The sequence below is a fragment of the Anser cygnoides genome, chromosome 2, assembly GCF_040182565.1.
Source record: "Anser cygnoides isolate HZ-2024a breed goose chromosome 2, Taihu_goose_T2T_genome, whole genome shotgun sequence".
Classification (NCBI taxonomy): domain Eukaryota; kingdom Metazoa; phylum Chordata; class Aves; order Anseriformes; family Anatidae; genus Anser; species Anser cygnoides.
Genome location: NC_089874.1, coordinates 73,857,429 through 74,001,607, shown reverse-complemented (window position 1 = coordinate 74,001,607; position 144,179 = coordinate 73,857,429). Strand labels below are relative to the sequence as shown.

Below are 144,179 nucleotides of genomic sequence, written 5' to 3'. Positions count from 1 at the left end.
TGCCACTCACCTAACCAGAGCACAGTCGTGCAATCAGTCAGCTCTGCCAGCAGAGGCACCAAATTAACGGATGGAGGGGGATTTGGGTCGCATCACATTACCCCATGAACAGTGAATGACAGGCTCCTGCAAGGTCACCTGTGCTTGTGCTGAGCAGACACACTTAAGTGCTTGCAAGCAAATGCAGAGCACAGGTAGGCAGAAGAGGCATTGAAGCATAGCTCAGGTAAAGGCGCCATGGATTTGAACAGCTGCAGATTACAAAGCAGCTATTCAGATAATTAAGTGTTCTTCACTCTGTGCTGAGACTGCAGAATAGACCTTCAAGATTCCTAAATTGCTATTTAAATCAATGCATCCAAGATTTGCTTTACTTTTCAAAAGGGCTGCAGCTGTTTTTCAGCTTAACCAATGGTGTCAGCCTATGTGCCTAAAGCAACTTCAAAACTAAAAAGTCACCTTTTTTAGAGTAGAGGTTGATAAGCAGGAAGGAAAATAAACCATTGACAGTATCAAGTAGACAGTGATAAGGATAATTCTGTGCTCTTATTTGATTATCAACTGTATTTAAGTGCCAAGTGAAGAAAAAAAACCAACAGGTTACTACACATGAAATCCCAGTCCAATACATCATCATCTGTGAGTCAGCTACAATAGAACCCCAATATGATAAAGTTTGTCTCAATGAAAACCTGTTTCTCTTTGCCCAAAGATAAAAATATGAAATATCTAAAATGAATCAGAGAGGCTTATTCTACAAGAAGCTATTTATCATACTGAGCTAAACTTCTGCAGTTTGTCACTCTGAACCAGAAATATAGTGCAATTAAATTGACTTTCCTTTAGGCTGTAGTGCTGATAAATGTAGTTTGTGAATGCGCTAAGTATTGTTTCTGCAGATTCAAATGTCTTCCCAAACAGGAACAGGAATTGAAAGAATACTCACATATTCACCCAGAATAAATGGTACACCAACAAGGAAGTCATTCGTTAGTTTTCCAAGGAAAAGAAAGATGGAAAACCAAAGGCCATTTGAAGTGAGCATCGGTGCTATTTCCCACTCCAATTAGACTGTTTGCAATGACATGAAAAACTCTGCAGTACTTAATAAAATATGAGACTTAGGAATGCAACCGTACCTTCAGAATCACAATAAAAATGATCTTAGATGGCATTTTTAGAACAAGAAATAGATGCTCAAAGTAGCTCAATGTAAAGATCACCAGTTTTGTTTGGTTTTACTTCACATCTTTTTCATTCATCTTTTCGCATTTTTTCAGAATGAAATAATTTCTCTAGTTTCAAGGTCTTTATCTCGACACTTCAAACAACTCTATCATTGCTTTCCAGCAGAACAGACCTGAGAACATTGGGTATTTGACTTCTCTCCATTCCAGAAACTATTGACCAATCTGAAACCTCATTCTCTTAACTGGTTTGCTTCCAACAACAAAGAAGTTACTTTTTCTCTTTGCTAAGCCCACCTGGGTGCAGGGCCACACCACCAGAGACAGAAACAAAGGAACGTGGCACAGGTTAGAACACAAAACAGAGAAAGAGGGTAGCATGAGGAGCAGGACATTGCTGGGAGCAGGGCTTGGGTCTGGAGAAGGAGCTAACAGTCAGATCATCCCCAAATGATAGACAGCAACATACAAGCTACCATTAAACTATGCACTGACAATGGAAGTGCACAGCATTGCATGGCATTCACAGGATCAGGAAAGTGGCCCTGCACACGAAGCGCTTTACACGGCAAGCTTTTCCATTGAGTTGAGGGAGTTCTGGAGTCAAGTCAGGAGGACAGAAATCACCATGAGTACTATCCTTCTAGTGCTGGTCTTCTGATGTTAATTGAACAGTATTTTCCAGGGAAGGAGTTTCAGACAGTTACTCATGAGTGATGGTGCAGGATAATAGGTTAATTACAACACTATTTCTGGACAGCAACCTTCCAGCTCCTCATAGGACACTAATGAGACAGTTGGCATCATTTTTAAGGTAACCAAGGTGACAGAAGCTAACTGGGATGTGATGTCCCCACAAACGCAGCTAGATGATATCACAAGAGCCTTGGAAACCCCAATTAAGAAGAGAACAAAATTTCTTTTCTGAGGGTAAGGGGAAATCTTATAACATTTTAAAGAGTTTGATGATTGGCAATCTGTGTTCTCAGCATGTATCCCTGCTTTTAAAATTTCACAGTATAGTGGAGAAAAAAGTTAGAGGTTGGAAAAACACAATATGCCTTGCAATTCATTGCCAAGTCAGATATTAATCCAACTGTACAGTCAACTCACCATAAGTAATAAACCAGCAAAACTTTGCAGATAAAAAGATGTATTGTTGTATTTTTATGTTTATCAGCATAGAAACAGAGACCATTTTGAGGTTCCATTGAAAAATGCAGGCATTTGTGTAGGTTCTTAGTTAACCTCCAGCATGGAAATTATCACAACAGATATGCACAAAAGCACCTAACTGAATCAGAAACCTAACCCCAACAAATTGCTAAGGTATGGTTCTCTTCCCAAGGAGCTGCTCAGCATTTCATGGAACCCCCTTTTTCCAACTCTGCACCATGTTTTTATCTTCGTTTTCCATCGAGCATTTGTTCACAGGTTTCTATCAGGTTCACTGTCTCTTTATTAAAAACTCTTCATGACTGTACAGCATCCTGAAGGTAGGGTTTAAAATGGAGTATGTGTGTATCAGTCAAACACTAATGTAATGTTAAACCCATTGTGTGGCTATTAAGACACAAGGATAAGCAGGCCAGCAAACAAAAGATAAGAAAATGCCACATGGGGTTTCACATAAAGCTCCAAGTTCAAGCACAGAAAAAAATCTACAGAAGTACTTGGCCCATGTCTATAGAAACGAGATTCTGTTTACGAAAGGTTTTGACCTTACTCGTGGCAAGCATTTCTGTACCGTAAGCCTGGATTTTTCCATTTCAGCTGCTCATAGCTCAACCTGAAGCTTCTTATCACGAGAAACAGGAGTTTCTCCCATTTCCTCTGTGAGGCATTTCATCAGCAGCTCAAGGCCGCATTTAATGTCTTAGCTTAACAGAACAGAAAAGTTTCCTGCTCAGTCTTCCCTCAGATATAGGAGTCAAGACTCTTCCTCTTCTTCCTTCCACCAGCTCACTGTAAGATGACAGCCAATCTACTTTTATCCCTCCACACACACCTCCCTCATGAATTTTAAGAGGTTCTTAGGAAAAAAGAAGCATCCAAACTAAATAAAAAGTTTAGTCTTTGCTCTGCTGATCCTCTACAGACTGTAGAATTTGGCTTTTATAAGCCATTTTCAACTCATAACAAAGAACCTTATCTATATCTGTTTATTTTCTGCCTGCTATGTTTAAGGAATAAGTTAGCAGTATGGCAAAAGGAAGCTCGAACGAAAACACATCAGAAAGATCTCTATTAAAAATTCAGCATACTAAAACAAGAAAAATGTCTTATCTGCACTATTTTAATACAGCAGTGGCTCCAAGGGCACCCAGGAAAACAAAGGAATAATGCAAAGCCTGCATCTTCCTGCATGCCAAAAATTACCTTTAAATATTCTGGAGCACATTACAGAATAGTGCCAGTCTGTCAGGGCCCTGAGTGCACTAATGTGCCTTACTGGCTGTGAGCAGCCTCACTTGAGGATGCTCCCACACCCTTGCGCTCTGGAGTTCCCTTCAAGCTCAGTCCTGGGCCTTCACTAGGTTAAAGGGCCTGGGCTATGTTAGAGGAGTGCTAGTCTCTGTGGCCATATCCAGCCATAGCATTAAGGCCACATGTAGCCATAGAGCCCCTCAATCCAGGCCCTGGGCCAGAGACTGATGTCCTGGCTTGATCTCAGCCTAGCCTGATTGCACTGGGCAATCTCTGGACCTGATCCTAACCCTGACCTATCAACTGACTCCTGGCTCGACCTTCACCCTGCCTCATGGCCGTGATATTGCCTTATGATCTGAACTCTTGGTAGGACCTGGCCATCATCTCCAGATCTATTCTGCTTGGCTGATGTGGGTACCAGAGGATGGGCCCTGTCTGGTGTGGCTCCTGTCCTGCTTGTCCTGGGACACCCTTTGGATTCCAGCTCCCCTTCCCTTAGAGTGCAGCCCTTATCTTGCTCCTCTCTGACACAGTCTGTGTGCACGACACAGGCATGATCAGTAGGTATAATGCCTATTTTTGGAAAGGCAGTCAAAAGATGATGTTCTGCCAGAATACTTTCTACTGAGAAGAGCAAAACACAGGGACTGAGAAGTCTTTGTCTGCACATTTCCATTGATCATTTCTCCTGTCTCCTTTCTATACCCATGGAGAGCATAGTATAGATTTGCATTTCCCTAATGCATCATATGTCTTTATACATATTAGACATTTTTGGTTTAATTTTTTGAAGGCGGCAAACATTTGAAAAAATGAGTAAAATGAACTTTAGAAACTCATGACACCAAAAGTCACGCTTCTTCATGTTGGGTTCAATGCCCAAACATTGTTTTGGTGAAAGACTGTTTCCTAAAGTGTAATGTAGGTAATTTGCCATAGATGGCCTAACAGATTCTTGGCTGACCCAGACGTGGAACTAAGTCTTTCTGCCCTGCATAGGGATTAAAACAAATTATTTTACTAATCATTCCACTGGTCAATGAAGAGTCAATGGAAGTCAGTGGATGAGAATTACCCAGAATTTAACTTAAAACAATCTGGAGTAGCTGAAGAAAAAATAATAGGTATATAGCTGTTAAGTTTTTAGTTGAAGCTATGGTTGAAGTTGCTTTGTAGTTCTGATGTTGGAAAAGTGCACACAATTTAGGGACAGACATCTCCTTCACAAGCAAAGCAGCTAGCAACATGAGCACAGAAATGAATAGAACTCACAAGTAAATAATAGTTTTCTCAATCAAAAGCAGATTTAGTGAACTGTTTCTTCTAAAGATCAAAAATTACTGATGGAAGAGTTACTTCTACACAACCAAAATAAGATTTTCATAAAATGGCAGGCCATCAGCCACTATCTTACGAGTATAACTGTCAAAAAGACCTTGACTCATAAAAAATGTTATTTTTTTATGGGAACTTTATGTAAGGGACATAAATCTGAAAACTATTTTAATCCCAAAATGAAGAAAAAGTACTTGTAAATTTAGAGCCATATGAATTCCTAAAAAAAAGAACAGATATCATTTTGTCAGTACATTTCAGGTTGTATTCATGAAGCTGACTGACTTGCTGTGCAATCACATGAAAGCAACTCAAAGTTTTTGAATTGGTTTACCCTTTCCTAAGACAAATTGTAATGTCTACCTGTTGAGGTATTTTATAGTGGCCCTGTTAGAAAACTTACAAAAGTGCTTCCCAGCCCTTGTATGAGATTTTGTCAAATGCTACTTTAAAATAAAGGCCACCTTTTCTGAAAAAATAAACTTATTCTCAGATGAAATACGTGAACATAGATCTATTCGCAACACACTTTGAACTACTCTGCAAGATACTGAACATTAATTTGCCATAAAAATGCTATATGCAACTAATCTACCTACTGAACTGTTGATGTTAAGATAAAGTTACTTCAGTATTTAAAGCAGTTACATAGATTGTTTAACAAATAGCCTGTTTTTTATATCAACAACCTCTTATTTTACTCTCAGGTTATGAAGTTAATTACAGAAATAAAAAATGTTATTTTGTACAATCTTTTCATGCACTAATTTAAACTTTTATTACACAATATGATGAAGTCACAGGCCTATTTTCCGAAAGGAGGACAGGATGACTGGCTTATGCAATGGCACTGACCACAGTAGAAAGAATCTTGGGATGTAGGGGGGACAAGGGCAACATAACTACCAATTACGTAAATACTGCATGAAAAACAGGGGTAGTGAAGAGCATGCTGAGTGAAAGAAACAAGGCTTCTGTTTACCAATGAAGGAGAGAGTCATCTTCTATTTATTGTGTAATCTGTCAAGTACGATATGTTTGATTTGGGCAAGAACCAGCAGCAGAATCAAAAATAACACCACTGCTCGGTGTCAAATCATCTTTCAGACCTACAGTAAACTTTGAATGAGACTTCTTGCATAAAAATATATGAAAACAAAGGAGCGTATGTCTCTTTAACATCAAAACACTGGCATTTTGTTCATCATAGTGCAAAAGAAACTTAAAGTAAGTCAACTGCAAGAGGCACATCTATAGGGCACACTTTTTGATTCAATTTATCCCTACTACATAAATGGAGCTCTTATTCACACTATATTTTGATCTTTGTAAGTTTTCTTCCTCCTTCTGTTCTCCTATCAATTGATTCGTGGTTTTTTTCATACTTCTGTTGGAGCAGCATGAGAAATATCCTTTGACGTTCTGGGCTTGACTACACCATTTTCTAGATCTTAAATAGAGACAAATTTTGTCTGGTACTGTAAGGCAACTGGCAGTGATATACAGCTAGAAAGCTAGCCAACATCTCCCATTTATCACTCTTTCCTTGGCTAAAAAAAAAAAAAAAAAAAAAAAAAAGCTGTATCTTTCATATTGGGTTCTTCCTGCAGGCATTAGCACATTAGATTGAATTAGAAACAATTCTATGATTCCTAAAAAACAGGAAGCCTTCCTGATTTAACAAGAAAACTATTCCTTTTTGAAAATTCTACTTGGTATTCTTGAGCATGACTTGCAGTCTGCTGGAATGGGACTACAGTCACAGGGGTAAAAGGAATGCACCTTTTACAATCTCTGTGAAATTTAGCCAAAATACAAGCCTTTGTACTAGTCACAATCTATGCATTCAGAGCAGACTGCTTAACTGTAAAACTCCTATCTTCCCAAAGATTTTATCTGTGCTATGTACAATGAACCTTTCAGAGACGTATCTAGTGATTCTACTTGTTTCCTGGAAATATGTATGATGAGCAGTCAGAAGATGCAGTTGCAGGGAAAATCATGCTGAGACTGAGTGGTTTTGCTTCAGGCAACTGAATACTGTGCTGGAAAATAAATGATGTGCCCATCTCTGACACAATCCCCACGGGATGAAGGACATTCATTCAAGGTAAAAATTTCAAAAGTGTAAATTCCACGCACTCACAGGAGACCCATTAGTCTGGCTTAAAAATGTTCAGAGCACACATAGCTACAAATGAAGTTGTAGAGAGGGAGCCATGCTTTTAACATATCGTATAGTATATAAGAGCTCTTTAACATTCAGCTAGTAGGCATCTCAAACAAAGTACTCAAACTTACAAAACGTCTTTGACTTCAATTTCTCTGCTTCGATTATCACCTTTGAAATTAGGGCAGTACCATTTGCACACCTCATACAGGTGTCTATGAGAATTAATGTTTGTGGAGCAAACACTATTTAAAGTGCACAGCAGAAATGCTCATAAAGATCCTGCCAGCAGGTGCAGTACAGCACTGTAATTGAGGTCTAGCATTATAAAGGAAACAGGAATAAGAGAACCTCAGACAGTTATGCAACAGCTTCCTGCAAGCCCTGAATTGCCGATAGGCATCTCAAAATCTTGCTGTTTGCTCTCCTAATATCTGCTAGTGGCCACTGGGAGATAGAGCTGTTTCCCCTCACACCATTGTGCCAGCTCCTCATTCAGGCCTCACAGAAGGATGAGGACAGGTGATTGCAAACTCTGTCACTACACTGAGATACCATTTAGGATGATCTCCCATAATTTGTCTGCCTATTAAAGAACTTCTTGCCTCAATGAGAGGTGTTTTTTTAAATGTGTTTATTTATTTCAGTGACTTGCTGGCAATTTTCTGCTTGCAAAGTGTTTTACTATGGACATTATCAATATCTGAACAAAGTATGTGATTCAGCAATAATATAGATAAATACATCATACAGTTTTCATCACTGGCTCAGACGCAATGATATGTAGTCATTTTGGTATCTTAGCAGTCTTGGAAGTTTGATCCTCAATCTCGCCTCGGAATGAAAAATAGGATGTGGTGATCTAATTAAAGACTGTGTCAATGCACACAATCAAGGAACCAAATTAGAACTGCAGACAGGAATGGAAAAAGACTGTCTGAACAGTCCCCACACCTCTGTTCCTATCCCACTGACTTCATTTACTGTAACATTTCAAACAGTTTAACTGCCATGTTCTCTCACACAAAAAGTCACAGGGGTCAGAGGAATCAAAGGTTACAAATAACAAATTATACTGGATGTTTTCACTTTATCACCACATAGGCTCAAGACTATGAGACTTCTCTCACTGATAAATTCCTCCTTTAATCGATGAGGTTCAATTTGATTAAAGATGAATTTTCAGACAGTTTTAAACACATCTTAGGCTATCTTAAATTTCCCTGTCTGTGATTGCCCCAAGTAGAGACTCTCAAAGGTGCAGGACCCTGCCACTTCTTTTCAGAACTGGCTTGTCACAAGGTTAACCACAGAGCCAATCCTCAGTATCACACAGGGAGCTCAATCCCTGCAAACACGCAGTGTATATCTTCCAAAGGGATGAAAGTCTGTGCCAGAAAAGGTAACAGGTGGGAACTTTATTTAATGAAGCGCCAGACTCAATAATCTTAGTCTCCCCTTCACGTAAGGAAACAGTTTTCTTCTGTCAGGTGTCTCCAGCTTTGAGGATCCTCAGGTTGCTGATAAACCTGGTTAAAAGCCAAACACTCACCCCATCCATGTGGAATTGCAAGAAAAAACTTTTCTCAGACAGTGAACAACTTTCACAGCCTATGTTTTGGTGCACATAGTTTAGATAGAGTTAATATAAATTCTTTCACATAGTTATAAATGCAACACAACAAAATTCTCAAAGGAAAAAAAAAGTTACATGTTTCTAAAGCACAAAGAGCCCAGTGTATTACATTTCCACAGACTTGATGAGTATTAGTCTTAAAATTTTCCCTTCATACAGGAGATTCCAGTCCCACAGTTTTACCGCTGCTGTTTGAACGGAAGCCCCAGTCTTACTCAGCATGAGTTGTTAGGTTGTGTTCAGAGGAATAAATCTAAGAGGATAACATGCCCCCTTGTAGACTCTACTAAGACTACCGTAGATAAACATCTGGACTTACTTTACATTTCCAATACAATGACATGTTTTCTTCCTGCTTCATTAGACAGTAAAATAAAATTTTAAAAAAGCTCCAGAAGTAAGTAGTTTTCTCTGTATTTATTTTTATTATTATTCTAATATGAGATATACTTCACCTCTCTACCTTTTCTACCAGCTGCTTTGTTGTAGTAGTCATTTCTACAATGAACATAAGCAAAACCAAGGAACTTCATTTTTTCTTATTATAAATGAATATCAGTCTGACAAGTTTTAACCCCTAAGTCTTCTATTTATAAGCCATAGAAATGGTTTTGTTCCTCAAGGTATATTAGTCGTGTGCCTCAGTCGTAATATCTCCTCTTCCTGCCCTGTGAGCAAATGCAGTTTCACTGCAGGATGATGTAAAGAAGAGAAAACAAACCATTAAGGGCTGTTGAGGACTTAAGTTGCATTATACCATAGAACGCAAGTTCTGTGGTATATGGGCTAATCAAACAGCAATATGAAAGAAGGAAACTACAGAACTACATAACTAGTTGTGGACCACTTTTGAGAGTAAACCATAAATGGTGGCACAGTCCACTCTTTCTGGTATGCCAGGTGAAATGTTGGGTTTATACTTATCTATCCATTTGCAGAGAAACCAAAAACAGCAGTTCATCTGAGATTATTAATGAAACAGCCTAGTAACAACCCTACTCCTGAATCACTTGTGAAGACAGCTGTTTTGTGAAATTCTGTACACAGAAGTACTCTGCTGTCCAGAAACCTCCAAAGGGCCTACAAGCAGCATTTCTGGACAACATCTGCAGGGCACTCAAGCGCGTTATTGGCTATGTCTGGTATAACAGGAGCCTTTCAATTTGATCAAGTTAGATTTCTTGCAGATGGAGACATTTATAATTTGTTATTGTTACTGTTGAAACAACTGAGGTTTTGAAGGCAGGAAAAGCCCTTATGGAACAAGGTTTCTGAAACACAACCAAACCAAAGCCACCAAAAATAAGTCTAGCCTGTTTGCAAAACAAAAATCTTGATCTGTCTCAGTCCATTCCCTGTGTTGCAGCTCTGCTTCTGGCAGTACAAACTCATCTTGGCTGTTCATCACAAGAGGAAAAAAACTAGCCAACCCCAGGTCAGCATTTGAATGCCCAGTCTTAATATCATTCACACAGTAAACTAGAAAACATTCAAATATTAAGGCTTTCATCCCATTGTACTCCTCTTGAAAGTAAACCGACACGGAAGACAGCATTTAGAAATAGAATCTGAACTGAACAAACTGACTGCACAAACATGCACTGACTTCAGTGATTGTACTTCAGATTTATGTCAGCATAAATGCAGGAAATCGTGTTCAGCTGACACTCCCCAGATGTCCTCAGGGAATCAGAATACAAGTGAAATTACTGAGCTGGCAGTTCAAAATCTAGTGAATTCAGACTGTTAGATTTCTTCAAACATCTAACAAGATTTTCTTGGAAAATTCCTCTTTCCTCAGTAAGCAATGCTTAGAATCTCATCAACAAACTAAACAAACTGCATAACAGAAAGACAATTATGTTAGGGAATCTCAGAGTGGCACCTCAAGAAACACTGAACACAAACCACTGTCCCTTTTTCCTCTTATATCACAAAGCAACAATTATAGGGAAACCATGATAAAAGGAAAATGAAGAGATCCTGAGCTTTTCTGTGAAGGATCCCACACAGGATATTTACTCGGCCAGCTGATGACTATGGAGAGAGAACTCCAGACGTGGGTCTTAACTAAGAAAGCCTTTCCCTGCCCTATGCACCCACACACATCCACTTTGTGCGACTTTTAGACAAACTTCAGGATAAAAAATAAGAATTATGGGTGAAATATTTGACATGAACATACACTCCTTGGCCTACGCAGGCCTCTTGATGGATTGTCTTCAGAGTAAATGTGTACCATACAATTTTCCTTGAATAGAAGGAAATGCCAGACATTTACACAGCAATCAAGTTACCACTGAATTTTCCTGCTTCTACTAAATGGAGCTGTATACTTGGTCCTCTTAGGAAAGGTTTACTTGTAAAAAGGTTACAGTCTTTGAGATGAAGTAGATGATGGTACAATAGTAACCATTAAGAACTCAACATTTATCTACCAGATCTTATCAGATATACTGCCCTTATTTCTTACTCCAGACATCGGGAACTACTGAAGTACTGCCATATACAAAATCTTTTATTTGTGTTTCCTACTGGTATACCATTGTTGACTATGACAATCACGTACTCTATGCAGATACAAAGTATTCATATTAGGCTTTCTCCATTGTCTTCAAGATAGATAGCCACTTTGTTTGAACCGAAAAAAAAAATAACTAGAACATAATTAAAAGCACTAAATGCTAATGACTATAATAATAAGAGAAAAAAAAGAAGTATCTCCATGTTACTCACAGCTAATAAAATGTTTGTGTTTAAAGTATTACGAGAAGTTGTGAGGCATACAGTTGTGCAAAGAGACCCGAGCATAGTATTTGTTGCTCCATTCTGAGCTTAAGTGTCTTGCGAATCTAGAGGCCTTTCATTTGAAAATCCTATTCTTTTTGGTGCAAGATATCAACATTCATAGCAAATTTTCAAGTCATATGACCTTCAGGAGAATAAAGAGCTGATATTTGCACTTCATCATAAGTCAGGAAGGATGACTCCACTTCCTGCTTGCTAAATTTACTGTAAATCAGCAAAACTGACTTTGAAAAAAAAAAAAGAAGTTCTGTGAGCCCAGGTCTTCCCGAAAATTTATCACAACGGAAAAACAAAGTTTACTCTTCTTCCACGCCTACACCCCAAAGGAAAATAATATTCTACCTACTGATCACAGGGCTCTACCAACTTCTCCAGCCACTCTATTGTTCTGGCCTGGATTGTTTTCCTTGCTGTTGTTGGTTTTTGGTCTTTGAGAAAATTCATCACTGAAAAGAACACAAAACAACTCTTCCACATATTTTCAGAAAACATATATGCTTAGATCAGTAGTAAGTTTAGACTCATGATTACATTTCAAAAAGGGGGAAGAAAATATCCTGAGATGCCAAGCTCAGGAAAGGCTATTCTGTCCCACCTGGTCCCCTGGTGATATACCTTATATGATTATCCTTTCATTACTATTGCAAGTTATGGAGCTGTTAGGTATGAAGCATGCATCTACTGGAACCAAGCAGATGTTAATCTCACAGACTTGCTAGGATGGATAGTATTCCTATTTTTAATTTTTAAAAAATTGTTAAATGCAGCAAAAATAAAAAAATCACCACCTCTATTAGAAAATAACCAAATTAAGATACATGCTTTGCTTTTTCAGCTTAAATAACCGAAAATACTGAAAGATCAGTGTCTTTGGGAACTGCTGTTTCTGGCCACTGTGGGGCAGAAAGTAAAGCACCATGTTCACAAATTTAATCTGTCATAAGATTTCTGCAATTATATGCATCTTGTAATAGACGTATTAATGCAGATTCTGTCTCCAATTACAAGGTTGAAGTTAGTGAAACCCACCCATCAATTCTGACTAAATAAACAGCTAATTGTAGGCATATGTTCGTGACTGACAGATCTGCAAAGGAAGATTTTTGTTAAAAAATAGTGGAGAAATAAACACTCCACTGAGAAAGCATTCATTTTAAATGCAAGACATTGACTCAGTATTTCAGTGCTGAATATTAAAGACACATGTAGAGAGCAATCATGACAAAAGAAATTGACCTTCTAGGAACTATAAATGGATTTTTTAATACTGAAACTAGAGAACAAAATTTACAGCTTATTTTGGAAGAGCTCAGTCATGTATTACTGAACATTGACCATCATGATGGTTACCTTACTGTCCATGGAGAGGCAGGAGGATGCGGTTGAATTGCATTTTTAAAGCTACCGGTACAGAAACTACCCTTGTCAAGATAGTAGCATCAGTCACCTACATTTTAACCCCTGTCTGTCTGTTTTCTTCCCAAATAATGTAGTTAGGCAACAACATAAGGACACATTCCTGTGTTTTAAAATAAGTATTTGCACAGTGTGATGGAAATGTAATGATGGGTCTTTGCTTTCTGGTAATTGTGGGTTACGCTGTCACAGCAGTTTTGCAAGGGAGGAAGGCGGTGGGGGGTAAATGGGGAGGATGTGGCTACCCCATTAAATAAGAAAGTGGTGGGCAGTTGTCAGCTTGACTGAGACTGCTTCCCAGAAGCAGTGACAAACTACTGCGATGCACCATGGAACCCAATTTATTTTCCTGAAGGAATTGGCAGGTATGCCATAACTTTCCCTCCCCCCAGCCAATTTTACCCCCATGGCAACTTGCTGTCTAAAAACAGAAATAAAAAGAAACTCTAGATTTTGCTTGTACGTGTAATGCCCCACTACAAACTGAAAGGTATGACTACATCCTTAATGATTAGCATGGCTAGACTCCCCAGATAATCATCAGAATGAAGCATGAACCTCAAAAAGATGATTAAGCCCTTCTCAGACATATCTTGGAATCACCTATCTACTTCTGCTGTCTATGGAGGAGGGTAGAACAACTTCCATCTGAAGACAGGCCTCCCAGGTGGAAGGAAGCTGACATACCATATTGACACAACAGCCAGGCACTGTCTGGATTCTCTTCCCAATTGCTTTTATATGTTAGAGCCAGCGATACATGAGATATTTTGGTACAGATGTCTCCTGGAAAAGTACTGTTTCAAAAACCACCTCAATAATGCTGAAGTTTTCTGACCAGACTATCACGAGGATCATAAGAGAGCTAAGGGCTCAACTTTCAATGAATCCTCCTATTATGTTTGCAAGGCATTTAGTTGCCTAGGTGTTTCCTGCCACTGAAAGAAATGGAATGAAGTTAGATCATACAAGACTTCCTACAATCTATTATCATTTGACATTATCTGCATCAATGTGTTGTTGTTTTGTCAAGGAATAACCTCTTGGGCTTGCAATATCACAGAGCCTTTGTTGGCAGAATACATAATATCCAGATTTCACAACTGTAAAATGGCACACCCAATTTTAGCTGTAGATAAAATACAACACAATTCTTTGACAATTCAGCTGGTGATGATTATCAGTATAAGATACTTCTCAGACTTGTAAAGGAAACGAACCAATTATCCTGTCCAAGTACTACATCCTGCATAAAAAAATATGGCATTTCTACTTTTTTTTTTTTTTGATTTTGCTGAGAGATAAATAGCATCCAGTATAATCCTTCTAGTGCTACAATTGTTTTTGCAATTACTGCCATGCATTTGCTGTCTTTGCAGTGCTGTTGACTGTTTCGCTGAATCCTGTCTTTAGTCAGTGTTCTGGGGTAGAAAGGGAAAGAACATTCTATTTCATTTGTGAGAGTTTTCCTACACACATTATTTATCTCCTTATGCTGACAGTGTCTCTGTCTCTAGGAAGATGGCCAAAAGTGTTGTGAACATGCAGGTATTTGTCTTGAACCCCTTGTCAAGCAGTTTGGCAGTTATGAAATAAGTGGTCAGCATATTGTTGTTGTTAGAAATGGTATCTGGCAGATAGATGAACCCCTTAACTTAATTCACCGACATTGTTTCAGCCCAAATTTTATACATAATTTCACAGAATGCGAGATAAGCACTCTGGCATGCTTCACTGATTGTTTGGAAGAACAGTTTTTCTCCACACCATCACAAATGGTACATGGCAGCAATGGTCAATCTTGTGATGACTGCAGTTCAATCACAGTTCATAGGTTTCTATGCATTCATGACTTCATTACAAGGGTGGGAGACATCTTCAAATGAAGACAGATGACAGGCTCCTGAAACATGCCAGCATGGTCAAAATCTCCAAAAGCTTTTAAGTATCATTTATATTGATATATTTTTGTCAGCAACAACCAACAAAGCAAAATTCAACAAAAAGCCTTCATGTTCCTTTTCCAAAAGTCCGTTTTCATGTGTTCTTGAAATCTTCTAGCTAAAGCACAAGCGACCTTTTTTTGAGCACTTTTCACTATTGACAGGTGGTTATCAATGAGGTGAATTTTAAAATAAAATGGATCTAATTAACTTTGACAGCACAATTATTTGATAAAGTATCATCTTGCAAAGCACAGAGTCAGTTACAGACACCTGCTGCCAGAAAAGAAATCATCATCAATCTGCTTAACCACAAGGCTCGTCTAGCTTCCAGATGCCTTCCAACACAGGCTCACAGGATTCCAGTGGCGTTATCCCTGTGAATAAAGCAGGCAGGCAGCAAATCCCTGCTTCCTTCTTAGATAAAACCGAAAAACAGTGTATTGATTAGTAAGAACTGTTTCTGCTAAGAGTGTTGAAGCGTAAACAGAATGGATTCGTAGAGATCTGTAACAGATTAAAAATGAGCAACACATTTAAATCTCTATTCAAAAAATTAATGTGCACAACACATGTACAGTAACTACCAAATCTCAAATATATTTAATTCTGATAAATTGGTGCCAAGGAAGAGGTCCTGTGTCAGGGCTCCTCCCAAAAGATTGGCTCAGGGCCAGCGCAGCCATGGGGTGCCCTTCCTTCCTTCAGTGACTGGGGACAGTGGCAGAGCCACAGCAAGGCCAACCCCTGACAATCGGAGCTGCTTTTAAACTAGGCCTCTGCCCTTTGGCCCCCATCTGAACTACAGCTTCCACCATGTTGTAGGCCATGGCCCTGCCCAGCCGGGCCCACCAGCAGGCCAACAGCCCAGCCCAGCCTCGGCCTGGCCCCAGGGAGGTGCCCATTGCCCAGGGCTGAGGTTGACCTGATGCCCCTGGTGCCCTGCTCATGGGGGGCTGCTGGGACGGGCCCTGCCTGACCCATCCCAGGAGCCCCTATGGTGCCCTGATACCCTGTGGAAAAAAAAATCAACATTCCTAGTTTTCTATTGCTACAACAAAAGAACACCGCTAATGAGAGCATTACCTTTTACAATGCAACTGCTCATTAATATTTTCACTTATTATGAGGTGTGAAGCAAATAAATGACTCTCTACATAACCTACGTTGCAGCAATTTATTTGCAGAGTAGGAACATGCACTGGCATACAAGGACAGAGAAGGGGCAGGGAGCACTCACCTGCCTGTGCCCCAGCAATGGCCCCAGCGAAAATGAGCACAGGCAGCGTAATTCTCTGCTCTGGAGGCATGCGCAACTTGCCTGCAGAAATGGTAGGTAACTGAGCCAACCCTCCTATCTCCAGAGCAAGGAAAGAAGCGGCATATGCTATACTGGTGGCCCTGGCAGCAGCAACATCCGCCAAACGCTATTCCCCATCAGGTGTTTATCTGACACCATTACTACAAAGAGATCTTTGCTATCAGTTTAGCACAAAGCCAAATGGCTCAGCTGCCCAGGCAGAGGCAGCACGTTCGGGTGCTGCAGCCACTGCCATCAGCTGTTTTCAGCAGCAATGCAGGCACCATTTATCAATATGTGCTTAAGGAGTGACAGTCTCTAAATTATCATAACGTGTAACACTGCAGTTTTCATTCAGAAGCCCGAATGGCTGCACTCAATTAAACAAGCTAAGCTTATCTCTTTTTTTTTTCCCCTAAGTGTGTTTTCCTATCTGGGAAACCACCTAGAGATGCCTTAGAAATCAACAGCACAAAATGGTTGCAAACCTCAGTTAGACGAAATTGCTACTAATCTAGCAGTTCTGGGGGCAATTTTTGTGACTGTGAAGAAGGACCTCAACTTTCAGAAACTGGAGAGGACACCCCTTAAGGGAGAGTATCTCCATGTCCTATCCACCGGACACCTCTGCCTTTAAACAAATGGTATTGCCTGCTTGACTACAAAAATGGCCCCAAAATGCAATGCTTTCTTGTGTTTTGCCAGCAACACCTAATTTGAAGAAAAAAATTGGAATAGGTCCAGGACTTGAAGGACAACTCCAGGTTAAATGTTCTCGTGGCAGTTTTAACAGCCCATGGTATCTCTTGGATAAAGGAATAATTTCAGGGTCTAGAAGGACCACACCTCTTATGTTCACCCATATCCTGGGAAGATTACCATCTTTAGTCCAAAAAGCCACAAGAGTTTTAGCCTCCACCCATAGCCAGGGCTGCAACCGAAACTGGAAGGTTGCTACCAGGTCAAGTGGGAGACCAGCTAATACAGAACTTCCCAGATGCTACATTAATAAACTGAATTAGAAAGGTATTTATAGTTCAAGAAAATAATTTTGTTCTAGATGTGAGGCTAATCTAATAGTGAAAAGAGAAGTTCATTTTAAAATACTTTCTATCTGGTTGTGCTGCAAAAACACTGATAAAATCAACATAACTGCTGGTCACAGCAGAATCTAAACCTTACATTAATGCTAATATAAGCAAAAGCATCCCTCAGGTGAAAACACCTATACATCTTCATCTATATTTTGTCATTTAACAATTGAACAGAAACCACAGTTAACCTGTGCTATTGCTGAAATACAAGAGGTACCAGAAGGAATTCAATTCAATATGCAAGTCATAATAAAAATCAAATATTCAGGGTTTTGTTTTTTTCACTCCTGGCCTCCAGAGATGTCTAAATGTCCATGAGGGATAATGAAACATTAGGAAGAACTATCAAGATTTCAATAATTGTGATAGGATTAGAACTGTCAGACCTATGGAAAAAATATATAAAAATCACAGAATCACAGAACCACAGAACCATCTAGGTTGGAAGAAACCTCCAAGATCACCTAGTCCAACCTCTGACCTAACACTAACAAGTACTCCACTAAGCCATATCACTAAGCTCAACATCTAAACGTCTTTTAAATACTTCCAGGGATGGTGACTCAACCACTTCCCTGGGCAGCCCATTCCAATGCCTAACAACCCTTTTGGTAAAGTTTTTCCTACTATCCAACCTAAACCTCCCCTGGCACAACTTTAGCCCATTCCCCTTCGTCCTATCACTGGGCACGTGGGAGAACAGACCAATCCCCACCTCTCTACAGCCTCCTTTAAGGTAACTGTAGAGAGCGATAAGGTCGCCCCTGAGCCTCCTCTTCTCCAGGCTAAACAACCCCAGTTCCCTCAGCCGCTCCTCATAAGGCCTTTTCTCCAGACCCCTCACCAGCTTCGCTGCCCTTCTCTGGACATGCTCAAGCACCTCCATGTCCTTCTTGTAGCGAGGGGCCCAAAACTGAACACAGTACTCGAGGTGCGGCCTCACCAGAGCCAAGTACAGGGGGACAATCACTTCCCTCGTCCTACTGGCCACACTGTTTCTTATGCAGGCCAGGATGCTGTTGGCCTTCTTGGCCACCTGGGCACACTGCTGGCTCATATTCAGCCGACTATCAACCAATACTCCCAGGTCCCTCTCGGCCAGGCAGCTTTCCAGCCACTCATCTCCCAGCCTGTAGCGCTGCTTGGGGTTGTTGTGCCCCAGGTGCAGGACCCGGCACTTGGCCTTGTTGAACTTCATACAGTTGGCCTCAGCCCATCGGTCCAGCCTATCCAGGTCCTCCTGCAGAGCCTTCCTTCCCTCGAGCAGATCAACACATGCACCTAACTTGGTGTCATCTGCAAACTTACTGAGGGTGCACTCGATCCCCTCATCCGGGTCATCGATAAAGATATTAAAGAGAACTGGCCCTAATACTGAGCCTTGGGGGACTCCCACTAGTGATCGGCCTCCAGCTGGATTTGACTCCATTCACCGTGACTCTTTGGGCTCAGCTACCCAGCCAGTTTCTAACCCAGCGAAGTGTATGCCAGTCCATGCCATGAGCAGCCAGTTTCTTGAGGAGAATGCTGTGGGAAACGGTGTCAAAAGCCTTACTGAAGTCAAGGTAGATCATATCCACAGCTTTTCCCTCATCCACTAAACGCATCACTTTGTCATAGAAGGAGATCAGGTTCGTCAAGCAGGACCTGCCTTTCATAAACCCATGCTGACTGGGCCTGATCACCTGGTTGCCCTGCAAGTGCCGCGTGATGACACTAAAGATAATCTGCTCCATGAGCTTCCCTGGTACTGAAGTCAAACTAACAGGCCTATAGTTTCCTGGGTCTACCCTCTGGCCCTTCTTGTAGATGGGCATCATGTTTGCTAGCCAACAGTTGACTGGGACCTCCCCCGATAGCCAGGGCTGCTAATAAATGATGGAAAGCGGTGTGGTTAGCTCTTCTGCCAGTTTTCTCAGTACCCTCGGGTGGATCCCATCCAGCCCCATCGACTTGCGTACATCTAAGTGCTGTAGCAGGTCGCCAACCATTTCCTCGTGGATTGTGAGGCCACAATCTGCTCCCCATCCCCTTCCACCAGCTCAGGGTACTAGGTATCTAGAGAACAACTGGTCTTGCCAGTAAAGACTGAGGCAAAGAAGGCATTAAGCACCTCACCCTTTTCCTCATCTCTTGTCACTAAGTTTCCCCCCGCATCCAGTAAAGGATGAAGATTCTCCTTAGTCCTCTTTTTTTTTTTTTTTTTTATGTATTTATAAAAACATTTTTTGTTATCTTTAACAGCAGTAGCCAAATTGAGCACCAGATGAGCTTTGGCCTTTCTAATTTTGTCCCTGCACAGCCTTACAACATCCTTATAGTCCTCCTGAGTGGCCTGCCCTCTATTCCAAAGGTCATAAACCCTCTTTTTTTTTTCTTTTTCTTTTTTTTTCTTTTTTTTTTTTTTTCCTAAGCTCTAGCCACAGCTCTCTGTTCAGCCAGGCCGGTCTTCTTCCACGCCAGCTTGTCTTTGGGCATGTGGGGACAGACCGCTCCTGAGCCTTTAAGTTTTCCTTCTTGAAGAGTGCCCAGCCTTGCTGGACTCCTCTGCCCTTCAGAAGTGCCTCCCAAGGGACTCTGCCAACCAGTGTCCTGAACAGCTCAAAGTCTGCCCTCCGGAAGTCCAAGACAGCAGTTTTACTGATCCCCCTCCTGACTTTGCCAAGAATAGAGAACTCTACCATTTCATGGTCACTCTGCCCAAGACAGCTCTCGACCACCCCATCTCCCACCAGTCCTTCTCTGTTTGTGAACAGAAGGTTTAGCGGGGCACCTCCCCTGGTAGGCTTGCTAACCAGCTGCATCAGGAAGCTATCTTCCATGCTCTCCAGAAACCTCCTAGACTGCTTCCCCCGGCTCACCTCTAACGAGCCTTATTTCATCCCCATCCCTCTTCTTACCTAGTTCAAAGCCCTCTCAATGAGCCCTGCCAGCTCCTGGGCTAGGATCCATTTTCCCCTTAGAGATAGGTGGGACCCGTCTGCAGCTATAAGGCTGGGTGCCGAGTAAAGCACCCTGTGGTCAAAAAAACCCAAATTTTTGTTGAGTGGCTGCAAAATGGCAGCGACGCCTGATTTGTATACCAATAACTCCAGTAAACTCAGTGATAATGTGTTGTGAACATAAGGAGTTCTGGATCAATCATTTAAAAAATTAAATATATGATCTGTCCTCGGAAGGCAATTTCTGTAATCAAGTAGCAAGTCTGTCTGAGAATTACCTAAATACACAGAAATACCAAAGCTACATAATTATGGATTTTCCTCACAATAGCCAAACTAGTCTGCACTGAATCACATCTCAACAGCCAGACTCCTAAGATAGATTCTGCACATCTGACCACTATGAGCAAGTGATCAGTCCCAAATTTAACGTTGCAAATAACTGCCTCTCACCAACCTAGAAGTTCAGCACAAAGCTACTGGAGGGACTTTTCTGTCACATTAGAGTTATCAAACACAATAAGGAACTGCTGTTTCATAGAGCAGATATGCCCTTGCCCAGTTTAGTTCTTATTTTTATGCCCAGGAGAAATGCTGAAAGACGAGAAAATCTTTGCAAAACTGCAACAGAAGAAACACTCACTCTGCTCATCCTTACCCCTACTGGTGCCACAGAACTGATCAGCAGCAGGACTTTAACACAGAAAGCAGCCACACAGAGCTGTGTTTCTTTCATCCACTCATCTTAATTAACAAACAAAGAGAAATGATTGTAGCATGGTAACTATTAAGGGAGCAATTAAAATGTCGCATGCAGATAAAATGAGTGATTTTTCTATGCTAAAATACATAAGGTCAGTACAGAAACTAAGATACCCCCCAGTGGAAATGAGCAGCAATTGCTAGCTTATCGGTGACTGGTCCTAATTTGTCATAGAGGCTTACAAACAGCACAACGATGTAATCACTCTCACGCTACAAAAGCAATTATTTTTGCAAAAATAAATAAATTTACATTCTGAAGCTACATAATTAAGATTCAACTAAATTTGTCAAAATACATAAACACAGTACTCTAAAACATTAAAGACTGTGCTTTATTCACATGGTTTCAGTTCAGTGCATGTAACACAACCTTATGATTTTGCCCAAGGGGTATGTGAACCCCCAGAGCTCAAAGATCACATGGCAGGAACCTGGGGCTGGCAAGTTATTTCACTGCATTTGTAATGTCTTCCACTACCAAAGCCCTAAGTTAAATGCAATTGCTTAGGCAGTGGGCATGCTGTGAATCAAACAATGCTTAAACTTAACAGGGAGATTAATCTTTAGACAAATGGCATTGATTCTAACACTGTATTCCCAGTGATTCATGTAAGCCAATCAATGATCATGGTTTCTTTTCCTATATGCCTTTTATCTGCAATATCAGGCCTTAGGGATATGCTTTTTATCTACATCAGTAGGTCTTAGGGATCCATTCTACCTTTATAAAAACCTAACTTAAATTTTCCAATGGCTTGCGCATAAGTTAATAAGTAGATATAAGATATCTGAAAAAATGGCAAAATACTTTACCTTTTTTATTTTCTTTTCTATTTTATAGGCCAATAAAAGTTGAAGGCAAAAGGCACAGTTGTTACAGGCCACATTCAGCACAAAGATGTGTTTCCTAAACACATTAGGCAGTCTGCCTCTCTGCCAGTCCATCCATTTTTCCTTGCCTGACACTCTTCAAGCCATCTGACCATCTTCAACAAATTTTTGACAGAGGAGTAAAAATCTCAAAAAAAAAAATAAAATCAAGTTTTCCAAGGACCAGCAGCTAGTCTTTTGGGGATCATAAGAGCATCTGATAAAACAAATTTTATTTTCTAGTTATTCAAGAATGACAAATAGCTTTCTCCTTGCAAGAAAACCAGACTTTACTGGAAAAACACTAAGTTGGAAACAAAATGAAAAAATGGCAGCAGGCAAGACTGCTTCAACTGCTAGGCTTTGCTCCCTCCAAAGGCTTTGCTTTGACTCCCTCCTTGCTCTGCACCACCGTTTCAACCAGATCCCAGTTCCTGTGTACCCACAGCAGCGTGGCTGCTCTCTGTGCAGCTCTATGGTGTTGCAGGGTGGGATGCAGCTGGCCAGCTTGATCTGGTGAGGATCCGTACCTGGCCTGGAGTGCCTGGCTCCTCTCCATGACATCGATTCCCAAACACAAGCTCACCCCGACACACATGGTTTCTTTATTACCTCCTTTTGGCCCTCGTTTTCTACAAATCCATAGCATGGCTGCTGGGTGGAGGGTGGAGTAAATTCCTCCTCACTCACACATGCAGGACTAGGGCAATTTCTCCTATCCAAAAGTGCTCCCAACAGAAGCCTCCGGGTAGACCTGAACTCCCTTTAGGAGCCTTTACTGAACCCCCCACATAACAGGACTCTACGCTTTCTCTCTTTCCAAAAAAACCCTAACCCTAACCCTTACCCTAAACCTAATTATGACCCTAGGGCTAGGGTTAGGGTCATTAGGGTTAGGGTCATTAGGGTTAGGGTTGGTTAGGTTAGGTTAGGGTTGGGGTTAGGATTAGAGTTAGGGTTTAAGGTTGGAAGAACCCCCCTCTTCCAGACCAGGCCCCAGCAGCTCAGACTTGTGAATTCTGCTTGTGGAGCTTTGAATCACATGGTTTATCCCATACTGTGACATTTTAAGCAGAGATTATGATGTAGTTTGGATGTGAGAGAGATTGATTATCACTATGGAATTTCATTAATAAAATCAATCTTTGTTCAAGACCACCCCAGACCTAATGCAGTTCTTCTCAAAATATTTATTTACAGCTAGAAGGTTCTTTTCTAGAAAGGAAAGGAAGATTTAGTGATCAGCTGTTGCATATACTGATGGGTCTGGAGTTTCTCTTGGGGCTTATGCCAAATTCTTTGTGTTTTATTATGAGTAGGGACAATATTCTTGTTAGATAGTTTTAGAAAGGAAAACATTCAGCTTACAATTTTTACTTTCCTAACAGGAGTAGTAATTGAGTAGATTAATTCTGTTTTATTCCATTGTATATGGCAAATGTTTCCTGCCACACAAACACATTTTAAGAGAATAGCATGTTAATCTGAATTCCCATAGGCAGAAATGACTATGCCATAGTGCTCTTTTTTTAAGTTAATCACAGAACCATGTAGTTCAGCTAACAGAGTCTCATTTCACCTGCATGTGGGAAATGTGTCTTTGGCTGTATCCAAATACAAGGACACCTAGTCTACACAATAAATATACATCATGAGTCTGAGGGGATTGGCAGTTTGATTGCATTGTGCCTGAAAAATAAGCAAACAATTGAAAAGTTTGATAACCAAACTCGAAATGTTTAGTTTTCCATGTCCTAGAAAAAATGTGAATCCTGTTAATGAAATCTCCAGAAGGAAAAGCTGGGGAATTTTGAGAGAATCTCAGGAGAACCTGAGATGCTTCATATCTGCATCCAAATGAGAGCCAGTACTGGGCCTAGTCTCTTTTGTCTTTATTAATACTCTTTTGAAACTGGAGAAAAAAATGACAGTGAAAATGATAAGTGAAGGAAAAATGACAATTTTTATGTTATTCAACATAGTTCTATCAGCATAAAATAAGATTTCTGCATGTTTTTAACAGGTTCACTGGCCCTCTCATACTGGATTTGAAGGAAAGTGCAAGAAAGTAGAGGAATTTTTTTAAATCTTAAACTCATTTTTATTTGTTGGAAGGCATTTGATCAAAATAACAGAATTTATCACTGAGAGATCTTCCGCTGAAATTTGTCAGCTACTAGACAATTCCAGTAATGAAGGGTCAGGTAAACTGAATTCTCTTTCATCTTTCCATCACTGCTTCCTTTTTTAACAGGACCTGACCATCCTGACTCTTTTGGGTGCTATAAATAGTTTGATAATGATGAATTTTTGTATTAGCTGAAGTTGAATTGCTTTTAGATTTTCACTATTTATTTATTCACCATTATCTACCAACTTCCTTTGTTTGGATAGGCCAATATTGACTTTGTCTGTCTAACCAGAGACTAAAAATTGAACAGGCAACCTTCAATTACCTTGTATCTATCCTTCCATTATTAGAAGATGTGGTGAACAGCTCAAAAGGACAAAAGAGAGATGATAAAGAGTCAATCCATTTTTCAATGGTAAGCATTTTGAAAAGTCATACAAGATGCTAACTAGACCGTGAGAGCAGCTTGCATTGTTTTGCTAATTACACAGGCTTCTGTTTTTTTGTTTGTTTTTTTTTTTTTTTTTTTGTTTTGTTTTGTTTTTTAAGAATCCCAAATATCCAGGCCTTGGAGGAAATATTTTCAGCTTTCACATGAAGCTGCTTCTCTGTTTTTTCTTTTAGTTCTTTGTAGTAGAAGACAATGATACAACTTTATCTAGAAAAGAACAAATGTCTGAGACCTTGGATAAGAACATTATCCACACACAAATAACTGACTATACTTGTTTTTTAAGTTCTGCTTGTTCTCTAAATACTAATAAACTAACTGGACAGCGTGGACTCCCTTTTCGTGAGCAAACTTTTTTTTTCCTTAAGTACATCAGAAAAATTTGAATAAATCAAATGATGCAAAAGGGTTGATTACAGATCTGGGATAAGTCCTCTTACCAAATCTGCACAAGTCATTCATATCTCTGTATCTTGCTTATCTACACAAGAGGGATGTTTTTTGTCCCGGTACTTCTGGTATTACAACATATATCACATAAGGACAACCTCAAATATGTGGAGCACTTTGGGCCTGGCAGGCAGACAAAGCTCTGAAAAGTGTTTTGTATAGTTTCATAAATTGGCTACCTTGGCGTCTTAACACTTCCTTATATCCTGTTTAATAACATCCATATCATAAAAGTTCAGAATGTTCATTCCAAAAAGGAAAAGCAAATATTTATTAAAAACTCCCAGAGGGTAAAAGGAAATTAGCAACAAAATCACATTTACCTAACATATGCAAATCTTATCAAATATTATAGTCAAATGGCCAGACAGTAGCAGTGTCTAAGATGTCAAAGAGCAGTACTGTACATTTTAAAGGTAAAACTTAAATATATTAGTAAGTCCTAGAGTACTCTGGGAATACTGTCTTTAAGCATGCATATACTATAGTATTTTAAGTCATACAAACACTAATAAATAATGCTTATGCATTTACAGTTTACTCTCTATCCACAAATATGTTAAATTACTCATTACTATACATACTATACAAAGGCTATTTTAATGATTGCTTCAATAACAGAGAAGTTGTACTTGGCAAGACGTGTATTTAGGACAGACTCAGTCCCTGCTAAAGAGAACTGGGGAGCATGCAGTATCAAAAGCTTATAAATGCATATATCTGAAACATTTAAACGTATTCTCAGTCGATCTAATTGCTGAGCTCAATAGCATAAAAAGAGGTAGAATTTGAAAGTTTGGAACACAAATTCAACACCCTCTCAAACATGTGTTAGCTAAAGTTGTTCAACCCATAACCTCCATAGACAGCTAGGATTTAATATTGATTAATGTTTTAAAGATACATAAAGCCGTAAAAATTGACCTTTGTAATTTTTACAATGTTTGTAAGGCTGTGTACTCATTATATTTGATATATAGCACAGCAAGTGATATTACATATAGATGTTTCAGAGACAAGCAAACAGGCTGAAAAAGTCCTGATGCTTGGATCACAGATGCTAAACATATATAAAAATAGATTCTGAATTCCAGGTAAATCAAAGTTTGTTAAGCGTATAAGTACATTGCAATTTATTAACTAGAAATAAGTTTGGGGAAATATTTTTAAATGATTATTCACATTTCTTTCAAGATATTATGATGCACAGATAATAATAATTAAAAAACCTGTATGATGTATAATCTAAGTGATTTTAACCATTAAAAATAATACTCTAATCCCACAATTTCATCTAAGCGTAAAACCCCATTCACCTACCTGTAACCCATCCACACTCCCCAGTAACTATAAATTACAGGAGTGAAACCCTGTACACAACACCCCAAAAAAACCAAACCAAAACAAAACCTCTTTTGAAAGGTTTAATGTGGTCAGAAAAAGCAACATTTGTATATGTTTGCTTTGATTATGAAAAGGCTAAAGAGATCTCTCTCCTCCTTCTCTCACTCTGATCATGAACCAACGCCAGAGCCTCAGGCATGATGTAAGGACAATGCAGTCCCCTTTGTAGTGCACAAGGTTCATAAGCACTGAAGTCCCTGAGGAATGCAGATGCCACACTACACACATTTGAAAGAGAGAAATCTTTAATTCAGGCAGAGCCTGGTCCAGATAGCTTCCTGCAATGCTGTATTTATGCAACTCCAACACTGAGAACAGAGCCATTGGGATTAATCTTCTGAGACATGGCACAGTGTCGCCATAGTGGAGCCGCAGCTGGGCACCACTGAGTATCTCCGCTGACAGCCCACAGCTCAAAACCAGCTGCTCCCACCAGTTCCCTCATTTTGGAGCTGCTGCAGAGTCACGTGCCTGATGTTGTCTCAAAAGAAGATACAGTTTTGGACTCAGAACACAAGCCCAAAAGACAAATAAGGCTTTTAAGTCCAGGACCACAAATCATACACACAGCTGGGATCACCCTAGGCATCGGGCTTGAGTGAGCAGCAGAGGAAACACCATTGTGAAGACAAGGGGTACAGAGCAAACATTCCTGCATGCCCTGTGGTTGAGGCATGTTCTGTGCTGGTCCCCTGCTGCAGATGACATAGGACAGCATTTTGACTCTTACCTGAAAAACGAGCCAGGTGCTTCTGACTGACCCACGTCTCCTTGCGCCACTGAAAACTGCCATTCTTTTTTCTTGGTCTATTAAGTATTAATGGGAAGCTTCTCCTGCTTCATGAGTTGGGAAATAGCTTTGCCTGAAGCTCCCAATGCACTTGTGTCAGACAAAAAAGAAAGACACGGGTCTCCTGCAGGGCCCCCATCTTTATCATCTAACTTGACAAGCCAGCTGAGGCCAGTGCAGACTGGCCTTAGGGAGGGGACATAGGACAATTGGAAAGATCATTTTTATTCTTCACACAGAGCTTGTAGTTAAATTTGAATTGGATTATTTGGGCACTTGTCTGACTGGCAACCCTAATTCCTGTTTTCTGATCTTTCATTTCAGTTCTATCCCTTCATGGAATAAAATGTTATTTAAATATATAGCCTTTTCCTGAAGCATTTCTGTATTCTTTCTAGTTATGAACTTCAGTAGCCCAGAAGTCACAGCCAGACACAAAGCCCAAGAACACAGTGCCCTCAGTAATTGCAGTGACATAGGCCTAGTTTACAATTAAGACGAGAAGGTGTTGTGTATATGACTCTCCTTTGCCTTTCAAGAAAAAAGACAAACTTCTTTCCTAGGCCCGTGAAAAAGGCTTTCTGCAGAACTGGAGTCCTGGGGGAAGAAGGGCTGCATCATTCTCCAGCTGGGCCATGAAAATTCCTTAAAACCGATCTTTTGGTCTGGCCAGTCCCCAAACAAAGTTAGTGGGCAGATGATTTTTACTTTTTATTCCTCAATATTAAATATGAATGAATTTTTTTCCACTAAGTATAAATGCATATTCTGAGCATTCCTGCAGTAACGTTCAGTCATAGTTTGACAACATTTTAAAAAAACAAACTTTATGTTTTAATTATTGTTGTATAAAGAGCTGGGAATAGGCATCAGACTCAATTTCAACTTAAAAGATATGTCTGCAAGAAGCAACTGTAGCAAGAATAACTGAGGATAGAAGCAGAACATGACTGTAGAGATGTCCTTCCGCTTTCTCAGACAGTAGAAGACAGTTGCCATCTGCTCTCTTCCAGCCCAAGCCATTCAGAGACCAGAATCATCGGCCGTTCTGTAGGCCGGGAAACCCAATTTGTCTGTCCTCCACGGAATAATTGGCTCACAAATTTTGTTATCCACTAGTTTGAATTTCTTTACTTTGAATGTTTCTCAATTGGTAGACTGTAAGGGGAAAAAAAAATAATACCCTAGGTAGAAGATAAGGTTTGGAAGAGAGCCAGCAACTCCACAAAGCAGGGTTGACAGCTCAATAGCCAGCTGGGGATGGAAAGACCAAGCACAGTGATTAAAAAACACAAGACTCGTTTTCTTTGGTAGCTAATTAGCAGTAGTCTCAACAACGAAATAGAGGCATCTTTCTGAAGCAAGGCAATACCATAGCAGGGGCCTCTCAAGATACCCATCTGGTAGCTCCGGTGAGGGGCCTGCTGTAAGTTCAGGAAAGGACCGTGAATCTTTAACACGTGAACTTCAGTAGCCCAGTAGCTCATGTGCTGACCTGCATTTTAGGTTTCTGACAGCATGAGTAAAGCTAAAGTGTACTGCCTCATACAATCTGCTAGGGGGACATCTTCAGACTTCAACCCTGTTGCTTAAGCAGAAATTACAGGCACCTTTCACTACCAGGCACAAAGGAGCTTTCCGCTGCTATGCCTCATCGTTTATACTATAATCCACTGCAGAGAATTATAGTATGTAATATATATTACAAAACTGTACATGGTCCATATGGACTTCCATCTCCAGTAACTGCCCTGTTTCAAGATATTCCTGGGCTAGATCTTTTCTATCTAAAGCAGAGAGATTATGTCTAATTATTTCCCGCTGTTCTCTCTGTGTCTTTATTATTCCATTAAACAAACAGACAGTGTTTGGCATATGAGTAAGAATGTAGTGTAACAGAAAATATGCTAGAAAGGAAATGATTACTAATCACTGCTTTTTGCCCAAGACAGCTAAAATGACCTATTTCCTCAGCTCATCAGCTGAGCAAACTACTGACTTCAAGATGTAAGAAGCCATCCTTGTTCTTTGGTTCCAAACACAATTTTGTTTCTTTAACAAATTTGAGGGACTAAGTTCTATAACAGTAAATATGACCTGGACTGGAAAAGAAGCACACAAGAACTACATTCATCCCATAAACAGAAGACATGAATGAGAAGACAGACAAACCTAAAAAATAGTCCAACAGTTTATTAAATAGGTTTAATAATTTTAATATCTGGTACTTGGAGAGCATCAGTTATGTTAACATTTTCGCAGTACATTCCTGTACAGGTTATGAAGTAAATGTAAACTACTCTTAAAACTATTCTATTGCTTTAAGCAGTGGGAAGATAAAAAGTTAATCAGAACTCTCATGTGACCTAATTGGATGGTAATTAATTACAGATGTAAGAAGCCTGATCCACTATCCACTGATCAACTACCTTACAAATACATAATAAATCCCCAAATGGATATGCTTCTGTTACACTCCATTAAACTACTCAGGTGTCTTAGTATTTCCAGGTCTGAACATAATTTTGTGACAAAGTAATTGATCACTGTGTATGCTTTATAATTATTACTGTAAGCCATGTTCTCAGTTTTTAAATGTTTTGATTTGGGAAACTTTAATTTTGTGGTGGCTTGTTTTTGCCAGGAATGAGAGGAGGTAGTCCTCAAACATCAGCTCACCTGAAAATTTCAAATGGCAAGTTAAAATCATATATTTACAAATGGTTTGGGGGCTTCCCTTTCAATTTTCTCTGCTGAAGAACAGCACGAAATGTTTCTTTCCCCTAAAAAAAATTCCTCTCTAAGCTGAAACAAAATAGCAAAACTTAACTAGGAAATATGGAAAAATATGGAGCTGTGAACAATGTTCTTCCACAATTTCAGCTCCAAGTTCTTCTCAGACCCATGCCAATGAGGAATGACCTCACTCACAATAAAATCCTGTCCTATCACAAAGAAATTAGTTACTGACAATAGAGTTATCTAAAACCAAATACAATCTCAGGAGAATTAATGCTTTGGAATATATCCAGTTTTGTCTTCAAAAGCTATTACCTTTGTCCAAAGAAAGGGCCCATCTACATGGATCTTCTGCAGCTTTGCACATAAGCATACACACAGGCTGTGTCTAAACTGACAGATAGGTAATCCAGCTCAGTACAAACGAACAAGTGAAACAAAGGAGCTGGCACTAAGGCCCTTATCTCTACACTGGAGTTTCTACTCCAGTCTAACAGAAGCCTGGTTGCTTGGACTCAGTGCTCCCCATCACAGCCACAATCTGAAGCTGTCCTATGGACCAGCCACTGGTTCAAAACCTCATGATCCCCAGCAAGGTCTAGAGGTGATTAGATACCTACCTAGAACGGAGCTTACAGTTTACTTTCTTTGGAAAACAAACTAGTTTGCACTTTACAACACCACCCTGAAGAATAATCACACAACGTTCACATGGATGCAACCACAGGCTGTGCTGGGGCACTGAGCTCTGGATTAACTCTCTTGCTGATGCTTCAGGGGCATACTGTTTGCCGAAGGATGACGAGGGGGATCTTCCTCTGGAAGATGAAGATAATCATGCTGTTAATTCAAAGACACACACAATTACAAACAACTCTTGCTCTACTCTTTTCAGTTTGTTGTCCTCTGCTTTACACTGCTCCACTGCCTCATCCCCATGACACCATGCCTGTGGCATGTTAATTGATCTACAAGACAAAGTAAGGTTTGCATTCTCACAGGGCTCATAAACATTTTGAGTTTGATCTTGTGTGTCCACAAGGAAGGCTGTGTCACATGCCTGCATATGGGCTACTACTAGGTGTGCCAAACTCCAGCTGTAGGAGGGATAAAACCTCCAGCAACAGCTGAGGCTGGCTTTGCCCCAACCCCACCCCACAGCCAGGCATCTGCCTGTTAAGGATCTTCAGAGCTCGCCTCCTGTTGACTCTCAGAAATATGTGGAATGGCTCTCGGTCATGTGAACATTTTAGCACAAGTCTTATGGTCAGGAAGGCTCTGCACCACTCCCCCACTGGCCACCGCTTTCCTGAGGAACAGGGACATTTTAGACTGCATGTGACTTTGACCTTCCTGAGATACTTGCCAACCCTCCTTTTTAAGCTTTGTCTTCTTGAGATGTGAAAGGTGTTATCATCAAGCTAAATGCTACAGAGGAACTCAATTACAAGGAAACCCCCAAATCCCCCTGCTAGATTTAAAATGCTGAAAAACTTCCGCAAAGTGTTCAGAAGGGCTTTGTTTTCCTCCTCCCACACCTTGAACTGAAAGGACCTCTCAGTTTCCCAAGGCTGTGGCTCAGAAAGCCATACCAACACCCAGCCAGCAAGGACCCTCGTGCACGCAGGGTTGGGCCACAAATGTTTTCCCCTTGCCCAGATATTAGGCAGAGACTTTGGAAAACAAACAGATCACGTTGGCAAACGTTCTCCATTTATTTATTTCGGGTGTTTTATCAGACAAAAGCCACGAGTCAGACATCTTGGTGGATGGCTGGCTACAGACCCCCAGCTTTCCTGTAGCTCTCCAAGTGCCCCTGCACGAGGCCTGAAGGACCTGGAGGAGCCCCCTCTGCCCCCAGCTCTGTTTCTACCCGGGTCGGGGTCAGACACACAGCACGAATGCCTGGCTGTGCCCCCCCGCCTCAAAATGGCACCGGGCCGGCGTAGGGCGGGCGCAGGCCCGCGGGGAAGACGACGGTTTTATGGGGGGGAACCCCCTCCGTGCCCCACCGGCTGACAGGTACTGGTGCCGGGCCGGGCCGGGGCAGCCAGCCGGGCTCTCCGGCGTCAGGAGGAGCCGCTCGGTGCCGCTCTTTCCCCCGCGAGCCTCCGGCAGGCAGCAGCCCCTGTCTCACAGCCACGTGCTTCGGGACAGCGGCGCCGCCACCACCGCCCCGGACGGGGCCCCCCGGGGCGGCTCCCCGGGGCGGAGGGGAGGAGGAGGAGGAGGAGGAGGAGGAAGAGGAGGGCGGTGTTTCCCTGCGCGACGCTGCGGCCGTCGCCCTGCCGCCGGCGAGCGTCAGGCGGAGGGGGGGGGGCCCGCTCCGCGCCCTTCCCCTTGCCCCCTCGCCCCGAGGATGGCAGCGCTGCCCGCAGGAGCGGCCGGCGGTGTCCCTCCTCTTTTTTTTTCCGGCGGCGGCGGCTCGCTGTCGTGTGGGAGGAGGGCAGCGGGGATGGACTTGATCTCCCGGGCGTGCTGCTGAGGCGGCAGCACAGCGCGCCCGCTGCACAGACAGCACCCGGCAGGGCCGCGCCGGGCAGGGAGGGACCGTGCCGGGGAGCTCGGCGTTTCTCTCCCCCCTCGCCCACCCGCACCGACACGCGGCCACCCTCCTCCTCCTCCTCCTCCTCCTTTTCGTCCTTTCATCCTTCTTCGCCGCTGTCCCCCCCTCGCCCGTCTCCCGCCGCGGCAGATGCGCTTAGGGCCCCCGCGCAGCTGGGACTATGGTGAAATTTCCAGCGCTCACTAACTACTGGCCCCTCATCCGCTTCCTGGTCCCGCTGGGCATCACCAACATCGCCATCGACTTCGGGGAGCAGGTAAGGCAGCCGAGCCGAGCCGGGCCGGGCCGGGCCGGGCCCGGCCCCGCCGCCCTCCTCCGGCTCCCCCCTGCGTTCAGCCCGGGGGCTGAAGCTGGCTACAGGGAGGGGGACTTTTATCTATATGTATATATAATACATATTTTTTTCTCCCCAAGATTATATAATAAATTACATAATGTGTTCGGCCGGGTCTTGCTTTATTTATTTATTTTTTATCTTTTAATTTTTTTCCCCTCTCCTTTCCCACCGCAGCCCCAGGGCGGCGATCCCGCCCGGCGGTGCCGCAGCGGCGGGGTCCCCCCCTCCCGAAAAGCAGGAGACGGGGGGAGATGGCAGCCGGGGGGGCAGCTCCGCATCCCCCCGGTACCGCAGGTGAAGCCTCTCCCCTCCGCCCCCCTGGCGCATAGGGGCCCCGCCGTGAGGGAGAGCGGCGTACCGGGGGGGAAGCACGAATTATGTTTGGGATTGACGTGCCCTTGCCCCCTTTGCTCGAGGTTTTCCTTAAGGATGCTTGCTTGTCGTAGCACCGCGATGCAGAGAGCTCGTTGGTCGCTCCCTTGGGTGTTTATGACAGGTAAGGCCCCGGTCCTCTGGTCTGGCTGGAATATAGGGGCTTCCTTTATAATAGGACACAATGCACTGACGCTTCTTCACAAGCGTTAAGATGGGCAGCCACAGTAAGTATTGCATCTCGTACAGCTTTTTGCCTTGTCCTAAATCACTCAGTTTTGCTTAGAAGCTCTTTCTTTCTATCCAGAATAGGCATATGCTCCCATGCTTTGTAAGCAAAGATACCAGAAAATGAGTGTACTTTCACCAATTTGTAAAGAGGAAAATTGAAGGACAGATATTGCAGTAGGAAAAGCAGTAAACATCAATCATGTGTTTATCATGGCTGTCCTAATATCATTTTGCTCCCTTTAAATTTAAGTAAGCCATGATATTAAAAAAAATGAAATTCCATGCTTGTCTAACAACTATGTACTTTCCTATTAAGCCAGTCTTCTATAAATCACAGCTGGGGGAAAACAAGGGAAACAAAAGGTAGAAACAACAAGGAAAATGGGGCTTAAATGCTGGTAACTATGTCATATCAATAAAATAAGTTAAATTGAAAGCAGTTTATTCAGCAAATGTGGTATGACAGGTGCATGTATACAGTTTACTTCATACAAGGTCAGCTTGGTTCAAAATCCATGTCAAGCTCTTAAAAACGTCCCATCAACTTCAGAATGCTCAGGACTAGAATTTGAAAAATTAGCAAGTAAGAGATTGCAATTTTATAAATGAGGGCCCTTCTGTCTGACCTGGAACGAGTTACATGGCAGGGATGTTAACATGTGGATGTTACTTACCTATCTTATCTAACTTTTACAGCATTGTGGAGAAAATGCCTCAGAAAATAGTTTTTGTTTGATAGGCATGTAATAGGTTGGGATTGGCCCCTCCAGGAGAGTTGGGGTGTCTGCTGTCCCAGATGGCTAGGTGGGTAGGTGCTTAATTAGAAAGGGAAAAAAGCAGTGAGCAGGGAGACTCCTTCAGGAAACCTTTAGTCGGGAATGGAAACTGGAAAGATGATTTTCATACCAGCCTGGTGGGAGACTTACCTCCAAGGAAATCTGGAAACTGAGGCAGGGACAAGTTACTCCACATCTGAAGAGATCCCCTTACAGACAACAAGCACAGTAATTTTATTTTCCTGTATGTAATACAGGGAGTTATTTTTTATACCTGTAGGACATTACTATTAGACTTGCATCGCTGAAAATATATTGACTTAATGAGCCAGTCACATTTCTGCTCTCCAAAACTGTAATAATTTTAATAACAGGCCTGAATGGAAGCAACATAAAAGAATGCGTGTGCCAACAGATAGCTCTGAAAAGGCTACGGTACATCCTTCTGTGAATGTATGCTTCAGATAAAAAAGATTTCTAGGAATGATAATGGCAGCCAAATTAACATGAAGTGAAGTTACCCCGTCTGGACAATACTGTGAAAGAGACGGGAACTGTAGGTCAGAAGTACGAGGTAACTGTAGAAAACTGGGCAGAGAACACGCCTTACTTGAAAAGGGAGAAAGAGGTGTTTAAAAATACCCCAAGTCATAAACTCTTTTAATAAGTTGTATTCATACATTGCTCTCTCAAGGGGGAAGAGTATTTGGAAGCAGTGTTCAAAGCAGAGCCTTCTTAACAAAACCTACTAATACTAGCCTGGGATTGAAAAGTGAGAAACAGAGAATCTCAGTTTTTTTACCTGGGAGACTTTTCTAGGTGTTGAACAGTTTTGTTCAACAGCCAGCATCAGTAGGAAGCTGCCAGATCCTTGGTATGCTGCTGTCTCTAGATTTCTTGCTACTCTGAGGGAAATTTACAGTAAGGATATAGAATATTTGCAGAACATAGTTTGTGATTGTCATCCTTGCCCTATAGGATACGTCTCCCATGACAATTTTGTTTTGTTTGTGGAAAGTCAAAAATGCTGGAGCAGTGCTCATGAAAACCGATAAGCTCATCTCTTGCAGTCTGTTCCAGCACCACTATAGCCAGTGAAACATCTCCTGGTGACCCTCGGACCCTAATCCAATAACGCTTTAGGCCAAGGCTGTATGACAGAGTTTTTCCAGTCTAGTCATCTAACCTCATCTGTTCACCTCGTAAAACCTTCTTGGACAAGTACCTGTTTGTTTTTTTTTCCTACCAGAAAAAGTACTCCTGATGTATGACCAGGTAAATCGCTAAAAGACTAGAGAAGTAAACCATTTCTAATCCATTTCCATGATTTCCTTCTGCAACCCCTTTCCCTTACAATTTATGTACAGTACAACAAAGCTTTTCGGAAGTTTTCTGTTGAGAGTAAGGCCTTCAGGAAAATTATCCCAAATATTTTGGTTCAGTTTTCCTTTTCTGCACAAATGTGTGCATGTATGCATGCACATGCAGATACATATTTCTTTATCTCCATGTATACACACACACAGATAAATACACACAACAGAGTTTTTCATCCAAAGAGCTTAACACCACCAGAAGAGAGATTTTCCCCTTCATTCTGCTAGTGAGAGCATTCAGCTCTCAACATCTTATTCCCAGATTCACTATAATTGGTTGCTGTAGATCAGAGTTTTCATTAAAAATCCTGACTCCCATGGAAAATTTTGTTAGATGTACTTGCTTGGAAGTAAATAGATTAACTGCTCCCATGCGGTGGAGCGGAGTACAACCTCGAACAACTTACCCAGCAAATAACACTGCTCTTACCCTATGAACTCAAAAATTTGTTATCACTTCCATTGATTTTCTTTTTAAAACAGTTTCAAAGCTGCTCAGGTAGATTATGATGGCCTAATTTGTAATTTATGTATACATTTGCATTAGTGTTATTATAAAGGGGAGAAAACAAGGTGCAAATCAGTTGAAGAACTTTCTCACAAGTGCACAGTCAGCCTTAAGCAGGATGAAATGCAATTTGCAAGTGTGGCTGATAACTGCTGCTCACAGAATGGCAAAGGACAGACAAATAGCAATATTTTGAAAATAGTCTGAACCCTCAGTGCAGGCCTATCTGCAGTTGTTCCTTAGTTATCCACTGAAACAGAACATTTCTTCCTTTCTAGCTACAATCACAGAGTAATATAGCCAGACCCTGAATCATTAATTTCAGCCGATGTCACTAGTAGTTGTTTGGGCAATTTTATTTACAAACAAAACTCTTAGGTATGCAGACATAATGTTCAGTGGCATGCAGCTGCTTGGAAACTAAACCTAACCAAGCAGAGTCTGACTGCTGCTTTCTGCTGAGATGACAGCGTGTTCTTGTCCTGCAGAGAAGCTGCTGTATGTTACCCACAGTTCAGTAGCTGGGTTCAAACAGCCAAGCCATAAAGGAGGTGCTAAACATTTTAGATTTTTTTTTTTTGCAGTAAGTGCTTGAAAAACAAACCTTTTTATTGTATTTGAATGGATTTCTTTTTTTGCTTGTTTGTTTTCATTAAGAAAAAAAAAAAATGTTGCCAGAAACGCAAAACAAGTCATGAATAATGTATCAAAAAGAATTACTGAGCTTATCTTCTGTCCATGCCATTTCCAAATCTGGTAGGGGGTTAAACGTTTTGATTAATGCTTTATGAAGCTCATTTTTGGGGTAAGTGTTACTGTCTGGACATTCAGAACAAGCAACTGGAGAGCTCGTATTCCCAGCTGTTCCCTGGGGATTTGGGCCAAGTTACGTAACCTCGTTGAGCTGCACACAGTTCACCTGGCTTTGAAGTGTGCACGAACACCTGCCTACCTGCGTGTCACGGGGACATAATGAGAATTCGTGTTTCAGAAGTGCTCCGAGATGAAAGGAGCCGTGCAAGTGCAAAGTATGCCTGTTACTGCTGCTGTAAGAGGTCAGTGACTCATTTAAATCGTGTAGGACTTTAGTACCATATAAACAAGGAACCCAACAAGGTCTTAATAATTGACGTGGACAGTGACTGTATGTTATTACCACAACCACAGTGTTAGTATGGTACACTGATGGAAATGCCTGATTTGTTATAAATGAATGTGAACTAGATGATACTTAATCTTCTTAAGAATTAATTTAGATCAAATTGTGTTGAAGAAGCACACATCTCCAGACTATACCATCAACAGATGTTTGTTTTTTGTGTGTTTTTTTTTTAATTTTAAGTTTCAGTGATAATACTTTGAAGGAATTCATTTCTCCTACAGAATTCACAAGTCAAATAGTCAGGGAAGCTCCTAAGAATGATTAGTGAGATACATCCATCTTTTCTGTTCAAAGTGAGAAAATGCAAGTAAGGCCTTATCTGAAGGTACCATATAGAATCAAAACCTGAACTACACATGCACAAAGTAGTAATTTTCAGTATTTCAACCTCAGCTGACTCCAGATTCTTTCTCTTTCTAAACAAAGCACCTTTAGTTCACTGTACATGCCAGCCTGAGCCCTATAGCCCTAGCTCCTTAACAGTCGTCTGCTGAACGCTGGGGGGGGGGGCTTCAAGCCAGTGCTAAGTGGTCTGCAGAACACATGGACAATTCTTGAGTAATTAATTATGCTTTATGTCTACGTGAGTTGTGATGGGTGTTAGATACCAGACATACTGGTCATACAGAGTACTTGCTGGAGTTTCACAGCAAGCAGTGCACGGTGAGATCTGGGAAGAAGTCAAAGATCTAATAAACCATTAGCAGATAAAAGCCCAATCTCAGCAATGCGTTAATGTGCTTAAAGGTAGCAAGGGCACATACTCCCAGCAGCTAAACCAATGCATACTTGCATTTTGTAGCACATAAGATACAAATAAACACGTAGTGAAGAGCAGTGGGGCTGTTGAAAGTTTTGGACAGTACTAGAAATTGTGAGAATGAACCTCAGAATGAGGAACCAGTCCCATGCAGTGCTCCACACTACTGTATTGCAGAATATATAACCCAGAGCAAAGATCTGTGATACACCTCATTTGTCAGTAACTTTTTTTTTTTTAATCCTACCCTCTTATTCCTTCACAAAATCCATCAGTTCCCTGCTTCCAACCCCTGTTGCTTTCCACATGGCTGTGTAAGCACGGTTATAATGGTTTCTGTGGGCTTTCTTAACACTTCACTGTTAAGAACTGGCAGGTTTTGTTCTTGGTGATGCCTGAGCATGTTTGAAGTAGTTGGCTAGCTGCGTAGCTGGAGAGCTAACCTATTTCCAGGAAGGAATTGAAGGAGGGAGGGAGAAACAATCTCACTCAGCACCTGCCAGGCAGTTATGTTTCTGTGGAAGTTTAGTGCATCTCAGAAGTATGAATGCAGATGGCATTTGCCCAGTAGGTTGTTTTGAAATAAAACTTTTAGTCTGTGGGCTGAAAACAACCCCCCCTACCAGAAAATCAGCTGATGTGGTGGGAGACCAGGGGTATTTACCACTTTGCGTAGTGGTCCCGAGTCCCAGTCCCTAGGGCAGAGGGCTCTCTCTGGAGACGTTCTGGTCCCTCACTGGAAAGGGGTCACGTTGTGGCCAAGCACTTCAGCTGCTTGTTTGGGAGATAGGGCACAGCATCAATAAGGAAAGATGAAAATGCCCTGAGCCTAATTTTGAAACATAAGTTACAAAACTGAAATGTTGAAAGGGGTTTGAGCCACTGTATTCTGCATCATAGAAAGAAATCCCAAAAGTAAAACTTCTGTGTCTGAGTTAAACTGACCGTTTGATTTGTTTTGGGATTTTTGTTCATTAATTTTGGTTGCATTTTTACAAAAACAAGAAAGCCGATTTCTGATTGCATTTTGTTTGTCCTGAACTGATTTCTTTTTCATCTTTGCTCTTTTTGTTGCTGCATGGATAAGTTGGTGCTATATAAAAGCTTGTATGACACAACCAATCTTATGACTGAAGATAAGTGGTTGTTTTTATATGCAAAGAAGGCACAGATGCAAGGCTTCAGCTCTAAAACTATAAATGCCTGCTATTAATTGACTTGCTATCTGGATCCTAGACAAGGCATTTATCCCTTTCTTTGTGTCAGTTTTGTCACTTCTAAAATTGTGATGTGTTTCACAAGGCAGTTACAAAGTTTATTCCTTCATGTTTATAAAACATGGATGTAAGCTGCTGTATAAATAGAAAATGTAAATATAACTGCCAACTCATGCAGAAACCTTGGTGCACAAAACTGAGCAATTCCAAACAGATTTTGCTTTGTAGCTACTTTCAGAAATCTGTGATGTTCTTAAATAACATGTATTACTGCAAAGCTCAATTCCAGTTTAAATGGCATGTCAGAACATGTGTTTGTGAAAAAAAAATACAGCAAATTTGTAATGACCTCAGATTTTAATGAGCTCATTTAAGTAGGTATTGGTATCTCATCCTTTCTGTACTTGGAAATCTGTGGATTCTGGGGAGGGGGAAGCAGGGGTGTTAGTATGCAGCTAGAACATCAGATTACGCTTCCTTCTGCTTGCTTGATTTTCACCAATATGATGTTCCTGTAGCTATGGTTTTAGACTCTGCTACTGCCTTTTCAGATAAGCTTTAGCCTGAGAATTAAAAAAAGAATGGCCATAAGAACAGGAGACCTGAATGACCCATGAACTTCAGTGTCTGAAACAGCAAAGCTCTGCAGTTCTCCATCTTCTCTCTGCTCTACGGTATCACTCCTGTGGAAGGTTTTCCACAGAATTTTGTTACCGTACTTTAAAGTTTGTCTGCATATGCAGTTTTTATTGACTAGTTCTTTTCTGATATACTACTAAATAGAAACACCTGCATGAAATGTTAACTAAGAATATTCAAGTTCCAAAGTATGGTGAAGCACAGCATTGCTATTTGTGAATGCTATTGATTTCTGTACCCATTTCAAGAACATGCTAGGAAAGGACAAAAGAGAAGTATTGGAGAGTAAACAGCAGTTAGCTAAAAATAAAGTGTAGTGTTACAATGGTATGAAACCATAGTTAATTATTTTCCCCAAGATGATGCAAATAATTCACTGTTTCGTATTTGGCAGGAGTGTTACTGCTGGAGAAAGAGTGATCACTGTTACCACTGTTGAACACTTCCAGGGATGGGGCATCCACAGTTTCTCTGGACAACCTGTTCCAGTGCCTCACCACCCTCTGAGTAAAGAATTTCCTCCTGACATCTAATCTAAATCTCCCTTCTCTTAGTTTAAAACTATTCCCCCTTCTCCTATCACTACCTGCTTGTGTAAAAAGTTACTCTACATCTTTTTTTATAAGCCCCCCTTAAGTACTGAAAGGCCACAATGAGGTCTCCCCAGAGCCTTCTCTACTCCAGGCTGAACAACCCTAACTCCCTCAGCCTGTCTTCAGAGAAGTGGTGCTCCAGCCCTCTGTTGATCTTTGTGGCCCTCCTCTGGACTCACTCCAACAGGTCCATGTCCTTCTTGTGCCAGGGGCCCCAGACCTGGTTGCAGCACTCCAAGTGGGGCCTCATGAGAGCAGAGCAGAGGGGGACACTCGCCTCCCTTGACCCGCTGGCCTCACCACTGTTGATGCAGTCCAGGTTACTGTTGGCTATCTATTGAAAGCTCACTACGCCAGAGCAGGTTTGTATGTTTGCTGACAGATACATTTGAAAGGCTTTTGGCAGGGAAGTCGTCTGTCTTCTCATCTGTGTTTTGTACTTAAATCAGTGAATAAAGTGAGATGCAGATAATGTTTGAACTTTCTTGTGCTGGCCTTAAGTTTGTATAGCTGCACTGCTTTGACCTGCATAGGCCTAGGGAGGAGTTGATGTATCTCAACTGGGACTGAGTTTTTCCTGAATAGGTTCAGATGGGTAGCATGTGTAGGTACCAGGGGCAGGACCTCGCTGCATCCACTGTTCTTGTCCTGCATTCTTTTATTTTTGTTGTGGTTTTTTTTTATTTGCTTGTTTTTAGTGGCAGTATTTGACATTTACTTCCCTGAAAATATAGGATTTATGTTTATATTTTATTAGGCTCTTTTTCCCTGTTTGCTTCCTACCCAGACCGTGTTTGCTCCTCTTTCATTCTGCCGTGGATCAGTGACCAGTGTCTTATTTTTATAACCTCTCTGTCAGTGAGCGGCAGCTACTGTTTCTGTAGCCATGGCCAAGTAAGGTGAGGTGAGTTGAGTAGGCCTCAGGCAGCTCCCTGCTTGTTATGAAGATTTTCATTGGTGTGGCATACCAGTGTGCACTAAGAAGTTGGGATCCTTTGATCTGGAACCTGTAGCTCTACAGATGAAAGACAGACTGTTGCACAAGTCCCTTGTTACCATTCCCGCTGTCACCAATAAAAAAGTGTTTAGCACATTTGAAGAGAAAATGAATAGTTAGCAACATTACAGGGCAGGAAGACACTTCACATTTTCAGTTCTGCAAACCTGGAATAAAATGTCAGTTACATAAGAGGAAATATTATAGATACGAAGCATGTGTAGCTTGGACAAAAAAAGAAGTTTGATAGCCGTCTGCAGTTAACATGAACTGCAGTGTGATTGTGGAGGAGAGGAAACAGCATTAGCTAGGTCAGTGTTGTGGAGAAGAATGTGGCCTGGAGCAATGAGAGGGATTGAGGCAATTAAACACAATTTGGACTGAAAAGACTTTGAGATAATTTTTCCAAGTAAAAAGCAGGAGTCATTCCATCTCATACATCACTTAGTTCAAAAATATGTTGGCATGAAGAGTCCTGGGCTTTAGATGGTGGTGACATTTTACATAGTTCCAAATTCACTGAATCACTGAAAGCAAAGACTATTATGATCGAAGTAACATACTGCATGTGATAGGTCAAGCCTAAAGACCACATCTTCTGGTGAGGGAGACAGGCAACTTGGCAACTGTGTACTCCTCAAAGACACTCAGTACAATCTAGAAGGGCAGTGCAGTTATGGACTGCTAACATGGCCTCTTCCTAGTATCTTACACGTACCAAATTAGAGTATGGAAAAGCTGCAACTCAGAGGTTCAGAATTTCTGGTATTAATTTCAGCCACTTTGGATTTTGTGATTATAATACAGTTTTCTTATGTGATAACGTTTTGTTTTTCATACAACTCCAAGTGCAATGTACAGAGATGCCTTGCTAGGGAGAGAAATCAGAGTTACGTACTTAATTAAAATATTTACTGTGAGATCCCTGTCAAGTTCATTTTAGAAGCATGTAATGGGAACAGCATGTCCTTTGCTACCTGGGTAAGCAATATGCAACTCTGGGGTCTTGCTGACAGAACTGGGGAGAAAAAATGCAAACTGTTTGAGCTTAGCAAAATCCAAGAAGCTCTCCAGTACAAAAGATGCGGAGTGTTGGAATTCCCTCAGTGTGGAAGTAAGAGAGATCTTACCTCTCCTTTTGCAGTGGAGGCTTGCTGAGTGTTTCAAAGACCTTAAAGGCATAGCTGCCATGAGAAGATGCTCAGCAAACACAAAGCAATTTTCAGATCCTGTGATGACATAAAACACACGCATTGCTTTCCAGCCTCGCGCCCTGAAAGACAATAATCTTTCAGTTCAGTCCTGTGGGTCATTTGCCTTGCCTGGTTGTCTCTTAAATATTGAAGCAGTTTAGTTACATGGGTGTCAGCATGGCTTTGTGGCCAGATTGAAACCTGCAGTACAGGTCTTTACAGGTAGCTATAAACCTCTGTGTGACTCGGGCAGGCAGGGGCATCATAAAGAAGCCCTGTGCCTGTAGATTTCCCAGTTAATTTGCTGGTAATAGAAGAATGGCAAGGCTCAGAGCCCTGATTCCAGTCTCAACCTCTGGAAAGGATGTGTGGGCAAGCACTTCTCTCCTGGTTTTCCTCCCCTTCAAACTCTTGGCTCCCCTGAGGGCTCACAGCACAATTGCCTCAGTCAGTCAGCATATTTGGCCCTCGCCTTGTTATTAGCTTTTGTAGCTTACTCCATCAATCCGGCCCACTTCCTCACCCACTCTGTCATTTTGAAAGTGGCTTAGAACACTAGGATTATTTGCAATCCACTGACCATAGCCCAAGAGACTCCTTAAGGAGGGGAGTTAAAACCTGCTACCAATGATAGCTGGCGGAGCCAAACATACCGTGAGATGTGCTTGAGAGGATAGTTGGTTTTCCCCATTTACTAGCACTAGGGCACAGTCTGTGGGCTGCCTCACAGGTGGTGGGGAATAAATCTTCCGATCTGAGTGTTTGGATCATCCTCCCCATCAAATTTTAATTTTTGCCACCTCTTGCTTATACTTTTTTGAAGTCCATTAAGATATCCCCAGTCCTGTAACAGTCACAGAGACATCTCTGGCCATTTTTCTCTGCACTTCAGTAGCAGAAGACAACTGGTAACACCGCGCCCCAAATTCAATAAGACAGCACTATCAATTTCCCCTGTGTTTATGTTGAGTCATGACAATTTCACAGTCTTAAGCATTTGCTTTAGATGAGAAAGGAAGTCCAAGCCACAAAACATTTTTCAGATCCTTAAGACAGTGAAGATAGTCATACACAGCAAGCTTTCTGTTTGCCACAGGTTAATAAATTTCTCAATTGCTTCTCTAACACAAAAGATACATACATATATAAATGTATATAGTGTCTTATTTGTAAGCATGAAAACGCATTTATAGAAAAATTACTCACTAAGTAGTGCTAAGTACTGTCCTGATTACTTACTGGCTTATATGCAAGGCAAGGTGGTTACAGAAAGGGCGAGAGCTGTGCATGGAGCTATTTAGGTAATTTCACATGTGCGTGGCACGCCCCTTACAGTTTGAGACACCTCTGGTTACATTGCTATTGTGGTGGTTGCATGTGCAAATGCAGCTTTATTTTTGAATAAATGGTTTTCTACATGGATCTCACCTTTTCAAAATGTGACCTTGAGAGCACTCCTGATCACTGCACCAGTGTTCTTTATATACTTGTGAGCAGTCATTTTGCTTCAGAGCTTTTTATTTCAAAGCATGAAAGCATGACGACCTTTCAGCATTCACCGTCTTGTTCTTATATGAGCTTTCTGAGATGCAGTCAACGGTCTACTGGTTAGGACATGCTCCAGCTTTGTAATCATCTTTGGAGGAGCTTTCTTCAGCAATGCCTTCTGGATTTGGTATAAGTAATGTTTTTTTTGTTTTGTTTTGTTTTGTTTTCTGCTGATACCGTGCAGAGGCCAATGTTTCTGTCCTTAATAAATTTATGAGAAAACACTGCAGGTAGCCTGCTTGACACTTTCTTATTTTAGGGTTGACCTATTGGTGAGCTTTGAATCACTGTTCGGAAAAGGCCTGTAGAGTTGTGGGCTAGCTTTTCCAGATCATGGCTTGCCTTTTTTGTCACCTGCAAGATCCTACCACATTGTGGGCAGTTGTTTCACTAAAGAGAAAATAGCTAGCAAAGGCACAATCATTGCCTGAGGACTTAGTCAGGAAACCTCATGTTAAGCTGCATATTTGTGACTTGAGCTCTGAGGATTCAGTCAGGCTTGCAGTAGCGTGCAGATGTAGAGCCTGTTGTATTTGGTGTATACCCACTGATTTAAAAGGGGAAACAGGATGAGGGAGTGGTAAGAAAGAACAGTTTAGATTAAGGGGGAAGCTGCAGGAAAGGAAAAAGCCTGGCAACTTTTGGTTCAGAGGTATCACAGCATCCCAGAAGTCCCAGTGTCCAGCAAATACCTGTCTTAAGTTGAGAAAGCTTTTCACCCCCCCAAAAAAACACTGAGATGCTTACATACCAAGTGGCTGCAGGGCCATACTTTCATAGCTTGTATCTTGCTAAATAACAAACTAGACATTTTTTCCTCCCTCATCCTGCTAGAAGTTAAAAGTAGACAAAGGAGTCTTGCCAGTATAAATTTAGCTTAACAAGAAGGCCATCAGGTTCTCTATGACCAGTACCAAGAAGAATGTTAAGCAATACAAGTCCAACTGGCGATAAAGGATAATCTGCACTGAACTGTAGAAATACATGGAGGAAAAATCATGACGCACTAATATCCTTGACCTTTTTTCAAGTGCTGATATTAATAGTAGCTGCACCTCAAAAGAAACCAATACACATGAATACGGTGATATCGAGAAGAGTTTGCCTTATCTCTTGAGAACTCTGGGTATGGAGCACTGAGGCAAGAAATAAGCAAATTGCCCATGTATTTCTACAGCCAGAAGAATAAAGGGTGTGACTTTTTTTAACTCTTAACAGGCTTATAGTATTGCGGACCCTAAACACTGTTTCACTTTGCTGTTGACACAGCATAGGGGGGAGTGATGCCTAAATAGCTTGGAATGATTACAAACAAAGGATTAGTAGCCATGTTGCAAGAGGTTATTATTGCAACTTGTGGGAGTTGGTTTCAAAGTCAGCTCCTAGCCTGAGCATCTCTCATTTGCTCTTCATGAGGAGTAGTGCCTCTGTTTCATGACATACAGCATCAAATACCTCTGCACTTCTTGCTGTTTTGACTAGACAAGATTCTATAATGCCTAAGTCTTCTGTGTCTGTCCCTTTGTTTTGCAATTCCTTTGTGAAAGAAAGCAAGCATCCCACTGAGAAAGAGAAATAGAATATAAAAACAGGGAGCCCTGCACATTGTTCAGTCCTTTTTTCCCTTCTACTGAATCCTTGCATGGTAGGGCACAGATGTAGCACTGACAGTCTGGCATCTGCAGCCTGCCAAGTTGAACCCAAAAGGATCAAGCATCCTCAGTCTCATCCTTTACCGCCCATTTTTGGCTTTTTATTTGCTTATAGATGTTTATTTAAAAGTGGTGGTTTGTGTTGCATAGCTTGGCTTCGGCTGCAGGCTGAGCATGCCGGCGCGGGGCCGGGCGGTGACGGCACTGGACAGCTCCTGAGAACTTCAGCGCAGCCGCTGCTCTGCCGCCGCGCCTCCCCTGTAGCATCACCAACTCGCTGCCCTGTTCTGCAGGGCAGTCTGTAATTGTCAGGTATCTGCTGACCTGCTCTCCTCTCCTAAATGTAATTTTCCTTTTCTCTGCCTTTTCCAGGGGTTTCCTGCAGAGTCTGTGCTTGCAGGCACACTGTCCACCGTGTTGACAACAGCAAGGTTCCCATTGCTCACCCCCTTGTAAATGAGAGGCCCAGCTCTGCAAGAGAAATGCTTAGCTTGCCATCTTTTTTATGTTTGCGTGCTTTGATTTTAGGGCTAAGCTAAGCTATGCCCTGGTATTTATCTCATACGAGACAGCCAGGCTTCAAGTTAGGAATGTGTGCTTTGCAAAGCTACAAGACTTTATCTAGCAAATGATCCATGCTTGCCTCTTCTTGTTCCCCAAAACATGCAGTTGCAGTACCAGGAAACTTGCTGTCCAGCTACCTTTATTCCTCTTTCCACATCACACCGTGCCAGAGCCAGCTCTGGGTCAGTCTGGTTCAGATAGGTTTCCTCTCTCCTAGTCAGCATGTTGCAGTGCTGGCAAGATGTGGTATGACTGCTCTGCCACTGCCAGTGACCTGTGGCTCCCTCTTGGTCTCTCTTGGTTGCTTGGTTTGAATCCCTGCTCAGCACAATGCTGTGTAGGGGAAGCAGTGAAATTTTTCTCCTTGCATGCTGGTGTCTGATGGCACGTGGTAAATGCCTACTATCCTGACTGTTTTTTTAAGATGTTGCAAACGAAGGTCAGGGTGATTATTCTCTCGCTAAGTCTTAAAGCCAATTTCTGGATCACAGACGAGAATAACATTGCGTGCATTCCTCACATGCCAGCTCATCCTGCCATATAGGTCTCATTGCTGAAGCTGACCACTGATGTTTTCTTACCTGCAAGGTCAGAGATAAAGATGTTGAAGTACTGAAGGAATCTAATCTCACCAAAGCCTCTTCTGGATCACAGAGTAGTTCTGCTCTTTGGCGTATTCTTTTAGAAGCAATCCTTTCTGAAAACCTGGGAGAAGCATGTCAAAGTCAATCATTTGTACATGTGTATGAAAGCACTGTGTGCAGCACTGTAGATGTCATGAAGTAGGTGGTCAGTACAGGTTTCAGGCAGAAATGTATCATTGTGAATGTGTGCATCACAATTTCATCTTGAGGGACTTTGGAGATGTTTATAACCACTCTTAACATTATAAATATTTTTAAAATGCTATATATAATTTGGCTTCAGACATTTTCAGGTCATAAGTAAACGAGTAAGCTTGTTCCAAATCAGGGATGAATTACATGAATAGCATGGTGTGAGTCAGACCCATTACCTGTTCTAAATTAAACCTCTTCTGACAACAGGTTTAATCCTGACATTGATCTTAAGACTCTGTGAAAATCTCCCCACCTTACAGAAACTGATGATAGCCTTTCTACAGAGGCTTACAATGAAGAAAAAGTAAAGCAGAAGAGGGGAGGAGAGTAACGAAGCACCAGGCTGACAAGTGTACTGGCAACAATCAGAACATTCAACTAGGACAATGTACTCCAAATAAAAAAGTTGGTGAAATAACAGCTTCAGAAGCAGATAGATTTTGGCTTGCGTAGGGCTCTCAAGAGTTCAGATTGCAGATTTCTGTGTTTACCAAAGCAGGTTCATCTCCTCATGAATACGAATAGGTGTTTACCTAGGCACTGCAAGCTGCTTGAAATATTAACACAAAGGGCTACTGTTCTCTGGGGAAAAAAAGAGAAGAATATGAAATACATGAGGATGACATAAAGGAGAGAAAATTGGAGGTCTTGGAGGATTTATCTGATGGCCTGCCTCCCAGTAGAGATAAGAAAATATTAATACATGCCTCAACTGAGATTTCACCTGTGATACTTTGCACGGTTCTGGCTAGGCATACTTAAGGCAGGTCAATTCAAGCTTGTGCAAAACACTAGGCAAAAAAAACCCTCCAACTATTGGTTTCTCTGTTTCTTATTATCTGGGAAGGAGAAACTGGAAGAGCTTGATTTCTGTATCCTAGCAAAGAAGAACAGAGCATGAATAAGGTTGCTCTCTGTAAGTAGGTAAGGTAAGGTGTTTGCCCACCCACAAACAAGAGCAAACTGGGTAGTGACATTTGGGTGTAAACAGTGAATACTTTTAAGCTGGAAATGAAGAAGGCTCCAGGTTACCAGAAGAATGAGGATCTGGAAAGATCCGGGACAGGCAAACTGAACTGCATGGTTCAGCTGAACTATTGAGTTCATGAAAGCCATTCTGCTGCATGCATGCCTGGAGCACAGCAGAGAACTGAAGCCTATGCTCTTGTAAGTTGCATGATAGCAAGAGAGAAAGCAGAACCTGGCACAGACAACTATTATTTTTTATATATAATAAATATATACAATATGTAATCCATGTGTATATAGGTATAAAGGAATGGGAGTCCATGGGTGGAGCTTCAAGAAAGCAGATGCTCTGGCTTGAGCTTATGCTATACCAGTGATTATGTAAGAGAACGTGCCAGTGCAGTTTAAGCCCTAATTTGAACACTTTTCTTTTCTCATAGCACATCTTTTAAATCTCTCTGAATATGCAGCAGTTCTAAAATACTGTTTTCAGTGCCTCTTCCTTTTTTTAAAAAAAAAATCCCTGCTTACTTGAGACCTCCACAAAACCACGAGCTGTTCTCGTGGAGGAGCAGCAGTTAATTAGGATGCATGATTCCCGGAAATGCAAGATGTCCCCTCACCCAGAGCTGTGGAGGCAGGGCTGCTGCTTCAGCTGTGCTGACATTACTGCTGGTGCCGGCGCGGGTGAACAAATGAAGCTCTGTTCATTTTATGCTCCAGCAGAATGAGCGTGGGGGTGGGGGGTGACAGAAGAGGGATGAGCTCGAGGATGGAGGCTGCTCAGTCAAATGAGGAAAAATATAATGAGAGAAGACAATGTAGATTCAAGTTCATAACGAAGTATTTTCAAAGGTAACACGTTAAACAAAATTTACAAGGGTTTAGCAATGCCCTTTTATCACTGCTCACAGGGTAGCTTATCTGTTCATTTCTTCTGTTTTGCATGCTAATGATAAACCAAAGCCAAGCTTCAGTGTTTGCTTTGTCATTGCCATCGAGCCTGATTTAGGACAATCTCAAAACATGAAATACTTTCCTATTTTCTCTTTGCTTATGTGTTCCCCCAGCATTCCAAATTGCAGGCTAGCTTTCTGATTTGAAAATCCTTTTAAACATCACTGCTATAGCATATTCTTAGTAAAGTACAGAAGTGCCAAAAGAACATTGGAGGGGAAAGCATCCAGGCTATATGGAGAGACAAATGCTTAAATCCCTTAGGCCACTTTGAAAATCACAGTCTGTGTATCTCTATCCATTTGAATTATGCTGCTTTGGTCCTTCTGAAAGCAAAGCAACCACTATCACAGTAATAATATATTAAAAGAAAATCTATCTATTACAAGTTCCGTAACATGCAGTACTTTCAGAAACGTAGTATTTTAGAAGCAAAAGCATTAAATATGTTGGCTTCTGCATAAATGCAGTGACCAAGAAGTCATATTTGTGCTGCTCCAGTTAATTAAAAACGTGATTTTAAAATTTTATGATGTGAATAGGACAATGCATCCTGTAAGAAGAGCAAATGATGAAGCATTAGAGGCTTACTTCTGTGTCTCAGAGATTTAGCATTCTCATCTGGCTAAATCATGGTTGAGGGAAAGGGAATTGTATTGTGCTAGGGCATTTCTGTATTCTTTTTAGTTACATCATGTATGTGCGAGTGTCAGAGTGCTGACTGAGCACAGTCTAATTACTCTGCTTACCTCAGATGGAAGCAAACAGCCAGAGCATCAGGTGCATGGTGCCTGCTTCGACCTGCTGGGTGCTCTGCCCCTGCTCCTTGTTCAACACTGCCAAGGAGAAGTGGGCAGGGAGAGGGCAAGGCAATAGCTTTGTCTGGGTCTGCCTGCTGCCATACGAGTACAGAGGTGAATCCTCCTGCCACTCTTATTCTCAAGGACTGTTTTGCAATCCCATGCTTTTATGATTGTGAAGGGACATTTGTATTGCAGGACTGGCTGTAGGCCCTGGCCTGTGTGCAAGGGGACTGGATGTGTACAACGAAGAGAGGAGTCCTGTCCCCAGAATACATTGGGATTAATTAGCATTGGCACTTCAGAGGTTTTTGCAAAGTAGTAGCCTTTGTCTCCAGCCATCCCCAGCTGTGGATGCCTCAGAAGAAAGTAGGAATTCCCACAGTGCACTCTGTTGGGCAGATTCTCTCCCACGGGGGAAATACCTGGATCCAGCTGCATTCAGCTTGTGTCCTCCCTCACGAGACATGAAGACTTTTGGCTTTTATATTTTTGTTCATCAGAGCAGAGTTTATTCTTCCACAAATAAAGTGCCAAATCTGTTTACTGTATGCTTACATTCTAGACTCAGGAAGGTTGAAATCTTTCTGAAGTGTAGCTGTGCGCCCTTTTCCTCTCTAATGATCACTCTTCAGTGCTAGACTGCATGCATGGGAAAATGGGTGCAGTTTTGGCATTTCCCTGAATACGTCCCCTCCTTGAAGAGTCACTATGCTCCTGAAAGCCATAGGTAGATAGCAAAGTACTTAGGATGTGAAAAAAATATTTTTTCAAGTCTAAAAAGACTGTGATCTTTTTCATTCACTGTTGGTAGTGAATTAGAAATTTTCTGTATCATTGTTAACTAGGCAGAGCAAAGACTGTCTACAAATAGAAATTGCTGCAGCCTGTGCAAAGAGATTTCAGTCATTGCTCAAAGTCATTATTGAAACTATGAAATCATCAGAAATAATTCTCACTAGAAACATGAATGTCATGCAAATGGGCTTCCAAACTGTAAACAGAGAAGCAGAAGTCTGGGAAAAAGGAAGAAGGGGAGTATCACATGACACAAAAGCGTCTTGAGTTCTTTTAGGCTCACTGGAAATTTTTGACTGTCTGTAATGTCTGATACCCATAGAAAAAATACCTGAATATCTGTGACAAATAAATGCAATCCTAATCCAAAACAGCCTGTAGAGTTTCCATACGCTCGGTGGGAACTTTCTGCACGTTAGTACTGAAGCCATGCAAAAACATGACCTTGAAAGTGAACAGGAGGAGGAGATTTTAGAAGGGATAACTTATCTTGTTAATGACGCTGAAGAATAAGACACTCAGGAGAAACCCAAGAGCATCAGTGTAAAGGTCCCATTACCACTGTCAAGGATGAAAAGGAAGACCTTTAAGAAAAAGAGGCAATAAATTTGCTTTCCAACTCCTTTATCACCCATTACATAGAAAGCCTGAGGGAATGAGATCTTACAATTGGAAAGACTCTTAATGGCCCAAAACTCAGCCCAGATCTTGGAACAAAAGCTATAGTCATCACATTTCTTTGCTTTCAGGACAAAGAACTTATTCTGTAAAAAGCAAAATAAAACTCAAGAGTCTGGGATATGCCAATAAGCAAATCTCTCTTTACTCAGACAAAAAAAAAAAAAAAAAGAAGAAAAAAAAAGAAAAAAAAAAAAAAAGAAGAAAAGATCAGGCGAGAGGAGCAAATGTAAGGCTTCAAACAGCAGTCTGTTAACCAGTCAGAAGAATGTGGATTTAGGATGAAGGTCCACCATTTTTCACCTGCAGAGAGTAACACCATCTGTTCCCTTACATTTTCTCTCGTACAATCAAAGCCACTGGCTCTAACAGTTCTGCACTGTCTTTCAGGAGCTTGTGCTGTAGTGAGGGGGTTGTATTTCTTCATATAATATGGTTCAGCTTCATTTACTTCCAGTTGTGTAGAGCTGAAATCACTACCAAGTATTTACTGCATATTAATGGTGTTTCAGAAGAGAAGGAGAGGAAAGAATAAAGAAGATGGTAGTTGAAATGCTGCCTTGAAAATACCTCTGTCTTGTACTAACTCTGTCACCAGGATTTTTTTGCCATAGACCAAGAACTCGGTAATGAAAAGGAAGGTAGCCAGCACTCACCACTGGCAGAAAAAGAGACAGCAGCAATGTGTGAAAAGGCATTTTTACTAATGAACTGTTAGCAGATCATCCTAAAGAGGTTGCAGGATGTCAATTATAGAAAACAGTTGCAAAATCTCACAGATTTTAATGAAAGTGACAAATAAGGCAAAGGATGTTCTTTGTTTTTACTGGTCTAATAGCCTGGTCTTTCTTTGTAACTGAAATTTACTTCTGGGGAGAAATCATTGTTATAGTAAGATTCAGAGCTCTCAGAAAACGATGGCTCTGCCGTCATTGGGTCTCCATGGCATGTTGTCTGCAGTGCCTCCTTCAGAAGAAGTTATTTTTGCCCACTGGTGGAGCTGGGTGGAGGCAGCTGGGAAGAACAGGCTCAGACCTGCTGAACAAAAAAAAGGCTACTTTTCAGTATGCCGAAGTGTGAGATGCTGGCTAGGAATGAAGCTCAGATAAAGCCAATCCTTTGTAATGCTAGTTTCAGGAAAATAAAACTTAAGCCAGTGAGTCAGGTGAGTTTCTATTTGAAATTCTATTTTGAGAACAAGTCTACATGAGTAGTTCTCCTTTCCACAATTTTCTGTACAAACAAATGTTACAAATAAAAATTATTTACAGAAGAGCAAGAAAATATACTACAGACTATACCCATTCTTAACAATGTTAAACAAAAGAGGACAAATGAGGGCCATGAGATAGGCTGCACTGAAACTATAGAAAGCATTTTGCTCCTCCTCTTTCTTGAGGATGAGTAAAGAAACTCAGTTTCAGTATTTTATTGCCGCAGTTATATTTATAAAACTAATCACAGGAACAGAAAACAGGATTAGTCCAGCCAAATTTACTAACAAGTCATGAACAAACCTCAGACAGCTCAAAAGTCAGAAAGGCTATATGAGAGCTGTAGAGAGCAAACAGGATCAGTTGCAGTACTATGTTTCAGAAAAAAAGATTAAAGAAAAAGTTGCTGCTGATGAGAAGATATAACCCTGAACAAACACAGTCCTACTAAAAAAAAAAAATTCAATAACTCCACTCTACAATTCTAGTGATCTTCTTGATTCATCCACATCTAGGGAGTGTGTATTTCAGCTTCTTCTTTTACTATAGAATTACAGTATCTGTTAAGTAGTGAACATGCAGATTTATAGATACTAAAGGAAAGCTTAACATAAAAACTATTAAGTGCTCTTGTGCAGAGGAAAGGATTATTTCATTATGATATCTTGGCCAGCTCACTGTGTCTGTATGCAGAGAATTTAGACTTTGAAGGCAGTGCAGTTTCTGTGTTTAAATAAGTGTTGCTGCAGTTCAGTGACAGTACTCTGGATGTTAATGCCATGTTTCATTCTAGGTCATATAGACTGTAGTATCTTAGTATCTGAGAACCTGGCATCTTCTGATTAAAAAGAACTGTAAAAAGTACAAGTTGTTTTCTTCTTTTATTTTTTCTTTCTTTTTTTTTTTCTTCTTTATATTGTTTGACATTGGAACTATAATCACTTATTTACGGTTACAGCCATAGTCAGAAAGATAAAACGATTGTTTCCTACATTAATCTGAAGAGGCACCTTCTCAACTGAGTTCATTGCTTCTACAGCTTGTGCTGTGCCTTCTGGCAAACATCAGTCTCCAATTCCTGTGCAGATGCTCTTGATCACATGTATCTGAGTCATGCTTCTTCTGGAAACATGTAATGAATTCTCTAAGTATCAGGCTGACCTGATATTCCACTGAACTGCCACCTATTCACTGCTTCCCATAGTTGGGTAGCACTGATCGCTACAAGGTGGAGTGCTGCTGCAGTCTCAGGGTAGGTGTCAGTACTCCAGTAATTTTTAGCCCTGTGGGCAGTGTCGTTTAAGATGAAATGTGAATAGAATGCATGTCTCAGAGAACCTCACAGTCCTAAGGAAATTCCGTCTTTCCCACAAGAAGCACCTCCTCCCTGCCAATTCTGAGGACTTCTTATTCAAACCGTTTTCTCTCCTTTCCTTCCTCAGCTGGGGACCACTGGGGGATGTTCACTTTGCTGACACTCTTGCTCTCACCTAGGGCCCAAACCTGTTTTTGGCAACTTGACCGTAAGTGTGCTGCAAACCAAGTCAAAACATAGCACATCTGTGAACTGGGGTGCAAGGACAAACGGAGGAGGACTTGGTGACAGCACAGTCCCCTCCAGGTACTTCCTGTTAGAATAAGCTCGTTAGTGTTAACACTAATTCTTGCTTAATGAGTTGAGTTGGCTGAGGACTTAAAAGTCAGAGACAGGAGTACTTTCAGCAGATAGAATGATAATTATAATTTGTTTCTGAAAGCTTGCAATGATTAAGAACTCAGTTTTCAGGTTTCTCTTCCTTGTTAGTAATTTACTGTCACCGCTTCATCTGCTCTGTCTAGTACCTGAAACTGTACTGTGTGATGCAAGTGCTTTGCCACTCTGCTCAATTTCTGCCTCCCCATTCCAAAAGTATTTGAAAATAAATGACACTTATGATGTAAATAGTGCACTTGAGCTGCAGGCTGCTACACAGAAGCAAATTTAGCCTATCATTGTATACGTGAAATAAAATGATATCTGTGTATTGATTTTTCCTGCTTTGAACTCTGGGCCATTTTGTGTGTCTGGCTGCTGCTAGCAGAATGAGGTTGTATCTGAAAACAGAAGTGATCTTTAAAAGGCAGAATATAAATAAGATATTGTAAACATGCACTGGGAGATAAGAGCATCATTTCTTTTTTTTTCTCTCATAAGTTTCTCTTCATGATTTTTCACAGCCAGTTTCCTGCTTTTCACTGACATAGTGAGAACTGCCCTTTGCCAAAATTCAAGTCAAGCCTTTAAACCAGAGTGAATTAAGAAAATGTGCCACCTTGAAAGCAGATACCCTTCTGTGGCTACTATGGTCAAAGAACAGGCACTTTGTCCTGGTCGACCTGTAGTGGGCAGAGGCAGGGGTGTACTGCCTCTGCACCCCAGATCTGTGGGCCTGATGGTGCTCCGGTGATCCTCAGAAGATGCATTTGTGTTGCTGTTGAGGGGCTCATCCAGGCTAAAGAGAAAGCTTACCAAGTAATATGTGAGGTAAAATGCCTCCCTTCACCCTTCACTCACCACGCCAAAAAGAAAGGCTGGTGTTCACATTGCATCTGACTGTGGCAGACAAATGTGGTTTAGCACCATTGCTGTTTCTGTTCTTTCCCCATTATGAACATGGGTACTGACTGCTGTGGACTGGAGAAGGAACTTCTCACTTGTGGCTGTGTGGGGCAAATGCAATGTGTGAGCTCTGTTTTGGAGGTTATGAACTCCATGTAAACACCGTTATTATACAGTAAGCTCCATTTTGTTTGCAAGCCTCGTCCCTCCTTTTGCTATCTTAACTCCACCCACAGTCCAGATTTGGATGGAGTTCCAAGCAGTGATGTCGCAAGGGTGCCTGTGGAAGGTCACTAAACCTCAGTGACCCTTGGTTATCAGAGAGAGCTTATCTTGCCAGCCATTTAAAAAAAGAGATTCAGGAGGCAAAGCTTTATCAGTGAAGGTCCCTGAATACTCCAAAAGCCCCAAATTCCCTAGCAAACAATGATCAAAAGGAAAGTTTCCAGAGCTGGAAAATGCAAACGGCAATTTTTATTTTGTCTAATTCTATTTATTTCTTGTGCAACTGTAAAAGAAACTTTTGCAAAATCTCTGTGCTATATCACAAGCATTATCTGCTCCTGCACTTTCAAACCACCAACTAGCAAATGCAAAGAAAATGGAAAGTCAAGTGCTTAAACAAATGTGAATGGTTGTGCACATGTGCATCTGTAAAGGCAAGCATGCAGGGTTGGACGGGGCGAGGAGTAGCTCCAACTGTACGGGGCGAGGAATAGCTCCAACTGTACACTTGGACCAAGAAGTTCTACTTTGTTATATGCGAACAGAGTGAATTTGCGTGAGAGAAGCGTGTCTTGAGGTTACCAGAACAGTGAGAAAGGTTCAGCTGTGGAGGTACCCTAGGCCAAGGGAAAATAAGAATATACAGGTCCCTATCCAAACAGTTTTCTGTGAAGCATAAGACTCTGGAAATGCTCTCTATCATCATCTAGAAAAAAAAAAAAAAACATTAAAGTTGACTGGGCACTCAGGAGCTGTGGGGTGACAAGTAGATCCGAATGTGATAGCCTGTTTTTTCATTTGTTTTTTCTTCTGCATGCTGTTATCAGTGATTGCTGATACTTCAGATTTTAGCTTAGTATTTGTTAATGTGTAAACCTACATGTTCAAATAACAAACCATCCTCAACATTTAACAAACCAGTGATTAGCATAGCATGACATATATGGTGTTAACATCACTTAAAGATGATCTCCTCTCCTCCCTCTTGTGAAATTTGGTTTTAGGAGACAGAGATGTTATCCGCACTATTTCTTCCAACTCACCTTACCTTAATTCCCATTCCATTGTCTTTGACTCTTTGGACAAGCTACAACAGAATTAGAGTCTGCCAGGCAAGGTTCTGCAATTTCCCTTTTTATCTTAGGGCTCTGAAAACTCGGTCATTCAGTATAAACATAAAAGTTTCAGCTCCAAGAATATGGAAGCATTCTTTTTCATGAAACACTTTAATTCCTGCCTCAAAGCAACCAGTAGATTTGATACCTTTGATCATCTCCATACAAATGAGGAAAACCACTTGCAATAGCAGAAGTATAGCAGTATTCAGATAGAACCTCCTAATATTGCCCACCAAGTCTAACCTGATAAATGATATGTCATTTCTCCCCTTAACTTGCAGATACCAAGTCCATCCTTTCCCATGTCTCTTTCTGGAGTGATTTTTCCTGCCCTTCTCTTGGACAGTTTCCTGTGGCCTCACCTATTTCTTGACCCAGTCCTTCCCTTCAGAAGCACTCCTGTAAAAGCAGGAGAGAGCTCTCTCTTACATGCTACCACTTTATTTTCTATTTCATAGCAGCTAAATTTGTAGACCTTGCCGTCATGCTACATCCCCATATAAAGCTCTGAGGCTTCTCGGACTGGAAAAGTGATAAAGAAAAATACAATCCTTGCCTCTCCTCAGTTCTGCAATGAGCCAGACAGTATTATTCTTTCTAGAGGACACCGAATTCTCACTATTGGTATTTTAGGAGAAGTATGTGTAGAAATGGTTAAGTGACTGCTGCACTTAGAAGTGTGCACTGGAATAAAAGTGGCTTCCTAGTCTTACCAATTATGTTGTACTTCTACACTGATTTGAATGGTGGATTAGGCAAAAATGATAAGTTGCATTACAGAGCAAGGAAAAGGCAAAGATCTTTTGCTTGTATGATTGCCAAACTGATTCTGCGTGACAGCAAAGTGACATAGACATACAGACTTCACTATGTCTAAGCATGGATATTTTGAAGCTAACTTTTTCACTTCCATAGCAGTTAAGAAGGGTGTGTGAATTGCTTCACTCTTGCTCCAATAGTATTAACATTTTTTTGTGTGGAGGAAAATAGGAAAACAAGATTAATAATTTCACAATAAGAATGAGCATTCTATGCTATGTGGTCCTGCACATTTTGATGCATATGAGCAGATGCCTCTAGTGCTCCACTGACTTCAAAGCAGCTTTGTGCATGCCTCAAGAGATTATTTCATGGTCAGGCATGAAGACACTCAGTGCCAATCAAATGTGGTTGAATGTGTCTCAGAGGTAAATAGAAAAAGTCACTAAGCGTGGTTTATGGATTCAGTCTCAAGTGTAAGTCTTCTTGTGTCACAGCGTGGGATGCCAAAATGCATGTTTTGTCCGACATGATCTGTAGTGAGTTTTACTAAAGTGATCTTTTGTTTTTCTATTAAGCCTATCCCAAATACTTCCTACTCATGTGTGCTGCCATTCACCTTCCTTCAGCACCTTCAGCTACATCTCTCCGATTTCCCTGTGTAAAACATTGTTTTCCAGCTCCTGGCCTGACAGTGCTCCGACCTGCTCATCTGCAAGAGCTGACCTATCTAATGTCTTTAGCTCATGAATCACCTCTTGAATTCACTACAGACATTCATTTCATTTCAGTGAAATTAATTTCATCATCTACAGTGACTGCTCCCTGGCAAAGACTTAGGGCCTTTGCTTTCCTCTTACCTTTTTGCTTTCCTCTTACCTTTTATCTTTCCTTTAGTCTGTGTTACAGTTCATCACTCTTTATTACATACATTTTCCTTTGTTAGGTGTCTTCCCCGGTTTTGTTTATTCATCTTTTGTTTTAACCATCTGTTATCTTGGCCTCTTCTTTTTATGTTTTCCTGTGTAATTGTACCTCTTTTCACAGGCTTTTTATTGGTACTGTTTGATGATTGCATCTGACCTCTCAGCCTGCTATGCAAGAAACCCAGCATCTGCTCATTCAAAGCTACATTGATTCTCTATTTATTACCTCCTGCAAATCACAAATTCTTTACTTGAAACAATTCTTATTGAAGGAGAAAAGACAGGGTGGGACAATCTGTAGGAAAATCACATCCAAATTAACATATTATTTCGCAGCATGTCCCATATGACATTCAAATCTTTTTTAGTATATACAAAAACTGCCCAGGATATATCACTCTGCTACCTTGCCTTCTTTCCAACTTACTTCCCGTGTAACCCTGCTTGCTTTTCTCCTTTCCCTAGCTACAGTATTTGTGTTGACATTGTAATGTAAGTGCCTGGTAACAGAATACCTTATTTACATGTACAGCAGTACATTGCTCTTGCCCTTGCACTGCTTTGGAAGTAAGGTCTCTTGCTCCATATGCTGAACCTCTGCAATTATTTATACAATTGCTAAAGAGATTCAGAAACCTCTTGGAAAGTTCAGTCCACTGTTCATTCGAATTTCATTAAGTTAATATTAGTCCCAAATTTCTTTTATTCAGTGAATGCCATTCACCTAACTAGTCGGGGCAAAACTCATTGGGATAACCAGCAATTACAAGCCGATCACAATTACTAATTCACTGAAACATTCCTGGAACATTCAGTTTCCATTCCTGGATTGTTACATTGGCATTTAAATTATTAAAGCTGCATAATAACAAGTCATAAATTCCCTCTGGAGGACATGAAACATTCTTGCATGTCTGTTAATGAAAATACTTCAAAAAGATAAAGTAAACATCTTAATGCAATATTGTGGGAGTATGCAACCATGTTAATAGGTTAACTGCTTGTCCACTCAATTTAGAAAAAGATAAGTAGATTTAGAGAAAAGGGTGCTTGCTAGGATGCCTTTCAGAGTATTTGTCACTTCTTCATTCAGAAACATAAGTATTTTCATAAGTATCTTAAGCCAAATGCAGTCCTCTTGGAGTTACTATTTTTAAGGAGTGCATTAGGATTGATTTAGTGCAAATTCTTCATAGCATAATTCTGCAATGTGTTTTTCTAGTCTTGCTCTTTTACCTCCGTACACATGGCTTAGTTTGGACCAAAACTGATTACGCCGTACACATGGAGATGTTTCTCTCAGACCACTTCCTTCCCTCCTCCGCATACACTGGGTTTGTTGTGCTTGGCCTTCTCTTGCACTGGCCTGAGAGGTACTAAGGGCTTGCGTCCCTCAGCCATTTCACGCTGGTGTTGCCAGCAGCAGGAGCTTGCTGTGGACTGTTCCCTGACAGAACGGAAAAGCCGTGCGTGCCTTTATTTTTCCACCTCAACCTAGGCTTACTGTGATCACTTTTTCAGGTGTAAGCAACTGCAGAAGCTGCTGCAGAAGAAAACAAACAATTTCTCTTCGAGGTATATAACCTGGTCTAGTACCAGTTTACGGCAAATAAATGTTTCCGTTGATTAAATGGAGTTTGGGTTGTCAGAGGAGGAGTGCCAGCAGGAGCAACATGGCTGAGGCCCTGTGAGCCAGCTGCCTGCCGCTCCGTGATGCAGCCAGTGAGACCACTGTGTTGGTGGGCGCCTTCCAGCATCTTCTCAGTGACCATTGGTGTTCTTAATCTGCGTTTTAAAGAGAAAAGCAATGGTTGTTCATACACTGTATTGCAATTTGCCAAAAAAAGTGTTCAACAAGACATGCAACGATTATTTCACTGTGAAATTTCTCAGTTTAACTGAGGGGTGATAATGCAGGGTTTGGGAAGGTAATCAATACCCAGCCCAGCATCAGCTGAGGGATTTAGGCTGCCTGAGGCTGCTGAGAATCAGTAGCAGCTGGGTGCCTAATTGTCTGGAGAGGTTTTAGAAAGAAAAAAAAAAACCACTCCTAATTGCACGAGGAAAAACCACCAACTGGAATGTCAGCTCGAGTGTATATTAAAAAAGGAGATCAATTAGTGTGATTTGTTTGATGTCAGTTGTTAATTCCTATATGCATATCGTAGAAATTATTTGGTTGGTCATCTCAGAAGTGGGTCTTAGAAACCAGCTGAAGGTTTACAGATATAAGAGCATGACGATGTTGTTTTTACAAAAAAATTTAACCCTGCAAATGCTGAATGGCCTGGGCTTGTCATACTTTTTGTTGCTGTTTTTAAGCAAAGTTGTCTTTTAAATACCTAAACTGCATAGAAGACAGATTACTTCCCATAAACTTAGGTGTGTACTTTGTGCATATGACTCTTCTCTAAACACACACAAAATCATTATATTTGTGTAAGAGGTCTGGCTTTAATGATACTGGTAAGTATCAGTTTCCTTTTATTCTGTTAAAAAGATTTTTAGGATTCAGATCTAAATCTGATGAACTTCAGTTTCATTAAGCTTGTATTTTGCAGTGGTTTGCACAACCTTTTTAGTTTTGTAAATTACACTCTGAAAATCACAATTTTTTGTGTATAAAAATGGGGTGTCCTAATCCACACAGTGAAGGTCAGCATAGGGTGTTCTTTATTTCTGTAGTATTTTATTCTTTATTCCTTAAGATCTCCATGTCCTGTTTCTCTCTGTTAAACACCTCATCCTTTGGCACGATGCTGTCACTTGCTGACCTTCCTTTTTAAAACAGTCTTTGCTTCATCCCACTGCTGACTGAGTATATGTGTTCCTACAAACAGGCACGTCTCTGTGTGCTGCACCTGTATTAACTGTGGGCCTGTATTTGGGGCTTTGTTTCTCTCAGCAGTGAAAGAGCTACAGAGTCCTTTACCTTTTAAAATATTATTTAAGTTAAATTCAAGAGCATCAGGTGTCACTTTCTGATGGAGAACAGTCCTTAGATGCAGAGCTCTTCTTTTCACTTGGTGCCTGGTTCGGTTTATATGAATATGCCATTGTCATACACGGTGTTTAGATCAGGAACCCAGGGGCACATCGCATTAGCTTGTGTCAGCCACAGATGGGGTCTCACTCCATGCCTTTCTTACAACATTATGCTTAAAGCTGTTGCGATGTGTGCAGGTGGGATCTAAGAAACCTGGCTGAGAGGTACCGACCATAAGCACGGTGACCTGACGAGATGTTCTCCATAACAAGCTTGGCGGAGGCTGTGAGGGCCGGCGCCATGGAGGTGAGGAGGGAGAGGCAGTGGCAGTGGCGGCAGGCCACAGGCCTGCATCCTACCCCAGGGGACACGGGCGGTCACACGGTCACTGACAGCCACCTCACTGACAGCCACTGGTGCTCGTGTGTCATGGGCACAAGTTTCTGCCCACAGCAGCACCAGGGTGGCTGCTGCTGCAACAGCTCTTCCTCTAGGACAGCTGGTATCATGGCTGTCGTCATTTATTGCCTCTCCTTTGTCATATCCCCAGTGAAAAAATGATTCTTATCTCCGCTATTGACAAAGGATGTTCCTGTTAAGCTAGGTATAATGTAATAAATTCCAGCAGTAGCTATTCCTAGACTGAGCAACCTTTATGTATAAACTCTACAGTTCGAGCAGCTTGGCTTGCATTGAAGGTGCTGTTGTTTTTTTCCATTGTAATTTGTATTTCAGCAGCTGATGCAGGCAAATCAATTTTTTCTTCTGATTTTCTCTTCTCTTCTCTTCTCTTCTCTTCTCTTCTCTTCTCTTCTCTTCTCTTCTCTTCTCTTCTCTTCTCTTCTCTTCTCTTTTCGCTGTGTCACTGCACTGCTCTCTGTTTTTCAGACATTGTGCCAAACTCATAATTAATCTGGTGTCAGAGGAGAGCAGTAAGAATTACCAACTAGGGGGAAAAATGCAAGGTGCTCTTTCTCAATACTAGCAGCAAAGGAAGGAAGATCTCTTTTTCTCCCACTTCAGTCTTTCAGGTCTCCGAGTCAATTTATTTGTGCAGTTTTCCCCCCATCTACATTAGAAAAGGTGTAGCAACAACACAGCCTTACCTGAGAGCTGCCTTCTTCCTACAGCCTTTCACACACACTTCAAGGAATGACTTCTGAGGGACGACCCCTCTTTAATGTTATGGCCTTCTTTGATGCAACTCAGTCCCTGTGATGACAACACAAATACAACAGAATAGCCACCATAATAAATGTAGCTCCATCTCTATTGTTAGTGTTGTGTACATCAATTTTTGGTCCTCAGAAGGAAAGCAAAGGATGGAAGACAATCTGGGAAGACTCTCATCAGTTCATGCCGTTTTCTGTCTAGCCCTTAGGATTCTTTGAAGTGTCTCCATCCATGGGGCTGGCCCTAGCCAAAGGCTAAATATGATGTAGGGAAGTACTGCATTCATTCAGAAAGCATACTTTCCTCCTTACTCTGCTGGTAACTCCCTTCTATGTTCTCCTAAGTATTACTATTTTTTTTTCTTTTAACCTCTCTCCTTTCCTGGGTTGCTACTACCAAGCAACAAAAGGAAATGGAAGTCAGAAGCACAGTTTCTTCAGAAATTTCAATACCAAGAGGAAACACTAAGAAGAATATGACTTGAAAAAATAAAGAACAGCCTGTAGCCCAAGGATGAAACATCTACTTTTTCAGCTTCAGAAGCAAACTCTAAAATGACAAACCAACTCATCAACAGTTTTCATACATTTAGATTCAAGTTGTATCTTTTGAAGCCTATCTGTTCCTATCATGTAATGCTGAGGTCATTTTGTATGGCTTTAATTAGCTAGTTAACAGTCAGTCACTGGTAGGAAACAGCAATAAAGGGAGAAAAATCTCTTACTTTGAATAAAATACAGTAATGTTAGGGCTCAGGAATGACCCATGGAATTAAAGACAAGAACACTGTATGAACTTCAGTAGTAATAATATTAACTTCATAGATACTTCTATGTAATAAGCCAGTCCTGGTCGTCATAGTGAAAATCTCTTAATGGTAGTCTGCACAGATGAGCTTACAGAACAGGCAGGAAGGAGGCGGGCACTGTGAATTGCTTCTCAAGAAGTCATTTATATGGATAAGTTCATGAATGTACTTCTGAGCCCACTACTGTAACTTAGTCAGACTTTTTAGTTGTGATACAAAGAAGACTTACCGGCAACTTAAAAAAAATATTTAAGAAAAAAAATATTACAATGGAGCTCTGCCCTACAAAAACAGGTCTGGTGGTATCTCATCAATCTTGGTCATTTCTCTGGGGGCACTAAAAGTGAAATGTGACATGGCTGTCAGTCAAAAAAGTGCAACCTATTAAAAGCACACTATTTAACTAAATTTGAGTTCAAGCAAGAAGCAACTTGTTTTTTTGAAGAATCACACAAAGGTGGCTCTCATGCCAGATCAGTCACCAGTTCAGAAAGGAATCTGTCCTTTCTTTAAAACTAAACTAAAAACTTCAGCTCTTCTAACTAAAAAAAATAAAATAAATAAATAAAACTAAGACTAACTAAAAATTACTTCAATTCCTTTCAGTAGCAGAATCTGGGTATCCATCCCCCTGTTATCTAAACTATTCTCTGTAAGCAATTTTCCTACTCTGTTTTTTCCATCCTACTTTCTTTATTTGCACTTTGTGACTTGGCAGGAGAAAAAGACATTTTAGTAGCAGTCCCCTCTGACTTCCCATTTTCATAGCATTATCTGTCTTCTGGATTTAAAAGGACTAATGAGAACTTCAAAAGAAAGAAGGCAGCATGTGCAACAGCTCTTTGTAGAAAATCAAGTTGGCTTTGCAACACAGGAGACGTGTATACTTCAGTAGTCTTTATCTAGTGACTGTTAACTTCTTATCATCAGTGATCCTTGTGAAATGATTCTCTGGCATTACTTATTTGTTAAATTAATTTTGTTATTTCACTTTCTCTGAAAGTCTGAAATCTGTGAGAAGGATGTGACATTAGTTGTTCCTCTTCTTAGGACAGTCACAATCTTTTAGAATAGAAGCCAAATTTCTTTCAGCAACAATAGTAATTAAGTTCAGAATTTTCCCCACAGTTCAGTGTGTCACAAATTTGTATGCTGGTAGTTAATTTCTTTCTTCCTCACTCCCATCTCTGCTATCAATTTTTGTTACTTAGCAAGGTGCTCCAATTTTTATTTAGGGCCAGCCCTATTAAGGTGACAGCGTGTGCAAGATGCAGTTTTTATGCTGCTCAAAGACAGGTTTTACTACAGTTACAGTTTTAAAGGTGAGAATTCCCAAAAGAAATTCCAACTTTATTCTCATACAGCTTTGCTGTGCTTTTTCACAAAGAATATACACCGTATGCCCTCATTCTTTTTCTGGATAAACATGAATCGGCAAAGCCACATATTCTTCCAATGCAATGGAAAGTTGTTGACAATATTTTTCTTTTTTATCAAAAAAAGGCCCAAACCCAAGTTTTGGCAGGCACAGTGAGAGAGTTTTTTCAATTACTGTTTTGGGGCATCCTGCCATCTTTCTCAGCATACGCTGCCTTCCTGTTTATAACCTTTAGTCCTCCAGAGTCCCCTCCAGAGGAAAACAAGGCTATAACTAATTTCAAGCCAGCTGATGGAGAAAGGTGGGAGATGAAAAGTAGTTTCATGGTAAATGCACACGTCCTGTTTAAAAAATAAAGAAATAATGCCCCTCAGCAGTGCCTTTTCAGCTTGTTGAGCTTCCAGAAAGCGTTGGGGACTATTGCGAGTTGGCATTGCTACTGAGGTATCATAGCAACTCCAGCAAATCACAGCGGAGCCCTCCAACAATGAATCATTCATTTAGAAACCATATCTCCTCTTTCCTTTATTTGTGGAAGATTTATTCCTTTCAGGAGGAAAATTTATATCCACCAGGCAGACATCTGATACACAATACCTAATAGAGTGCACACAATGGCTTTGAAGGGATTGCTCGGGGCATTGCCTTTTACCAAGGCAGTAGTTTTAAAGAAATCTGGAAATTACAGCAGTGGTAGCCACTTGGATGGCTGCCACTTCCCAAATCTGCATCCCTTCAACCTCTGTATTTTGCCTGTTTCACTGAAGGGAATTAATGTCAAGTAATTATATCCTTTGGTTTGTCTTCTTGTGGTAAGGTAAATCACCTAGTGAACCAGTGGCAGAAAGTAATGATATTACTGAGTTCTTTATTAGTGAGCTGACTCTAACATGCACCTAAGCTATAACCAGGAAAAAAAAAAAAAAAGAGAAATCCCAGCTGAGCACATTGCTCATCACAAGCAATGTGATGCACATTGCACATCATGTGATGCACATTGATGTGAAAGTACATCAAAAGAGTCAGCTTAAAACACCCTTAGTTAGATTTCCTAAGGACTGCTAGATACCTTTGAAACCAATTAAGTGGCTGGAACCAAGATAAGAAGGCATCTGAAGCAGAAGGAAAGTGCCTTTCCAGACCTGATGTCCAGGTGATGTAATAGCATCAGAGTACACAATTTCTTTTTCATTTGATGTGCAGATGGAAAGAGAGGTCTTGGCTTAGGACAAATAAGCCAATTTACTTAAATACAAATACAGAAGTCATAGGTCTTTGCACAGTAGGGTGGTATAAAGTTATTCTAGCAGTAGAGTTTAGCCTTTCAGGGAAGGAATACAGTGAAGTAATTTGATTAAAAATACAGGGATATGTCATACATGTGCTTTGTTGACAAAAAAATCAACAATGTAAAAATTGTTTGGGCATTCACAGAAATCAAATTTAGTTATATTTGGTAGTTCCTAAAATGCTAATTCTTGACTTTCTGATTTTACCAACAACTCAGTTTTGCAAAGTTGACAGCACTCCAGTTTCAAAGAATGAAAAAACTCACTTCAGAGGGTTAAAAAGCCTTTAATTTTTTAAGTTAATTGACAGATACTTTTATATGAGATGTAGATCTTTTTTCTTAGTGCTTCAGTGCTTATAGAGCGTTCGGCCTGTTTTTGTTTTTTTTTTTCTTTACCTCAGGTATGGCTTGTTTTAAGATAATGCTGCTAGAAAAATGTTACTAGATTAGAAAGAGAAAGTGAAAGAAAACTTGGCAAAACCATTTCCTCCATGCATGGCTGAGCTTATCAATAAAAAAAGAAACTCATTTCCCCTTTCTCTGTCTCCAGCTTTGCTCTTACCAGAGCTGCACAGTAGAACAATGTTGAGTAAATTATAATGGTAGTTTCATTGGCAAGTACCTTGTCTTTTTCACTGGGCACAGAATGCCCTGTAATTCAATTATGGGTCAAGAGCTCTTTGCATGGAAGGACTTCGTATTTGCTTCATCGCAGTGTGTTGCTTTTCAAACATAGGAACTATTTGTGCCTTATTTTAACCGTGCAGTACTGGAGAATTAAAATGAACTCAATTGTTCATTGTTGTCTTAAGAAACTGCCAGGTTATCTGTTACAATTCACTGTAGAATAGGATCGTAGATAAGTGACAGATAAGCGTTTTTGAAAAAAGCGGGTGGAATTACCTTTGAAAGCTATGGTGTCCCAGTTTTTGGTTTTGTTTTTGTTTTTATCTAGGCACTTTTCATTCCTATTTCAAGGTGGGTGAAATAATAAATGCTGAAAAAGTCATGATAGGTGTTGAACCTACAAACACCTTAAAACAGTTGAAAAGGACTTACTATGCAGGTAAAACTATTGACATACATCTCTGGTTATAGTATCACCAGCTTCACAAATCCAAGTTTCAGTCAGTGCAAGTCATCCTATAGTTTATTTTCTACCTTTTCCATCATCAGAACAGTATATTCTGTTATCCTGATGTCTTTATTAAATATAATTATGTGTTGTGGTGCTAAGCAGTATTTGGAACACACTGTTAAATGTAGAGGAGGCATTCCCTATCCTTACAGGTATCGTCCCGGAGGAACAAGTAGGTTAGAAGACACTGCAGTATTTAAAAAAAAGGCTGTGGTCTGGCCTCCAGTTCCTTAGAGTTAAATGGTGTGTGTGCATTATTTTCTTTTTATCATCCTTAAAAGTCTTACTGGCTTTCTAGAGAATTGCTCATATCCTTACCAGTCTTTGACAAATAATGGAGAGAGGATTGAGAGGTTAACCTCTAACAGAAAGGTCTGTAAAGGTATGAGTGTTTACCAGGGAGCAAGGCAAACCATCCCGTTTTCAATTTCAGATCTATTTGAAGTTTAGCAGTGGCTCAGATTGTTCAGTTTTGGCCTTAGTTAAACAGAACTTTGGAGCAGTGGTTTAAGCCCCACTCTTTGGTTTGACTCCCAAATAAATACTTTGAAACTTTTGTTGTTGTTGTTGTTGAATCCATAACGTAATTATTTGTGACTTTTTACTTACATATGGATTTTTTAAAATTAATGTCATACTTTTGTCTCTTTCACACTTGGCTATTAGTATGTTACAATGACAGAATAGATGAAATGTAATACTGAACTTCTCTAACCAAAGGCAGAAGCAATTTCTTTTTGTAGAACCCATGTGACTACGCAGATCTGTATATCGTCTTTCCTTAGAAGTGAATACTCTCTTCTCTGTGTCAGATACCTTTTAAAGCTATTTAGGCTTTACTTCTCTGGGGAATAGAATAGTAAATTTTCATTCATCCTTCGCCAGATTTGCTCTATCAAAGTTTCATGTCTGGCATTTGAAGTCATGCCTGTCCTCGTGCCCATGAAAAACTGAAGACACTTTCACAGGCTAAATGAAATCGTAGTCTCAATGACCTTTTCCTTGTTACAGGAGATTGTTTTTTTGGACTATGGCCTCTGGCGTTCAAGTGAAGTATCAGATTTTTCCACTCGTGTGCTGTGAATACTTAGTCATCAGGAAGTACACTGCCAGACAAATCATAGTTCTGCCTTTCCTGTTGTCACTTTTTGGTATGATTCTTTGAACTATTCATGTACCGATGAGTTTTTCAGCAATGCATGAAGTGAAATAAAGTTCATGATTCCCCAGTGAGCTACTCACCAATCATATTTCTTGAAAGGATTGACACCAGAAGATGATAACACTTGGTCTTTATTTACATCCAAAAGATGTCCAAGATTGCTCTTCCTTCATCCACTCATTTTCAGGATTTTTATCCTCATTTTAGTGGTCATTCACTCTTTTAGACATAAGAATACCACTCACTAAAGGACAAAGTGATTAAATTTAGGTTCAATGACTAGCCTGTGGTAGGAAGCAGTGAAAACTGTAAGAGACCTTTCTATGTAGGTCTATTTGGCAAAAAAAAAAAAAAAAAAGGAGAAAGGAAAAAACACAGGAGTTGCTATCTTCAGGAATTTAATCCTTCTGTCCGGGAGTATATTAAATTTAGAAAACATATTAACGTACCGCAAAACCCACAGGACAGATTTCAATTGACTCCACCTAGATTTTGGTGGCAAAACATCCTGGCCACATAAACCAGTGGAGCATTTTGTGTGGAAAGGTTGGCTTCAGCAGTTATTACTCACAAGTCAAAACAGAGTGATTTATTTCATTTTCCATTTCAGTTCTCCTCCATCTTATAACCGCATGAGGAAACCTTCCTTCTTTTCAGTTTATCCAGATGAAAATACCTATAGAAAGTAGAAAGCAGTGAAGAATTGTCCTTGAAATTTCATAATACTGTATTCTTCATGCAGAACTTTATTCAAAGGGATTTCTGGAGTCTCAGAGGACACTTGGGATTCACCTCTGAAGCCTGTGCAGCTGGTCCAGAAAACAAACACAGCCACTCTTAAAATCAGTCCTTTCGCTAAGTTTGTCCCAGCATATACGTTTTCTTAAAGTAATACTTTAGAGTAGCTAGAAATACTGGGGAGGACTGTGCGTTCAGGTGGTCAGGCTCCGTAGCCCTCAAAGATCAAAAAGTATAATGTAAACAAAAGAAAGCCAAGCAAAACCAAATCATGAAAAACAGAAAAAGGAGGGAAGGTTTTAGGAAAAATATTTATTTCCAGTGGACAGAGGTACCAAACTAACCAGGGCCTTTTTAGTTCCTTGCCTAGGACCATAACACAGTGCATTTCACAAGAGACCGCAGCCCAGTGGTACTTGCCTGATTTCCACCTGCATGCTTTCTGATCCGACCCCAAGCCATTTCTTTGTAAGGAAAACACACTGACAAGGAAGACTATAAATTACAATATGCTGTCTCAAGCTTTTCTCACTCACCTCTCTGTACTTGTGCTCTGTTTTCTTTTTGATGTCTGTCATTTGTATCTAAACCTCTTGATGATGGCCCTTCCACAATGGATGCCAGACAGCTTGCTGGCCATTATGTCTAAAGAAAGGTAGGCATGCCACAAATTGGAAAAGATTTAGGCTTCCTAGTTTTATAAATTATTTCCCCTTCTGCAGATTTAGATAAAAGGCACGGAGTAACAGCAGGTGTCTCATGCCTTACCCTGTTTTGTATGCACTTAAAGTCTTTCTAAGATTTAAATGGGTAGGACACAAATCCTTTTTGACATAGAAGACTCTTTTCTATGGAAATATGCTTCAGAGCCTGCACCCTTCCAAGCCTGAGCACCATATTGAATGCAGAACCTTCATATGATATTTCACTTCTAAAAAATACCACATAAACTCCTTAATCAGATTCCTCATTGTCTTGGCTTGCAGTGCACATACAGTTATCTCCATTATATCATTTAATATATATTCATCTGTTCTGTTTGTACATGCACTCAAGTAAAAACTGCGACGCTGATAAAATATTGGCTTTACTGATGCTAAAGGAGATAGCTTGGGGCAAAGCTAATAAGAACTGAAGCCAGCAGGATTAAAGAAAGAAAGCGATACCTGTAAGTACACAGTAGTGAATGCTGCTGGCAGGCTGGTGCAACATGAGTGCAATGTACAGAGAAAGGAGAGCCAGACACAGTGGTAGGTGAGGGCACAGGAAAGAGGGGTGATGTGGCCTTCACCATCCCTCTCGCACAAGCTTCTTTCAAAAGACTATCAATTTGCCCTGTTGCTTGAAAAAGAGAAAGAAGAAACAGGAAGGCAAAGAAAGAGGAAGCTGTAGCTGTACTGTGGTGTAGCGGGCAGAAAAAAAGCAGGGTTTTCAAAAAAAAAAACAACACAACCACGAACAACCTCCCCACGTAACATACATGACTCTCAGCAGCACCGAAACATGCTGCCTGAGAGGCTCGCCTTGTTTTTTTTGTGTTAGAAAACAGCTGGAGAAAGAGGGGAAAACATGTCTGGTATAGGAACTGGATCACCTGAACTGGGGCCTGCTGCTGAAGTTGTCCCTGAAGCCATCCTCTGCAAATGGAGGACGGTCCCCTCGGTTGAAAGCTGACTTTTGTGGGTGCTTTTTTTTGGTCCTCATTTTATGTGTTACGTGGGGATAAGTTGTGAAAGGGGTGAGAGTTCCACGGGACATTCGTACCAGTGGAAATAAGTCACAAATAAGATGGAGGCACCCTGCTGGTCTTTCATCATGGTTCCCTACCTTCAGGTGCACAAATTATGTATTGCTGAGAGGGATTGTGCCACATACCATTTTGCCTTTAGTACCTGTGGAGGAAAAGCAGTTTTCTGTTTCATTGGTAAGAGAGCCTTCTTCTAAACTACAGCCAAAATGTATCCATGTCCTGTTTATACCCATTTGTTCTAATGCCAGCACCATCTTCTAAATGAAATGGCTCTTCTTCCCTGTTTTTTCCATCGTGGTTATGTTGAAACAGAGCAGCCTCTCAGCCTTCACTTTGCTGTGGAAAACAAGCTCTTCTGGTTTCCTCTCACTTGATCAGGTTTCTCTGTACCCCTGGATCAGCTCAGTAACCTTCCACTGCACTGGGGATGCTCGGAAAGTGTCCTTGATCTGGTGCAGTTATTCCTGCTGTGAAGCCTTGCAATGGCAACAATATTTCTCAGTTTCTACCAGAAATGCCTCACCAGACCCATCCTCCAATTGCATTTGCCATTTTCCATGCCTGCATCACATTGCCAGTCAGTCATTTGGCAACACATACACCCAGTCTGACGAGCTTCTGGCTTGTGGCAGAAATTTTTGTTATTAGTCCCCAGTATTTGGTTTGGCAGTTCATACTTTGTTTTCATCCCATTTTTATTACACAAGTTTCAAAGTCATCTGTACTGATGGTGCTTAATAGATTTGCATCCTTAACATATGTAAATGCATATTCATACTCTTTGTGATGTGGTGAATGAAAATTAATGAAAATACTAAAGCTTATCAGCTTGGTCTTAAGGAGTCCCATCAGTAAATTCCTTTGAGCCCGGTACATCCCCATTTGACATTGCTGATTGCATTTCTCTTTGAGCTAGCCCCATAAACATTTCAGAGGTCTGCTTCTGATCCATGTAATTATTCAGTTTGATAAATCCTCTGCTATGTGATACCATATCAGATGCTGTTACCTAATCAGATTGTACAAACAACAGTGTGACAAATTAATTAACCCCCCTGCAATTTCATGCACTGGTTCTTTCAAAGGTTTGAAATGTAGACTGTGTAGCTGTTGTTGTCCGGACCCTGCATTAAGCTTACAGTGTATAGCTTATGTCCTCAGCTTTTCCCGTGTTCAACATGGCTGTATTTGCCAAAAAATATAGTGGTGAAGGATTCTTTTCATTTTGGAATTATGTTATCATTTGAAACATTTCAAGTAATAAAGGAGGAGTATATTCTGCTTAGGTGGCCATCTTCTGAAGTGTTCATCATGACTTTTTTCTCCCATGCAGTCACCACTTGAAGGTTTTCTCCCTTTTTTTTTTGTTTTCACTGTTCTAATAGGCAAGCTTGGTTGTTTACTTCATGTGGGCAAAGTATGTAACATGGCCGGAGTGCCAGGGAGTAACAGTTCCAGGAATACTCCCACAGAGACCTCCAAAGGCATCTACAGTAGACTGGGGGGCTTTATGAGCTGAAACCCGCTGTCCTTCTTCCCACTGACTTGGTGGCATTCCACTGCAAGATCCACAGCAAGATCCAGAAAATAAAATGCGCGTGCACAACCAAGTAGGCTTGTCCAAAGGATGCTTGCAATATGCATGCAGTTCTGTTTCCCCAGTTGTCTTTATGGTCACTGCTGTCATTGCTGCTGCCGGCAGAGATACAGAGCTATCGCTGCTGCAGCGGAAAGGGGGAGATGATGACTCTCTGCCAAAGCCATGCCTTGCAAACAAATTTTGCTTTGAAGTCTTGAAGCCTCTTCCTATGTAAGCCCAATGATCCTTTTCTCACAGCATCTTCCACAGCTGTACTATCCCTCTGTGCCACATCTACCTCCCCAGGTACAACCTTACGTATGTTTCTATATGTTTTGCTGCCTTCCAGTTAGCAACAAACTGTGACCTACTGCCTTGCTGGTGAGCCAGTGAGCTCCTGATGAGCCGGTGAGCTCAGTAAGCATGCTGAATTCATATATCCAGGTAGTCTGAAGAGCTGACTGACTTGCTACCAAATCAAAAAATGCTCAGGCCAAAATATACTTTTAATGGCATGAAGCACTGAGACTTAGACTCTGCATACAGATTCAAAATGGAACAAGTGTTCTTGCAGTAACTGGATTCCTCTTTCCTCCTTGAAAATCTGTTTATTTCAAACTACCTTGTCCTGAAGGGAAATTATAATCTTCTGGGATGTAACATAATGCTGTCAAAGAAATAAATAGCAAAGATGTAATATTGTTAATATCAGATTCTCTAGGAGCAGGAAAAAAGAATACTTCTGGTTAAAGACAAATTATTGAAATGCCTTCTTTGACTGATACAATATTTTGTGCAGTTCCACAGTATGCTTGTTTTGTAATTTATTCACTTGCTCTGGGCAAACAACGGGCAGGGAGAGCTCCTAGTTTGGAATCAGAAAGTTCAAAAGCTGCTTGGCAAGGGCTTGGCAAAGGCTTTCTGAATCAAAGCTCCTGCACGTCCACCCAGAACAGCTGTGGCACCTTGGCTTGCTTTACACGGCATACAGTAATGCAGTACAAAGCCTGCTAAGTTCATGCATGCTTTAAGCCACTTTAGTTCTTCAAATCTCCGGAGCAGAACTGTAATCCTAATCTGAACCGGTATTTCAGATGAAATAAATAAATAAATACCACTTACACAACTCTTTCATCATAGAACTACCTCAACTGATATGCTCCAAATAGATAAACATTGCTTTGAAATGTAAACTTGCCTGGAAGATTACGGCACCCTTACGAACAGCTTTCAGATATCTAACATGAGAATTTAGGACGGAAAACAAAGACTGATATTTAACTGAAACTTCAGGAACGTTTAGCTAGACAGCCATAAGACAAACATGTTCTTAATACAATGATATTCAACAAAGCCAAGCTTAGCAGTACCACTTTATGTAGAACTGTGCCATTTCCTGCTTTCCGTTCCTGATATCATTTCATCTGCTTGAGTTTGTGAGGCTGGACAAGATCAGAGGGGGAGGTATCAAAACTTGATGCAGCCTTCCATGTCTTCTGGTAGGATACCTGGGGAAACAAAAGGACTCAAGAAAAATTCTTCTGCAAAGAAAAGGTACTTTTTGATTTGCACTGAGTTCAGGGGCTACAAGATGAGGTCCTACCACATGCATAAAATAGTGTTTTGTATACATTTACTTTCCATTCATGAAATGTGACCTTGGAAAAGAAGCTTACATTTCCAATTATTACCATTTTGATACCAGTTTGAGCCCTGCCTCAGAAAGTCTAGGGAGACCTTATTGCAGCCTTTCAATACCTAAAAGGGGGCTTATGAGAAAGATGGAGAGTGACTTTTTACTAGGGCCTGCAGTGACAGGACAAGGGGTAAAGGTTTTAAACTAAAATAAGGTAGATTTAGATTAGAGGTTAGGAGGAAATTCTTCATTCAGAGGGTGGTGAAGCACTGGCACAGGTTGCCCAGAGAAGCTGTGGATGCCCCATCCCTGGAAGTGTTCAAGGCCAGGCTGGATGGGGCTTTGGGCAACCTGGTCTAGTGGGGGGTGCCCTTGCCCATGGCAGGGGGTTGGAAGTGGGTGATCCTTAAGTGTCCCTCCCAGCCCAAACCATTCTGTGATTCTATGATTCTGTGAGTCCTTGTGGCTATTATAAAGTTTTAATAAAAAATATAAGGGCTTTTTCAAAAGGCCTTTAATATTTTCTTTCTTCACTTTCCTTATAGCATTTCTTTCTTTCCCAGAGATGCTTCTGACAACATGGCTTGATATTTAATGTTGCTTCATTAACTCCACTGGGACACTTTCTGTCCATCAGTTAGCACCTGCCCTTAGGATCACTGCAAGGGCAAGTGCTTTCCCACCGCAGGCAGCAAGGATGGTCCTTGCCAGGGTTGGGACGCAGTCTAGACTGAATGTGTGCATTGCGAGTCTTGTTACAAAAGCATGAAGCCTGAAGACAGTGCCAGTTCGTCCCGCCACAGCCATCTGGGGTTTAGCAGAAAACGTTATGCTTTATACATCATTGACAGTAGTTTCATTAGCACTGTGGATCTTTCTCCAAAGGTGTAAGAGCAGACAGGGAACACAGTCATGCTAGCCCAAACCGGCACTCAGAACTTGATCCCCAAATAAATGCCACGACTGAAAAAGGTTAGAACTATTCCTCTTTGTCCTGTACTGCTTGGGTTACAAGATAAGCATACAACAGAGCTTCAGAGTGAAATTGCCTTTTAATTTTACAATGCCTATAATTCAAGGCTTTTCAGTTACAAAGCCCCCAACTTTCAGGGAGAAAAGGCTTAATCCACTAGATACCACTGTGACAAGCATCTGCTTCCTCAAAGCATCTTTATTAAAACGAGTCAAGATAGCCTCCTGAGGGAGAGACATCATGAAAGATCTGTAATAAAAAAGAAATGCCTTATTTTCCTTAAAGCCATTTGATGAACATCAGCAGATTTGTTGCTGTCTGCAATGAAGAATCTGTAATAGCTGAATATGTGTTTGAGTGGCCCTGTCTTTTGTGTGAAGTAAGCCATGTAAGAAAAAAAATTCTTCACCCAGATTTTGAATGTATTTGTTTAACTGAGAATACAATTGAGTTGTTAATTGAGTCACAGAATTACTGCAGCTCAGTTCCTATTATAGAATGAGATTTTGGCACTGTAGTGTGGTGTTGACAAGTAAGTGACACTGGCAGCATGAATTTGAAGTGATGGCAGTTCTCCTCCACTTTAACATCACCGAAGATTTTCCCCCAATATTGTGCACTAAAATTAGATTGAAACATAAAGTCTCTTCCAAGCATAAAGTCTCTTCCAAAAAGAGAACACAAGGGGTAAGGGAGTTGCCTTATAGATAAGGAAGTTTATATGAGTTGGTAAAAGCACAAAGGAGAAGTTCCACTGAAATGATTTCTTCTGCTTCTGCGTTTACAAAAATACCGTCCTTTTGTTAAGTTTGAAGCACTTTGGTCTTACCTAACGGCAAGGCAGGAGGTAATTTGCAGTGCTTTTAAAGCTAATTCAGCTGAGGTGAGGTCCAAGACTCACGGGTGGCTGGAAGCTGCAAAGGGCAGGCTGGGTATGCCAGCAGGGCAACGTGTAAGCAGCTGCTCCGTTCCTGAGCAAGCGCTGCAGGGGAAAGCAGTGGAGGAGGGAAAGGGTAAGGGGAGGGAAGCATGAAGAGGGTCCAAAGCATCTGAGAGTGGGAAGCACTGAGTAGCTATTTTCTGTGACACAATTTACTGCCCTTTGGTAGAGTGCATGGTGACCTAAAGAAAGCTGAATCAGTTAGGTCAACCCACAAGAGAGAAACCCATTGGGATTTGTATGCTACCCACTAGCAGCAGTTTTAGAGAGATGTTTTCCTGGGGATTGGACTCCGGTGCTCAGTGAGGGCTAAGATCTCTACTGTACACTGTCAAGGCAGACTAACCAATTTCAGGAAATTCACTGTTTACAGTAAATGTAGGATGATCTTGAGGGAAAAGGCTCTTTTTGGATCATTTAACCTGAAAGAAAAAGAGATTATTTCAGATTCAGAGCCCCATCAAAAGAGCTGTCTTTCCTCTAAATTACAAGAGGAGCAGGTAAGCTTTGTCAAAATGGTTTCAAATTAACCTCTCTCTTGCTGAAGAACACATTATTTTCCCTTTGCTCTCTCTGGGAACCTTTCTCCCTGTTTCAAAAGCCACTAATGAATGGTTTTACAGTGCAGACCTCCCTGTCATTGCACACAGGGTTACAGGAGAGCCAGGACCGCTCCTAGGCACTGGTGACTTTCAGTCGCACTAAGAGAATTCAGGAGTCCTCCTTTGCTATTTAATTCAGTGCTAGTAGCAGCATTTGCCTGCTTTTACAGGGTCTGTGAGAATTGGTACTGGAGACTGTGAAGACTGTAAAAAGGTTTTGGAAATAGGAGATCTAAGAGGAGGTAAGTTGCTTGGTGCACCAACCTCATAAATGTGCCGTTTCTTCATATGCAGCTGCTTTGCTGTCTCAAGCCTAATTAACCTAAATTTTATGGGAGTAGCAGGAACCCTAATCTAGGTTCAGGCAATTGTTAAGAACAAATTTGTCCAAGATTCACTGTTGAGGTGTCATGACACCTGCTTTCACTTTGCACTTACCACAGCCATGTTTTTGACTCTTTGGGGCAAAGAGGTTCAAACAGAGAGATTAGAAATTATATGTGCTGTCCAACATCACGGAAGTTTCTAAACACCTGGAGCAGAGAACTATGCTTTTACACTTCTAGTAAGCTGGTTTTGAAAATCTCTCTTTAGGATCACCACTTCAAAATGACAGTGCTTTGGAGGACCATCCCACAATACTCCTACAGCTCTTAGACTGTAGCTCCTAGGCTAGAGCGCTTCTTGCGTTCCAGCAGAATATAAGCAAGTTTTAGCTCCGGTTAAAAATTGTCCTTTGAGACCTGTGACTAGTGCGAACAAGTCTCTTGTTCTCGCTTGCTCAAAACAAATAGATTAACAGCAGGAACATGATCAGAGGGAGTAGTGATTAAAACCAACAAGTGGCATTATCTTAAATTTTCTTTGCAAACATACCTTCCAGCTTTTTCTTCAAGACATAAACCAGCACTGGCTATTTCAGAATATTTCAGATGTTTGCTCGCACTACCAGCTTACAAGGTCTGTTCATTTTCCTAAAGACCAAAAGAATTTATTTGTCAAAACCAGCCAGACTAATTTGTTCCTGACCTCCACCTTGAGACTCAACACCCTTTGTGCCTCTCTGGCACTTTCTTCCCAGAAGTGTTCCACGGTCACAGTGGTTATCCTCATTTCCACATAAGTCAAAAAGAGAGTACTGCCAGGATCGCTGTGTACTGTTGGCTTCACGCTTGCTTCTGCAGTGTTTTATTTTAATATTACACCTCACCCCTACAAGACTTTTATTGTATTTACCCCCAGTTGGTATGCCCACTGTAGTCCAAGATGGTTCTCTTAGTGTTATGACACCTGGGAAGCTGTTTTGGGAGCATTCATGCTTTTGCCCAACTGCCCTGCAAGGCTGGACAAAGAAAGCCCAGCGGCCTAGCAAAACAGGCTAGGATTTCACCAGCAGAGAAGCTGGAGTCAGTGGAAACATGGTGATGAGCAGAGCATCTACTACTTTTTATCAGTCTTTCTCATCATGCTTTAAAAAGGATGTATCCCCTGTGGGTATTGTTCTAGGTAGACAAACAGTGCTTCTAAATAAACAGATGAATGAGGATAGAATATGTGTGCAAGTTAGGCAGACAGAAGGGTAATAAAACTGTTTTTAAACCCCAAGGTTTAACCCCAATGGGTTTAACCCCAATGAAGTCATTAAGGTTTCTTCTGCTACACTTTTCTGAAGACCTGCGCACACAATGTAAGCTGTTTACGTGCACAGTTTCAGAAACCAAAGCTGAAACGAAAGCCACTGTTTGTTTTCTGCTCTATTGCTCTGTCAGAGTTGTCAGTAGAGCCAGACAGAATGCAGGCAATTAAGGTAGATTATCATAGAAATACGCCACTTTGGGGTTTGTGGACACCGCAGTTTTCAAGTTTTGGTAAGGCAAAATACACCTAGTTACAGAGACTGACAACTTGTCCATAGTAACATCAGCCCCCTTATTATCCATGCATCCAGGGCTTTGCAAATGAGATTCTTTTTTCTTTCAGCCTTGTACCTTATGTTGTACTTTATCCTCTAGCTTTGAAGATTTCAGCAAAGGATAAGTTTTAATCCATTATTCTTGCAGGCAGAGCAGTGTCTTGAAGAATCCACTGATTAAAACTAGCTAATAGGCTATACTACACTATCAAAGCAAGCCAGCTCAATTTTCCAATCCCTGCAACTGCAATAGTGTCACACTCAACTCTTTTCCCCTCGGTAAGAATCTTGGCAGGATGCCCACCCAAAGCCAATTTTGCATTTCATATTAAAGCAGCTCAGAGATAAATTTTAGCTGTGCTAAATTAATGCTTTACATCCTGTGCACTTACTTCCCTGCACATCAGCAAGAGGACAAGATAGAAAAGAGATTGCGTCGCCTCTGATTTTGTGGAAACAGGGTGTTAAATGACTCAGAAAGCAGAACACATATGGTCTGGGAGTGGGGGGACTGTGGCAGGAGACTGCTCTCCAGGTCAGGCCTCTGCACAATGTAGAGTACTCGTGTGAAAGAACGGTAGGTAGTCTGACTTCATTGCATTTGTTACCACTTCTGAAATCCAGGAGGAAATGCATGATTTAAAATCAGCCACACAGAGAACTTGCTAGGCAAAATTATCTGCTGTCCTTCAGTGTTTCAGTGTTACCTTTACTTAAGCTTCTGGAAATCTGTCAGTGTTTTTACTGAACTTAGCAAGTCAAGGTCTTGTGCTTGTGTAAGATAAATGAAAATGAGCTAAAAGGTTAACTGTCCAGTTCAAGTAGAGAAGTGTGAGGGAGAGGGTTAGTAGGAAAATTTTATTATTACTGTTGAAATGGTGACTTTTATTAATAAGGGATGATAGCACGAGGTCAAAATGAATGTGAGAAAGGGGGTCAGTAAAGATAGATAGTTTTATACTTTGAGCTAAATTTGATGTAGGCACAGGGCTGGAGGATCATTCAGCTTATGCATAAAATGTCTCCTGACAGGTGGTGCTCCACTGCTGAAGGTATCTGTAGAGATGCTGTTAGACAACAGAACCTGTTTAAGAATTACTCCAGCAACGTTGTCAGTTCTTCAGTTAGTGGAGGAACCCACCCACTATGTGTCTGATCACCACTTGAGCTGGAATGGATTTAAAGATACGTGTATTTTTAAATTTGCATTTTCTGAACCCATGGGTAGACACCTCTGAAATTAGATATCAAATTATATCACATACTTGGCATAATCAGCAATACTCACAAAGTCACTTGTGATTGCACTTGCTAAAATCCATCCCTGCTAGACACAGAGAAATAAAAGTTACAAGCCTTGCTACAACTCCCAGGGTGTTTTTAAGTCTCATCTTCCCTGAGAATAAGACTGCCTGGGTACCACAGAAGGAATTCTTCATAGAAGCATTAGCCAGGGCTTTGCTGAAGATGTAAGAGGATTTTGCCAGGTATTTAGATGTTACATCAGAAAACTCCTGGCTCTAGAATTTGTCTGTCCGAGTATATTCAGAAAGAAAGCTTTTTTGTGTCTCTCTGTAACATATGTGCTCCCAAGAGGTACAGAGGAAAAGATTGAAATATTGATGTATTTTCCATTTCTCCCCTCTACTATTGAATACAGTAAGGACCGAGCATATCTAGCCTGATTGCATTTCAGTTTAATTGGTATTTTACCTCTGCTTCCATTATCATGGAAGGTCATTTATTATAACAGCAGCAATTGGGCTCCCAGCTGCCATGAGATCACATAAGGAACAGTAGTCACGTTCTCCCATGGTCTCCTGCTCTCCTTTGTCAGAGAGGGTATTTTCAGCCTTGCTCACATGGAAATACTCCTGTGCTTCCTCTTGTGAAAGATAGGGGTTTTGAAAAAGGATGCCTGATTTCAAGAGAAGCTTTTTAGTTATTTGTGCCCCACACGCACTGTCTGGAAAAAAACGTGCAATAATTTCATTGTGAGTTAACTTGTTGACTTCATGTCATTGGATACTGGGAGAAATAGTCAAGCTATTTTTAAAAGGAAATGTTAGCCAATCCTGTAAACACCACCTGCAAGAACCGACAGAGAAGTTCAAGGTCCTCAAAACTTAGGCTGGGGGTGTGGAAGACTGGATTTTCTAAAATAAAAAATTTACTTTGCGGAAACCCTTCCAGTTTACCTTTCTGCCTTTCTCCACTCTCACATCTTTTCCACCCACTTCCCATTTATTTTAAACAGGTACATTAGGTCAAAGTCTGGAGGCAGAGTTACTGGTATAGTGAGACCATTGCTTTCTACAGGTATTGGAGTATCGGAAAGTGCTGTAATAACTGGAAGTGCTTCAAAGCATGTTTTGTAATAAATTCACCAGTCCTAGAGAAACGAAATCACTGTCACTATCCAGAGCTTGTTTCTAATTCAACTGGATAACTTTAATTTCATCCGAGTAAATAACTAGTACGAAGAATAAGAATGGAAAGGAAAGAAAAACAGATACAAATGAAAGGTTTTCTTACTGATGTTATGGACTTAGTTTACGACAGATGTTTCCAACAGCGGAAACACTAAGTTTGTATTTAGGCTGGTCATCTGGGTGCCCTCTATTTCTCTCTTCTAAGCAATTAAGACATGAGCTAATCTGGCAGCTCTCCACAGCTCCACACTCACACCTAACAAACTGCGCTTTGTGCAGCCGGCAGCGTGCTGGAGGGAACATCTGCTTCATGACGGACCTTAACCAGCCCTGCTCCCTGCTCCTGACACAGCAGCTGATGAAAATTGCAGACCTCAGGTAGGTTCTGCTCAGCTGAAGTTGGGCAGAGCCTTGGCACATAAGTAACCACTTCATGCTGGGCCACATGGGGAGATAAATGCGTTAAGAGTCAGTTAAAAGAGAGCCGATAATTGCATAGCGCACTGAGTACACCTAAAGGTACTGCTGTACTGTGTGCTCAGGGACAGCTAGACAAGCTCCCACCTATTGAGTCAGAGATGGAAGCCTTATTTGATGGTTATATGCATTTTTTGGTAATCATAGTAGCTTTGACATGTACTTTATAGATTATTGGTTTTTTTTTTTCTTTATTTTTCTTTCTGACATAACGCAGTACTGAGGACAATGAAAGACCTGCAGTTATTTGCCTTTCTTTGAAAGTCTACCCATATGACAAGCCAAGAATGTTGTGCACTTGCTCAGCAGGCTCCTTACCTTTTCTGTCTCCAGTGGGAGAGAGAGAGTACATTTACCAAAGCTGAATGAACAAAGAACAAAGTCTGCAGACACTTGCTTCAGTTTGCTTTAGCCTTTCAGCATGTACAAGTAATGTTCATTAAATTGCAGAGGCTCAATCACTTCATGTATTTTGACTAGCACACGTGTGATGAAGCTTACAGGGAGCTCTGAATGACTAGGGAAACTCCACTGACAATGGAAGGATTGGAGTTTGTTTACTCTAGGCTGCTGCTAGCTCTTAATGAATTTGAACTACTTTGTGGGAGGAAGAGAGGGGCAGACAGCTAAAGGTGGGCATCTCACAGTTCTGATATTATCAACCTCTGACTAACTGTCTTTCACTTCAGTACATCCAAAAGTGGTTTAAGGCAAAAATCTATTTCTGAACAGTGAGTTTCCACCCTTACAGATCAATAATCCTAAACCATTTTGGTCCCATCCTGCACGTTATCACAGGGGCTGAACTTCACCATCTTCTGCAGTCTAAGCATCCTGGGCATCTACCACTTAAACTAAGTGTCTCAAAGGTTTATTTCTGAAAGAGATTGGCTGTTGGTTTAACAGAAGGTTCCCCTAGCATGAGATCCATTTAAGGAGGCTTCCACTTACGAGTTGCACCAAATACCAAAGCATCTGTTTGCATGGCCATTGTCCAGCTAAGTTACTCACCCCTCTGAATTGATTGCCAGTTCTGGCAGTGGCAAAACTAGTAAATCTAAACAAAAGTAGCAGTAGGTTAACCTCTACAGTAGCCATGAAGTGATAGGGTAGTACTTGTGATGATACTGTAATATCTTGCTTCTGTATTGACAGCCCAGAATTCAATTGTTGGCTGTCACAATTTGCTGTATATAATTATTTCATCCCTTAATTTCATGTGAAAAGGGAATTGAGAGGAAATGCCAATTAGTTGTCTTCCAAGTAGGAGGATGTGGGATCTTAATCACCAACAAAGAATGGGGAGTGTACAGAACTAAGAGAGCTAAAGCAGTAAATTTTATGGATCTGGCCTCCCGTATACTTTCCACAGGAGCTGAGATAGGAGAATAAATCACCTCATTGTTCCATACAGAAAGAAATCTCATAGGGTACTGCTTCGTCAACCCGTGGAAAGAGAAATACTTTCTTTTTTGCTTTGAGCTAATGATAGAGGTAGTGTTTCCTTATTCTCCTTGAGGACATGAACCTACCCAGTCTCTGCTATGTGCTGCTTGACCTTAAGTGCTCCAAGCTTAATACCCAGGAGCACACTCAATACAGCTGGAATATAGGCAAGATTTGTGTGGAGTTGAAGAAGTCTAACAGGTTCTGCTGAACCAGTGCAACTGGTAGGTGGCAGATAGTTGGCCAAACTTTGGTCTGTTTTAAAGGCACTTTTGATGGATAGATAGACTCTGCCAAATTTCCGAAGCTTTCACCAAATTCCACATATATTAAGATTTTTTGGCATGAGAAGTTCAAGGAAAATGGTTTAAAAATAAACAAACCTCATTAATTTTCCTTATTCTTGCAATTGGCAAAATTATTTTTGCAGATACATTAAAATATTTGATTGGATTTTTTTTTTTTCAATTTGGGTCTTTGCCTAGACTGATTTTTTAAGGGAAAAAAGTGGATTTAGATGAAATACAGGATTTTGTAATTGGGAATGTGAGGTAGCATTATGTGGAAAAAATACCTCTTAATAAATGAAAAAATGAGAGAGGAGTAGCCCAGCTTTTCATATGCAATGTATGAACTTGGAATGGAAACACAAATGAAACAAATAACTGAAAAATACTATTCCACTGTATGGTGAATTATAGCTGTGCTAAAGCTAATAACAGCAGAAAAGGAAGGGTGAAAATTGAAAGGCAAGCAGAGCTAAATAATTTCTTGCAGTGAGGTGAAAATATAGATGAATTATTGACAAGATCTTCAGGGAAAGACAGCAGCAAGGAGAGGTAGTACAAAGCGATGATACAAAAGAGCCTGTTGAAAGGGGAAATCTGGGATAATTGAAATTTTGACTGAAGCTGGGAGTGTGGGCCCTAATGCGCAGGAGAGATGGCTGTGGATCTTCTGATTGAGTTCCTGTTGCATGCTAAGATTCAGGTGAGTGTGGCTTCACGACCACTGGAACGGGATGTCCAGAGAAGCTGTGGAGTCTCCTCCACAACATCTCCTCCGAAATGCTCAGTATTTGCCCCGTTGCAGTGCTGGGCAGCCTGCTTTATGCCGGCCCCCAAAAGTCCCTTCCTGACTGAGGCTGACTGTACGCTTTGTAGCCTAGTGAGAAGATGTGATCAGGGAAAAAGTGGCAATATCCATTTCAGGAGAGATCTGTGAGGAATGTTTCAGCAGAGATGGAGAGAATGCTAATAAAAAGGCAATATGACAGAACTGCCAGACTGACAGGCATGGGACCTGTATAGATTAAATTTGCTGTGTGCATACAAACAAGTGTTATAACAGCCTTTGCAGAGATTTAATTTATAAACATGAGAAAATGTAATTTTTTGAAATATGTAGCTGATAGTAAATCAGCTTGCTTTTTACTTTGGGGATATAATGCAGGAAAAGAAGCAGTAGCCACAGCTGTTTCTGTGAGAAATGAAAAACAAAAGGAGAAGCAGTGCTGCAGATACTGTGTCACTTGTGATTAAGGCAAATGTTCTTTGTGTGCATATACATGTGATATTAGTTTGTACCTCCTCTGTGCTTTCTTCCACTCAAAAGTAATCAAAATAGAATTTGGTAAAAAAATTATAGCTGTCCCACAGGGCATTTTGAAGAGAGAGGGAGGTGACCTTCTCCCAGTTTTATGTTTCAGTTTAAGTATCCAGTTTGTCTATATTTATAGGTTTAGAAACAGAAATAGCTTTTGAGAAAAAATGAGTCCCTGACCTCCATATGAAGAAGATCCGAAGACAAATAAACTCAAACTGGAGCTAGCTATACTTCTGTGGTAATCACAAATGCTGCTTACCTTTATGGATGAGCTCTTAGGCAAACCTGAATGAAAAACTCGCATACTGTTTTGAGAGCAAAGGATTCCTTTTGCAAGTTTTACTTTAATTATATTTTGGCTAATTGATTAGCATTAGCCAGGGAAGTCATAATTCAGGGGAGTAGTTCGACATGTTGATTTGACATGTTGATGTGCCCCTACAAGCACTGCTTATCTAAAGAGGCCAGGAAAGGTAATGGCTGTGGTCCCACCTTAGGGAATGTCTTCCTCCTCAGCAGTCATGGAAACAGCAGTGGTTTAGATCTCCTTCATACAAGTGTGAGTGACACTCATTCAATGGACACTTGCTGGGGAATGCATTCTGAAGGGCTTCCCACTGTCATGCTCCATAGCTCTCATGGCTTCAGGATCCATGTTCTCCACCTCCCTGGGATAGTGCCCATCTGCAGCAGCCGTTTCACCCCTCCAAGGTTGCTCCCTGTTGTCAATATTCTGGCACTTTGTCATATGTTTTAAGTGAGGTGCATTTTGGCTTCACTTAGTCTGGTTTCTTTCCCGTGGTCCTGCAGTCCCCTATTGGCTTTGTTTGTTTGTTGCTTTTGTATTATTCTCTGCCTTATTATGCTGGTTGTTGTTCACGAATATCAGTATGAATACAGGCACTAAGTGCTCAAGGGTAGTGTGCCATAGCTAGTCTCCCAGCTCCCCAGCATGTCCTGCTCTGCATTAGTTCTTGAAATGGGAAGGATTTCCCTTTTTCACTGATCACTGTTGCCACTGCTGCCCTAATTATTCATATGCCTCCTGACTGCCTGTTAAAAGTACTGTTCCCTGATGTGTCTTGGGTCAAGTGAAAGCTGTGAGTGCTCTGAAATTATGTGATTTTGGATTTAGAGTCTTCATTTAAGCTTCTCCCAGGACACACTTTCATACAGCTTTGACATTGGGAAGCGAGTGAATAATGTCAACAAGTAAAACTGAGAGCCTTGTGACGGTCACAGAGTAGCGGGCATTTAAGATTAGAGTAGGAGTCTTGCAAAAATACTTGTTCTTGCTTTTCATTTCTAGGCCATGTTCTCCTTACTTAAGTAGGCAGAGTAAATTTGGTAGAAATTTTAGTACGCTAACGTCTTTTTTAAGATAAAGCCCTGATACGTGCCCTGCATTTCCAGTTTCTTTTGAAGTAGGAAGTGGCAAGAGGCAGAAAAACTTTAGCTCTCCTTTTCAGGACAGCCCTGATACTCATCCAGAGACAGACCACATGCCTCTCAGGTGTTGAAATGTCCCTGTCCCTGAGCGGGTGTCTCTTCTTCCTTCAGCCTGGGGGCCAGGGCTGCAGCCTCCGATTTCAGCACTGCCGGCGGTGTGGACAGAGCAGGGCCTAGCAGTGGTGTGGACAGGGCAAGGCCGAGCGGGTGACGCGCCTGCTGCCTGGGGACCGGCGGTGGCTGTATGAGAGGAGGGAGGAAGTGTTTGGGCAGAGGGCTAATAGGAGCTGACCTCAGGTGGCCTTTCGGTCACCTGAGGCATGATCAACAACAGGTGCCAGCTCAAAATTAGAGAGGCTGAACTAGGATAAAAGCATTGCAAAAGAAGAACAACAGTAACGAAACAGCACATAACAATGAACACTCATCAGTTGTCATTTTCTAACTACATGGTCAGACTCCTTCTACCCCCTCAGGGCTTCTCTTCATACACAATGCTTGCACAACCTTCTTGAGACAGAAAAAATGTCTGAGAGCCATTTCACCCCAGTTTCTCCCACTTCTATGTATGCGGAAGTCTTAACCACAGGGCACTAGATATTTCCCTCTAATTACCATTGACTCCTGCCTTTATAAGACACAGAGCTACAGATAGGACAGTGCTCAGCACTGATACGGTAGTATGGTCATTTCATGCTGATACGTATTGGGTCTGTCACATGCCATTCTGGCAGCATAGTTCATGCAGGTGTGACAGGGCAAAGCCGAACAGCCAGAGCCAACTGGTAAACTTGATACTGAAAACTTCAGTGTGACAGGATTTACTAAATGAAAATTCAGCCAACAATTATCAAAAGTGGGATTACTGGACACCAGAGAAGGACTGTTCCCTATGTCAGCATGGTCTTTGAATACTTTGGCTCTCTTCCTCTTTCTTAGGAGAGGAGAGGTTGGAAGAAAGACAAGGGGAGGGGAAACATCCTACAAATGTTTGTTGAGCTATTTCATAGGAGGATCATGTGAGAAGTAATCAAACACTTTAGAACCCAGCCTAAGGCACAACTTCAAATTTTTGGCAACAGAGATGTGGAGCTGTTGATAGGAACCAAACTTTTTCTGCCAATATTAGTGAATAATGCTGAAAGCCCATGCAAAATAGGACAAGCTAGACCTTTGACATTTTTCTCACAGTTGTTTTTTTAAATCACTGCCTTTCCATGCAAAAGATTGTTGGATTCATCCTTTATTCATTTCCTAGAAATTTAATAAAGGTCACATATGTTCCTCGTAAGAAGATAAAGCCAGCAGCAGTACCCAATTTTGAAGATGTGGTTACTGGCTTGAAATGTCATTAAGCATATTACTTAGTATTTTTCTGACTTGAATCTTTCAGATGGAAATTTTAAAATGCTAGCCCTCTCTGATTTTAGCAAACATCAGGGGCAGCGCACATTTTTTCATTAAAAAGGGCTCAAGGAGTTGTTTCCATGTCCTCTAGCAAAGATCTCATCTTTCTAGTAATAACATAATGTGTTATACAAGACATTGCATAAAACTAACTGTAAATCTGGGTGCCTGCTTTTTTTGAGAAGTGTTTTAGGAATATGACTTATTTTGACTGGCTGGTTCACGTTCTTACTAGATAGTGATCAGCCTGGAAATATTCTATGCTTTTTTTGGTATTTATAAAAGAAGAGTGAGCAATGTCAGTGGGTGGTTTTGTTTTAATCATTTGATGAAAAGCAATTTATTGTGCTGTTTTCATGAACTGACATATTAGGTTAGCTGTTCATTAAAATTCAGGATGATGTTCCATCCCCAATAGTCTTTCTTCTAGCATGTGGATTTCATAATTCTCCCTTCAAGTTAGGTGTGGTAAGCCAGTTGAAAGTAGAATGACATCTGCAATATGTATGATCAAGCTAACTTCTTGTATAAGCACTGTCATTATTATTACTACCTAGTTCTGTGTGATTTTGTTGACAAGCCACAGAAAGCTTTACAGAGATAGGCTCTGTTCTATGTGAAACAAATGGGACACATGCTACTGATCAATTTTTATTACTAATTTTTTTGCACACAGGAAGTATATAAAATGGAATCAGATAAAAAGATGGAGACCTTGCCCTGGTTTATATTTTTCTTCCTTTGTGAAAGATTTAATTGAAAATCTAACAGGAAATTAGAGTGGAAGATTACCAACTGCTTGTATTTTTCATATAGCACCCCAAACTGGCTTTTCCAAATATCTGGGATTTCTTGTGGATTTAAGGATATCAAATATGTCATTACAGTTTCAGTGGCACAAATAGGTTTGTTCTTGTAGAGTGTTTGGAAGCTGAGGATGAAGAACTTTTTGCACTGTCATCTTAAAGTAGAAATGGAAAAAGAAAGTTACTGAAGCTAAACCAACTGTATACTGCTCCATTGACTGTTCATTTCTTCAGGATCTTTCCAAAGAAACATTTAGAAGCATTGCTTTTTCAGGGGTGGCCTCTAGAGTATTTCATCACGTCAGCCAACTGTTCCACAGGAGTATAAACCAATGGCAACAAACCTCTTACAAAGTCCCTTTTGGATTTTGCCAGCTGAGATTACCTGGTACACAGTGTCTGTCTGGGGAAAATTACTCAGAAGTATCTACTTGCCTGTCATTTGTTGGTACAAAAGAGATCAGAGTTCAGCCGGTAAAACCAGAGGGGAAGAGAAATTGGAGCATTCAAGTCTTTCTGTCCGTCCTACTTGGGTGGAAAACTTAGGTACCCAGGGGCCACAGTCACACAGAGCTAGTGTCACTGGCTTGAGCACTGTGCTCTGCAGAGGTTTGTGTCTCTAGGGAGGGATCATAATGCTGTGCCACTTGACAGTGTGATTTCTTAAAGCCATACTTATCCCAGGGACCTTGTCAGGTTGTCTGCCTCCACAGACTCTGATATTCCATAGTTGTCCAAACTAGGAAGGAAGCACTTGTGCTTTTGAAGCTGTGCTGAAAAGATACTGAGCTGTTTGCAAGTGACAGGAAGCTTTTAAATCAGATCACCTGAAATTGGTTAATGGTTTCTCTTTAAATTGAAGCTGCTAGGAATATTTCAGTGTGGACAAAAGAAAAGAGAGGAAAAAGCTGTAACGAAGGAAGCCTTTGCATGGCGTAATCTAAGGTTATTTCCCTATTACTGGCAACAGCAACAGGGAGGTATAGCATCTTAAGGAAGTTTAAATGAACAGTTTGTAACTCTATACACCTTGATATGAAAAGCAACATCATTACTACCATCATCATAAAAGGCAGCTAAACTTAACTATTTATTTCGCAGGCCACAGTCTTTTCCACAGATTGTCCGAGTACAGTTTTATGCACCCACTACTGTATTTGACATCTGCAGATTTAATAATTGGTCACTGGAACATGCTCCCCAGGACAGCACCAAGCCCACCAGAGTTCAAGAAGCATTTAGACAATGCTCTCAGACGTATGGCCTGATTTTTGGGTGGTCCTGTGTGGACCCAGGAGCTGGACTCAGTGATCCTTGTGGGTCCCTTCCAACTCAGGATATTTTATGATTCTGTGATTTTAATATAATTTGAACTCTTATCAGTGCAACAGATGGAAGTATCTGTACTGCAAAAAAGGTTTTATAGAGCATCTGCGGATATTCAGTACCTATCACAGGTTATTTTCAGGAGGGGATAAAATGGAGCAAGACAAATGAAAACATTGGAACTGTAAGTGTTCAGGGCAGAGCACATTGCAAGAGAGATTTGGCAGATATGAGGGACTGAGAAGTTGGCATTTTCTACAGCTTTTTACTATGCTGATGGTGCAGCTCTATCTTCAAAAATTAAGCACATCTTACAGAAAGAGTGGTAAGAATGGTAGGTAAAATGCTAATTTCTGCTATGTGGATGTGGGATTTTTGAAGTCAATGGAAATTGCTTGCTTATAGGGTCTGAAAAAAAAAAAAGGAAAAAATAAAATAGCAAAAGACTGCAACAGAAAGTCCATGCTTACATTTGAAATGGAACTTCGAATTATGGACTTCACCACAGTTACCTGATGATACGCTGTGTTTTTTTCAAAAAAAAAACCAAAAAAACTCCAGTATTAGAAATATTGTGGAAGTGGATAGATTGAGATTTGCAGCATGGTTTGGAGAGATGTTCCTGGTTGGCCAAAGTGCCGCAGCCCTGTCAGCACACACCAACTGTAACCCATAGGAACTAAATACTTGTGAAAACAAGTCATATTTCATCCTTCATGCTTTTTGAATCTAATCCTGTTTTAAGTTTTCTGAATATATTAGATGATTGATGTTGTCACACTGCAAATAAATCTTATCATACTGTCATTTGTATTCGAAATTTTAGAAGCATTTTGTTACAAGCTGGAATCTGAAGCAATGTTACACATTTTTGCTGTGGTTTACCGTAGCTATAAAAATAATCCACTTAATTCTCAGCAATTCATTGGCAAACATTTCCTAAATACAGACCTAGAATGACTTGTGAGAGTATTTGAACCTGAATATGCCTTGAAATACATGTGCTGCATTTCTTTTTAAATATGTTACAAAGAGTCATAAATAAATATAGGATCAGAACCTTGTGGAATCATAGAATTGTAGAATCATCTAGGTTGGAAAAAACCTTCAGGATCATCAAGTCCAACCATTAACCTCACCTACAAAGTCTGATGACTAAACCATGCCTCTTAATGTAACGTCCACATTTCTCTTAAATACCTCCAGGGATGGGGGCTCCACTGCTGCCCTGAGCAGCCCATTCCAATGCTTGACCACCCTCTCTGTGAAGAAATTCTTCCTAATAACCAATCTAAACCTAAATTCAAAATACATGAAAGCAGAACAGATATGTTTAGTCACGTGCATATTTGCCCTAGGTTTATAATAATAAACATCATGGCACAGTACCAGTTATTCAAAACCAATCCATAGGATATAGTGCAAATCTCATTACACAGAAAAAAAAAACCACATTTGAGCTCCTGAAATTTCAGCATGTAATGATGTTAGAGGTTTTTTTTACCTGTGCAGATGCCTACAAGGACTGTGCATTGTTTAATTCAGACCTAAGGCCTCGAAGTGGCATTTAAATAGTCTTGTATCATCCATGAATATTAGCAGGTCATACAATTACTCTAAAAAGCAGAAAAACTGACTTCTGGTATAGCAGGAATTCCATGATATACTTTAGAAGTAGATATCTACCTTAATTCCTAAAACACAGTTTATCTTCAAATCTATGTAACTTAAACTTACAGTCTGTATGAAATTATGAAGTTGCTTATGACACATCACTTATTGCTGCTGAACCCAGAGAAACAAAAGTCAACTCAGGGTGTAAACAGTGAGAGCTGAACTTGTTCTTTCAGACACTGGCTGAAGAAGATTGTTTTGCTATGCTTTCACATTTGCTGCAGTATTTTCTCTGTCTTTTTATGTTTCAACAGGCCTTGAATAGAGGCATTGCTGCAGTTAAGGAAGATGCTGTGGAAATGCTGGCCAGCTATGGGCTGGCGTACTCCCTGATGAAGTTCTTCACAGGTCCAATGAGTGACTTCAAAAACGTAGGTCTGGTGTTTGTGAACAGCAAGAGAGACAGGACCAAAGCAGTTTTGTGCATGGTTGTGGCTGGTGCTGTAGCTGCTGTATTTCATACCTTAATAGGTAAGGTTACTTCACATCTAATTAACACATCTTTTATTTTGCTTCCCTCAGCTAGTCTTCAAACATACTAATTTGTAGGTTTAATATTTCATTTGTTAGTACAAGGGGAAATGTAGAAGGGATGAACTTTCTTGTGTTGGTAGCATGCCCAAGTCATGCAATTTTTAATACTGTTAAAACAGGTTGTTAGGTGGTATATTCCACCTCCAGGGCTCACCTGCCTGGCTGCTCAACATGCTGCTAATCATTTTTAGTCAGGTGTGTGAGCAAAACTCTGGTAAGGTTGACAGGTTGCATGAAGCAGATAGCTCAGTGTTACTGTTAGGTAGCAACTAGCAATATCTGCCCAAATGGTTTTGGCACATCCCTTTGTAGCCAGCCTTCAAGATGTTGAAGGCAGAGCTCTTTGCCAGATCTTGGTGGTGTTGTTAGTTACTCCCTCTGTACCAGTTCCTTTGCTACTTATCATGTAGTACAAGTCTCTAAGTCAGTAGGTCAGCAACATCATTGAAATATCAGGTATTACTCTACTAGTGCTAGTCATGGTTCACTTCTGTTGAGTAATTAATTTGTGAAAGAAGAAGCAGTTCCAAAGAGCACTTTATGTCAAACTGAGGTCAGCTCTCTCAGTGTACTCTGAAACAAGGAAAATACACAAGCAGTTCTGAACTGAACATAAGAAGTAAGGCAACCACAGGATTTGCCAGTTCCTGATAGCTTGGAGAAATGTCTTATCAACCCAAGCATCGACCAGGACCACAGCAACAAAAAGCCACATGACCTGGAAGGCTTAAACTTCATCCTCTCCAAGAACTGCACTACATTATCTGCATGTTGTGGCTCATTCCACGGAGCTGAAACCTCTGTAGCTTGGCAATGAGGATTAAAGGACGCTGGAGGAAGAAGCAGAGAGTGCATTTCATTCAACAGGTACAATCCTAATAGCTGGGACTTCTGAGAAGGGGGTGGAGGGAGGTAACACAACAGCCTGTGGAGGCACGTGTTGGTTGATGGGCAGTAGGACTGAGCTGGTTGACCAGCAGTAGGGGGTCATTCTGTCACAGCTGGATGGGAAAAGCGAGTGTGATGGCAATTTCCGGAATTGCTGTGAAGTTATGGAGTGGCCTGGAAGTGGGGCACCATTCATTATCAGACACTAACGTGTCTGAAGAACAGCACATGCTCAGCATACGGTTACTGCCTGGGTAGAGCAGGCAAATATGAAGCCCACTGCTCTTATCCTTTAACAGGATGCCAGCTGTATTTAATGGCCCTATGTGCCTCCCAAGCACTCCAGTTTGTTTCACCACTGTGTCTCTTATTCCACCACTGATACAGCAGCCCCATACTGTTTACTTTTACTCTATGTTACAGTCATAATAAATGCTTGCAGTAATGGCTCACTAGCCATGGCAAGTCTGTGGCAGTTTTAAGCAGTTGCTAATTTTGTAAGCTGAATCCATGATAAAAATTCATGCTGAAGTTAATTTATTTTACCACCACTATCAACTGGTCACTTCCTCAATGTGTTTACAGTTGAGGCTGTTTCACTGCACTGGTGTTATAAACTGTGGGCCATTTGTAACTTTGGCTTTCCAGTTTCTTTGCTTGGAATGTTTCTTCAGCCCCCAGAGCTGCTATTCTAGTTGCGCACTTGTTTTCCCACCAGTCCTGGTCAAAGTTTTTGACTTAGCCAACTGGATAAAAGAAATATTTTCTAGTCATTCAAAATTTCATTTTAAGCTATTATAGATTTTGAGAACATTTAAAGTATAACTATCAAATTTCCAGGTGAAAGGCAGCTGAATTTTCCATGTGGGACTTTTTATTGAGGAGAGTTGTTTGGGCAGCCATTTGAAAACATGCCAGATAAGTCTTTTGGTTTTGCCTGGAAATAGAGCCCTGCTGAGTTCAGAACTTCTGAAATGCCCTCTCTGCAGATATTAAAAAATGAAATACGAAGGCTGTACTTTCCATGCCTTAAAGCCCTTGGTTAAAGGGCTTTGCACAATCTTTCAGCTGCTTATGGTGGCAGACTGCAAAATATTTTTTAGTATTTTAACTTGTCTATGCCTGAAAATATGCAAAGGCCACAGCAGAGACTGGCAGAGTGCCCGAGAGAATGGAGTTAGTCAGATTCTAGCACCAATTGCCTGGGTGATGTTGCCAAGTTTTGTGTTTCAAATTTCCTTTGAACATGTTTCAAATCCTGATTATTCTTTTCTGACCCACAGATGCGCAGTCTTCCTAGCAGAAGGAGGAGAAGGAGTCCAGTGGCAGACAGGCAACTTCCAAGGATCTGCAGCTACTCCCCAACAGCCACAAGCCTGTTACAGACTATCTACAGGAGAGAGAAATTCAGGTTACTGATACTTGACAGATGAAAAACTGAAACAAACACCACTCAAGGGACTGAATTTCTTTTGCATGCCTTATGTATGGGGCTAAGGAAGATGGCATGACTGCTTGCTGTAGTTGTCGAAGCCCAGAGGAAGGAACAAAGAAGAAAAAAGCCAATGAAATAAGGAGTACAGAAGGTCAGAAGGAAGAAAACAAGTGGTGGTAGAAGCACAGTGACCACAATGAATCACCAAATTTCCAACTGTGATAGAGACTGTTTGCAGTCTGTACACACAGCTCCTCACAAACAGCAGCCTCTACTTGTTTGAAATATCAAAACAGACGGTTTCACTCAACTGACTTCATTTCTTCAGCATCAGCTCCCCACTACTGCTCCGCCATAGGGGCTAACACTGTCCTCTGTGGGAGTGACTGGCTGAGCCAAACCACTCAAACTCACAGCTTGTGGTCCTTAAGTCATCACTGTACCACATTGCCATGAACGTCCACAATATCTTCACCAATAGTTCCTGTCATTCTCCTGTGCAGGTAGCAGTAAGAACCAAGAAACAACTTGATGAAAGGCAACTGAAACTTTATTCTTGTCTCGCTTTAAGTGCTGCTGTAAGCCTTGGTCAGTATGTTATTCCTGCTTTTGCTGTCTCAGTTGTGATCTGGAAATAGAAGATAGTAGGCTGCCTTCCTTCTCTTGTGCTATTTTGGGAGCAGCTACTGCCACTAGTTAGAGTTTCCTTGTAGGAAGGAGTCTAAAGCATCTAGTTATTTCAGAGATTGGCTTTTGAGTGGGAATATTGGGCTGTAAGAGAAGGAATTCAAGATGATAAACCTGTCTGTGCATACTATTGAAATCTGAATAAACTACCAGCTTGACAGAGGAGAGAATAGAGCATTACTTTAGAGAACAGTATGCTAACATAATGCATTAATAGATGTTGCTGCTAAGTCCTCCATACTATGCGAGTCCTTTTAACACTGGTGTCATGAAGAACATGCACACCTTCTTCGGCAAGAAAACAGCATTGTTCAGCCTTTCACTACTTTGCTGAGAAATACTATACTGCAAAAGTTTATTTCCAAAGAGGAAACAGCCTCTTTGCTTAAGTAGACACCTTTCAATGGTGCCTCCTGCACCTGACCAAAATTCCATGGTGGATCATTTGGCATCACCAGGAAAAAAAGGTTGCAACTTTAGTAGTAAGGCAAACACAGCAGACTGGATGGCCAATAAGTATGAGTGACCCTGTTGTTTTGTGCCAGTTTATTACTGATCTCCTACTGGGCAAGGGCCCCTCCCTGCACAGATTGCACAGGTGAAAACGTCAGCAGTTGCTAGTAATTTTTTTGAACCTGCATGCGTGATCACTGCATATACATTAAAGACCTGCAGAAGAAGTGAGGTATAAGTGTGATCCAACTGCTCCCAGTGTAACACTACTGGAATTTTTCCATGACTAGGAATCATAGGAGAGCTTATGCCAAACCGAGCTATTTTTTCCAGTCAGTCTAGTTCTGACATGGCCACTGTACTGGTTTGTACTAAACTTTTTGCCCTGGAAAAAGATGAAAGCACAGGAACACAAATCAGAATATAATCCAAGCTTACTTTTTTATTTTTGTCTACTAAGAGGTGAGGTTATTTATTAAAAACATGTCCTGCCTCAGCATCTTCAAGTGGCCATTGTTAAAGCAGTAACTTGCTTCCCCAGCTGCTCCAGCCCTTCTTCCACAACAAGGGCAGTTTCTTGTCAGCAATTTGTTCAGGACAAAGGAAGAATGAAGAAAGCCTACGTCCACAGCATTTGTTGATTTTAGGATAATATTTTTTTTAATTAAAACAGGCAAATTTTGAGACTTACGAGATGTTGGCTTACCCGAAGAGACCATTGGACATTGGTAGATTTGGAAAAATTAACTAATTCAATTTTGCAACTACAGTTGATCACAGAAGATGACAACTGCAATTATCAGTCTTCACTGAGATGTTCATAAGCTGGTTTTGTTATTCATTCATTGCTGTGAGAAAAAAAGAAATGCAAAACCCAAGACACCCTGATCATCTGAATTTTTGCATGGGGGACCCAGGCTTTTGTTTCTGTTTTATGTCAGGCTAATCAAAGACATCACAAAATCTATATAACCTGTGCCATCTCCAAATGCAGACTTGCCATTATAATTTTGTATTTTTAGCAAATTGGCCTTTTCTTATCTGCCTAAATCACTTAGCTGGTTTTGGCCCTGTGAGGCATCTTTCTGACTTAGCAGCGGGATAGATGTTTACTTCTCAGGTGTCCAAGTTAATTTTTAAAACTGGCACCAAGAATGAATATGGAATGCTTATTAAAAATATTAAAAAACAAAAAACAACACATACTTTTAACACAGAAACATTCTTGGTGTGTTTTTTTGTTGTTGTTGTTATCGATTTTTTACTCCGGTAAAGTGAATATTGACATATGCAGCTCTGTGCCTAGAAGTAAGTGGTATCACTTCCTGGGAGAGTTTCTTTTTGTTTTCTTTACGACGTATGTATAACATACTGGATAGTAGATAGCCCCAAAATGACTACGGTGTGGCTATTTCTTTGAGACTGCTGGCATCATTAAAAGTGTGTTCAGTAGTTTCAAGGATGTCTGAAATTTATGTGGTAGTAATCGGCTCATTAGAGAAATCAGTGTAGAGGAGAGGAGATCCAGTTAGGTGCACAGTATTTATTTCATTGTCATTTCATAAGCATCCAGGTCTTACAACTCAACTAGAAAAGACAAAAGCAAGAATTCCTGCTTAAATGTTGTTATATCAGAAGCAAAACTGATCCATAGATATCAAAATAAGTGAGTTATTCCAGGAGAGCAAACAGGCAGCTTGTCTTGGAGTTGGACTTCGCTGTTTTGGTTGAAATGATGCAAGGAATGGGAAGAGCCATCTGCTTTAGATTCATGTAATACTCTTCAGCTCTGTTGTCTGTTATTAATTTTGTTCTGTGCTTCATAATAAGTATGTAAGGTTGGCCAAGGTTAAGTTCTAATTGCATCAGCAATTGCTTTATTCACAGCTCAGAGACACATGCTTGTATAATTGTCAGTAAATCTCAGCTTGCTGAGTCCTTCTTTCTGAGGACGGAAACATTCATTGACATCAGCAACAGTGATTGTGTGCTTTCACTGACATGTCGAAGAAAATAGTTGAGTATTTTAAAACTAGTTTTTAAACTTAGCCACTATTATTTTAAAATTAAAGCCACATTAAAAAGTGCAGTTAGACTTCTTGTGGATGGGGGAGAGGAAAACAAATCTTAAAGCTTACTGAAGCGCAATGCTGATATCCCTAGAATTCTTAAATTCTGGTGCTGCGGGCTGTGGTAGTGTAAGTCCCTTGAGAGTGCCCTACCATTAAACTGCAATTGTGGTGAAGTGGCTGTTCCTAGAAGTGAGAGTAATTCAGTCTCTGACCTCTCTAATTCTGTGAATTTTTCTGTTTATTTAAACTTAAAAAAAAAAAAAAAGTTAAACATAACAATGGCTTTTAGAGACAAAAAAAAAAAGTTTTTCATTACTTATTATTTTCTAAGCACTTTAAAAAACTCCTTTAAAGCAGGAGAAGACCAGAGGGTGAAGTGCACAGAGAGCACAGATGAATTCTGCAGCATGGTGTCTTGCCCCTGTTTCACTGCTGATGGAGACCGCTCCCCAAGAGGACATTCCTCAGCACGTAGACTTGGATTCTGTTACTCCCCATGTGGGGAACAAGACCGATGTGTTTCCTGCAACAGTTTTTAAGCTTTTACGTAGAAGAAGTTTAAAGCAACTTCTGTGGGATCTAAGAGAGAACTCAATGAATCTGACCCTCAGAGGCAACTTGCCTCACATGCCTTCCAAACTTGTTCTTGTTTATTCAAATCAGTAAATTCAGATAAATCAGCATACTGGCCTGCCACAAAAGCAGCTTTTTACAAGGAGTAACCACGCAAAAATCCATATGCAACAGACTGGTTTCAAAATAATGAGTGAAAATTGGTGTATGAATATTCATACAAAAATAAGAAGAGGCTGTAGTTGATGTGTGACTGAACTTAGCAGCGAAGAAATGAGTACTTAAGGAGCTAAGCTGGCCTCCCTGAACTTAGAAAAGGCGAGAGTCCAGTTTTAAAGTTCTCTCCCAATACCCTTTGGAAGGGTAACTGAAAATATCTGGGAGTGGCTGAGAAGAATAGCTACCCAACTTAGGGATCACTGGGTGAAGTGAGAGACTGTGAGCCTAACAATAGTAGATAGGGACCAGCACAGGGAAATGGGGAGTTTTTACCATTTTAACATATTTGGGGCAGTCCTGGCTGTCTGGATTGAGGCTCACACTTGTTCCCAGTGCTGTCAGGATACTTTTTTTTTTTTTTTGCTCCCTTGTATACACTACTGTTCTTACTTTAGAAAGTCTTTTCAGCCCTGTAGACCATTTAACTGCTGTATCCTTAAGCCATAACAAAACAATAATGACTTAAACTCTTCTTTTGTTGCTTCCAAACATTGCTTATGAGTTATGAGAGTAAGTTATAGGCTAAACAACTAGTGCTAGCCATTTGTGGATCCGATGACGTGAACCGCTTGCATGCAAAGGATCACTTTCCTGAAATATTCCATATAAAGGCCTGTCCAGTGACAGTGGAATTGTTACAAACAGAAAAACAGGGAAGTGTCCACATTTGAAATCTTTACCTTAGAAGAGACACAAACAGAAGAGAACTGAGACTACCTGGGCACAGGTGATTCTGCCATTACTTGTGTTGGGAGTTTGACTTACAACCCAGTCATTCTTTTAACAACCATTACAAGGGTGTAGAGGAAGCTATGTAATAATATGCAGGTGTAGAACATGATTTATAAAAAGTTGAAAGCTAGTTGAATCACTTAACTGCACATGTTATGTAAGTTCCCAAGTTCAGAGACACCAGTCGTACCTAGTTCTTCATTATTCCAAGTCATGGGGAGGCCTCTGGGGTTACTAAAACAGCTGGGTAACGTGGGTACCAACAAGCATAATACAAAGAGATGTAAGCAGTTCTGTAGGTAGCTTTGTGGGGAGTCTGTGCATCTGTGCCATCTTCAACCCAACACCTTGGGAACCGAGACCTGACGAAAGGTGTTCTGCCCAACACCAAAAACTCTTCTCATCTGAGGTTGAAACTGGACAGCAAATACACTGGTGACTGGAAGTGGCAACCCCTTGATTTCTGTCAGTGCAAAGCACCCTTTTCTGACTTGTGGCTCCTGAGATGCCAGCTGTAAATGAGGAAGGAGAGTAAGAGCTGTTAGAGGCTGCCCAGCGAATGCACAGTGAGCTGTGCTGTGCCCTGACAGGTCCCAGCAGAGGTGGTCATTAGGCAGAGCAAGGGAGAGGCGCTCACAGGAGCATAATGAGTGTGATTTATTGCATGTCTTCGCAAATCCTAGTGCTCCTTTTACAACTCTGGGCAGGTTTACAGGTAATGTCATGAGAATGCAGTGGCAATAGGTGGTTTCAGAATTTATAAGGCACTATATCCCATGAAATACACAGTGTCTGGTGAAAACAGCTTTTCTAACAAAGAGCCCTGAGTTAATGAAAGAGCAGTAGATTTTCTGGAGTACCAGTGTGTTCATTTAGGAAACAGATGTGGCACTTACTATACCCATTTCCCAACCCAGCCATTTGTTATCACTCCTCTGCCAAAGGTTACTTGAAAAAGGACTGCGAGAGCACTCCTTAGTAATAAACAGCAGCTGGTGAGGCTGTGACATCCCGCAGCCCCTGCAGCTGTTTGCTGAGTGGGTGCATCTCACAGCTCTTTGGCATCCTACTCTTTCGGGTACTTCTGAGCATCTTATGCAGAATCCATAATGTAACCTTCATTATTCATTCCTATTCTTGTATCTCTACAGCATATAGCGATTTGGGGTATTACATTATTAATAAGCTACACCATGTGGATGAATCAGTGGGAAGTAAAACTCGGAGGGCCTTCCTTTATCTTGCTGCCTTCCCTTTTATGGATGCCATGGTGAGTGCATGATTCAGAACTGAATTTTAATATCAATGTTATTTTTTTCTTTGGTGACCTTAGTTTGCAAAGTCTGTTACCTGATGGGAAGCTGAAGGTCTGCAGAAGGAAGGCATGTCCTTTGCAAGCAATAACTCTGGATATACATGAACACATCATCTTCTGCTACCTGGAAAAAGCATCTGGGTGGAGTTGAACATCCAGAGATCATGACAAATGTAAAAATCCTCAGCTGCCTTGTCAGAGTTACTGTATATGCATGCTAGAAAGCACCGGTCATCTTGTGATGGGCTGCACAGATTGTCTGTATGTGTCCTCTCAATACAGTTTGTATTGGAAGATTTCAATTGGCTGCACATTCCCAAGTCACTTGCAGAGCTCATCGATCAATACTTTCTCAAAGCAAATTTATGGAAAAGATATTTGTTACCATTATTTTTTGCAAGCGCAGCTTAGTCCAGTATATCTCAAATGCATGGGGAAGAGAGCCACACGTGTGGGTGGGCTGCTGCTCTCCAGATCACCAGGCTGACTGCATGTGGCCTGCACAACGTAAACAAATACATGGCAGCTCTCTTTAATTCCTGTACTTCTATATAAAAGTCAGAAAGGATAACCTTCTCATGGCATGCCTCCACTGCTTTCTCCACTTAACACAGTAGCTGACAGTAAAAAGAAGTAGGATCGTTCAAGTTTTCTTTTTCAGACAGGACTCAGTATAGCTTATGAATACACTTCTGAGGTGCATTCAACTGGTGAATGACAGGAAACATTTTTCCCTTAGAATATTTCGTATAACCTGTGCAGTGTCTGTTTAGAAGGAACACTTTCTTATTGGCTATCCTGCTCAGAAATTTCAATGCAATCTGTAAAATTATTCCCATTCTTCCTGCCAGCCCTGGCAAAGAGGAACTAAATGCAGTAGTGCTTTCTCTGCCCTACTTGCTTAACATTTGCCCAGGTTCACACCAGGTGCTGCTGGTGGAAAAAAAGCTTTTTAAGTTTTTTGTATAAAAAACATCATTCTGGGACCTGAAATCCTTACCAAATACCATAATCACTTCTCACGTTCTGTTCTGCCTTTTTTTTTTTTCAGGCATGGACCCATGCGGGGATTCTGCTGAAACACAAGTACAGTTTCCTGGTGGGATGTGCCTCCATCTCAGATGTCATAGCTCAGGTAATGCCTCCACTTGGCAGTCACTCTTTCAGTTGTGTTAGGGACTAGATGCTTTCCTAAACAGTAATGCTTTTGCACAGAGACTGCCTTCTCTCTCTGCCATGGACAACACACCAGAGAAAATAATCTTGTGTGCTGTTCTCTGGTAGTTTCCCCACTCTTTGCTGACATTTGTGATTTAGGCTGGTCTCACTTGACTGGATCAAGTCAGTCTTGAAGCAATGTCAGGAGAAGGAGCCAGGACTGTTTGGATTAGGGCCTTATCTTCTGGCACCTCCAGACACTGTGCTACAATGGCTGAGAATCAAGCTATATGTACGCATGCACCCCTGGGGGAAAGAAAAGTCATCCAGGAGTACTGATGACTGCTACCAATTGAGGCACTACTTTGACAGAGACCTTTCTCCCCTGTGTACATTCTCCCCAACACTTCACACAGTTGCAATGAAATCCTGAGTGGGGAGTGTAGGCAGGGAAGCTAAGGCTTGATTCTTCAGCCCACTTGTCAGTTCTGCACATGAGGTCTAATCTGCTGAAATGCAGGGGTGTAAGCCATCTTCTGAGTGCCGGTATAGCACTGTTCCTGTTACTGGACCAGAAGCTGAAGGCTTGGATTTGAAGCAGAAGCTATCTGGGGTGATACCCCTGGGAGACAGAGGGAAGACCCAATGTTGAATTTCCATCTGTCAGAGAGGTGTTAAATGTCCTGTTGCTTTGCACAAGACATGCTTGTAAAACAATATTCATATGCATTGTTGTACCATTTAAGAACCAACACAGAGCCCTCTTTTTTAAGTATTTATGACCATATTATGAATGGAAGATCCCAGAGCCTGCAGAGCAGTTACAGTACTGCCCCATTACCAGCTGAGGTAATGACTGGGTAAGAAAGACTATAATAATAGGACAACATGAAAGGAAATAAGAAGTCAACACCACTTAGTTCAATTTTCCATAACATTCCCCTCACACAAAATAGGAGCAAACTATAAACCGGATTAAACCATTCAGTCAGCTGCTATTCTATGTTTGGCATGTCTGCCCCTTTACAATACTGCATTAAATCCCTGAAGATAATACCAATTACTTTAAATGACCTTAACACCCAGGCTCTGCTCTTGTTCTGATGTGACCTACAAAGTTTGTTGACCTTAGATGCATGTCAGGTCATTTACACCTAAATACAGAAGCTGGAATTCCTATTTTGGCCATGGTACGCATGCCCTTTTCATGGTGGCTGGTGAGTGGGGTGCCAGGCTTGTGAAGAATAAGACACCTGTCATCTTGTCTCCAGTCTGTAACAAAATATTGAACAGAGGAAGCATAAAACCAGAAAACAAAAAGTTCTGGTTCTCCATAGCCCAGAGCTGCCTACACCTACATCTACTCCCTACACAGGCAATAGGTGCACAGGCAGTAGATAATTCTCCTTGGATAGCTTCATGTACACATTTTGTGACTGACTTTACTTCTGTTTACTGAAGAAGAATTCTTTTGTGGAGTTCAAATGAGCTGTTTTGCAAATCCTTTCAAACAGTGCGGCCTCCCTAATAAACATTTTCACAGTGTGCTTTAAGTATTTCTTGAACTCTAGCAATGAAAGAGAGAACCTGCCCCTGAACAATGTATTTCTTGGAACTCACTTGAATGCCAGCTTGTCCTGGCAGGATTGTTCCTGATGCTGCTGTTCACAAAACCATACACAGTTAGTTTGCCAGTTGTGCCCATCATCCAGAGACACTTGGAATTTAACAGGCATACTGTCAGCTCTTTAGTTAATGAAAGAGAATTATATTGTATTAATCAATTACCTTCATTTTCTGGATTGAGTATTTAATTTAAATGTTTGAATTATGAGCTGTTCATGAGACAAAAAGTTTCCTTTTTGGTTACATCAATATGGCACTTAGCTCAAGAAAGAACGAAGAAATACTGAAATTGCACTCAAAAAAGTATAAAATTGGGATAAATTAAGACTGCTTCTAAATGCTGAAGTGAATACTTTAAGACATCTGGCTTTTTAATTCCTCCTCCGCCCCCAAAAAAGAAAGCAGGGCTTAGAAGCTGAACCTAGAAGGACGTCTCCAGCCTCAGTCTGTATCAGCATACCACATTCTCCTGGGAAGGGTGACACTCAACCATGTGCTTGCTGCCAGACTTTGCCAGGCTTGCATGCCAGCCTCCTATTTATGGCCCCTAGTCTGACACCTGCCCATACCTTCAAGTACTTTTTATATAGCTTCTGTATAATATTAACTCTTGTTCTTCTCATTTGTATGACTGAATGCAGGGGGGAACTGAAGTTTCTAAATGCTCCAAGTCGTATACTGTAGTCACGCGTGGTTGTTGGCTCAAATGCACTAGCGTGGAGTCAGCCAGGAGACACGTTGGCCCTGAAGAAACAAACAGACAAACTACTAATCTTTTATTTGTTTGCTTTGCAGGTTGTTTTTGTAGCCATTTTGCTTCACAGTCACTTGGAGTGCAGGGAGCCTCTCTTGATCCCAATCTTGTCACTATACATGGGAGCACTTGTCCGATGTACCACACTATGCCTGGGATACTACAGGAACATACATGATGTCATTCCTGACAGAAGTGGGCCTGAAATGGGGGTATGGCTTAATATTTGCTGATTTTTTTGATTAAATAACTTTAAACTTGCTTTTTGTGTTACAAGACTCTATTAAACCACTGTGAATGAAGGGCCAGCTCTCTCCATCCTGCAAGGAAAAAACATCTTTGTTTAAACAGGCATGATGGAAACCATTACAGCTACAGAGCATATGAGGCAGTGCTTTAGGTGCTATTGATGTGCTGTCTACTTAGCATCTCAGTGCTGAGCTCTCTCCTTTCGGTGCTGTGAGACAACACAGAATGAACTAAGTGGACACTTTATTTCACAGGGAAGAATGTCTCAAAACTCTTTGTTTTCTTTGAATGTTACACTGGCTTTCACATTCCTTTGTCTAGTAGCCAGAACAAGTTATTCAGATACCTTATGCATTATTTATTGAGATCCATGATACAGTTTCTTTTGAATCAGTCTTACTGTAGATGAAATATACTTTTCAAAATGTATTTTGAATCAATATTTCTATAGGTGAAAAGGAGGAAATATTTTAGCCTTCTGCTATTGAAGCATATTGAAATGAATGTACCAAAATGACGGTGGGTGAGAAAAGCAGAAATGTTTTCTCTGTGCTTTTGATTCAGTTCAACTTATTTCTTTCTGAAGCCATTTATTTTTTGTTTGTTTTTTTTGTTTGTTTGTTTCCTCCTGTTACAGGGAGAGGCTACAATAAGGAAGATGCTGAGCTTCTGGTGGCCTTTGGCATTAATTTTGGCAACTCAGCGAATAAGTAGGCCCATTGTCAACCTTTTTGTCTCCCGGGATTTAGGTGGCAGTTCTTCGGCCACAGAGGTGAGAAAGTCAGTGCTCCCCATTACTGCAAACGATCATTTCCATGGAGTTGCCTCTGTGTTTCTCTTCTCAGCCATACTGACAAGAAAAAAAATGTCCTAAATACATTTCTCTTTAGTGATTTCTTTATCCTTAAAAGAAGATTGTTCAGGGTCTTAACATGGGCATTTCTACCAGGCATCTCATCCTTAACAAGACCGGTAGAGTTTTTTCACCAAACAGTTCTGGCATCCCAGGATTTCAAGCTCTACATATCGGTATGTGCTGGAGCGTTCAAATCCCAGGGATTTTAGGACAGTCATCAGTAGTCCCATGTGCTGCTGTTCTGTGTCATATATATTTATGGCTATGCAAATAGATGTGAAACAATACTGCTCTTAGAATCCAGTGCATTACACAGAATAGGGCAGAAAACATGAAGAAGCACATAAAAAACATCTGTCTCTTGGCTGGGATATGCAATGCACCTTGTTTCTCTGGAGGATATTCAGCTGTAGCATGTGGTCTCCTACAGCTGATGGTAGCAGGACTTCTGTTTGCAATGCAAAGCCTTCGCCAAATGCTCATTAGGAGCTGACCTATTCTCTTAAGAAGTCTGAGGGACCCTTGCTGCCAGTTTTAGTGGGATGAGGTCTAGATCCACATAGTCATTAGCAAATCTCTCACCTTTTTTCTCTGAAAAACAAAGCCAGAAGATACTAAATGAAAAGGAAAATTGAAATTGCTGATGTCTAACAAATATTTTCTCAGCAATGCTAATAATTTGTTATATATGATACCACATATTTCACTCACTCAAAAGTTACCAGTGACTGCAGCAACTGTGGAGAGAAAATTCAGGAAACCTAACACTTTCACATGTGTAAATCAGGGATTAGTCTACGTGTTAAGTAGCAGTCTCAGTACAAGGGGAGGCAGAACAGGTTAGCAGAGATCAATTGTGCATTTCTTGTTGATTTCTGACTTTCGATGCATCATGCTTCATGACTAGCCTGTTGCATTTTGTTGCTATTAGGCTGTCTCCAGATACATGTCATAGTTGGTGGTTTGCTGGCCTTTATACACTCACATTAATTGTCACATTTCAACTTTCCCTGAATTATGAACTAATTGCCTCTGAAAAAGGAGGTGCTGGCAACACGGATAACATCAGTGTCTGGAACATCACTATAGACAGGAGTTTTATAGTTCTCCTGTTCAATGCTGTAAGCAAATTTCAGTGTGTCCAGGATGTCCCTTTGAAGAGCTGGGGTGTAGCATCTTCATGAGGACAGCAAGTCCTCTTGCATTGACCAACTCCCACAGCTCCTGTTCAGACTGCCAGCACAGTTATGGTGATTTTTTTTGGTGTTGATTTTCATGGGGAGTTTTTTTCCCCATGTCAAATACTTCTGTTCTAGACATTTAGAAAAGCTTTTGTGGTTGTATTTTGGGATCCCATCAATCAGGTGAAAATTACAAGAAGAATGATCAGTGTTAAAAACTCAGTAATTTAATCCAAGTGGAATTTAGCATACCAAATTAGGTAGTGAATTATTGTTTTCTTTAATGGTTACTGCATCTACACAGTCTTACTGGACTTCACCATGTAAATAAATGAAACTTCAATATGTTTCATATTCTTCTTTTATTTATTCCTCATTTTAATCTCATTAGCTTTCATATAGGTAGAAATTCTGCTGAAAATAGAGCAATAAGGAGGGAAAATTGCATTTAAAAAGGGTACAGTTTTAAAATTCCAATTTGTTTTCTTTGAACCAATTACTTTTTCAAGTTTCATTAAACATCATTTACAGTAGAAGATTAGGAGAGAATATCTTTCTTTCCCCCTCTATTCCAGTTCACTCTGTAGATTTGACTGTTTTTTCCCATGCTGTTTTTTTAAACAGCACAGGGTGCAAATGAACTTGTTGCATGAATATATGGACTTTTTAATGTCTTTGATGTACCTCTTGTCTGTACTTGTGAAAGTGCAAAAGGGACCTAGTGCAGATAGTGAGTTGTTTCTCATGATCAAAATGGTCATCTGGAATTGATTTTGTCTGTTTTTTGTTCTTAGTTGATTAGCACCAAAGTTGGGAGAGTGTTTTTATTTGTCTTATAAGTGCCTCCGACCCCACAGCAGTCAGTTTGAAACCCATCATCAGTCAGCCACTGAGACCTGCTGCTTTGGAATCAGTCTTACTTAAAGGCGTTTTACATACAAATAACCAAGTCAAATGTATCTAAATTAAGATTATGAAATATGATGAAGGGCTCTTAGAATATGAGCCATAATGCATTCTGCTGCTCAGGTGTCTCTAGATAAAATAACCTGGGAGAAATGTGGGAGGGATATTTCAGTATGTTCAATTCAGCTGAACGAGGGGCACACACCAACTCAAGGTAGCTATCATCCCAGAGTATCAGCATGACAGTGAAATGGCAAAGCTGAGTAATGTAGCTCTATTGCATGATATATTTCCTAAGCTTCAAATGCCTAGCAGAATGATGGCTGCTCTGACAGTGGTCCCAAAGCAAAGAGCTTCCAGTTTCCTGCATGTTTCTCATTGCATCAAGGTCAATGTGGCAGTATTCATGGAAAATGGCATACCGCGTTAGTTTAACTGTTCTGTTCAAAGATTTGAAGTTTGCGTTTCCTTGTCATTTTTCATAGGCAGTGGCAATTCTGACGGCTACCTATCCTGTGGGACACATGCCGTACGGCTGGCTGACAGAAATTAGAGCAGTATACCCAGCTTTTGACAAGGTGAGTGCCCATGTTAGGAGTGTAGTAAATACCACTAGTGTGGTTTCACATCCATGATCCTCCTCTTTCTCTCTGTTACAACATTTTAATTTGAGGGAAGCTTCAGTGATACCAGAGGAATTTCTGCCAAACAAATATGAAGAAAGATAGTTCACGTCTCTGTAAACATGTGTAATAGATTCTTTAAAAAAATAGAACAACCAAAGATTAAATAGAGCTGTATTAATGGTCATCTGTGGTTTTGGTTCTCTCTATTTTTGCCTTTGATACCTATCGTTCCTTGTCCCATTGATAAGGTTTTCTTAAAATCCTGGTTTAAATGAATTATTTTTCAGTGGCTTCAAGCTGTTGTCTAATTTATGATTTTAACCTTAACGCTGTGTTGTAAGGTATTAAGCTACCTTTTGAATAGACAGATGGTATTGTTTTAAGGATTTAAAAAAAATCCTCACTTACTGTGACATAGCTGCATAGCTAATGAAATGAGGTCTCACAAAGTATACAAAGTGAAAGAGCTTATGTCTTTGCTCCAGAGTCAGCCTGTTCTTTAGATTCTGCATTACTTCTGACACGGGTTTGGGTTCTTTTGCTTATATTAATATTTAACAAAAGGTTGTTTCTTATACTAACAGTAAACACAGATAACCTCTTATTTTAGAAGTATTGACTTAGCTGACCAAGTCTATGAAGATTTTTGTTGCCAAATCATGTAATTACATAAGAATGCAAGGACTGCTTCTTGAACTGTGTGCAGAGTAAAAATATGACCAAAGTTAATTTTGTTTAGACTCTGTTTTGCTCTGTTTTGGAATTGGTACTCGCTAGCCCGTATGTTGCATGAAGAACAGTGGTGTCCTGTGATAGTCTAGTTCAAATGTCAAATGCAATCTCCCCTCCTTCTCTTTATTTACCAATTAGTTATATCAACTGAACTTTCTGGTTCCAAATATTAATGAAAAAATAATGCTTGCTTGCTCAGGAATATACTTAGCTGAAGCAAGACCGTTTTGATTTAATCCACAGTACTTCCAAGGAAAATTTAAAAAAAAAAAAAAAGTCGTATCAGTCATAACTTCCTAACTTGCCTGTATACAGCTAAATTGACATGTCAGATAAAAGACAACACAGAGACCTTCTCAGAGGTCATGCTGCTGAAAAGAAACTGCAGAATGCTGAATCTATAGACTGCAAGGTAAAAATGGGTTGGAACAGGAAACACAGCTGCTAACCACATGTGTTAAGAGCTACAATCAAATGCACATCTCTTTCAAACTACTGCCTTGCGAAATTAACAGTAATTAATAGACTTAAATCCAGGTCTCACTTACCTGGTAGAAAATGCACTACTGACTTAGATGGTGGCAGGATGAGACCGTTATTTGTCTGCTCTTGAGGAATAAATGTGAGGAAGAAAAGGCTAGGATAAGGCATAGATAGGTGCCAATGATCTAATTGCCAAAAATGTATGGAATAGTGATTTTAGTTGCATGTTTTAAGAAGAATTTGGCATAAAATGTGGTAACTGCAGTAGCAACTGTATAAAGGGTATCTCTTTCTGGCAGTCATGTATGCCTTTCAGACAGTAAATACCAGACCAGAAACAGTGCTTTTTCTAGATTACTGTGAGAAATGTTTTACGCCTGGTCACACATCATTCATGTGTCACTAGGTCTTTCACAAGCTTTGTTTCCTTAAGCTAAGCCTTGCTCAGAGATAGAACCTCCTTTTATTTCCAGACTTCATAAAACCTCAGTTCTGATTCTCAGATGTTGAAACAAATTGCATGCATGTGAACTCCGTTTTCTTTTGTCAGTCACTTAGAAAGCTGGTAATGCTGATGGCCATCAGAGGCACACTGAATTGCCTTAACATACTGATGGGATTTGGGATTCAGAAAGTATGCCCCTCTTCAGTGCCTACACTGGACAAGTCAGATTCTTGTCTTCAAAGGGAAATTCACATTTATATTCACATTTGTAAGAGATCACATTTGTACGAGAGATCCCGAGTCATGCTTCAGTGTTTTATGCAACTCTGTGTCCAGAGCAACCTCATGGCCTGGTAGTTGCCCTCAGTTTAGTGGTACTACTGATTTGCTAAAATGAAACAGGAATGCTCTAGTTCTGCACTCTGTTTGCTGTTTTATGTAGTGATAATGCCATTATTCTTAAAGGACTGTGCTACTTGTTTCAGAGTGAACAGTTGACTGACTATGAGAGGACTTGTGAATGCTATTCAGCTGATGAATAGATGGGAATGGATACTTCTTTACTCTATAATCTGCATGGTGTTTTGTTTCAAGAACTAAGCAGTATGCAAGAGATGGGAATAAAGAGTATGTGGTCAAGAGTTAGGGCGAAGGGCAGAGCTGAACAAGGACAGCATTAGAAGCAGCGAGATAGAAACAAATGAGAGCTCTCCTTCATCACAGCCTTTTTACATGTTTGGATTGAGATGTGCCTTTTTTCCTGTCATTTTAGCCTTATGAGAAAGTTGAGCCATGCAGCAGTTTAAACCTTGATGAGTGAAGTAAGCAAGGCCCATCCTCATTTACATAAAAGCTAACAGTAAGAAAGTATTTCTTCAGAAACACAAGAAATAATGATATAGTAATAAAAAATGTTTACAGAAAGTTTTCATAACTTGTTCCCAAAAAGGGCAGACTTGGAAGTAGCTTCCTACTAGGTCGGCTTGCCTCTATGCAAAGGTCAAGGATTTTCATGCACCGAAGCTTCCAAGCAGGTTTTTAGTTGAGACAGTAAGGCTGTCAATGTGCCATCACTGCACTGATCACCACAATAGCTTTACATTTCAAAGTTCCATCAACTACTCAAATGTGTATGAAATAGTGTACCATTCACAGAGCTTAGGTTCATTTTGTCCATTCCCAAGATGTGTTTGTGCAAGTTCCTATTTCTCTTACAAGTAACTTCAGTAAGGTAAGATGACCATGTGTCAGGTACTGCTGTTCTACTTGAGCTACATTAAGGGTGAATAAATGTGGTACTACATCTCATAGTACCGTTCTTACCAGTTTGGTCACGGCCAAGTGTGTCTCAAACATCCCTGGGGTAAATGCGGGTACATGACCCAACACCCTATTGCTATAGGGTTCCTAATGGTGCCCTGCTTTTGATATCCTTTCCTCTCCTTTCATAGACATTCTGATTTGTGTTAATGTGTTCCCTGAGGGTAATTTTAAATCATCAGCTTCATTTGGTACATTAGACATTTGGAGAAGGGTTTTTGTTGTTTTAAGTAAAACTTTGCTGCCACGTGTACATGAGTACAGGGCCCATGTTCAAGGTGAAACATCTAATAGTCCTAATTATGTTCTGTTCATTAAACTACATTAACAGAGCCAGCTGTTTCAGGAGCTTTGTTTATATTACCTGCTTGGCTAATTGGATCAGTAAGGGTGTTTACATGTGCATATGGATTTGGTACCACTCTGTGGTAAAAGGGAGTGGAATCCTATTTTTCCTGTGAAAACATGGTACGAACTTTAAGGTTAAAAAAATCACATGGAGTTTCCTTAGAAAGAGTTACGATTCTTTTTCAAAGCTGAATTTGTTAAATATGACTTACTCCTTAGAAAACTAGGGAGATGACTCAGCCATCAGTGACCATAGGAGGAGTTACCATCAGTTTAAGCAGAAAATATTTACTCAGAAAGCTCTAGGTTAAAAAGCAAACAAGCAAAGAAAGACATGTATACACACAGACAGTCAGATACAACAGAATGACCCTGGTGCTGTCATCTTCCCAGTAGTCTGGAGCCACACTAATGCTTGTTATCTCTTTCTCTCACCTTAGAATAACCCCAGCAATAAACTGGTGAACACCAACAGCACCGTCACAGCAACACATATAAAGAAGTTCACTTTTGTTTGCATGGCTTTGTCCTTAACGGTAAGAAACCTTTGTTCCAACTGTCTGTCTTTCATATAAACCAGGAAATTATCTCCTATATCTAATGATAAAAGTGCTAGCAGTTCAAGAAAGGTGAGTTTTCTTTTCTGATGAAGTCTGTTGCTTTTATCTGGGGGAGGGTATGTGATCATAGTACTCAAGTACTAAGAAAATCAGCTGTCATTAACTCAGAGTAGGTATCTTATGTGCTAGAGTTATTTTGTTTAATTCCTCTCACTACTTTTCATTTCAAGTCAGCCTCCACGTGCAAGGCATAGAGATCTGCTTTTCTTTTTCCTTTTCTCTGTTGAACAAAACTTCTGATAAATGGCTCATCAGGAAAATGAAAAAAATGCTTTTGTCTCTTGAGGAATGGGATGAAAGCCTGTCCCCTGGCATACGTAATTGGCTGTGAATAATGGGAAGGGCAGCATATGTTGAAACTACTGTAGCCATTCTCTGCTGTCTCACAGGGCACTAGTCTTCCATGCTAGGGCTGCTTTCGTGCAAGCTGGTTTTGTTTATTCTCAAAATGAGCTAACAAGGGCAATCTCAGAGACAGTGCTTACTCTGACAAAAGTATCTAAAGTCATATCGAAGCTGGAAAGAATTGCAAGAACTGATGTCTGAATTCTGTAGTCTGCTGGGTTTGCGTGGGTGATTATACTCCATCCAGATAGATCAATTCTGATATTTCAGTTAGAAGTACCTACTCTAACATTAAAAAAAGTGTAAAAGTAAATTGATTCTATAGCCATAACTCAAGGCCTGTATACTATGGGGAATATTTATCATCCTTTTCATTTTAGTCCTCCTTTAAACCTTCCATTCCATTTTCATTGCTTTATAACAAGCAGGTTGAAAATAACCAAACATTTTAAAGTTACGATAGTATCATAGTTTTGTTTTTTTTTTAATCTATCCAATTTGGGTCATATAGATTAAACTATGGTATCCTATGAATAGAGTCTGTCAGGTGCTATGTACCCGTGTATGTGCAGAATTAGAGGTAGGAAATCAGAGGCTTGGTTTTTTGTGTTGTGTTTTTTTTTTTTAATTCATCTATGAAGTCTGTAGTTGGGCACAGGTACAGCAGAATGCTGAATTACTGCATATGCTGTGAGAGTGCCAGCTGAAATCAGCGCCTGCTGCCAGTTTGTTGGAGATTGCTGTGGAATTTGAGAGGAAGGAAAATCACATGAGACAACTATTGAGTGTTGCTCTGAAGGAGGATTGGAGGGATGTTTTTTCATGTTAAACGAGAAGTAATACAGATACAATTACGTGTGGGTCACAAGCCTGGGTTGCGTTTAGGCCTAAGGATGACATTTTGCTGAATCTGCAGCATTTCCAAATGATCAGCTTGTGCACATTCACATAGTACATCTTCTTTAAGAAAATGTTTTCTGCACAAGTCTAGCAACAAACAGGTAGTTGTGGAAGAAAAACCACACAGGGTGCATGAGTGAGTATAACAGTAAATAATGGAGTAGATGATAACCATGGTAATGCAACTTCTTTCTACTTAGGATAGATTTACATTAGTACTGGGATCTAGTCAAGCCATCACGTTCCCTCTTTGCTTGGACTTGTGGACCTCTGTCCATGACAGTCTATAGCAGATTTCAGATCTGTGCATGGTGTCCTAGGAAGTACTGAACTGTTTCCTGTCAGGGCACCATGGGGGCTAGGATGTCAGGGACATCAGGGTCTCCCTGGGTAGCCCAGTGCTACACCAGGACTAGGGCACTGGGGGCACTGGGACAGCTGCAGCCTTGGGCATGGGGCACCTCCCTGGGGCTGGGACTAGGCTGAGGCCAGGCTGTGAGCTCGTAGGCCCGCGAGTGGGCCCAGCTGGGCTGGGGTCATAGCCAGGCAGGGCAGGGCTGTGGAGAGTTGCATCCCGACCCTGCTGCAGCCTCGCCAGAGCAGGGGCTGGTGGCCCTGGGGCTGCTGTGGGAGCCTGGGCCTGGGCAGGTTCAGATGGGACTGGCAGGCAGTGCCCTCGGTGCCCTGTCTTATTTCATAGTTGAAATGAGGCAACTCAATCCATCAGTAGCTGAGTTAGGAGATTTCTTCTGTCCTTTACTTTCGATATTTTTCCCCAACCAGCTACAGCTGGCCACCATCAAACACAGGATTGCATGAGCCAATGTGGCAGCTCTTCTGTCTATTTCCTAGAGTTAAGTTTGACTCTTTTTTACCTAGCTTAGAAAGCAATAGCTCTGGCTCTAACTTGCATTTCCTACAGCATGTGATGGACACAGGCATATGTCTCCACTGAACTGGCCATTGTCTGGAGATTTCCTGGAGCTATTGTGTCATCTCCCATCACACACCTTGAGGTTTTCTCTTGTTGGTGGACCAGGCCAAGGTTATGTTCTCTATAGCTGGAGCCTTGCTTGAAGTCTGTTAGTGTTCCAGAGATCACAAAGGGGAAAGCTTTCCTCTTTATATTTTTTTTTTCTGAGAATACTACTTCAATCTTAAAACCTTGTCTGAACTGATTGTTTTTTTAGCCCTTATGGGCGCTTAACATACGTGAGTTCTGGTAGATCATGAGCTTCTCACATTACCAGCACCACTCTGTGCAGAATAATTTTTAATCACAACTTTTAGGCTTTTGTATAACTTTACAGGATATTTTTTTCAAAAGCTCTCCATGTTACTCTCAAGGGTGGTTCTTTCATAAGCTTATCCTGAAAGATTCATCTGCACTGAAATTCCAGAAGTGCTGTTGAGGTCCCTAGCCTTTTCTGTCCTGTCTCTATTTTTGCACACTAGTGACAGATTCTTAGGATTGCTTGTCAGTGGACAGAGGGGAAAAGTAGACACAGGAGCTCTAAAGACTCTGGCTCAAGGGCCGGGAGTTGCATCATAGAATCATAGAAACGCTTCATCACACAAGCTCTGTGGAAGTTGGTATGAAGTATGTATGAAGTTGGTTATGTGCCATAGGTTGTAAGGAACTGGACTTCAAATTTCTTTCTGTTACAGCTAGATCAGATGACCACTGTAGCTGAGCTCTCATGACCATCAGTGATTACTGTGTTTTCCTGGAGAGGCTCTATTGCAATGGACAGCAGTCAGACTAGTGGCATCACTGTTAGTAACATCCTGTTCTTCAGGATGAGAGGGAAAGTGGGAAACAGGCGTCCAGGCTGGCCAAGAGATGAAAACAAGACTGATACTTAGACTTGTCATATGAATCCTTTCTTCAGTGGATGGTCTATGGAAGGATTCCAGAAGATGAATAGATAAAAGGATAGTAATCAAACTTTTAATATGAGCAGCAGTCATGCAGTGTAAAAAACCTTGGGAAACCTCCCAGTCATTGAAGACCTGCTATTTTGTAGACTTGGAAGAAAGATGTCCTATCTTTTTCCAAAGATCAGTCATGCTTACACAAGACGTACTCCAAACTTACTACAGCAGATGCATTATATGACCCTTGATGGTGACAATATTTGTCTAGAAAGAAAAAAAAAAAACAAAACGCATAGTTCTGTTAAGAAACAGAACTTTGTTGTTGTTTTATTAAATCTTCATAGGATATGAAAGGCTGCACTAGAGCCTTCCCAAGCTGGCTGGGCAGTGTGCAAATGTGTTCTGCTGAGTGTGATCATATGTACTGCCTTGTGATTTCAAAGCGTCAGTCTGGTATTAAAAGTGCTTTTTCAAAAAAATGGAAAATAGCTGTATTGCTTAGTGAAAAAAGTCTAGATAAGCCGTTTTATTTAAAGGCTGGAAATAGAAGTAATTAGACTTCCAATATGTAAGAAAGCTGATACGATTAGTCATATTGATGTGGTTTTGGTTGTAAGCAAGCAGTGACTCCTTCCAACAGTCACATTTTGTGCAGCTATGTAATCGAATGTAAAATTTATATAGCAGAGGGGAGGGACTCAGCTGAAGAATTTTGCTCATACAGTTAACTGGCTGGTTCTTATTTTAGAAGATAAGATATGCTTCATAATTTACTCACCACTTGCCATTATTTATTATTTCATTGTCATAAGACACTTCAGGCAAAAATACCTCTTTCTATATATGAGCTATTGCTCCAAACACCAGTTTTATTGCCATTGCTAGATAAGACTGTTGAAGAGCTGAACATTTTGATTCAGTGATTGACCTATTTAGATGACCCTAGACATTAGCTCTGAGGTCACTGTAGAATTGTAAACTAAGTGAAGACACGGACCCCTGAGAATGGACACTGGTGCATTTGTACCACACATCCTTCAGTTGTGGGATGTGTCAGCCTCAGTACAGTGCAGAAATCCCCAGATATTTTTTCCAAGTGGTAAATTACTGCACTTCTCCATTGCAGTAAAGCTTTGCTCTGTCGGAGAGAGCATTCCCTTGTGAGATGTGTGTAGAGGGGGCAGGCTGTGTGACAAGTGAGCTATTTAAAGCAACCCTGACTTACGCAGCGATAGTAACAGCAAATGGACTAGTCTTCAGCAAGGGTTTTTCTCAGAATAGCAGCAGTATAGTTCCTGTATGGCAGCTGCATGGTTCCTATTAACTAAGGTGTAAGCAAGACATATTGCCAGTTTTATCTTTACATTCTTGAGCACTTTATGTTTTTTTACCACAGTGTTTTCCTTACCAATATTACAGGCTTAAGGTGCCAAGGGTGGCATGCTGTGCACACCATGCCATGTTCATCTGTCTGTCACCAAGTTAATGCACAGCAGGAGAGCTGAGCAGTATTCCTGTTTTAACATTTATTAGAAACAGCTCAAAGCTCTTTACAGCTTTAAGTATAATAGCACCAGTGCTATTGTAAAAATTATGTCAGTGCTGCTTTGAATTTTTTTATATGGACGCAGACAGGGACAAACAGGGAAAGCAGTAGTTTTCATGAATAACCAGGCTGAGTAAGGGGAGAAGCTAATTGCGTAAAAACTCTGTAGTATGGTTAATTAGAAGGCACCACTTAAGAAACACAATTCAGATGTTTAAGCTTGACCTTTGGTTCTTCATTCCATTCTGTTCTAGGAGGCTAAAAGATAGAGGAGGGAGAAAGTTTTCAAATTTACACTCATATATGTATTGTGTTTTATGCAAAGCTTACACGCTTCAGATTTACTTGTTATAAATCACAAACTAGTAAAACTATTAAATCCATTTTTTATTTTGGAAAAAATTGCCATGAAGTTTCAACTAACATGAAGGCTCAGACACTTGAGGTGTACAAATTGATATGCAGCAGTTGAGTCATGACAACCAAATTCAGATGATAGGTAACTTGCGTTAGATTTAAATTGTTGTGGAAGTTTAAATTTAGTATACTTAGGAGCAAACGGCTGGTCAGTTCACTGGCTCATATGCTTGGGCCTGAGAGCTGAAGATGTGTGTATCAACATATGTCAAGATGTCACCTTTTGTTTGAACAGCCAGGTTTGTTCGTACTTGAGGAGTCTAATAATAGCTTTAAAATGTAATACTTTCAATATTACATTCTACATCATATACTAGGCCACCTTTTTTGTATTCTAGAATAAAATATTTCATTATTTCTGTAAAAAGAATGTAATATTTAGATTCATATCTGAGATTAGTCTTTTAACAGGGGAAAAATGCTTACTGATTTCTAAGGGCTCTTGCTGATCAACATCTATAATTTAAGGAGTTACTATTGGCAACTGTCTATTTCTTTCATTTGCTGGAAGTTAGGAGCCCCTTAGGAAGAGCAGCAAGCAGGCATTGTGTCAGCTCTCTAGTGCTCACAACTGGTAGCATAGCAGCATAAACTGCCACCAGCTGGTACTTCTCTTTATTTTATATATAATGTAACATATAGTGCATATAATTATAAATACGTATTTCGCGTATATAATTACATGTAGAATGTAGTTATATACAATTATACAATATAATTATATGTAGAATTGTAGTTATATACAATTATAAGTATAAATATTATGACATTATGACATAGGTATCAGAGGTTTTAAAATGCAACATTTAACATGTTTGCCTGTGCATCTCTTATTTCCACCCTGCCCATGAACAGAAAAATGGGACAGATCTCTGGGGACCGCAGGGTCTTTAACTGATATTGCAAGATCCAATAGAGAGACCCCTTAAAACAGCAGAAAGGGCTCCACAGGATTTCTTTTGCTGGGTTCCTATGATGGGATAATGCAGTTTCAGCTCTGAAGAGGGGAGAAAGAAATTCTCTGTGCCATTTGATGACAGTTTATTGTGGACTGTCCCATCATTTGACTAATCTCCAGTCATCATCTGCTTCGTTATCATAATTAAGCAATAAGCACCTAGGAGACAAGAAGAAAACCCTAATCAAGAATAAGGAAGTCAGTGTAACAAAAAAAATAAATTCCTACATAAAAGAATTAAAGTATAGAATACAGGACTCAGTAGTTGCTGCTTTCTGCTTCTCTCTTAATTCTGAAAGATTTGGAACCAATTGCTGTGGAAGAGAAGCAGCCATGTTTCATTCAGGCTGAGAAGCCTTGTCTTGTCTAAAAGGAAACTCCATATGCCCAACTTTTTGTCCTCTTCTTTGGATATGGTTTTGCTGATCTAGGAACTGTGGAGTGCCAAGTGGATGCCATCTGCTGACTCCACTGTCCTTGATCAGCAAGACTTCACCAGCCACTAAAACGTAGGCACTGACAGATAAAATTGGAGCCCATGTGGGTGAACTCAGTGGGCTCATAGCAACTCAGTATATCACTGCAGTAGTATTGCCTTATTGACAAGTTCCCACTCTGATGCTTTGCATTTACCAGATTTTTTTTATTAATAGATGTTTAATTTCCAGTTGAATTCCCAGGCATCAGTCCTGCAGCTGATCTTTTCCTGTGAGGTGCACCAAGAATTACCTGATTCTCAGTTTTCTCAAATTTTCAGTCTGTAGTTTAATAAATATTTCATATCACTTTCTGCTTTTACCTTTTATTTTTCACATTATGAATTATACAGAGTAGGGTTCTTGTATATGTAAGAAACAGGTGTATTTGACATTTCCAGCTACGTTTTCCTGCTAAACTGTGAAGCATAAAGCAGTTGTTGGTAAAGGACAGGAATTAAAGCTGTTTGTGTCTCTGCAGCGAGACTGACTGATGTCTTACTAGGCATCCTTAGCTTGTGTTACTGGTAACGTGATTTATCAATGCAAGATTTATCTTGCATATCAAGAAACACCAAGGAACATGTAAAAGTTTTACTCATGAAACCTTGTGGAGGCAGAAGAGGAGTGTCCATAGTTGGAGAACTGCTGTGTGCAGTTCTGGGCACCACAGTACAAAAAGGACATAAAACTGTTGGAGAGTGTCCAGGGAAGGGCTACAAAGATGGTGACGGGCCTGGAAGGGAAGACGTACAAGGAGCGGCTGAGGTCACTTGGCCTGTTCAGCCTGGAAGAGAGGAGGCTGAGGGGAGACCTCATTGTGGCCTACAGCTTCCTCACGAGGGGGAGTGGAGGGGCAGGCGCTGATCTATTCTCCTTAATCACCAGTGATAGGACCCAAGGGAATGGTGTCAAGCTGAGGCAGGGGAGGTTCAGGCTGGATATCAGGAAAAGGTTCTTCACTGAGAGGGTGGTCGCGCACTGGAACAGGCTCCTCAGGGAAGCAGTCACTGCATCAAGCCTGTTGGAGTTTAAGAAGCGTTTGAACTGTGCACTTAGTCACATGGTCTGAATTTTTGGGTAGACCTGTGTGGTGCCAGGAGTTGGACTTGATGATCCTTATGGGTCCCTTCCAACTCAGGATATTCTATGATTCTATGACTCTGTAGTTCAATACAACTGCACTGCAGTTCCCTGCAGTATGCATCTCTTGGGGCTTGATGTCTGGAATCCCGCACAGACTGACATTTAGCCATTGTGAATGCATTTAATGAGTCACGATACCCACAAAAGCATTACGAACTTTGCTTTCTTTCAGCTTTGAAGACCAAACACCTGAAAGGTCTTATTTCAAGGCTGAAAGACAGTAAATTGCATTCAGGACCTCTCAGGAGATTAGCTTTAATTTTTAGCTGCCTCAGGCATCATCACTGTAGCCAGAGAGTGTGCAAAGAAGTATTTTAAAATAGTATTTTCTACAAGCAGTGTATGTGGAACGTACTTTCAAAAAAAAAAAGTGTTTTTTTCCCTTTCCTAAAGAAAATAAATTCAGTTACCACTCTTTTTGTGAAATCTGTATTAGACTGTCAGATACCAAGAAGAAACAGAAATGCTGGAATTTATGCCCTCATCTTCATGCATTTTTGCAGAGTGAGGAAGTTTCCATGTACATAATTGATTAGGTTTGGTAAAGATCAACCCAGAGTAGAGCAAAGTGATTTGCAAATTCTGACCAATGCAAAAGACTGTCAGGCTCCTACTCCATTCCTTCATCCTTCTCACACAAAAGTCCTTCAGCCAAGTATCTGATGCCTCATCCCTGTGGTTTCAAGTGAATCAGGTGCTGTGAAAGGGGTGCAGGGGCTACTGTTTCTATTTCCTTGAGGCTTACGCCACAGTTTTCCTCTGTGTTTGGCAGAGGGTTACTACCAGAGAAAATTGCCCAGTTATTGCAACTTCCATCATTTTAATAGTTAGATATATTCCAGGCTCCTAATGCTGTTTTTTCAGTTCACAACCTGAAGAAAGCATTTTCAGAACAAAGCCATGGTTGCTGAGGTCCTTATTTTAGGCATTCTTCCTTTTTAGTGCTTTACTCCTAACCTGTATGCAGTGTTGAAACCTTCCCACTTGCCCATCTCCACTCTTGTGTAGATAACTGATGTTAGACATTCAGAAGATAGCCCACTAGGGCCAAATGAGGAATTGGGAAAGGTGGAGGGAAGGAAGATATGAAGATATTTAATGCTAAAGAGAGAGCCAAAGATGTAGTCTTTGTGCAGTGAAGGTGCAAGAGAGCCCAGCAGCTGAACAAGTACTTCCAAGTTGACTGAAGTTAACAAAGCCTCATTTTTTCATGAATTTATGAGTCATGATTGAGGGAGTAGCACCAGATCTGAAAAGAAAATGCAGTAGTTAAACTTGCTTGGCCTTTCAGATACTCTACATCCTTCCTGCAAAAATGGAATGGAATGAGACACCCAGTTACAAACCTTATTAATTTCTTCTATCATTAGGGGTTGACTACTGTGTAGTTTCTGTCTTACTAGAAGAAACAGGTTAGCCGTACCATGGAAGACAGGAGTCACTGTGTTGATTTCTTTCATTCAGGCAGTAAAATCTGAGAGATTATCAGTGTCTGCTATGCTTGACCCAAATTATAACATTGCACGGCACAAATTACTCTGTAGAAGCTGACTGTAGATAGTTTGAAGAATTGACTTTTTTCAATGCATCATGCTATCAAATCATAGTTTCGTATTTCTTATCCTCATTCATCTTGCACGAAATTCATAGTAATTGTACTTCGTAGTACATTGTCCAGTTTGTCCAGATCAAAGCAGTAGTTCATCCTCCGCTGTCCAAGGTCATGCTTATAACTGTCCTTAACAGATTTTCCCCAAATATCTTCTTGTCTGCTTGGGAGAATAATTAATTGCCACTATTATAGTGCTAAATAGCCACTGCAGTGTTATTCGCCATTCTGGATAGTTGTTCCCGTTTTATTGCTTGCTTTCAGGAGTGCCTTCTTGTAACAAACCAGGGCTTAGTCATGGTTAGTGATTGGCTTGAAGAAATATTACATTTTCTGTAGAATCAAAGTACTCTACAGTATTATTAAAATTTCCACTTAGTTATTGCTCCCAAGCTTAAAGATGAATGAAGGGAAATGTACATCAGAATCATGTTTTGCTGCCACCTGCAACTTCCAGTGTGATAAAAAGCAGCCAAAAGTTTAAGCCATTGCAGAGGCCACTTTGTTCAAAGTTCATCAAAGTTCATTCATTTTTTCCTATCTTCTATTGGTTGTCTTCATCTTACGTCTCTGCATTGCTTTTTTATCAAAGGTTGCAACTGGGCTTTACTACAAGTCATGGCATAATAGAACTGAGGCAGTAAAATCCGCAGGAAGAAATGTCACAGTAAGAACCAGGTCCCTCCCAGAGGACATAACCCCAGCTGCTGACAGTGCCAGTATCTGAAATTCGCTGGGTGACTGGGTTCATTGTCATTATCTCTGATGAGTATACAAAGAAAGGCAATAAAAAACGGGAACAGATTTCCCCCACACTCCCCTGCCTTATTTCATCAATGGCTTAATTACAGCCTCATTATATTGAGGAGATATCACACATCCTATCTAGGATCTTTACACTAAAAAACAAAACAACAAAAAAAACCTTAAATTTTAAGACAAAATCCACATTCTTTTTACTTTACTCTCAACCATTATATGCATGCCAAGGACAGCTTTCAGAATAATGCCATCCATCCAGTGAATTAGTTTGTTTTCACTACTTTTAATTTTGATCTTTGAACTCCCAGATGTTTTTTTTTATCTTCAGGCTGCTGACACAAATATAACAATTTGGAAATGACATATTGGCTGACAATCACTTAAGGTTTTTACCTTTTCAGTGAGGTTTAGTTCCTGCTTCAGTAAAGATCATTTCAGACATGAACAGAAGCATTCCTGCCTGTTCAGGAAGACGTTGGACCACCAGAAGCTGACTTTATAAAATCCTCACGAGCAAGCCAAGGGCCTTGTCCCATCCGTGGTACCGCAGAGAGCTTTTGTTCTGCAACAAAGGATTTCTGTTTGGTTCAGTGAAGTGGAGACTGATGTCTTCTTCATGATTGTTCAGGTTTCACACAAAGAGTCTATTCTGCATGAATGGCTGGAGCAAGCAGAAAAGGAAGGGTCAAAAATTGTTTCTGCAGCATGTTTCTGCTCAAGCATTGTAATCATGATAGGAAGCAGCAAGTGCTGCAGAAAATTTAGGACAGAAGAAAATGGCTAAGTTGTGTCAAAAAATATTCAGAGAGCCTAGGAATCTGCCAGCTTTGGTTTGTTCAAGCTTTCTTAAAGCATTGCTATGCCTGGTAAATTATTCTGTATTCTGTAAAAACTACATTAGGATTCAACAAGCCAATACAACGACTATCTTAAAGTCTGTAGTGACCCAACGCTGCATGAAAAATACCACCCAAGCATTTTCAGCAGCAGTTGGTGGGGAAGTACAGGTGTCATCATCTTAATGCTGTCAGAGGACTGGTGGATTTTGCAGCTGCTGGACCTAGCTTTATTTCTGAAGAATGATGTGCTTCGTCACTCTGAATTATAAAAACAGTTGGGGAAGGCAGGGGTAGACTTAAATCTGTAGAAAACTTTTATTTCCAGGGGTCGATGTGAAGTTACAGTTTTCCTGCAGACAGGCTCTGGTTTCTTTTGCTCCCCCTGCTGCTTGGCAAATTTTATGACAGCTGATTTCTGCTTTACAACACCCTTCACAGAAAACAAAGTTCACAGAAAACTATGCTGACCTGTGTGTACCTGAGGGGTAATTGCTATAAGAGAATGTCTTTGTGATTCAAGTCATTACCATTCTGATAAACAGCTTTCAAATATGTCTGCGGTGTGACATTTCTACTGCGCGCAGATCTGAGGTTTTTTGATTCATAGGATCACAGGATTAGTCATGTTGGAAAGCCCTCAGGCGTTCATCCAGCCCAGCCTCTGGCTCAAAGCGGGGCAGCTGTGAGGTCAGGGCAGGTCTTCCTTCGAGCTGTACCCAGTCAGGTCTTGAAAACTTTACTGAAGAAAAGGACCGACCCCTCCAGTCCACTTCAGAATTAAAAGACACGTGAACATATCACCGTGCTATATCCCAACAGCTTGTTTTACAAGGAGAAGCTTAATCACCTCCCTCTGGATTGATCAAACTTTCTTTTTCCTAAAAAAAAAAATCAAAAAAATCCTCAAAACTGTAGGGGCTGGGTGAAATCTGCTTTCTAACATGATGTACAGCCCATATAGGATAGGATTCTGCAGGTCTGTTCTGTTACTAGCCCAGGTTTGGTATGCAACAAGCTTCCGTAGCAAGCCAGCGACGTTGGCGTCTGCTTTTGTACCATACACAGAAATTCCTGCACAATTTCCAAAGAATTTGATGGTGGCTTATAGCTATGTGCTTGAAAAACAAGTCTCTTAAAGCAGGAGGCTTTACCCACTTGATTATTTTCATCTTAAACTCACTCGTGATTTCCTGTCAACAGGGAATAATGTCTTTATGATGAAATATTTTTTTTTGACCACAGTAAAACATGAAAACCTTTATAAACCTTTATTTGTAAATTGATAAGTGGATGGGTTTCGTTTTTCTTTGTAAGAATCTCGTTGAACATTTTTCATGTTGTTCAACTACCTGAGAGACTGCCTAGTGGAATGAGTGCTTCAGGAGGTATTACGAAATTGTATTCTGTTGCATAGCTATATTCAACATGAAAACACATTCCAACTTTCCAACATTCCAAGTTTGAAAGTGGGTGTGACTATAATTAACAGTAACTATTGCCATTGCTTCAATACTAGTAGTTAGTTTTTTTTTAATTGTCCATGATAAATATACAGAAGAAGAGTACTATTTTCTGTAATATTAAGATGCTAGAGTGATACGGCCTCTGTAAGGAGATACAATTATAGAAGTTCTGTTTGTGTGAGAAAGGCAGAGGCCATGGAGATAATTTAGTAGTTCAGGAGATCAGACTATGTAAGACTCTGGGTACCTTTTAGATCTGTTTATTGCACACTTCAAAAGTCAAAACACATGTGGCATTCTTCCATATTAATATAGTTGATAAATTTAACTAATATTGTTCCAAAAAAATCTAAGGTGCAATTCAAAACTGAAATGCATAATAAGGTGTGAAGTATATTTATTCTGCCCTCACTGGGTGTCTCATACCATAAAGGGGCATGAGAGGTCATGAGCAAGGTTTGGGTTAAATTCCTTAAGATGCAATCTTCAAAATATATGTAGAACAATATTTGGACAGTTAAACACCTTCCTCTGACAGCCACACTTCTGCAAACATCTGAAGTTCAAGAAGTGATAGGGATAACAGATTTAACCAGGGATGGAACAGTTAACCTGCAAAACATACTTCTGTGATGAAACACAATTCATTTTTCTACTTCAAAACAACGCTCAGCACATGTTTCCTTTCTCATTCTAGGCTGGTGTATATATAATCCATTTTTAAAAAAAATACCCATTTTAGGTTTCATAGCCTCTTTCTCAGAAACAGTCTTATCAAGTATTTGTCATCAAGCATTGTTTTTTCTAACTAAAGGTTGCACTGAAGCCTACCAGTACTATACTGTTATTCATAGCTCACTGGAATACTCTTATCCTTGTATTCATCAGCGAATGTCCCAAAAGACACACAGCTCTCCACAAGTGCCTAAAAACAAATTAATCTAGCACCCTGCAGATTACTACACACATGGCAATCGCCTGTATTAACATAACGTATTATCACGCATTATGCAGTGGGTCTCTGAGGTTTAGTAGTCCCTGTAAGCAACCAGAATGAACGGAAATAGCTTCCAGGAGATGTAGGACCTCTGAAAAGGCCAAACGCTGGTAGCTCTTGAAAACCAGAGAACTTGTACATACAGCATCTGACAGAGTCTCATAAACAGTCTTCTGTCAGTCATTTATGCAAGTCAAATACATGTAGCATGCTTAAGAAGAGGTTAAAGATAAGTTTGGGCACTAGCAGCATTGTACTTTCCCTGCTGCAATAAGGATTCTGTGCATTCCGTCAGGCTTGTTGACAGCAGAAGTTTTGATGTGTCATCTTTCAGTATGCCTGGACCATGATTTTGCTAGCTGAGAAGAGCAAGGTTCCACATGGGAGTAAGCAGAGGTACCTAATGAGATTGTCTAAGGCATTAGCGACAAGAGTTTCATTTTTCGTTTGCTTGTCTTTTTAAATGCACAATTAGATTGCAAAAAAAAATCACCAATATTAGATATTCTGTATATACAACATAACGCTGCATGGGATAAAGGTACATCACTGCTGTCAAATGTACTTCTGGAAATACCTTGCCTAAGTAAGGAATGTCTAAAGCTGTAGCTGCCAGCAGCTCAGACCATACTCTGAAGGAAGGAAATCTCCTATTCTGATCTTTCCCCACTCTTTGTGCCCTTTCCTTAGGCATCCCCCAGCAACATTTAGCCATGAGGACAGTACTAATCTAGATGGAGCTTTGATCTCATCTAGAACAGCTGTACTGACTCTCATGCAGCTCTAAGCTGACATATTTAATCAAGTCTTTCAAATTTCACTGCCCTAGATCAGTTAAAGACACATTACCCAATAGCACAACCCTTCAGATTGGTTCAAATGATTAAAACCTTTCCAGAAATACTTAGACTAATGTTCATATAGAGATAATGCTGTAATAAATACTGCCATGTGTACTCAGAGCTGCATATTCTCTATAGTGTTCTACGCTCCTGCATGTATCTTTTTCCTATACTTTTGAAGTGCTTGTCACTTCTTAGTTGAAGGCCTGTTTAAATGATAAAAGGCTTTAATATCATCCTTTACTCATACCAGAAGAGAAAAAAAAAATGAAGTCAGTTCCATTGCAACAATTCCACAAGAAAAATCCTTACTCCCAAAGAATTAAAATGTTCAGCTGCAAAGTTCCTAAGTACAACATTCATTACTGTACATAGGCATTGTAGTCGACTGCAATCACAACCTGAAGCTGCAGGGTGTAAATATGCATGTTGCTAGTCTGTGCCAAAGCTCTTACTGTTTTATTTTCACCTCTTGATTAGATTAAATGAAGCTATAAATGTAACCTTACCCAAGCCTATTTATTCTATTTTTAACTTTGCAGACATACACAGAGAGACATAAGGGGGGTGGGGGTGGGGAGAAGGAGGTAACCAGAATGTTTACCTAGAAGAAAGATGGGAGAAATACAGGGTGTAAATCTGTTCCCTAAAGTCTTTCCTGATCTGAGCCTCAAGGAGTTATAACTGCTTCCTCCAGTAGATCCCATCCCCAATTGGATGGGCCACACTGTTTCACTGACTGCTTGCATCATTTATTATATTGCTATCTTCTCCACTTCCCTTTCTGAGAACTGTTTACCAAGATAATCACAACACCCAGTATCACAAAAAGCTATGACCCCATCCTACTTTAGTCTATCTTGTCTGTAGACAAATCAGTAGCCAAAATACCTTGCCTACTCTGTATGTTTAGTTTTACTGTTTACCTGAAGTAGGGGTTAGTTTTTTGCACTACATTTTGAATGTCTTTGATATGATACAGAAACTTCCCAGACTGCAAGCATTCTAGAAAAAAATTGCAGGTTTTCCATAATACACAGCATTAATTTATTTTCTTGAAGCTTTGTTGTCTGCTGGTAATGAGGAAATCATGTGCTCTTAAGATGACATAGAGAAATCTCTTAGCAAAATGAAATTAGCCATCAACATTAAAACCAAAAGATGGAAGCATGCTGAGATATAAGTAGGATGCCCTCCTGCTACCTTAGCTCACCTCCTGAAACTGCTTGTTCTTGAGGCTAGCAATCACCATGGTCTTTACCCACCAGCTGCTGTGTTAGAAGTGCTCTTTGAAGCCATTTATCAGCAGTGACTCTGCTGACTGGGGGTGGGACTGTATTTTGCAACAGCTGAGGAGGGATGCCTGCATACCAGCTGGGTGTAAGTCATTACCCCTGATTGGCAAATTGGCGTTCCTTCTGTCTCAGTTGGCTGCAGATTGAATCTGTTCCTGTAAAGGCCAGAAACAAGCTTTAACTTCAAAGAAAACAGGATGGAGAGTAATGCTTTTGGTCACTTGTTTTCTGGTCTAACCATGCGTACTGTTTCACATAGCTGTTTGAAGAAGGAAAAACTGCTGTATTTGCCATTTGCTAGAAGTGGACAAACTTAGCTGTTAGCATAAATGTATGGATTCTTGCAGTGGTAGTAACCACACTGCTTGGTAGGTTGCTAATGGCATAGGATAGTACAAGCAGCATAAAGGTCTTCGTTTTCATGAAAACAGCAAATTACAGTTGAAGAGTGGACATACTTATATCTTTTTTTTTTTTATTGGACTTTGTAAATAGATTTGACAAAATATTCCCTGTATGGTAGCTTGTGTAAATGACTGCAATCTGCCTTATGATGTCTATGGCAGTGAAAGAATTTGCTCTGCCCTATACAGTTACTTTTTAATAATTGGATCCTCAACCATACAACCTTCTCTGCTCTGGAGTATTCCCTGTGCTTCAGTTGTGTTCTCTACCAGTAGTTTGGCAGGGGGAGAGAAATGCTGACTGAAGAAAAAAAAAATTTGCTCAGCTCATTTGCCTTCTACTCTTACTTCTTCCACATACTGTTTGCTGGGTAGGTGAGGGAAGTACTCTGCAATATGGCTTCAATCAAGTAAAATGAAAATAAGAATTGTTTCCTATCCTAAGAAATAGGGAAGAAAGCTAAATACTGTTTTGGCAGGAAGATGAAGTGTTTTGTTCACTGCATAGGCTGGCAGAATGGGAGACCTCCCACAGGTCGCTCCGTGACAGACCTTGAGAAACTTCTGTGGCCTGGATACTTGTAGGCTAGAGAGAACAATCTCTGGCATACAACCAAAGAACAGGAGTGAAATACCAGCTGTCGTGGAGGTGGTAGGATTTCAAAGACCAGCTTTAAAAGCCATCTGAAAATGTATGGTTGTGACACCTGGACAGTGAGAAAAGAGCTGGATAGTATGATATATTTTTGATTGATCTGAGATAATAATCTGTTTTCCACTCTTTATTGAGAACAATAAAGTTAGTTGGTTGTAAGTTTTGTAAGGTTCAGCACCCTCAATTTCTTAATTTTGTTCTTCTGGCTCTCCTTCCTAGCTCTGTTTTGTGATGTTTTGGACACCAAACGTGTCAGAGAAGATTTTAGTTGACATAATTGGAGTAGACTTCGCTTTTGCAGAGCTGTGTGTTGTCCCTTTGCGCATCTTCTCCTTCTTTCCAGTTCCAGGTAAGAACAAGAAAACAAAAACTCTTTAACCTAAGAGCTAATCCAACTTTGAGGTGTGGTCATAGGATCTGCCTTGGCTGTAAATGTAAGAGTGGCTAAGTGCATACCCAGCATACATAATAAGAACCATTTTCATCAAAGTCGGTGTAGGCCAAGACTATTTCCATCAGTAGTCATGGTACAAAGGTTGCAGTAAGAGCAGTCTGTTGTTAGGCAGACTTCTGACTGTCCAAAATAAAACCTGAATTCTGTGTATTGTAGTTGACCAAGAACACACACATCAACAGCATTGTGCTGTAGCACGTATGAGCACCTATGGTTCTGCTACCAAGGCTGTGATTAACTTCAGTACTGCACAGTAACATCGCCTCCAGCAGTCTCCCCTTCAGCTGCCAGTCTGAGTGACACTTCCAGATACCATCACAGCATAAACAGAATAAAAGTAAATGCCCCTATTCAGGAGAGAGACAAGCTTGGCAGCAGTGTTCAAAATGTATCCCCTCAAAAAATTTCTAACTGCTGTAAACAAATGCTACTTGATGTAGTGTAGCATAGATCAAAATGGACTGCCTAATAAATTGTTTCTAAGGGAATGGCTCCAATGAAGTGTTGCTGTCTATAACTGGCTTTTTTCAAAAATCAGTAAGTTTAAGCAATTTGGACATGAAATCTACTTCGTTTCTAGTAGGGTTTCCCAGTGTGCAGAGTTACAGAAACAAGTTTCACCATGTGTATTTCTGAACAGTACTCTCTGTATGAAAAAACTTTCACATGAGATGACTGACGATTGCTATGCTTGTGTCCCTTTTTCCCCTTCCCCTCCCCTTCCTCTGTTTATGAACAGTGACGGTCAGAGCACACTTGACTGGTTGGCTGATGACTCTAAAGAAGACATTTGTGCTGGCACCCAGCTCAGTGCTGCGGATTATTGTCCTCATCACTAGTCTCATTGTTCTGCCTTACTTGGGGTAAATCTCTCTCCTCTCCATAGAGATGATGGAATTGCTCTTCTCCCTGTTTCCTATCACTTCGTAGCTGAATTTGTCCAACTCAGAACATTTCCCCAAATACTAAGCATAATATAAAGGCTAAACAGTGGCAGTATCTGGAAAAGAAACATCTACAAATTTACAAGTGTTACTTTGCTCTAGGCAGTCAAGATATTGATGTCCCTTTTGAAAAAATGCACAAATGCCAGTGAGGCAAAAATGTGTTCTACGAGAATTTATTTCCATTCTATTAAATGCACTATTAAGAAATCTAATGAAAGAATATCTTGTTTATAAGGTTAAAGAATCCATTCTGTAGCATTCTGTACACTCTGTACACAGACTTCAAATTCTGCGTTCAGCTTTTCTTAGTCCAAAATTTGATTCAGGATATGTTTCTTTTACTAAATAGTGAAGCACATTAAGAAATAAAAAAAGTCCTTTAAAATACTAGTTACTCTCTTTACCAGTGCATTATGTCTTTGAAGGAAATACTTCTAACAACAGCTTAATTCTATACACCAATGGAAATACAATTTTGAATCAGGTGTTGTCACACAATCATGACTAATTTTTTTATTATTTTTTTTGTGCTACCCCAGAGTTCATGGAGCCACTCTTGGAGTAGGATCCCTTCTAGCAGGTTTTGTGGGAGAATCCACCATGGTTGCAATAGCAGCCTGTTACGTCTATCGGAAACAGGTAAGAAGTAGGCTCTGCAGCATCTGGTGAAAGCAGTTGATGGTGGACTTTAGTTCACACTAAAAGTACATTTTTGAAGTGTAACTCCCCAGCATCCGCACTTTCTTTACTGACCACCCTGCACAAGGTGCATAAGAAAACAGAAGACCTTGATCTCTGTCATGATTAGTCTGTTACATTTTTCTTGAGCACCAAAGAGCCTGTATGCTTTGAAAAAGCTATTCTTGGCCTGTGGTTTCACACCATGTATTTGTTTAGACTGACCTTCTGATTGTTTGTTACAGCGGTAGCTCAAAGAGTGTTTCTGGCAAGGGACATTGTGCTTAATTTTTTGCAGGCAGTACTTGTAATTGCTGTGCCAACCTAATTTATTTCCTTACTGGAATTAGTATGTTACTGACACCATCATCTCAACAGCCAATGTGACAGTGGCAAAGCCAATTAGTAGCTGTACGGCTCAACTTGTTTTCACCTAAAGTGGCAATAAGTGGGCAGCATTTGAGAGCTGCAAACCAGGTGTTGTGTAGACACCTCTGAAACTTTGAAATCCTGATATGCCCAACTCTGCTGAATCAGTAATACCTGTGGAGTTTATTTTGTCAGTTTTACAAGTGTTTTCTGTAAGACTAGTCAGCCTGCTGAAGAATGTATAATAAGGAACAGATGCTTCAATTTGTTTTGTAGCGGGACTAAATACCTCGTAGCTTTACTAATCCAGGACATCCTGGATGAATCATAGGACTCTTGAATGCCCTCCCATTCCTGCTATCCAAAAATATTCTAATATTATTAGGCTTTGGTGGGGTGGGGACTCGCAGCGGATCCAGCAATACCAAGAAGAGCCAGAATGCTCACATCTTGAAAAATTCCTGAAGTTTGACATTTTAAAAATTAAGATGCCACCTCTCTCTTTCCTGCTAAAGCAACTTATCTTCTCTGATATTTTGTTTGCTTTCCTTTTTTTGTAATAAAAAGTCTGTGATGTAAAAGATTCCAGATGCTTTCTTCCCTCCAGTCACACTGAAGCCTGTCTTGGATGTCACTTAGCGTAAGAAGTGCCTCCTTTATTGCATTACTGTTAGAAAGGAGAAAGCTGAGCCCCAGAAAGGTTATGGAAACCTAAGTTAAGACAACTTGTTAGTGACAAACCGGGAATATGACACAAGTGTTCTAGCTGTTCATAGTATACTCTAAAAAATACATTATTCCTACCTTGCTTCTCCTGGTGCCCAAAGTTTGTAAGACTGTGTTCACAAACAACGTATTTGTATGTTTATGCATGGTTGTTTCAATCTAGAAAAAGAAGCGGAATGAGAATGAAACAGCTGCAGAAGGCGAAGACTCTGCTATGACCGACATGCCTCACACGGAGGAAATGACAGACATCGTAGAAATGAGAGAAGAGAATGAATAATAAAGGGGATGCAATTGTTCTCTACAGGGACGATTGGAGTGATACTTCAGCATCTTGTCGTCTCTCATACTTTTTTGTTTGTTTGTTTTTATTTTTGTAATAAAGAGGCCTTGATTTAAAAGGTTTCAGATAAATTCTCTAGCATACTGAGTATGCTCACACTGATGAGGGACCTAAAAAGAGGTCTTTGCTTTTTCTTTTTCAATTGAATTTGTTTTTTCACTCCATGCAGACATAAAAGGTATAATTGCATCGCTGTAGAGTCTTCCTTACTTATGCATCCACCTTCTCTGGACAATCTGCATTTGTCAACCAAAGCCCTGCTGTGTGTGTATGCGTGCGCATGTGTGCACGCACGTGAGTGCCACTGGCTCAGTGCTACTGCCATAATCCTACTCCCTCCCCTTTCTTTTTCCTTCCTTTTCTTCATGAGAAATGTTAAGGAAAAGAAGTTTGGAATACAGAGCTTTATTTTACTTGCTTGAAAATGACTTTGCTACATAAACTAATATACTATGGTGAACTATATCTTTTGTTTGGCCTCGTCACTAGAGCTTATACTGCACAGGGTACAACACAGGGAGGAACGTGTAAGTCTCCACATGGAAAGCGGAGAAAAACAAGTTCCTCTCTCCTGTTAAGAGTGTGTGGTTGTGTATATACACACACAGATACATAAACAGAGACATACATATATATATTTATATATATATGCATACAATAAATAAAATACACACAGGACAAGAACTCTATTTAGCTTTCATTCCATCTGAAAGATAGGAATCTGTTGAAAAATGTAAACTATAATTCAGAATCTTCTTGAATAGTTAAGCACCATGTTATATAGGTTTCTTTAGGGAAAAAAAAACAAACACAACATGCACTTTCCTCTTGTGAAGAGGGTAATAGCAAATTATAGAATTTGACTGTATTTGAATAAAAAAAATAAAAATTGACAAGCTTTACCAAAGTTCTTGTCCACTGATTTAACTTTAATTTTTAAAGGATGATTTACTCTAGACTTATTTCTGGTGCCTATATATTAACAAAACAAACTAACTAACTAAAAAAAAACAGATAACTTATGCAGGATACCATGGTATATTGCATTACTACACATAGTTCCATGAAGTTCTTTATTTGGTGATGTACACATGCTCACATACATGTATATATATAAATATATATATACACACATATGTATGTTTTGCTATGATGTATTTACCTATGCAGTAGATCAAAATCAGTATGGTGAAGCTCAAGTACTGATGATCCTCCAAGTCCTTAATTAGGGACCATGATCACTTGTTAGCTCTCAATACAGCAGTGTCATTGAAGTGAAAGCTGCTCAAACCAGCAAGTGCTGCACTTTGCAAACAAGGCAGGCACTGTGCGGTATAATTGGGCCTTAAATAAGAGAGCGTGAGGTTGGATGGTCAGTCTGTGTCAGGTGGAAGTGAAGCCTATGTAAGAGGTTACTGAACTAGAGATGGTTTGGGTGCCACCAATGATGGCTGCAGGAGCAGTTTGTATTCCTCTGCTGGTTTGTGTTTGGCTGCGGGGCAGCATTCCTGCTACCAGTTTGTAGTAGCTTGGGTTCTTTCAGCTGTAACCATGCCTGAGTTTGGATACCGTTATCCTACATACTATATCTGCAAATCAGTTAATTTAAACTTTATTAAGTAAAAGTATATTTTTCTAAGTTGTGGGAATGATTATTTAATTGTGGACAACTTCAGTTTCTGGATTATTTGCCAGGTACTCCCAGCACTCAGAGAACTGATCAGAACTAGACATTACTTTCAATGTTGTATCAATATATGTGTATATATACATACACATGTGTATAAATATATATATTGTATATTATGTACATTTATTTTAAGCTAGAATACATTTCCTATTTTTCCAAGTTCAGCTAAAAATGTCTCTAAAACACTACAGAGTTGGATAGTAACCAGGTATGGCTATAATGAAAGGCATTGTATCAATGAGCTTTATTTTAAACATTTCTACTGATTTTTTACATGCACAAATGTGGTGAGAAAAGACTTAGAAGTGATGACATTGAATGGCAGACTTTAAAAATCAGTTTGTGGTTAATTAGCAGTAGCACTAAGAGGCAAGACTAAACCTAGTAGCCTCACATTTTCTGTGCCGCCACAAGGTTGTTCTCATTGTTTCTTAAAGTTGATTAAACAAACCAACCAAAAAAAAAAAAAAGACAAAAAACCCTCAGACAAATGAACTTTTGCAGTAAGCAGACTGTACACATAAGCATTCATGAATACAGACTCTCAAATGGTCATGTGTATATAACATGTATGTAGACTGTTACAGATCACAATGGCCATTTAATGTCTTCTCTATTTACATAGTTTTGATTCCTCCAGCACATTTGTATCGAAATCCACAACACACAGATTTTCAGGAAGTATCGAGATAAAGCAAGAAATTATTTTTGTGTAATATTTCTTTTGGTACATTACTGAAATTTAAACAGCAGTATTTTTGAAGAGTTCTGAGCATTATAGATGTAGGTTTCAAGGTAATTATTGTACCCAAAAGTAAGAATTTGAGAACAAGTAAGGTGAAACACTGAAACTTGTTTTAGATAGAAAACTGAACAAATATGAAAAAGTAAATTTTTGGTCGTAGAGTACTGAACTAACGGTATTGTAAAAGTCAACTTTTCAATTTTATTTTTTATTTTTTTTATTTTTCAATTAATATTTAATATTCCTGTACTTTGCAAAATAACAAGTGAGTACAGGAGTGGTAGGATTTGGGCAAGGATTCAGGCAGCTACATGAGGATACATGTGTAACATTTACTTCTGTTTCCTGTGTGTTGTGTATTTCTTTACATTGCTCTGTTGGGTTAACCAAATAGGCTGATGTTTCAGCAGCGAGCAGCTCCAAATGGGAACACCATGTCTGAGCAATGCCCACTCTGCGCTGCAGGTGCACGGAGCGCCATGCACCCCAGCAGCAGCTGGCGCTCCCTGTGGGTAACATCTTGAAGGGCTTCGGTGATCTCTCCAGTGGTGGGTTCAGCTGGCTGGCAGGTTGGGAGCTCGGGGGGGGGGGGCCGACGCAGGGCACGTGCCGACTTGCCCAGCTCAGCCAAACCCACCACCGAATGTGCCGGAGCTTTGCCTGTGCGAGCGATGCTGCTAGGCAGGTCCCTGTGAACGTGCTGTCCTCTTTCTGCCCAAAGGGACTGTCCTGAATTATGGTAAAATGGCTTAGCTGGCTCCTTTGGGTACTGCTCCTGGAATTGTTATCTGAGTGATACATTCTGAAATTATAGACACCTGCTAAATTCCTGCTTTGGAGAGCCAGAGCTTGGTCATCTCAGTGAGTTCATCTGGCAGCTTAGCCTATCCAGACTTTCTTGGGAATTTCTGAACTATATAAAAAAAGTGATGATAAAAAGAGGAACAAAGTTGATCTGCATCCCACAGCTTAAATTTTAGACCATGGGAGAACATGCCACACAGCAGGAAGTAAAAGGGACACTGATAAGTTGTGGGTTAATGTTCCTAGGCTCTTAATGCAGACCTAAAATTGTGTTAACTTGTCCGAGTTTTCCTTTTGCAGACCTAGCCGTTGAGAAAACTATTTTCTTTTAACCTCCCCTCTCACACTTACCAAGCTATGGACTTGATGAAACAGGCTCTGCATGTCCTGGCCAGTGCTTGAGGCCACGCGGGTGCATCAGCTGGCTCCCAGGCATCCCCGTCCGTCTTGCACGGCCGCCCGGGGAGAGAGCGCTAAGTTGCCTGCTCCTTAGTTAGAGCTACACTGGGTGAGAAGATTGGGTGAGTAACAGAGAAGTCTTTTGTTTCCTACTCATTTTTGCTGCTAAATATTTCCTTTGACTGGGAGAGATTTATACCTGGCGCTTGCCTGGTTTTTGCCGAATCGCAGCAGACAGACAGACAGCAGCTGGAGACAGAGGGTGAGCTGTTGAATGCAGCGCATTCAGGACAGGCCATGGCGCACGGACAGGAGTCTTTTGATGGGGAGAGCTCCTTTTTTTGTGGGCTGGCGCCTCATGCTTAAAAAGAAGGGTGAAAGGATGCTTTCAGGCCAGGGCGCTCAGAGCAGGCACAGCCATGCACTGGGCTGCGAGGCGCGATGCTGTGGGGACTGGGGCATTGAGGGGCATCCTGCACCCCCTGCTGCCTGCAGACGGGTCCTCGGCAAAATGCTGGACAGGGTGGGGACTGGAAAGGCAGCAGCATTGACTCCGTCTCCCACTGGGGTTGTGTGGACCTGGTGCAATTGGCAGGGATTTGAGTGCAGCTGGGTGTTACCTGAGCATAGTTTCAGTAGCCATTAGTGTCTTAGAAAGCCATGCATATATATATGTATATATATATATTATATATATAAGCGTATGTATATGTGTGTATGAGAGTTTTATGCACATATTTTTATTACTGGCTGTATATAGTTTGTTGGAACAAAGATTCAAGCATAAACATCTTAATGAAGGACTAACACTAGGCTGTGTGAAAAACTGCAGTTTCAAGCTACATGAAAGAGTAAACTAAACAACCTTTCAGTAGGCACAATACCAGTAAGATAAAGCAGGATTTCAGTCAGTAAGCTGAAATTGGAAAGAAGGGGGAAACATGGAAAAGCTTATGGATATGGTATATCCAGCCTAAAGACAACAGCATGGTGTGGAACACAATCAGAGAGCAGAAAATAGCAGAGCAGTGACTACTGCCATTTAACTGCACTAGAGAGGAACCGAAGGGTGAGAAGTAATGTGTAAATAAGACACAGCTTTTAAGTATTTTGGTTTCTGAGAGTGGAGGAGTCCTCAGTGGAGTATGAAAACATCTTAGAAGATTATTCAAGCAGAAATAAACCAATATGCAGATTTTATGACATGCAAAGAGGAGGCTTTACACTGCTTACTGGATCTGAGTAACTGGCAGTAAGTGGGCAACTGGGCAGATGTCACACAAACATTGGTTAAACAAAGAGAAAATCATCACAGTTTTGGTGTTTGGTAGTTCCCAAATACCAGCCTAACTATACGTATGTGCAGAATACCGTATTTGCAAGCCACAGTAAGGTCCCTCAAGCAGTGCCAGGGCAGGCAGGCACTTTTTGGCCTCCTGCTGGGTGCTCGCAGGAGGGTGGCCTCCGTGCTTGCTCTGCAAATGTGCAGCAGCACACTTTATGGGACTGCCTGCTGGTGCAGCCTCATGATACAAGGCACGTACGTTAGTTAGCTCAGCAACAAGCTCAGGCCAAGCGTGGGCTTGACCTACAAGAGTGTGGCAGAGCAGAGGGAGGATGCAGGCTGCCTAGGGAGCTGGGGCTTGGGTAATTTGGGGGCAGCTTGTGTGGGTTTACATCAGAGATGCAAGTTCACGTTTCACTGCACAGATCCACTCGTCAGCAAAATCATTGCCAGACTTCTCAATAATTTGCACATTCTGAACAAAAAGGCCAAAGACAAAATACAGGGGCAGAGAGCTGAGCTTTAACCTCAGCTTGGATCACGTACGCAAGCAGACAGGCACTTTTTCTGCTGCTTGTGCAAGTTACTTGTATGGTTAAAGAGGGATCTTGCATCTCAACATGTCATAACCAAGGTATTTGCGCTCAGTCAGTAGAACAAAAAGACTGTGGTGTATTTTTAGGTGCTTTTTTGTCTTTGCAACCTTGAGGGGAAAATTTTCCTTGGCATTACCAAACATTGTCACCGCTCATATCAAATTGTTAGTTTTACCACATCATTTTTTTCTCTCATTCCCAGTTCAGCATCTTCAGACTTTTCCTTATTTCTTTCTGAAGGCTCCTGCTAGGTTTATTTTGCCTATTGGTGTTTTGAGAAGAAATATGTAATCTTCATGCTGAATGTCAAGTAATGCAGTGATTAAAAAGTAGCTTAAAACAAAACTTTGTTGATGAACTGTTTTTTCATTTGCTAAGCTGAAAAGGAGAGTCAAGAAACAGAAGGAATTGGGGGTGGTCTTTATTTAAAATCAAGAATTAACAGAATTAATTCAAGTTCACTACTTAACTTAGGCCACTTTTTGTCCTCCTAATGATTTCATAGCACCAGGATCCCAACTCTTACAGCTAAGCTAGCACTGCAGCCTGCAATAGTTTGAAGCAATGGCAAGTGTAAGACTTAATGTATTTCAAACCTAAAAATATAGCCTGATGAGTTGGAGAGACCAATTAACAGAGACACTCTATTAAGTTTAAAATTCAGCTGGACTTGAGCAACCTGATCCAGTGTCTAAAATGACCCTGCCTTGGGGTTAGATAGAGGACTACCTGCCATTGCCTTCTGATCTAATTTGTTCCCCTGGTTCAGTTAGGAACCTAGGAATGTCCCTTCATCTTAAGGGACTTGAGACTCCTTTTTTTTTTTATTAGGGTTTCAGTTCAGGGCTGAGAAATTGTGCCCACTAGAGCTCTACAATGCAGATACATAAGCCAAAATCTGAGCTTCACAGATTCTTTTGCAGATGACAAAACTTTCATATTGTAGAGCCAGCTTTAAAGTACCCTCCTACCCTGTGGGAGCCCACAGTGAGGGCAGAGCAAAAATAAGCTATTGTATATGCAGACAAAATATTTGAGTACTGCACTGCACTTTTAACTCTCTAAGTACAAAAGCCTGAAACCAGCAAGCAGCTGCATATATCATGTTTCCTGCTATCCCTCTTTTCATGTGCATCATTCAGCGCAACAGAAAAAGCTATCCCTTCTGGTAACTCCCCTTTGTAATCAAGGTAATGCAGAGTAAATACTTAAATACTACAAATGAGAGCATATAAATCCCTTCTTAAGAAAGGATGTATTTTAAAATTGAAGCAACAGCTTTATCCATAATTCAGCAAAAACACAAGAGAGAAACAAAAACAAAACAAAAATTGAAAAAAAAAATGCATTCCCTTTTAATGAATATACTGCCTGGGTGGAAAGCAGTATGTGTACACACACAGAAAACAGCAGAGCGTGATCTTTTTAGTTTGCTCTCCAAGACGGCACTAATGTAACTCTGTAATGTAACTTTTGTGCCCTATTACAATAAATGAAAAGTTCTTCCTAAATTGTAATGAAACAATTAGTATGCTAGAGGCAGTAAGGTTGCTAATTACTTAGATTAGCTGATTTTATCCACAGATCTTGCAAATGCCTCAAAATTGCAAAAGCTCCTAAAAGCTGAAGGTGCATATGCATTTTTGTAGGTGACGTGAACAAGCTTTTCTAAATAAACCTGATCACTATTAAAATAACACAGTTTGAAGTGCGCTTCACCTACTTTAGGTTTAATAAAAATCTACATGCAAAACTCTGTATACTATTACAAAGCAAATGCACAAGGGGGGGACTCAGCCTGTGCTTTTAAACTGAACAGTATCTCCCACCGCCACCATAAAGGCAGTCAAGCTTAGATCGTGTCAAGTTTTGATCATTCAGAACATAGGCCTCACTGTTCTGATATTTTAGATCAGCTTTTGGTGTTGCTGCCTCCACCTTTTTTCTTGAAGCCAAGAGCCTACAGCGGGTTTTTGGTAGGAGACACAGGCATGGCTGGAGGACCTCAGAGCTTGCCTGACAAGTGGGAGGGTGACCTAAGGCAGGAGGCACAAAGCTCCTTTAGAAAGATGCTCTTGGATGGGTTGTCGTTCCACCATTACGACTGAGCTGGCAGCAGCGATCCTCCTTAGAGCTGGCTCTTCCAAGGGGGAAAAAATGGACCTTGCCTGTTGTTGATGGACGTGGAGCTGGGACTGAAGCCAGTGTAAGATCCCCCAGTGCTGCTTTTGTTATTTGTGCTGTGATGCTGGCAGAGCATCTTAATGCCATGAGCGGCAGAAATCCACACTGGAGACCAGGGGCTCTATTCGGCTTGGTGGGACAGATGAAATGCGTTTTAACAGTGCTTGGGCAGCACAGCCTAGCAGCCTTCCTAAGCTTTGAGAAACTCTTGTTTCGGGATCTATATTGGACAGGAAGTTTCTGGAAGTGCCCGAGGAGGAGCATAAGTGAGTGAGTGAGTATGGAGGAATGAATGACAGAGCCCATGTAAGTGGAGAGAGATGGCTGCTAACGAATGACTGAGATGTCTTTTTGAAGCACCACACACTTGGCATTATCCTGCAAGGACCATACTAGTGGGCAGCCAGAACTGTGACTCCTTCATTTGTCATCTTCACTGAAAAGTTCACTCACCTTTAAAGTTTCCCAGGCAGCATTGCTGGTGCTAGATAGAACTGAACTTCATAGTGCTAGGAACACAAAAGACTTTGTCACACCTTTTGCAGTGAAGAAAGAAGAAAGCTTCATGCATCCTACTCTTCATCGTCACGTATTTGAGCAGGGCAAGCCACAAGGTCACTCCAGAAAGAAACTCTAAAGCTGAGCAAAACCAAAAGGGCAGAGCAGAAGATGAGAATTATTTTGTCTTCACAGCAGGGAATCATCTTGGAGGAGAGCCAAATTGAATAGAAGCACCCACTAGAAAGTATCTCAGAGGAGGTGCAGTTTCAGAACAGAGGCTCAAGATGGCTTTGACCACATCGTGTGAGGTTGAAGACTGCATCAGTTGTAAAGTAATAATAACAAGGATAACAGGTTCTCCCGTCTCCAAGACATGCTCTAAGGATAGGATTTATTAATGCTTGTGAAAAATGCTTGGATACTGCAGGGAACAGAGCCACATAAATGCCTATTAAACTGATACTTGCATGTTCTAATTGTGCCTTTGGGTTCTCTAAAATTGACTTGTTTTTGGTTTCACGGAAATACTTCAAAAATTGGGAGTAGGGAGCAGTGTCTTGAAGCAGCATCCTAAAAAAGGGCAGCACAACATCTGAAGACCTTTGCTGAGGCAAGAAGGGGAGAATGTCTGGGGGCCTCGTGCTTTTCCCCACCAGACCCTAGACGCCCTGGCCTGCAGTATTCTGTAGGACAAAGTTTTGTTCTGTTCTCAGCAGGTTTGCAACTTAGAAAGAGGCAAGAGTACTAGCTGGCCATCTTTTAGGGAATGCTGTATTTGCACTGGGATTAAGGCTGACTTTCCATAAAGAAAAAGCTTTTCCTTTTCCTTTTCCTTTTTTTTTCTTTTTGTTTTCTTTTTTCTTTTTTTCTTTTCTTTTTTCTTTTTTTCTTTTTTTCTTTTTCTTTTTCTTTGTCTTTTTCTTTTCCTTTTTCTTTTTCTTTGTCTTTTTCTTTTTCTTCTTTTCCTTTTTTTTTTCTTTTTCAGTTTGTTTTTATAATTTGAAGGTAAACCTGAGAACTAGGCAGATGGATGTTCCACCTTAGAGGTATCGCGTGCTTTTCATTTCTTTCCAAATATCTTTCACTATCAGATTCAGATTCTTTCAGTGTCTTTCAGGATAAAGCAGTCTTTATACAAAACAGCGTTCCTAACAGCAATCCTTGACTATTTAAACAAGTCAATTTTCCAAGGACTGTATGTGTCAAATCAGAGCACTATTTGGAACTATAGTACAGGGATCCTAGATTTTAAAAGAAATGTTACCTCATGCATCATTTTCTGTCATACTTATAGAATTCCAACTGATTTCTTTCAAAATAAGCATTGTTTTCTGTAAGTTGTACACCTGCTAAAGCTACCAGTTTGTTTTTTAATGAACATTTACTTTGCTTTAAACATGTGGGTTTTCTGTAAACTCTAAAGAAACCAATGAAGGCAAAAGCTTTGTACATTTTTAAATGACTGCTATGGTCAATGGTATAAAAGTACGTGTTGCATTAAAATTGAGTGCTGTTTATGTATTTAACAGAGATGTATGTTTTTGCATTGTTAAAAAGAATGTCCTATGCTTTCTTTTGGAGGGGGGGGAGAGAGATCTGTGCTCCAATACTGTCCAATAGCTTTCATATTCTAATTACTTTAAGTAAAGTTCTAACAGTTTGCATATGAGTCTGATTGCTTCTGTTATTAATTCTTGCAATCTAACATGGTCTAAAATACTCTTCCCGTGTGGAACAAGCAAAATATACCTCCTGGTGAGAAATTAATTCAACACGCAAGATGTTTTTGAATCACAAGTGTGATGCTGCCAACTGTAAGGTTTTAACTTGAAGTTAATGAAATCCAAGGGTATCCATAAAACAATGCAGGACAAGCTCTTTATTTCTACAAAGCCTCCATGAGTTGCTAATATGGAATTTCACGGTCAGAGAACTTCTTCCACACCAAACCTAAAACTTTTATTATTCCTGTTAAATAGACGCTTAGTACTTAAAGGAGAGCATTCTTCTGATCTGGTCAGGGCAAACTCGGAAGTCATGAGAAGATCCTTCATCCACCCATCTGGCAAGCCCCCAAAGGTGTTCTCACAAAGCTGTGAAAACATTCCTTGACCAAAAATGTTTAGTGTTTGATTTTGAACAACATTTCTGTCCCTTGGGCACTCCAAAGTGACCGAATCTGCACCACCCAGTGCAGCGAGAAGGCCGAGGATGGGATCTCAGCCTGTAATTGCTCTCCTGATGTGACACTCAAGCAGCTGCTGTTTTTAAGAAGGCCTTAGAAAGGCATGATGGTGGACCTTTGCTCACACCTGTGGCTGAGCACCAAGGACTCTGCTGCCTCAGTTGTCCTCATGCTGGGCCACAAAACGGCCAACTTTTTTTTTTATTTTCAACTTTAGGGTGGGCTGGGCAGCAGCTCTCTGTGGGGTGTGCGCTGTCTCATCCATGGTGCGGTTGGGAGCAGCAGCTGTGTTTCACCTGGTCTTCAGTGTGGGGTGGCCCAGAGAGCCCTCAGAGGCCCCTGCACTGGCTGAGGACAACATGGCTGCCCCCTCCTGCTCTCCTACCACTGACTGTTGTCACCATGGCTGAAGGAAGGATCTGCTCATATCTGTTCACATTCCTGCCCAAGGCCAAGAACGCTAAGCGGGGCCAAGAATATAATTAGGGCATCTAAATCAACAAAAGATAACTCCTTGAGGCACTCATTAGCTGCTGGCACCCACCACTGCCTTCCCATGGCCACTTGCAGAGGGCACGGCCTAACCTTGCCCAGCTCTCCCTGCAGAGAGGGCTGGCCTGGCAGGAGGCCATGCTAGAAAATAAATAAATTAATTAATTAAGGAGGGGAAGAAAACATTAAAATTAAGGAGAGGAGGAGAAAGAAGGTGGAGGACCCTCAGGCAGGGCCACAGCGCCTCCAGGCCCCAGCACACCACCTGCACCATCCTGCCCTCCTGGTCAGGGCAGCGGTAGGTGGGCAGCACCCCACGGCTTGCAGGGCCAGGGCCTAGCTGCAAAACAGGTACAGGGTTGCTGCTGCCCTGCTAGCTCTGGAGATTCAGATTTCAGCAAAAAGTGAAGCAACAGGCAGTCACATGCAGCGAGTCTGACTTTTTCCAACTAAGCTTTCTAGTTTTGAGACAATTAGGCTTTATTTCTCGCTCCCTAAGTAAGAAAGGGTCAGGCTGTAAGCATGTGAAAAGTAAAAAGTACAGTATGGTGTCAAATAGCATAACTAAGTCACCTTCATTGCTTGCAGTCTTGGAAGTCTCCCCTCCTATCAGCAGATTGTCTTCTCTGCCTTCGGAGAGCTGGTGTCTGCCCTCACTGCTCCCTGACTACCTGCACTGGTAATGAGGACAATTTGCTGTTCCCTCAGTGTAGTAATTGCATCCAGGTTTAACCCAGGTTATTTCCCCAAAGGGCACAAATAGACCTCAGACAAGGGTCCTCAACCACGGGCAGGTGCAATACGAACCCAGAACATTTTCCGCCTTCTTGCTGCATCCCTTTAGCTTCCTCACGCCTTGCTGCACCCCCCTGCAACACCGCCAACCCCCTGGTAGTGCAGTGGTAGCATGCTGAGGGCTGACGAGGCACCCTTCTCATGAAACCCTTCCATGTCACAGACCGTACCACACAGCATTTGCTTCTGTGTCTCATACTCAATAATAAAAGGAGGGCAGACAGGTCAGGAGAAGGCTTCTCTGTGGAAGGTCTGTAACGTAAGTGATGCTGAAAGAGGATCTGCTGTGCACTGAGGAATGGGAAAGGGATCATTATCACAAACAGACAAAAAAGTCCCAGAAATGAACAGAGGTTTGACACAAAGAGAACAACTGCAGTCATCTTTTGGCTGGGTTTGTATGAAACAGAACCACTGAGTGATGTACTAGACAGCCAGGGCAAACACTCTCCTGGTCCCTGTGACATGGCAGAGGTACCAGCAGGGAGGGAATGCAAAGCCTAGAAATGGCTACAGAAGAAGGTAGTACCCAGGAGAAAGTCAGGCAGTCATTAACTCTCCAAATAGGCTGTACTGTAGCTGTGAAAAAGTGAACCTTCCTCCTCTGTCACTTAAAAGAGGTGACATCTTCCCATATCTTGTCACAGAGGAACATTTTCCCAGCAGCTGGAACCAGTGATCACAAGCCTACAACCAAAACAGATGGCTCTGTGCCAAGCCCACCTACCACCGTTATTCACACATCAACCACTGTAGCATTTGTTTGGAGAACCATGAATTTCAGTGCCAAGCTCCACCAATAACAATGCAGTCCCTTCCATACAAGAAAACTGCCTTCACAGCAGCAGCTCTTAATGCCTTTTATCCTGGCTCCTCACAGAAAATTTCCCTTTTAACGTCCCATGAACATAGACCTCTGTTGCCATTTTCCATCTTCCCCTTGCAAAGGCAGATGCACTGGACTAAAGCATGTATGGGATGGTGAGATATAGCAACACCTGGACCTTTCATTTGGGTGTCTTATCATCAGATGATTTCAGAAGCCATCACAGTTTTGCTTAAAACAGCCTTAAGCAATGCTCCAACTTAACTGGCCCTTCCTTTGCAAAATTAGGTTTCCAGCTACTTAGTACCTTTAAAAAAGCACTCAGTCATTTTGGTTAATTAAAAGAGGATTTTTGATTTCAGCATGATTTGATGAAACAAAACTCAGCATGCCTGACTGAGGGAGTAAATCAAGCAAACACCATGGAAACACTCGACAGTTTAAAAGTAATGAGCCAGCTACTAAAAGCAAATATGCAAGCACCATGTGCCAGC

General features: G+C 40.8%; 1 protein-coding gene and 1 long non-coding RNA gene across 2 annotated transcripts; one reads left to right on the top strand and one right to left on the bottom strand.

The window, feature by feature from the left end:
- The first annotated feature begins 32,096 nt into the window (after positions 1-32,096).
- On the top strand, positions 32,097-141,051 carry ANKH (ANKH inorganic pyrophosphate transport regulator). The gene is made up of 12 exons (XM_048072119.2): positions 32,097-32,683; positions 91,177-91,393; positions 99,667-99,785; positions 100,882-100,965; positions 103,410-103,580; positions 104,255-104,389; positions 107,046-107,138; positions 110,955-111,050; positions 127,886-128,015; positions 128,860-128,983; positions 129,607-129,706; positions 131,004-141,051. The coding sequence occupies exons 1-12, from the start codon at positions 32,588-32,590 to the stop codon at positions 131,118-131,120; spliced, it is 1,482 nt and encodes a 493-aa protein (XP_047928076.2). The 5' UTR covers positions 32,097-32,587; the 3' UTR covers positions 131,121-141,051.
- Positions 68,574-70,365, bottom strand: LOC136790124 (uncharacterized). The gene is made up of 3 exons (XR_010829452.1): positions 70,075-70,365; positions 69,445-69,553; positions 68,574-68,846 (listed from the first exon to the last, which is right to left on the bottom strand). It is a non-coding gene; the product is annotated as an uncharacterized lncRNA (long non-coding RNA).
- Positions 141,052-144,179: the final 3,128 nt, after the last annotated feature.

Coding starts and splice junctions, on each gene's coding strand:
- ANKH (XM_048072119.2), top strand. CDS start 32,588: ATGGTGAAATTTCCAGCGCTCACTAACTACTGGCCCCTCATCCGCTTC. Junction 91,394..99,666: donor TGTATTTCATACCTTAATAG/GTAAGGTTACTT, acceptor GTATCTCTACAG/CATATAGCGATTTGGGGTAT. Junction 99,786..100,881: donor TCCCTTTTATGGATGCCATG/GTGAGTGCATGA, acceptor TTTTTTTTTCAG/GCATGGACCCATGCGGGGAT.